Genomic DNA, 107,837 nt, shown 5'->3' on the forward strand with positions numbered 1-107,837 from the left:
AAGCAGAGCTCGGAGATGTCAGCTCCAGGGACTAGAGATAATGGAAGGTTTCATTTGCTGAGGGTGGTTCAGTCCACATAGCCTCGCCTGGGCTGATCACAAGCACTCAAGTTATTCTGTAGGGCTTGGGAAGCCAGGGCCACCCAGAGGATTCAGGGGGCCTGGGACAAAGCAATTTTTGGGGCCCCTTCCATAAAAAGTTGCAATACTATATTTCTTGTGGGGGGCCCTGCGGGGCCTGGGGCAAATTGCCCCACTTGCCTGCCCCCCTCTGGGCAGCCCTGTGGGAAGCCATTTGATGATGTAGCCCCCTGAGGGAGATCTACAGGCTGTTTCTTAAACAAAAATCATCCTGGCACCAGCTGTGCTCATTTCTAAACCTGGCTTTTGCACCTTGAACACCTCAGAGCTCAGCCCCAGTTTACAGCTGGATTTGTTGCTATAACAAGTAGCATAATCCTGCTCTAGTTAAACCCACACCAGCAACCATCCCACAAGGGACAGTTGGATGCAACAAAAAGCCCTCAGCCTCTGTACAGAATGTCAGTGGTAAGATCCAAAAAGATCCCTCCTCCATAAAGGTGGAATATAGGTCCTTGGGTAGGGTTAGAGGTGGTGGTGAAGAACAGGGTGACTGCCAGCTGCTTCACTTCAAAAAACACAAGTAGATTTATTGCACTCTTTTCTTCATCATGGATAATTAGTGTTTGGCCAAGCAATGAGATTTTCAATGAATGCAATTAACTGCCATTACAAGTTTGGTGGACAAGTGTGCACACTCACCTACAGCACACCAAAGCCCTCAGCTCAGGCCAAGGTTCTGACAGCTCTGCTGTAGAAGAAGTAGGTTGCACTTGAAGAGTAACTGCGCCATGTATGAAAAATGAAAGAATGTTTAAATCAGAAACAGCTCACTTGACTGAGGTGCTGCATTGACCCCTCCTGCTGCTGGAGAAAAAAATCCCTCTCAGCCCAGTCCACTCACACCGAGCAAAATAAAAAGCAGCTGCTTATTTTTGGATGGCTGATGTTCACTGTTACATTCAAGCCAACTTCCATCTCTCTGTCCTTCTTGGTGAACAATTAACTCACTAGCAGCAGCACCACAACAGAAGAGGGCTGTGGATCCAGCACTGCTACTCCATTTGCAGCCTGTTAAAAACAGCACCAGCTGGACCCTGCTCAATGGTGCACTGTGATTCAAGCCAGGGAATATAAATACAGCTTCCCCCAGGCAGAATCCAGCTGAGTTCATAAATTGGTCTTTGATTGGCTGAAACACACTAGGCCAACTACAGCGCTAGCATAACCTCACTGAGGGCGATGGAGTGGTGCATGCATGCTTGAGTGTGGAATTTAACCCCATCAGCTCATTGCCTGAATCAAGTTAATAATAGAACAGCAACTATGTCACTTTGCACCACCAATGTCCCCCAGACCACATGGGAGTAACAGAAGCCACCCTCTTGCAGTCCGAAACAGCAGAGTTGTTATAGTCCAACACGGGGACCTGCTCTTCAACTGGTGTAGATGGACAAATATGGCCCATTCATGACAGATGAAGCGCTAGCCCTGTAACAGGCGCAGTGATTCTTGCTTTGAAACTGTCATGGCTCCTCTTTGACATTTATGATCCAAGCTGTGCCTCAGCAGGTAGCATCGGGGTGCCATATACTGTAACATGTTGGGCATAATCTAATCTTTTCTGTATAAGACACCTTTGAATGGGTGGGGATGGAGGAGTGTAAAATGGAAGCTAGAAGGAAAGAGGGAAATATGGGTGGATAATTGTCAAGCATACACCAGATATTAGGTGATCTATGTCCTATCTTATCAGAAGTGACTAATGAGTGAGTGTGGCTAATCTGAGATGCCACAAAGGTGGGGTCGGGGGACTGATTGTGAGAAAAATGGCAAAACCCTCTGACAGGTCCCGTTAAGCTGTGTCAAATTAAGCACAGAGTCATTTTGGGAAAACTGAGGCCATATGTGGCCAAGGCTAGAGCCAGAGTTTGTTACACACCATCTGCAAGATTAAAATAATTTATTAGAAAGATACTTGGTCCCTGCTGATTCCTAGTTATTGCTCAAAGACTGGCATATTTTAAATGGAAAATTTGAACTCTTCCTGTGCCTTTAATTCAGATTTGTAGAAGTTAGCATGTTCTTTCCTCCACTCAACATTTACAGCATCTCCTGTGACTACATTGAACGGAGAAGGAGGAGATATAATGCAAGGACCGCTCAGAAAAAAAGGTAGAGACTTTTAATGAAGTGTAACCATTTGCCCATGGAGAGTCATGCACGGAACTCCAAGATTTTGCAACTTCTGCCGGTGTTCCAAATTCCTTCTCTTTCCAGTTAAAAGAATATCAGCCATGTGGGCTATAGCTCAAGGAACAGTATTGGGAATGGTTTCATTGGCAGTTGTAGTCTAAATGCCCCACTCATGTAATTTATTCTCTCCAATACAATGGTTGGAGGCAGGAGGCATAATTGCTCATTCTCAGTGGTCAAAGTTCCAATTCGGGTTACTGAATGTTTCATCAGAAGTTTTTCTAATCTACCTTTTAAATGGGGAGCATCTCTTTCTCCAGGCTAATTTTCCTTACTATTCAAAAGACAAGTTAATTCTCTGGAGCCTTCACAATACTAGTATTTTCTAGACTACTAGCCAAATTAATGCTTAGGACGACAACATGGCTCTAGAGAATTAAAAATATAGTAGAGCTAGGCCAAATTAAAAATACGTCTGCAAAGGGGTCAGTGGTTGGTCTATGTAGAGGAGAAGACAATGAAAGTAAAGAACTAAGAGTCAGATAAGAGTAGCCTTCCTCCCCTCCTAGTCCTCCCCTTCTCCCTAAACAACCCCAAATCCTTCTACTGAAATCAATGGGATCGTTCATTCATGGGATCCAACTGGATAGGGAGATGGAGAGAGAGTTGACAGCACCATCTACTGCATGAGCAGGAGCCAATATGATTGTAAGTGGTGAGATGATAGCATTAAGGGCCAGGTTCTGAAAAGCACTTGTGGCACTTAACATGCTGAGCTCTGTGGGAAAATCTGGCCCCATTGGTGGGTTCAGAGCACATGAAAATCTGGCCTTGAAGCTGTAGCTCAGTTACACTCAGGTGTTTCTTGCCATGGATTACACACTGATATTTGAACCTTAAGATACATCCATTAAAACGTTTAAAAAGGCATCTGAAGTCATGTTAGCCATGAGCCACAAGGTGGCACTCTATGGCCACTGAGGTGTGTGCTCACTGAGAAAAGTAGCTAGTCTTGTTCTCCTACACATTGATTAACATTTCCACCTTAACAGAAGGCTTCAAAAAGAGTGATCACACTTCCTTCCCTTAGGGACCTTCAAGTCACAGCATTCTCCTCTTCTACCCTCCCCTTGCAAAATCACTCTGGCATTGGATTGTTGTAAAGCTACAGCATGCCCTGGAGAGTGGATCCGCTCAAGTTTATTCTACTTCTTCCTCGTCCAATAATCCCAAAGCATTTTCCTGCAAGAGAAGAAGAGAGAAGAACTTGGTAAAATAGGAGGTGTGACCATAACCCCTTTTCAAATGCTGTCAATGGGTGCATCACAATAATGGATTCCTCCACTGCTGACCTGTGAGACCATCAACCATACGTCCCCAAATGCCAGCAATCTGAATTGATGTAGAGCAGTGGTGGGCAACCTGCACTCCCATTGGCTGGAAATGGCGAACCGTGGCTCCTGGTAGCTGCAGGCAGCAGTGCCTGTGGACAGTTAGTCAATGTAAACAAACTGTCTCCGGGCCTGCCAGCTGATTACCCTGACAGGCCACAGGTTGCCCCACCACTGATGTGGAGTCTAGAGCTGCAATATATTTATACAGCATCACAGCGGCCCACACTGCTTTGCAGAACACAAAATGCCAAGGTCCTTTGCCTGAAGAGTTTGCAATCAAATTCAGACAAATGAGATATGTGTGGATCAGCAGCTTGGGAGTGCACAGAGGCATTGCTGGGGAAGGAATCGGCCTAGGAGGACTTTTCAAAAGTGGGCTCTAAGGAGGCAGCTGAAAGAGGAGACATGCTGTTGGAGGCACAGAAGTGGGAATGCATTCCCTAAGGGACAGCATGGAAGAGGGCATAAACTGGAGACCTAAAATAGACTAAGGAAGCTTTCAGGACAGAAGATGTAGAGAACTGGGACTCTGCATGGTCAAAGAGGGCCATGCTAGTGGGTCACATTACAGGGTTAAAGGACTGTGTCCCAAATCCTCAAAGGTATATAGGGTCCTAACTTCCACAGATTTCTATGAGGATCTAGGCCCCTATGTGCAAAGACTGAGATGTCTTGTGTCAGGGGATCACAAGTAAGAGTCTGTTATGCCATGTAATATAGTTCCTAACCACTCACATCCTCTAAAAGAGGTATTTAAGCAGTACAATTTTCTAACATCTGTTTTCAATCCAAAAGGATGTTCGTTGCATATAGTTGTGCTAGCCTATCATTCTAAGGAAACAAATTTCATACCCATCCACCATGGTTCTGAATCCAAGGGCTAAAATGTTCTTTGAGGTACTTTACTCCAAACCCCAGGACCATGTTCATAGGATGGTTGTCCACAGCTGTAAGTCTGGTCGTAACTTCCATCACAAAGGCAGCTTTAGTGCATTGTATTTTGTCTTCTGTTTCCCTGGTAGAATCTCCTGGGATTTCCTCCAGGTACTGATCAGTGAGTTTCTTGAAGAAGGCATAGGAGAGCATCTTTGTGACGCAGGAATAGAAAGTTCTGTCCTCTTTTATCTGAAAGAGGAGGATAACTATTAATCCATTAAAGCCATTGTCATAAATACAGAGTTTTACTGAGGGGGAATCTAGTGCTTGGAAAAGTGAAACCCACCCTCGTGTCTCCATGGAGTCTGCATTCAACAACATATTCTTTATTAAACCACACATGAGAGCACATCTCTCTAGAAGTCTGCATTTTTTTGGCTTATAGCCTGATCCTACAAACTTACCCATGAGAGTTATCAAACTTACACATAGGATTTACTTTATTCACATAGTCCCATTGACTTCAGTGAGGATTACTTGCATGAGTAAAGTGTGTTCAAGATTGTACTCTCAGGTTCAGGGTCTAACATGTCCTCCCTCTAGTGATTGGTCTATGTAGAGGACAAGAATCTACCACCACTACCAGCTCCAGGAGTTAAAGTGGTAGAGACCTAAGCTTTCAGTGCTGAAAATCCCAGCCTCAGCTCCAACTAATGAATTCATGCAGGGGGCAATTTATACAAGCTCAGGCTAGAATTTTCAAACATTAACTCTTAATTTAAAAGATTTCCCCATCACCCCTATAAAGTTACAGAGAGAGAGTTTAACTTCCTTGGACAGGGCCAGATTTAGGGACAGGCAACCCAGGCGACCACTTGGGGTGCCAGGCTTGGGGGGCGCCAGGCTTCTGGTGCTGTTTTTGTTGTTAGCAACAAAAGGGAAAATACAATGTTTGAAGTAAAATGTTTCAAGTTTTGATGTTAGTACATTTCAGTTATTCTTAAAATTAAGAAGTTTCTATAAGCTAAGAGGAAACAAAAATTTTTCTTTGCTTTTATACAGAATGAACAGATGATATATTTTCATGATAGATCTGTAAATCTCTGTTTTCTATGATGGGGCTAAATCATGCATGCAAATTGTGCACCAGAGTCATGAAATGGGATACAAATGCAATTAAAAAATAAGGCATTCAAAAGTTTAACAATTGGAAGGAAGGGGGCACTGAAGATGCTCCTCACCTGGGGCACCTTTTGGTCTAGGGCTGTCCCTGAGAACTACTCATGTGCCAAGCTTAATGCTGAAAGGGGAGATTTTCAAAAGCACAAAAGGCAGATGTCCAACTCCCAATGAAATTCAATAGGAACCAGGCAACTACTTTTTTTTGTGCTTTTGAAAATCTTAAAGCCCAAATCTTAAGTTGTGAGGCCTCACACAGAAAAGCCTCAGTCCAAATCATGGAAGTTTTTCATGAAATCATGAAACGGTTTTGCAACCTTAATCATAGCATTCACTACCGGCAAATGTATAATGAAACATACACATAGCTGAATGCCCATTAAAATATGTGCATATATTACCGTTTCTTCCAGTTTATCCCCTGATTGTCTTAACAATGCAACTATCGTTTCTATGATCCTCTCTTCTTCATCTGGAGTGGGGGGGAAAAAACAATTACTTTCTCCTAGCAGGATCCAGGTAGCAGACTTAAAGGAACTAGCTCATTGTCCACACAATCATAGAGAATGATCAGCTTTGTAAGAAAACAACTCCCATTTTGTGGCTTGAACCAGGTAAAATTATACGACAGGCCTGTATGTAGGTTTTGGGCAGAGGTTTATAGCACAGTCTGGAATAGGAGACGTTCTTTGTCCGATACGAGTTCCAGCCATTTATTATGCTGTATAGAGTTTTGCTCCAATTCAGGGAGTGGGGCTGGGGTTTAATCCCTCAGTTATTCTTGCTTTCTTCAAGGAGCATCTGCTATTGGAGGCAAGAGCCTGAAGTGGCTAGTGGGACTACAAGGCTCCACCTTCCAAGTCAGGAGCCCTCCTCTGAATGAAAAGAGAGCTCTGAAAACCTCCCACCAAAAGAGAAAGAAAACCCCACTGAGACGGTGAAAAAAATGATCCAGATATATAGTGTAGCCAGTGGATCGTGCAGTCACTTTGCAGAAGGAGACAGCAACCCTCATAAAGGCAGCGTGGTCCAGTGAATAAGGCACTGGGCTTGGCATCAGAAGACTACGGATTTATTCCTGGCCCTGCCTTCAGCCTGTAGCATGACCCTTGGCAAGTCATTTCTTCTACCCGTGCCTCTGTTTCCCCACCCAGGCGCTCTGTCACGTTCGATTCACACTTCAAAATGTTCAAGAGCTTTATTAATTATTTGTATTACAGTAGCACCCAGAGGCCCCAACTGAGAGCAGGGCTCTGCTGTGTGCTACTAAGGGTTTGTGCAGGAGCTAGTATGTGGGGGCCTGATTTCAGCTGGTGCCCGTAAGTGCTACCTGTAATACAAATACATCAACAACAACAGTGGTAGGAGGGGTCCCTGGAACTTGAATAACCAGAAAACGAGCTTGTTTCTTCAGCACAAGCCTTCCCCAATTACAGTTATACAGTATCCAGACTGTAGCTCGAAGCATAGGATCATGCACTGAGTAGTTGACGCATCTGACAGTGTTTTTTTTACCCACGAAAGCTTATGCCCAAATAAATCTGTTAGTCTTTAAGGTGCCACCAGACTCCTTGTTGTTCTTGGTAGTTTCACTGCGCTACCTCAGTCAATCAATCACTTACCTTTTTCACCTCCCTCTTGCTGAGGGAATTTGAGCTGTCCACCATCTGCCTCTAGACTTGGAGTGCGCTCTAGTGCTCTGAAACCCACTTTCCGGGGAGCTGAATGCGACCTGGCGTTAACTATCTTAGCAAGTCGGTCTGCAACATGGACGAAATCCTTTGCCTCAACTGGAAAAAAGAAATTCTACTGGTTAGTTCCTCAATCAAGCTCAACTCATTAGCATTCACAGAACCCTGAGGAGGAAGAACAGAACAAGATCAAGAGGCACATTTCCCTATCACAGAGTCTTGCTGCTCTTCAGGGTCAGGTGGCTGTAATTAGGAGTGGAGGGGAATGCTAGACACCCACGATACACCACACACTTTGTCCATTATCTGAACAGTAGCTCTCGCAGTAGAAGACGTATGTGATATTCACTGGTTGCTGCATGCCTTTCTACCTCTGGAGACTACTGCACATTAGAAGATGAGATTGCTTTGCTCTTTAGATAGGGTGACCAGACAGCAAGTGTGAAAAATCAGGACGGGGCAGGGGGCGATAAGCGCCTATATAAGACAAAGCTCCAAATATTGGGATTGTCCCTATAAAATCAAGACATCTGGTCACCCTATCCTTAGGATAGTGGTTTTTAGAGCTGGTTGTATTGCGATATTGTAAATGGCTGGTTCATCTATGCCCAATTGTATAAAACACTGTGGTGATGGGTTTTAATAAAAGAATCTCTCCCTCTCTCTCAGGCTGGGAGTTCTCTGTGTTTGTCTTGTATGGCAAGAGACTGGAGTGGACATGACCATTAACAGCCTTTCATCCAGTGGCTGGGCTTGCTGTATGCCACACACACTGCTGCAGCTAAGAGACTCTATCCAGGACCTTTGTGATCTATAAATATCAGCATGGGCAGTCAGCCCAACAGGGGCTCTCTCATACCAACCAACCGAGCGGGAGGTTGCTGCTGAGCTCGTCCGAGCTGGAAGTTGCTCTTTCCTGCACTCAGTCCCTGGGAGCTTGGGACCTGAACTCTGATCCCGCAAGGGACACCTCCTGTGTGACCAGCAGACAGCCAGACCAGCTCCTGGATGATCCAGCTCTGAAAAGAGCTCCCTTTATATCATTTTGCAGAACTTGTCTGGGAGATGCTGAGTGCTCAGACCTTGGGTGGGTGGGGTGGGGTGGGGTGTGTGTGTGGGACAGAAATCAGGCCATTTATTACAGTGCCTAAACATGAATTTAGAAGCCTAACATTAGGTACCCAGGTTTGGAAATGTTGACCCAAGAGTTCAGACATCAGATCAGCTATGATCTAGGACAGCGGTCCCCAACCTTTTCGTCTGTCGGGTGCCAGATGAAGGACCATGGCACCACGTTGGGGACCACTGATCTAGAAAGACAATCTGGGACTGATATACAGATGATCACAGCAAGCACCCCGCTTTCCTGCAGGATGTCTGCATCCCACATTGCTACAAGTAGCAGGTTCCCCTGCAAATGTGCGATCAGTGTTCTGCTACCGTATTGGTAAAGCCTGGTTTTAGGACCAAATCCTACCTCTTACGGTACTGATGGGGGAAATATGAAGAAAACAGTATTTGTAGTTGAGCTCACACTGCCATCTGCTGGTTGACTTATGGTACCTTGAAAGGAATGTCAGATTACTAAAACAGGCCAACATGACCTTCCTTAATAATGTCTGGGCAGGAAATTAAAAAAAAAAAAAAAAGCATGTGGTGGGAGATAGCATCTGGAGGTGGGCAAATTATTTTTGCCAATGGAAGAGTCGGGTTAGGCCCACTTATCCACAAGGGTAGGAGGAGTAGGCAGAGAGCTTGTATCGATAGATGTAACCAGCTCTGACAGTTGGGTGACTGGTTGGGTGGCTTGTCCTAGATGCTTGGGAGGGTTTAGAAGCTGGTGGGGAGACTGGATTGGAGATGTGAGTTATGGGTTGTTTTAGGAGGCCCTGTATATATAGCAAAGGGAGAGAAGGCAATGACTATTATCACAGGAGGTAATTTGGCCAATAATACTGAAGCTGGGACAAAAAGTCTTACTCTGAGTAGAACACTGGGGCCACCTTGCAAGAGGTGGATGTACCTGGTAAACCAGGCCATCCTATCACCTAGCTTGACCCTTGTGCTCTAGGGCATGAGCTAGTTGCCCATGGAAACCAGGTGGAGTCTCGTCAGCCATGACACAACACCTTATCTAAGGGATGGCCTTTGGATACTTGGTGTACGATACATCACTGATCATGGGCCAGAGAATGGCCCCCTAAATCTGAGTATGGAGGGCTCCCTACCTGCTGCACTGAGGAGGGTAGGCTCAGCCACTTCTGTGGCATTGTTCCCTCTTCTCAAGATCCCATGGAGAGCTCTCTGTAGGGTTGGGATCCCTGGGCCAGGTGGTAGACCTGCATTGGATGGGGGTGGGGCTGGGAATGTGACCTGTACCTTTCTGGGGTCCCATGGAGATTCCTCAGGAGAAGGCACCTAGCCACTGGGACTGTGTTACCTTGCCCTCCCTCTTCAGCAGGGAACCCCTTTTAAGAGGGATCCTGCAGTAATGGTTGCTGCTGTGGGAGAAGTTAGAAAAGCCTTGGTACAGTATTTCCATTTCAGCTCCGATGCCAGGGAGCAGAGGATACTGGGGGTGCAGAGCCAGCACATGACCTTCTCAAACAAATTAGGGAAGTACAACCTAGATGGAGCTACTACAAGATGGGTGCACAACTGGTTGAAAACCATTCCCAGAGAGTAGTTATCAGTGGTCAGTCAAGCTAGGAGGGCATATCGAATGGGGTCCTGCAGGGATCAGTTCTGGGTCCAGTTCTATTTAGATAATGGTATAGAGAGTACACTTATAAAGTTTGTGGATGATACCAAGCTGGGAGGGGTTGCAAGTGCTTTGGGGGATAGGATTAAAATTCAAAAATTATCTGAACAACCTGGAGAAATGGTCTGAAGAAAACAGGATGAAATTCAATAAGGACAAATGCAAAGTACTCCACTTAGGAAGGAACAATCAATTGGACACATAGGAAATGGGAAAATGACTGCCTAGGATGGATACTGCAGAAGATCTGGGGGTCATAGTGGATCACAAACTAAATACGAGTGAACAGTGTAACACTTGCAAAAAAAGCAAACATCATTCTGGGATGTATTAGCAGGAATGTTGCAAGCAAGACATGAGAAGTAATTCTTCCTCTTGACTCAGCACTGATTAGGCCTCAGCTAGAGTATTGTGTCCAGTTCTAGGCACCACATTTGAGGAAAGATGTGGACAAATTGGAGAAAGTCTGGAGAAGAGCAACAAAAATTATTAAAGGTCTAGAAAACATGACTTATGAGAGAAGATTAAACAAACCCAATATTTTCAGTCTGGAGAAGAGAAGACTCAGAGGAGACATGATAACAGTTTTCAAGTATAGAAAAGACTGTTAGAAAGAGAAGGGATAAAAATTGTTCTCCTGAACCTCTGAGGATAGGACAAGAAGCAATGGGCTTAAATTGCAGCAAGGGCGGTTTAGGTTGGAGATTAACCACACTGATAGTTAGGATTTTTTTCCTAAACACAAATTGCCCAGGGAGGTTGTGGAATCTCCATCACTGGAGATTTTTAAGAGCAGGTTAGACAAACACCTGGCAGGGATGGCCTACTAATACTTAGCTCTGTCTTGAGTGCAGGGGACTGGACTAGATGACCTCTCAAGGTCCCTTCCAATCCTATGAGTCTATGAGGAAAACTGCTTGAGTAGACCCCATGGATGGATGCCCTCTCAACCCTCTCTTTGCTGATTTTACCATAGGAGACTGCAGACTGGCCCACATCTATTGTTTTTTTTAAACTACTCTTCATTATATTCTCTAGCCAAGTTCAGGGAACAATAAGCTAGTGCTTGGAAATGTAAATCTGTGCAATTGTATGATTATGGGAGGATATTCATGGCCAGTGTATAGGTTCAGAGTCTGGAGACTAAAAAGTATATTACAAGTGTGAATCTACTTGTTTAGGGAGCAGGACTGGCAATTTTTCCCCCCCACACTGGCATGAAAAAATATATTAACAAGTAAAGGAGAAGGGCAGTATTAGCAGCCATCAATACGCTATTTAAGAGAGAAATAGAAACTAGCATGAAGAAGGGACTAGAGACAGAAAGAGAAACTATTCAGGCTCCCACCTTCTGATATCTGGAGTGCCATCGGCATCTTTATGCCATACCCATTCACAGTGTCTTGGTTCGTGGTTAGCTCCTGTGGGCCCTCCTCCCTCTCTCCTCTGGCACAGGAAAGCAGCAGGCGTCGCCAGATGAACTTTTTCTTCTTTTGCTTTTTACGTTGGGCAGCGGGCCCTTTGTCCTGGATTGACAGTTCTTGGTGTGTCTCACCCTTACCAGCTTGAGGGATCCCTTCCCTTTCCCCTCTCTCTGTAGATGATCCTTTCAAGGTCTTCGCCTCCATTTTCAGAAGTTGCCCGTATTTACTCGCGGACAGTCGTCGCTGGGCATATGCCATAAGAACTTTGTATTCCACAGTATCTCTATCCTCATCCTCCAGAGAGATCTCTTCCATGTTGGCGTCACTGGTTGAATTCATCTTGCCCCCTACAAGAACAGATTCCTTGTTAGTCTTAATGGCTTAGGGAACACATCATTTTTCTTAATTCTGAATAATATTTGGCATTGCTATAGAGCCTTTCACCAAAGCACCTTACAAACTTCAATGACTTAAGCCTCACAGTGCCCCAAAGCCAGAGAGGTTGAGTGGCTTGTCCAAGCATCTTTATAGATCTGGAAGAACGAGTCTCAGGGGGCAAGGAGCCACTACAGCATGCTCCCTCTCTCCCATTATTTTTTGTTGGCTTGAACTGGATTTGGCTACCCTAACATGGTTTCTAGAATTTCATTCGGGCAAGGGGATGGTTTTTGCCAGAAACTTTCCACATGTTATTGTTTCTAGATTGAAGCAAATGTACATGGTGCTTTACAGGAGTAACCTTTGCCGCATTTCTGGGATAGCATTCCAATGGGGGCAAACAACCTTGCTAGTTTTGACACAGAGCTTGATAAGTTTATTTAACGGGCTTAAAAAGATAGAGTTGTCTGGGATAGCATTGGATTGGACTTAGTGACCCAGGAAGCCCCTTCCAATCCTATGCAATATAGGAATATTCCTATGCTAAGCAGAGTCCCTGATGCAAAGATCTTACAATCTAAAGGCACAAATAAATAGTTACAGTATAGTGAACAAGCAAAGTGGCACATGGTCATTGTTGAGGTGATGCTCCTGGGAACTGCTGAATTTTCAGAACTATTATGAAGGAGGAGAGAAAGGAACTTGGTGGACGTCAAACTGGGCAGCAATTCCTAGCATGGGTGGCTTGGAGATTGGTGCACAGGGGCGGCTCCAGGCCCCAGCACGCCAAGCGCGTGCTTGGGGCGGCATGCCGCAGGGGGCGCTCTGCCGTCGCCGGGAGGGCGGCAGGCAGGCTGCCTTCAGCGGCATGCCTGCGGAGGGTCCGCTGGTCCCGTGGCTCCGATGGACCTCCCATAGGCATGCCTGCGGAGCGTCTGCTGGTCCCACGGCTTCGGTGGAGCCGCGGGACCAGCGGACCCTCTGCAGGCATGCCTGCGGGAGGTCCACTGAAGCTGCGGGACCAGCGACCGGCAGAGCACCCCCCACGGCATGCTGCCATGATTGGGGTGGCGAAATGTCTAGAGCCGCCCCTGTCGGTGCGAGAGATACCAGACGCAATTGGGAAGCTGTTAACTTTGGGAAGAATGCAGGGAACAGGAAAGGTTGTTATATTAATACTGATTCTCACAAGGATGTGATGGAAGAAAAGATTTCAATTAACTAAAGCACATCCTGTGTGCAAATTTCACTAAATCCACATTTACCTCTGCTCTCTGCTGGGTTCCATCAGCGCCCCCCACCCCCAACTATAAAACTTTGCAGTGTTGCCAACTCTTACTGTGTTAAATGTGAGCCTCATGATCAAAAAATTAATCGCAATTAATCACAGTTTTAATCACACTGTTAAATAAAATACCAATTAAAATTTATTAAATATTTTGGATTTTTTTCTAGATTTTCATATAGATTGTATTTTATGTTGTAACTGAAATCAGTGTATATTTTTTTACAAATATTTCTACTGTAAAAATGATAAACAAAAGGAATAGTAATTTTGAATTCACCTCATGCAAGTACTGTAGTGCAATCTGTCGTGAAAGTGCAACTTACAAATGTAGATTTTTTTTTAACATAACTGCACTCAAAAACAAAATATAGAACTTCAGAGCCTACAAGTCCATTCAGTCCTACTTCTTGTTCAGCCAATTGCTAAGATAAATAAGTTTGTTTACATTTAGAGGAGATACTGCTGCCTGCTTCTTATTTACAATGTTACCAGAAAGTGAGAACAGGCATTTGCATGACACTTTTGTAACTGGCATTGCAAGGTATTTACGTGCCAGATATGCTAAACATTTGATGCCCCTTCATGCTTCCACCACCATTACAGAGAACGTGCTTCCATGCTGATGACGCTCATTAAAACAATGTGTTAATTAAATTTGTGACTGAACTCCCTGGGGGAGAATTGCATGTCCCCTGCTCTGTTTTAACTGTATTCTGCCATATATTTCATGTTATAGCAGCCTCGGATGATGATCCAGCACATTTTGTTCATTTTAAGAACATTCACTGCAGATTTCACAAAAACACAAAGAAGGTCCCAATGTGAGATTTCTAAAGATAGCTACAGCACTCGACCCAAGGTTTAAGAATCTAAAGTGCCTTCCAAAATCTGAGAGGGATGAGGTGTGGAGCATTTCAGAAGTCTTAAAAGAGCAACACTCCAATGCGGAAACTACAGAACCCAACCCACCAAAAGAGAAAAATCAACCTTCTGCTGGTGGCATCTGACTCAGATGATGAAAATGTACATGCATTGGTATGCACTGCTTTTTATTGTTATCGAGCAGAACCCGTCATTAGCATGGACGCATGTCCCCTGGAATGGTGGTTGAAGCATGAAGGGACATATGAATCTTTAGCACATCTGGCACATAAATATCTTGTGATACTGGCTACAACAGTGCCCTGAGAATGCCTGTTTTCACTTTCAGATGACATTGTAAGCAAGAAGCAGGCAGCATTATCTCCTGCAAATGTAAACAAACCTGTTTGTCTGAGCAATTGGCTGAACAAGAAGTAGGACTGAGTGGATTGTAGATTGTTTTATTTTTAATGCAGTTTTTTGAACATAATTCTACATTTGTAAGTTCAACTTTCATGATAAAGAGATTGCACTACAGTACTTTTAATAGGTGAATTGAAAATACTGGTTTTTTAAGTGCATAATACTTGTAATAAAAAATATAAAGTGAGCACTGTATACTTTGTATTTTGTGTTGTACTTGAAATCAATATATTTGAAAAAGTAGAAAACACCATAATATTTAAATAAATGGTATTCTATTATTGTTTAACAGTGCGATTAATTGTGAAATTAATCACAATTTTTTTAATCGCTTGACAACCTTAGTTTGTAGAGAGAGGTTTGAAAATGTGAACTCTAAAGGCTCCAACTAGGAAAGCAAATAAAAATGAACCTCATATTTGTTCGTTTTTAAAATCATGGTTTTTGAATGCTTGTGCCGGACCCTACTGGCTGATACAATGATGCCTAGTTATTGTATCCTCTCCTCTGTTGGGGAACTGGTGCAGTTAGACACACACACTGCCTGCTGTCTTTCAGCTACCCTATCCATTGTTGTTTATCATGCTGTGGTCCCTTTCAGCATGAAACACTCCATTACTCGTGCTTGTCACTGGGCTTGTTTCCCTCCTGACCTCGATTAAATGCAGAACAACAGGAACGAAGGGAAGCAAGTGACTGAACAGCAGCCCCGCAGAAGGCCATGTGAAAATTTCTAACATAGTCCCAATTACTTGGCTAGGGTATTCAGCTGGAACAATGGAGGGGAAGTTATACGAAGTGAACCTCTTGCTTGCACAGGCACTATTATGGCTGGGTCATACAATGGCCCGGTTACACAGAATCTTGCAAGTCCTTAGTGTACAAGCAAGTTTTTAGATTTGGAAAAATGCCGCATTGCTGTTGGTTTACTGTTGTGCTTTCCATGTGGCTGCTGTAGGCAAGCAGCAAAGAAGTTTGCTTCCTGTTTTAATCTCGCTAACTAAAATCAAAGCTTGAGGAAAAGATGTTCCTTGGGAGGTGGGCAATGATTACTGGGATGATTTCCCTGGAAAAGGGGGCTGGCCTCATGCTGATTATGACCACCTCTGTTCAAGGACTGCTGCATATAGCATTAATTACACAAGTTATACATACACTATACCCTGGCCCCATAGCACAGATTTCCCCTCCCCTGGAAAGCTGATATGCAAAGGCTTCAGACATCTGCTACTTCTTAGCAGGGAGAGTGTGTGTGTGTGGGGGGGGGGAGGGGAGTGCATTGCCCCTTTAAGTACGCTGACCTGAGTTTAAGTACACTACCTTTTTAGTAGATCAGCAAGTTGAGACAGCAGCTGCTGCCAGCAAGTTCCCTCCATCCTGATCCCTGTTGTGTTCTCCCTGCCCCCCCCCCCCCCGCCCCATGGAAATGGGGATACATGAGTGGGTGCAGGAGGACACCACCACAGAGAAACAGGAGCCTGATGGGAAACTTAGGGGAGCTGATGGAGGAGCTGCCGGTCCACCCTGGTTCCAAGGCCCCATCCGCTAGCTCCAACAGGCTGCTCTTTCTGCAAGCAGTGGACAAAGCAGGCGACTGCCAAACATTATAAAGGAGCATTGTGCAACTTTAAACGAGCATGTTCTCTAACAGATCAGCGACATAACAACGAAACAACGTTAACCAGGACGACAACGTTAAGTGAGGAGTTACTGTAGTGTGTACTGAGGGCCAGATCTCCACTGGTGTAAACCAGCATAGCTCCATGGGCCAGGAGGTAATAGGAGCCTATATAGGAAAAAGACCCAAAAATCGGGACTGTCCCTATAAAATCGGGACATCTGGTCACCCTAGTGGAGCTGTGTTGATTTACATCAGCTGAATTTCTAAATCTTCAACACCTCCATTGGGAACAGACACAGCAACATCGCTGTGGAGCGGGGAGGGACTCAGTGGCTGGATTGCAGGCCAGAATGCTGTGCTACAAACAGAGGCCACAGTGGACCTGCTTCCAAAGCCAGTTCTGGAAGACACCAATCCTTTCTCCCTAGTGTATGGGAAAAGACCCCCAGCCTCCTCATCTTTCCACTCAGTAATGGCAGATGGGGGCAGGTGCTGCCTGGGACACATGCTTAGAAAAGGTCCTGAAAGCATTTGTATTAGTCTGTCAATGTGCTTCTCTGCCCTGATAAGTCACAAAACACGATGTCTTATAGCAAGCTTGTCACCTAATGTACTGCATTACTTTTTTCGCACAATACTTTTATCATTGACCTTTAACTAACTAAAAATGTAGCAAAGAAAAGTTAGTAGATTAACTTTATCTCATCTGTGATAGCCTCTCCCAGGAAAAATGTCTGATACACTGTTTGAATTCCACGCTGCTGCTGACATGCTAATAATTTCCTATTTCTCACATTCAGAGGTCCTACAATTGCCCACTGAAGTTAGACAAGCTTCCTTGTCTTTCTTCATCTTCCTCTATACAACTTTGGTGGTTGACTACTCACTGGCATGTGAAGTGTCCTTGGAAAGCCATGAGCCCCAGCTTTCCAATGGCCTATAATAGCCACCTTGGCACCTAATGGCTTGCAAACTATTAGATCTTGAAACAGTCATTGGGCCTTCAGTCCAAGCAAAAATGCAGGCTATTTGCCATGCTGGCCAGGATATTGCCAGAGTCCCAAGGAACTCGAAGCATTTCACTGCTGCCCACTGCTGCCTTGGAGTTCTGTCTATGCAAGAGACGTGCAGAGTCCTCACAGTGAAATGACTCCATTAGGATAAAACACAGGCAACTACCCTCCATGTATTGCTCTGTTTTAGCTTTATGCACGTGCCAATGTCTTGAGCAAGGATGTCAGGCTACAGTCACTAGTCAGATATGACAGAGGAGCAGCTTAGAAAGTACTCTGATGTTGCATTGGAGTTTAAGAGTTTTTGTTGAGGCAAAAACAACCTTCCCAACCACCTCTGAGGACTGCAAATACCTAAATATTAACAACAGAGCTCCACCTAAACCAAAACCACACATCCAAATAACCAGGAATTTCAGAAAAACGGGGGTGTAAACTAACTCGGGGCCAGTTCTAGCTTACAAACCTACAGCCCTCGTTACCTTACCCGGCTGTGGGAAGATGTTACAGCTCAAAATCATATTTCATTTTAGACCTTATGCTTTTCATTAGAGGGGAAAGACCCATTCCAGCCACTGCTTTGGGAAATTCCGAGCATCTGGGAAGCCATTAGAGTCTTTAAAGCAATGGAAAGAGAGGTCAGTGCTGGGTCCAAAAACATTTAAATAATAATGCAAACCACAGAGAGAAAGAATCATAAAAGTTGGGGGAGGGGAGTGAGGGAAGAGGGATCAGATAAAACCTTTCCAGCCATAGTGTGTGTCTTGTGTGTGCACATGCATGATTTCCCAGGCTTCTGTGAACTAGTAAGTCATTTATATGCCACCTTCCCCAATTCTTCATGAACACCAAACACAAGAGACAGTCACAGAAATAGCTTCAATTGAATCTGCAATGTCACTATCGGCTCAGGGCGGACTGTGACTTTGTGTGGGTGGGTGGGGTTTAAAATTAAAATCAGTTTCCTTTTTCAGTTGTGGTATGTTGCAATTTTAGGCAATATCTACTAGTACATTTGAAAATATACTACAATGAAATCAACATAGAAAGACATCTTGCTATCCCCGACAGGCTTTTGGGGTAAAGTTCATTTCAATAAGGCATGCACTTGAGTGAGAGCAAGCGGAAGACTCTGAACTATTTACTGGGCAGATATGAGGCAGTGGGATATAGGAGAAGAGAGGACACTAGTCCCTATCTGCACCAATTACAATGCCTACAAATGCTGCACCATGGACTCTAGCGCACTGGCTGAGCGGTTTAGAAATGGGCTCTAAAGGCAGCTCTGAAGGACAGGAGCTGCTGAGTTTACAATAGAAACCGATCCGAAAATGCATCAGTGAAGAGGCAGAAAGACATCATCAGATAAGGGGCAATTAAACCAGATGGAGAGGAGGTGAGAATTGCAAACACATGTAAGAAACAGAAATGAAGGAAGGAATTCTAACTGTTGTGAGAGACTCTGAAGATGAGAGAGGAATGGGGTAGTCACAAGAGCCTGGTTCTCAGTTACCCCATCCCTGCGTGTGGGACAGGTATGCACACATGGCTGTAAAAATACCTTTGTAACTCCTGCATCCAGGGGTGGTTCTGAGTCCTGCCTGGCCACCAGTGTAAGAAGCAAGATAATTTACACTGCTTCTCAAGGCTTCCAGGCAGCAAGGTGTGGCTGTAGGTCAATATTCTCCAGTCACATCACTTCCCTGCACCCCTCCCCACCCACGTCCCCTCTTCCTATTCCCATTCCTGACACCCGCTGGAGGCAGGGATGACAGAAAGAGCCTTTGTGCTAGCAGGGGGGCATTAGGGGTCATTCCTGACCCTTTCAAAACTCTTTCCCATTGCTAGTAAATGAGAATCAGGCACAAGTTCTGAAAAGAAATACTGAAGTGACAGTAACAATGTATCACAACCCCCTTTTAGGGATGAGCCAGAAGGCTCTCCATAAGACTGTAATGCAAGGTTAATATGCCTATGCATTAGGATATCCTAGCAACTAAAGGCTCAGATTCAGGCAGCCATTAAAGGCTGCTATTGCCAAGTTGTCATAGCTACGACAGAGTCAGATAGAAGTGTCTGCAGAAGGGGAGATCACTGGGCCCTTAATGGAATGGATATTTTGTAGGGAAGCATTCACCTACTGCCAAACTCATATCATAGAACAACATTAGAGGGCTTTTGCATATGCATCCTCCTACTTTTACAGCTGCCTCAGGGTTCCCAGGCTAAGACTCTGTATATGCTGAGATTCAATTTCTTTGGAGGAGGGCAATATTGACAGGGTCATCAGGAAGCCTGATCCTCAACTGGAAGGATGTGTCCTGGCTTCTGAGAATGACTGGAGCAATAAGATATGATTAAAATGTGAGACAAGATTGCTCCCCAAGACTGACAATATTGGGGAGTTTTCTCCAGGGAAAAACCTAGTTACAAAATAATATATTATAAATAACCCTGCTGTCAGCAGACTCACAAGAAGAGCACATGGCAACTTCATTAACATGAGTTGGCCAGGACCTCTGTTTTACATCTCTTTCAAAGTTGGATTATATATAATAGGCTATTTCTCCCCACTAGGGGAGGAGGGTCTAGAGGGGACCTCACCCTTTCAAATTCCTGCAAACAAGCTCTTATGCGCTTAACAACTTTCATCCTGGAAGACCCCAACATGCAAAAGAATCAGGACATTCACTAGCTCTAGGCCTGATGCAGCAGCTTTGCTTATAAGAGTAGCCCCTCTGAAGTCAACAGGACTATTTATGCCCTCTTGGCATAAAGGAAGTGAGAGTTTGGGGACTCTTCAGGATTATCACCATCTCACGAGGTCAGAAACAGGAGAGATCTAAGGGTTATGGAAAGGATTGCAAGAGAAGTAGCATCTTGCATTAGATCTGGCCTAACACTAGGTTGCAGCACTTGGTTTCCTGAAGACAGACTCTCAGACTTTAAGGCCAGAAGGGACCATCATGATCTGGTCTCACTGCCTGCACATCACATGTCACAGACCCTCACCCATCCCTATAATAGGCAAATAACCACTGGCTGAGTTACTGAAGTCCTCAAATCTTGATTTAAAGATGTAGAGTTACAGTGAATACACCATTTACTCTAGCTGAAACCAGCAAGTGACTCATTCCCCATGCTGCAGAGGAAGGCAAAAAAACACCCTTAGAGCTTCTGCCAATCTGGCTTGAGAATTTATTCCTTTGTGACATGTCCTAGCACCTAGGGTATGTCTTCACTGCAGAGTTAACCTGAGTTATCTACACTTGAGTTACTCATCTTGAGTCAGCCTTGCTTGAGTCAGACCAGACACACTGCAAGATAACACATGAGGTGAGTCTATGCTGGTGCTATACTCACTCCTATGTGTTGCTAGGACTTATGGGAGGCACATCCCATGGATCTTTGTACTGCACTAAGATGTACTGCTCCATGAATAATTCTTTCCCAGTGAATTGTGGGAGAACTGGTCTGTCCTTTCTGAGCACATAAGGGGAAATATGGCAAAGTACTGGAGGACTAGCAATGCTCGTTTGTGTCTACCTTACAGAGTAGCTGTGTAAGCAGCCAACTAATAGTGCTCCCTCGTGTAGTAGCTTATATCTCCCCCCAGTTGGCCAGCCCACCTGAGTTAAAAACACCATGTCACCCCACTGTTTTGTGTGTGGATGGGACTGGAGTTAGGGGCAACTCTAATTATAACTCATCTTAAAACAGTGAAGCCAACCCCCTGAAGTGAGAAGCCATATTCTCTAAATTGCTTTAGGCATCAGAAAGGTCACTACTGCAGATGGCAGGGAGAGCACCTAAAGCCAGGTCTCGGAAGGTAAGTAAAGGAGGAAATGATCCATAATTAGTTTATTACACTGTTTAGCTAAAAGTTTTAAGTCTGAATTTATGGTTTAGAATTGTTGTTTACAGAATACTTCCCTCTTCTTTACCATGTCACTCCTAGACCATCACAGGTGGGCTCTGAACAGAGACTCACCCGGCCTGTTGCATGAGAGAGCTCATTTCCTCAGGAACTGCTTTTAGATGAGAGTTTCTGAAAAGACGGCTTTTTAGTGTGTGTATTTATTTGTCTTTACTCATGCTCAGGAATCCCTGAAGGAAGCTGAAACCAGAACTAGTATATTATTCTCTAGACTTTGCTGAAATTTAAGTATCTTGGAGGAAACAGGAAACATTTGTATTGAGGATGGTTTGGAGAGACCTGATATTGGTTCATTCTCTGTCTGCCTGGCCTTGTTTTCAAAGTTTCTGGAGTTCACAGGCATCTGAGCTGACACAATGTTTACCTCCCTCCTTTATTTTCCCGTAGCCCTTGTTTTTTATTCTACTGAAAAAGTGTCATGGCATTGTGGTGCTTCCCATGCACTGGCTGACATGTTGCCAACCAGTGATATTGGGTAGGTATTGTTTTAAACCCCATGTGAATCTCAGCTGTTTTTTTTTTTTTTAAAGTAAAAAGTTTCTAGCCATCACAATTACAGAGAAGCTTGGAAGTGTGAAGCAAGTGCATACTAGAGTCTGAAAGACAAAGGAAAAAGAAACAAAAACAAAAAACCCACCCATCAAAAGACCCCCCCCCCCAAAGACTAAAATGTGTGTTATTTATAATTATTTTGGTATGTCTGAGTTTGGCAACTGTATGGGTGAAATTCATAGATTCTAAGGCCAGAAGGCACCATTAAATCATCTGTGTTGACCACTTGCATAACCCCGGTCATAGATTTAACCTAGTTCCCCCTGTATTGAGCTCGATAACGTGTGTTTGGCTAACATGTTTTCCAGAAAGGCATCCAGTCAATCTGAAGATACCAAGAGATGGAAGATCTACCACTTCCATTGGTGTTTTGTTTCAATGGTTAATCACCCTCACTCTTAAAAATTTGTGCCTTTTTTAAATTTTAATTGCTCTGGTTAACTTTGTGCCATTGGTTCTTGTTATATCATTCTCTGCAAGATTTAATAGCTCTTTATTACCCAATATTTTCTCTGCATGAAGATATTTGTGCACTTTAAACAAGTCACCTCTTGATCCTCTTTTAGATAAAGCTTAACAAATTAAGCTCTTTAAATCTCTCGCTCCAACACATTTTTTTCTAGCCCTCAAATAATTTGTGCGTCTCGTCTCTGTATCTTCTCCAGTTTCTCAATATAGCTTTCAAAATGTGGACACCAGAACTGGACACAGTATTCCAGTATCAGTCTCTCCAGTGCTGTACTCAGAATTTAAAAAAAAAAAAAAAAAAAAAAAAAACCACCACACACCTTCATTTTCCTTCTCACTACTCCCCTCTATGTCATGTTCCTCGGTAGCAGATATGGACTGGCCACAGAGCTTGCTTATAGCCACACCAGATGTGTTCATCACAAGATCCTGTGCCAGGTATGGCTGAGTTTGGTATTTTACACATTTCCATCCATACTGTAGCTGAACAGTATAATCTACTCTAGCATCCATTACACAATCCATGTTGTTTGAATGGACCTAGCTCTGCAATGATCTACACTACTCGGTAGGACTACCTTCTCCTCATCGTTCTTGATGTGGAAATGATGTGTGGGCTTTGAGTCTTGCGCTGTTGCTTCACTGAAGTGTCAGGATAGGATAACAAATATTTTGATTTGCCTTTCCTTTTATGGTAGTGTGGTGCTGTGCTGCCTGTCCTTTAGGACAGAACAGGTCTGTTTGAGAATGAAGGGTTTGTTTGTTTTTCCAGAGAAAGATGGTTATTTTATCCTTATGTAGCTCAATTACAGTAGCCCTTTGGGACCCAGTTGTGCTAGGTGCTGTACACAGAGTTATCGACAGTCCCTAACCCAGACATAAAATAGATTAAAAAGGCCAGCTTGGATTTCTAGTCTGTATCTTATTGCTTCAGTTCTCAGGTTATACAAGAAGCTTGGATGATTTACTGTAAAACCTGTTTTGAAAAACAAACAAACATAAGGCAGCGCAGGAAAAACTGACTAGATAACAGCATCTCACTGAATTATCACATGCTCACTTGTGCTTTTTTCTTTCAGTTCTGCCCCTGTTTACATGCAGAGGCACTGTCTAATGTGACTGAAAGCAGAACTGGGCACCAGAGTTTGTTTTGTTTTTAAAGGGGAGGTCAGTTCTTTGGCCTGGTCTACATTACGCGTTTAAACCAATTTTAGGAGCGTTAAACCGATTAAACGCCGCACCCGTCCACACAATGAGGCCCTTTATATCGATATAAAGGGCTCTTTAAACCGGTTTCTGTACTCCTCCCCAACGAGAGGAGTAGCGCTAATATCGGTATTACCATATCAGATTAGGGTTAGTGTGGCCGCAAATTGACGGTATTGGCCTCCGGGCGGTATCCCACAGTGCACCACTGTGACCGCTCTGGACAGCAATCTGAACTCGGATGCAGTGGCCAGGTAGACAGGAAAAGCCCCGCGAACTTTTGAATATCATTTCCTATTTGCCCAGCATGGAGCTCCGATCAGCACGGGTGGTGATGCAGTCCCAAATCCAAAAAGAGCTCCAGCATGGACTGTACGGATGTGATCGCTGTATGGGCAGACAAATCTGTTCTATCAAAGCCCCGTTACGGAAGATGAAATTCCAAAGCATTTTAAAAAAATCTCCAGACAGAGGCCACAGCAGGGACTCAGCACACTGCTGCGTGACAAGCGTAACGGAAAGCCAAAGAATCAAATGGACGCTCATGGAGGGAGGGAGGGGGGACTGAGGACTCAAGTTATCCCACAGTTCCTGAAGTCTCCGAAAAGCATTTGCATTCTTGGCTGAGCTCCTAATGCCTGTAGGGTCAAACACATTGTCCGGGGTGCTTCAGGCCATAGCTCATCAATTTACCCATCCCCCAGAAGTAAAATGGGAAAAAAATCGTCTCTTGACTTTAAATGTCACCCTATGTCTACTGAATGCTGCTGGTAGACGCGATGCTGCGGCAGTGAACTACAGCATCCTTTCCCCCCCCTCCCTGGTGGCAGATGGTACAATATGACTGCTATCCATTGTCATCATCAGCCCATGAGTGCTCCTGGCTGCCCTCAGGTGAGGTCGGCCAGGGGCTCCTGGGTAGATGATACAGAACGGCTGGTAACCATCTTCATCATAGCAACTGGGGGCTGAGCTCCATCAGCCCCCGCCCTTCATGTGTAAAGAAAAGATTCTGTACTGCCTGGACTATCATAGCAGCAGGATGCTGGGCTCCTCTCCCCCACACTGCTTAATGTCCTGTCTGGACTATCATAGCAGCTGGAGGCTGCCTTCCCCTCATTTTATCTCACTAACACGTCACTGTTTCTTATTCCTGCATTCTTTATTACTGCATCACACAAATGGGGGGACACTGCAACGGTAGCCCAGGAGGGTTGGGGGAGGAGGGAAGCAACAGGTGGGGTTGTTGCAGGGGCACCCCCCGTGAATGGCATACAGCTCATAATTTCTGCAGGATCTGACACAGAGCAGCTGTGCTCTCTGGTTCTCTGATACACTGGTTCTCTAGTACACTTGCCCCATATTCTAGGCAGGACTGATTCTATTTTTAGATACCATAAAGGAGGGATTGACTCGGGGAGTCATTCCCATTTTTGTCTTTTGCGCCCCCGGCCGACCTCAGCCAGGGGCACCCATGACAGCAGCAGACAGTACAGTACAGAAGGACTGGTAACTGTCATCTCATTGCCAATTTACAATGGCAGCAGACGGTACAGAACGACTGATGATCGTCTCTGTTATCATGCAAAAGCAAATGAATGCTGCTGTGTAGCGCTGCTGTATCGCCTCTGTCAGCGGCATCCAGTACACATACGGTGACAGTGACAAAAGGCAAAACAGGCTCCATGGTTGCCATGCTATGGCGTCTGCCAGGGCAATCCAGGGAAAAAGGGCGCGAAATGCTTGTCTGCCGTTGCTTTCCCAGAGGAAGGAATGACTGACAACATTTACCCAGAACCACCCGCAACAATGATTTTTGCCCCATCAGGCACTGGGATCTCAACTCAGAATTCCAAGGGGCGGGGAAGACTGAGGGAACTATGGGATAGCTACGGAATAGCTACCCACAGTGCAACGCTCCAGAAATCGATGCTAGCCTCGGACCGTGGACGCACACCACCGAATTAATGTGCTTAGTGTGGCCGCGTGCACTCGACTTTATACAATCTGTTTTACTAAACCAGTAAAATTATGTAAAATCAGAATAATCCTGTAGTGTAGACGTACCCTTAGACATCTTTCAGAACACTTTCTCACTTATAAGCCCCTCCCCTGCCACCTTAAAAGCCCCCATAACGTGCCAACCTTGGTCCTGCCAGTAAAGGAGGACTGGAAGCAATGCCACTGTGTATTCCTAGTGCGCTCATTGCTGTGGTATCTAAGCATTGCTTTTACAGTACCCTTCATCCAAGAATCTCAACCCAGTTTACAAACCAACCATTAAGTCAGCTATAACATCCCTATGGAGGTTGGCAAGCATCAGCTTCCCCTACTACTGACACACAGTTGCTTCTGGATAGAACACAGCAGCTTTTTAGGCAGGGAAGTTAAGGACATCTTATCTAACCCCCAACTGAAGGGGTTATTTATAATTAACAAAAGTTGAATTTCACCAGGACACTAAAGTTAAACACTCCCATTCTTATGCAAACCTCCACTGGCTCTTCAGTGAGTCAGGAGAGAAACTGACATACAACAAATGCAGGCTACAGGACCATGCTTTCAGGTACTGTATATTCCTCACAGAAGAGGAGAAATTCCATGCCTAGTTTATGGCTGTCCAGGAGGAACTTTCTGTACTCAGAGCTGAAGGGAAGGTAATAGGAAGGTCAGGGGCTCTACAGGAGACTGACAGCTTAAACAGAACATACAAATTGACTTTCAATACACTCACAAATGGCTAAGAGTTCATATTTATGCCACAGCCAATACATCAAATCTTCAGCTTCACAGTGATCATTAATTCCATTCTGGGGCCCGGTTTAGTGATTATTACTCAGAGAGAAGAATGAATCACCACTACTACTAAGGGGCAGGATTTAAAATATTATTTTGGTTAGAGATGGAGAAATCTCACATGCAATTATTGACCCAGCAGCAACCTGTGTAGCCTTTGAGATCTGAGCTGGTCTCACAGAACAAGGAGGTAAAGATGCACATTCTGGGTGAATCTTCCATTTACATGAATTAAAGTTCTACACACAATAGGTAAACACAGCATGGATTGTAGAGGAGAACTTTGCCCTGTTCAGCTAGACAAACAGAACTTTCTTTTAAAGCACACTGAGTAATCTTTTCACAAGTTTTGTAAGCCAGTTGTGTAAGAGCTCTGAATATTTTGGTTCTAAAGATCCCAAGGGACCTTCAGCTTTTTCCATTTCTAGCCCAATCATTTTTTTGAAGTATTGAGTTAAAAGAACAAAATGGAACAGCTGTTTCACTAATATATTATAAACAGTTACATTATAAACATGAATGAAGTTCACATATACAACACTTGATTGTTCAAATAGAGAGCAGTGGCCTAGCATAGTCTAACAGAAAACCAAGTGGAGGAGGAAAAAAAGGTCAGCATAAATTATTTTAGCTTTGTTTTTACCTTCCACTGAAGTTGCACCAACAGGCCTTAAAGTCTCTTGAGCTGAGCACTTCCTTATGTTTTTCCAGTCACTATTTCTTTTCCCTTAAAACCAGTTGAGTCTTGTAATCTTCCTGGCTTTTCTTCAAAGAAAAGGGGGTAATATTTTTATTTTAAAATTTCAGCCTTTTGTTAAAACATTTGCTTATGTGCTTCAAATAAGGGAAGAGCTGCACTTTAGAGAGCGTCCTTCACTTCCTTATCAGAGGGACTGTAGAAACTTGCCAATCTATATTAACAGCAGCTAAAGGGTGGGGCTGATGGTGCCCATGTGACTTTCCTTAAAATAGGAAGCAAAAAGTCTGTGGCAGCTACTGTGCTTTGGGGCAAACATTTGCACTCTTCTCCAGATGAAACACTTATCTGATTCAATGGCCATGTCTCATCAATGTAGGTCAGATTGCACCACCATTTTGATAAAGTACTTTTCTTTTCATAATAATTCTGGGGATATTCCTACAAACTAAGAAAGAAATGAAATAATTTTTTTCTTTTTCACTTGCATTTATTCAAAGGCCACAGAAGATATTGATTAATCACTCTTAACAGTGACACACCCTATTTCTCTACAGGCCTAGTGGTCTACGCTGCTGCTATAGCGCTCAGCACAAAGTTCTAACCCAGTTCTCAGAAGTGGTTAGGTCCCCTGGACACAGAAATGTTTAACTGTGGTTATCAGGTCAGGGATCTGCTGTGTTGTAACTGGGCCCCCTTACTCTGTTGTAGAGTAGATGTGGGCCTAGTGCTTGTGAAAGGTGCTAGCTTGACAGCCAAGGAGAATGAAGTCCTGCCTTTATCCACAGGACAGGAACAGTGGCAGTACAAGCTTTTCCTGCAGCTTTTGTGCCTCAGTTCTGATGGGGGAGGGGAGGCTGCTTTTAGGAGTAAGAGACTGCAGACCGTCTCAGCTGAGACTGTAGGGTTGCCAACCCTCCAGGATTGCCCTGGAGTCTCCTGGAATTAACATTGATCCCCCAGTGACTATTGAAAGCAATCTGTCACTTTCAATAATTATTTTTATTTCTTAAAATAATAGGATATTTTAAGAAAACGACATATGTTGGGGGGGGGGGCACGGGAAATCTCCCAGAATAACTTCAGGAAGAGTTGACAACCCTTTGAGACAGTCATAAGGAAGCCAGTTGTGAGGGTGGATTTTTGTGAGGTGGTGTCTTGGGTAATAGAGACTGGACTATGAACCCCACCAACTCATTTCACATGTTTCAAGGGAATAAAATAGCTGTTGGGAGCTAAATGGAAGTACATTTCAAAATGCTGCTTTGCATTTATACTGAATAGCACCTTCCAGTCAAATATCTCAAAGCCCTTTACAAACATTCATTAAGTGGGTTGCACAATATGTATTGTAGATATTTTACATATAGGGAAACTAAGGCACAGAGGATAGGTGATTTGACTAAGGTCACAAAGTAAGTCAGAGCTTGTCTACACTTAAAACACCACAGCCGCAGCAGTGCCGCTGTAGGGCCTCAGTGTAGACACTACCTACGCTGATGGGAGGAGTTCTTCCATTGCCATGGGTAATCCATTTCTCTGAGAGGCGGTAGCAGAAGCGCTGTGTACACAGAGACTTAGGTTGACTTAACAACACTGCTCAGGGGTGTGGATTTTTCACACACCTGACTGACATAGTTAAACTGACCTAATTTTTTTTTTTAGGACAGGCCTGGCCTCAGCGACAGATCTGAGAATAGAACCTACTTTTCCTGACTTTTGCTCCTCTAACCACTTCATTAACCTGCTTCCCTAAGAAACAAAACTCACCATTTTTTTAACCCTGTGATCTCTTAATCACACTTTATACCACCGCAAGACAAGAACATTCATGTGCCAACGTGTTTAGTAAGCTGTGCTAGCAAAACATTCCATATGCTGTGGCTATTATAACCTGTTGACTACATCGGTCTCAGGGCCAGCCTTTGCTTATTGGATCATATGTTGCCATAATTACATGGGATTTATCTAAAATACTTAAAATGTCCCTCATCACTGTAATACGAGCACTTCACAGTGGGGTGTTTTTCTTCAGTCTAAGAATTTGAGCTTTTCCATATTGCTCTTAATAATAAAACTGAATCTCTCCCCTCCTCTCCCACAACACACACTTATAACAGACTCACTTTGAATTTCTTGTCCACGTTCTCTCTCCCTGAGTTCTTATTCCTCAGATTGAAATCAGACTAAGTTCTTTGTAGATGTTCCATCTTGTGTCTGTCATGCCAGGTAGCTACTCTCCTTCTTGCACTTTACCTTGGTGTATACCTGTTGGGTTTCTTGTATTTTCTGTTTGCCTTTTACCTGAGCTGACTGCTTTGCGCCAGCTGGAGCTGCCCGGTTCTTAAACGTATCCTGTGTCTTCAGCTCAGCCAGCCAAAGAACTCCTGAGGCTGCCTCACCCACAAATATTTAAAAGGGAGCAGCTGGTGTAACAGAGGGTAGCTCTGTTCAGTTTATGTGTTTCTCTTGGTGCCTTACCTTGATTTGCTAGGACTGCAAGGGAATGTTTACTTGTATAAAAACAGTGGTTTCTGTTGCCATTAAAAAAAGGCCTGAAAATATTCTGTTGTTGTGTTTTTATTTATACATGTCATACACAAGGTGGGTTTTCTGTGGTGGCTTGGGGGAGTTTGGGTGCAGGTGCCTCTTGTATAACAAAGGGTATTAGATAAGTCTCCTCCTTTGTCCAGGGCGAGGCTTGGGAGCACTGGCTGGGCTGTAGCACATGGAGGTTGTTAGGTGAGAGGGGGGTTTCTCCTTGGTCAGGGGTTATTCAGATGCTTGGACAGCTTAAGGTGGGGAAGAAATCTATCTAGGGTCCTTGGTCGGGGTGATGTCGGGATGGCTTTTCCAGCAGCTAGCAGAGGATCAAAGTCTGTATAATTCCTTCACCTAAGTGAAATGTTTGCCTAAGAAAAATTCAGTTAAAGCCACACCTGGTGAACTCATAACAAAACTCAGTTGATAGTGAGCTCATAAAACAGTGGCTGGTTGTTTCAAAGTGTTGCAATACGCAAGATGCTGGTTCAGTTATAGTGAAGTCCTGCTTAGGTTGAAATGAAATCATGCCGCGAAAATAATTTTACTTAAAAAATGGTCCGTTCTATACAATTAAAGACACAAAAACCTTTGTCTGAGGAGAATAGAAAAGTTGTACAGGTAGAACGATTCTGGTTAGGGCGGTGATATCTTCATTGAAATAGTTATACTAGCATAAAGTCCTAGTGTGGACGAAGTTAAAGGTAACTTATAGAAGTATGGCTGTATCCACACTAGCTTTGTTTATTTCGTTTTTTTGGTTTGTTTTGCTGCTTTAACTATACCACTCTACCTGTGTAGTTAATGTAGCAAAAACCAAAACACCCATCAAACAAACCAAAAACAAAAATCACATATCAACCATACAACCATGGCACAAAAAAACAAAACACCCTAGGCTGGACCAGACCTTAGTTTTACAATTTGATAGAAACAGAGCAGTAATAGATTTGGATCAGCTGTGACACCTGGTGGGCAGATGGCTCTAATACCAGTATACTGCAGACCCTGCTTCTGAGGGTATCGGTTATGTAATTGCTACTAGTTCATCACTTCCTACTCATGTTTTCTGGCTCCAAGTCTGATGAGCAGACAGATGGACAACCGAAAGTTTTGTATTAAAAATACAAGCCTCTCCCTTCATAAATAGCTTACATAAATTAACCAGTATAGCCATATCCCCATGACAACCAAACTCATAAGACAAGAATGAGATTTGGTTCAGTCAGCCATTGGGAAAGAATGAAACTGATCAGACAGTCAGTAGAACATCAAGAAATATTGCAATTTTATAGATGTGAGCAACACAGAGGAGAGAGAATACTTTATACCAGTGATCACAATGACTCTACTTGGCTTTTCTTAGGTGTGTGGAGTGGGGGCAAGGCAGGGTGGTGGCATTAGCTTTGGAGGGACAGAAAAATAGCAGACATGTTTAGTTAAAGTTTAACTGACACAGCCTGATTACAAGTACACATTCCTGCACAAGTCAGGAAGAAGTGATGTGTAAGTGGGTGGGAGCATGGATGAGACCGAGTTTAGGTTCTGTTCCTGACTTCTGCCTCATCTGACATTTTTCATTTGGTTTCTAAATGAAATTTTCATTTAGGTTTTCAAAACTGCAATTTTTTCACAAATTCAAGTTTTTGTCATCTCTTTCTCCCCCACCCCTTCCCATTTTTGGCCATTGAATGATATCTGGGGTTAGAGAGGCTCTACTGTTTTGTCTTCTCTCTTTTCCTTTTTCCACTCTGTAACTTTTCAAAACTTCTCCACTTCTGAAAAAATTACAGAGGGACATATGGAAAAATTAAGCTCTAACTTTGTCACTCTAACTTTTCAAAATTCCCTCAACTTTTCAAAAGTTACAGAGTGCGAGATGGGGGAAGAAAGAAAGAGGGAAAAAAAGGGAAAAAGCCATCCTGGGCATTATTCATTTTACTGCACGCAGGGTAGTGTTGGTGGTGGGGAGAGAATACAACAAAACAAACCAACCAACCCCAAAACTTAATTTTTTGGCTTTTTGGGGTGGGGGTGAGGCGTGTGTAGGGGGTCAGCTCTGTACATCATTATCTTTGGACCAGGTCCTGGGCTGCAGCACAGCTTAGGAGTGGTGAGGCAAAAGTGGCTTTAAGACACCTTTGGGCTCCCCCTGTTCCTCAGACAATCTGTATCAGGACGGATGTCTGACACCAGCTGTCCTTTGCCCCACGGGGTTGTTCTATTAGTTGGGAATCACTCCCCCATCCCCGGATCCCTCTAAGCAGGGCGATTCTCCAGAGGCCTGGTGAGATGGCTTTTATTTTTAAGAAATTGAAAAAGTATTTTCTTTTAAAAAACTGTTCAAGACCTCAGGTCACTAATGAAATACAGGCATGAGCTTCCGAGCACAAATAACTGCCTTTTGAAAGTCATTTCCTGCTTTACCCTGGGGGCCACCAGAGCCAACCACAAAGCTGCTGTGGCACAGGATAAAGCCCTACATCTGCCAAAACCTGATGTCAGCACCCTTGGAGTTAGCCCTGATTTTAGCCACTGGCGTAGCTGCACCAGTGCAATGCCTTAGTGGCGTAAGGGGAAGCTGTGGTGGGTACCAGTTAGAATGGCCCGGTGTCCGGTTTTCAACTGGAATTCCTGGTCGAAAAGGGACCCTGGCACCTCCGGTCAGCACCACTAATGGGGCCACTAAATGTCCAGCTGGCGGCACAGTGGGTTTAAGGGAAGCATGGCCAATGGAAGCTGTGGGGGCAGTGCCTGCCGGCAGGTGGAGCACACAGAGCCCCTGGCCCCTCAGTCTTGGGAGCCGGACATGCTGGCTGCTTCCAGGAGTCTCCTGAGGTAAGCACCACCCAGCTGGAACCCACACCCCTCACCCCCTCCTGTACCCCAACCCCAGCCCTGAGCTCTCTCCTACACACAAACTCCCTCCCGGAGCCCACACCCCAACCCCCTGCCCCAGCCTGGTGAAAGTGAGTGAGGGTGGGGGAGAGCGAGAGAAGGAGGGAGGAGGATGGAGTGAGTGGGGAGGTGGGACCTCAGGGAAGGGGTGGGGCAAAAGTGTTCGGCTTTGTGTGATTAGAAAGTTGGCAACCCTAGTACCAGTGGAGCTGATCCCAATTTCATGCAGTGATAAACACCATCCATGCAAATCCCAGCTTTCCTTGTCTATTTTAAGGTTTTCCTTTGGTGCAGCTATACTGAGGGCTGAAATTCAATTATGTAGAGGGAAAGCATGAGGCTGGTGCAAGAAAGAATAGCACCAAGGGCTTACTTGATGTATAGGACTTGTGCTGGTCCCTCTGCCCACAGAGGCTTTTCATTTTGCTGAGCAACACCAATCTACACTGAGTCTGAGTCCTACTCTTGCCAGTTTTCAGACAGCATGTGTTGTGCATGTTATTTGCTCTCTGCCTAAATAAATGATAAATCTCTCACCCATAGCAAAGCTTTTTCCTATGCTCCCCTACATTGCTTTAGGTGCTCATGGCATCAGCATCCCTGTTTTCCTTTTGTATACTCTCATTTTGTGCATAATATTTTACTTCCTTCTGTTAGAACAATGGCACAAACCGAGATATCTTTTTTTTTTTATTGAACTTTTTGTACAGTCATTGGGTAGGAGAGATGAGTAATAATAAAAAGACATTCTTATGCACTTGACTCATTGTAGTTGATGGCTGTAAAGGCAAAATGTTATAAAATGGGATTATAGAATTGGAGACCACAAGCTGAATGAAACCATATGAATCAAGTTTCAGAGTAGCAGCCGTGTTAGTCTGTATCCGCAAGTACTCCTGTTCTTCATATGAATCAAGGGGATCAGAGATGGATGCAGTACAGTTCCAGTCTGTGATGGTTATTGTATATGTATGGGTTGGTGACAATACCGACTTTGGTTTGGATTTCTGCAGACGGGCTCTATTGTAGCATATTCTAATAAGAGGAAAAATACTAATCTTCAGATCAAAGATGCTGCTCCAAGAATGAGCTGACCTGTTGCTCTTTGTGCAGTGAATAGAGGGTGGAAGACTAAATGCATGCCACAGATGGCAGACTACATCATTAAAATATTCAAACTTGATTGTCAGTTTGTACTAAATGAGAAAGGAGCATGGCTGTGAAACTTTGGGATTTCTATTCTCTGCGTTCCTTTGGGCATTATTCCCATAGAGTTGTTGTTTTTTAGGTGGACAATAGAAGTTGCTTTTTCCATTTAAGTTAAGGCCTAACATCTGAGTGCATCAGGGCTTTTCCTTTTGAGATGGATTTCCAATCTTCCTGGTTCTTTGGCATTTCTTATTCAATTAATTATAAGACTTAGCACCTATATAAAACCTTAAATCTTCAAAGCAGCATGAAGGCCTCACTCCTGCAAGTTACTCCCAGTGTGAGGATTCTTGTGCTCCTCTAGAGCCCCTTGCCGACGCAGGGGGCCACCTGTGTGGAGTAACTTGCAGGAGTGAAACCTAATGTCCTCTTCTTCACAACAGAAACTTTATAATCTACATTTTAGAGCTGGGAAAACTGAGGCACAGAAGTTGTTAGTGGTGGAACAAGGATCAGAAACTAGGGATTCGTTGTGTTACCACAGATGTAAAGAACTGTGCAAGGGAAGTCATTTGCAGCGCACAACAACAGGTTTTATGGGTCTTATAAAAGCCAGGAGCAGTGCTAACTACTCTGGAGTGCCATCTACTGACACTGTACATAGATAAACATAGCAGCGAGCACTGTGGTAATCCTTGCTCTGACTGAGAGCTGGTCGGGAAAATCATTCCAATGCAAAGTGTAATTACCACATAATGACAGTTTTCAGTGGGAAAATTTTAATTTTGCTGGAAATTTTTCTATTTTCCATCAGGAAAACCAAATTAGAATATTTTGTTTCGTTGAACTGACCTGAAATGTTTCATTCTTCTTCGAGTGATTGCTCCTATGCATTCCAGTTAGGTGTGCGTGCCGCGCGTGCATGGCTCTTCGGAAGATTTTTACCCTAGCAACTCCGGCGGGCCGGCTGGGCGCCCCCTGGAGTGGCGCCGCCATGGCGCTGGATATATACCCCAGCCAGCCCGTCCGCTCCTCAGTTCCTTCTTCCCGCCCGTGACGGCCAGTTGGAACAGTGGAGTGCTCCCTTTCCTCCACAGCCCTAGCGTTTCTCTACTCTTGAGTGTACATAGTTGTTTAGTTTACTTAGTTGTTAGTTTAGTTGAATAAGTTTAGTTAGCTATAGTATAGAATAAGGGGGGTTTACCCCTCTTCTTCCGCAACCGGTGCGGGCTCATGCCCAAGGCACCGGGGTTTAAGCCCTGTGCGACTTGCCAGCGGCACATGCCTGTCGGGGACCCGCACGACTCCTGCCTGCGCTGCCTCGGGGAAACCCACCATCCAGATAAGTGTCCTATCTGCACGGCCTTTAAGCCTAGAACAAGAAAGGAGCGGGACAGTCGTTTAAAGCAGCTCCTTATGGAGGCAACACTCCAGCCTCCCGCACCGACCCTGGCGGCGCCGAAGTCGTCATCGGCGCTCAGCGCACCGGCGGCCCCGAGCCGCTCCGGTACCGAGGCTCCTCGACCTCTGCAACCGGCACCGGTGACCCGGCACCGTTCCCTCTCCCCAACGAGGAAACGTAAGCCGGCGAAGACAGCGTCGAAGCCGCATCCTCCGGGACCAATAGCCCAGCCACCACCGACGCCTCCGGTACCGGCTGTGGCGGTGCACAGACCATGCACGGTACCGTTGACTCCGGCGCCGCAAGGGCCGTTGAGTCCGGTACCACCCTGCTCCCCGGTGCCAACCGCGGTTGAGCTACAGCTCCCGTCCACGCCCGAGATGTTCTCGACGGCGAGAGAGCTCATCGAGCTCACAGAGGCACCGAGTCGCCGGCCCCCGGCACCGCCGGTGCGGGCTGTTAAGTCAGCGGGTAAGCCGACTATGATACGGCCTCCTTCCCCTGACGGACGGGATAGATGGCGCTCCAGGTCTCGGTCTTGATCCCGGTCCCGGTCCCAAAGACGGTCACCGTCATGCCGCTCCAGGTCCCGGCACCACTCTCCATCGCGGTACCGTTCACCTTCTCGGCGCCGGTCGCAGTCCTGGTACTGCTCAACATCGCGGTACCGGTCGCACTCCCGGAGACGCTCCCGGTCCCGGTCGCCAGCCCGTCGGCACCGGAGAAGGTCCGATTCCCGGCACCGTGACTCCCGAAGCCGCTCCCGGCATCACCGGTTGAGCTCCCGGTCGAGCTCCCGGCACCGGTTGAGCTCCCGGCACCGCGGCAGTCGATGGTCCCACTCTCCATCTCAGCACCGCGACGACCGGCACCGATCCTCGGCACTGTACGGGGACAGATTGCCAGCATTGACGGCGCAGTCCGTGAGTGCCTCCGCTCCTCTGTGGCCATCTCGTCACTCCTAGGTCGCTTCGCGGGCAGACAGCTATGGCCATCTTCAGGCTGCCCCGCAAGGACAAGTCCACGGTGCGCAGCAGTGGGGCTTTTGGGTCCCCTGGGCCCAGTACGAAGCTCAAGGGCTCCCTTGCCCCCCGCGGAACCCAGCCTCCGAATGCAGGGTGCCGGAGGCCACAGTGAGCAGGCCGCCCCCATCACCACCAGGTGGAGCCCAGTCGCCTCCTGGTCCTGCGGAGCATCCGCGCTCCGAGACACCTGCCCACCCCATAGAGGAACCACCTTCGGAGACCGTGGTCCAAGGTCGGTCCTCGTCATCCTCGCCTGATGAAGCGGTGGCGGGGACGTCTACGGCGGACCCTCCACCTATTGACTTGCGGGCCCACCAAGACCTTCTTCGCCGGGTGGCGAAGGCTATCGACCTCCCCATGGTGGAGGTCGCTGAGGATGATGACCCGGTGACTAATGTAATTGGGGCTGAGGCCCCAGTGCGGGTGGCTCTGCCCTTCATCCGCACCATTCAGAAGAACGCCACTACCATCTGGCAGTCACTGGCGTCCGTCCCTCCCACCGCTCGCGGTGTAGAGAGGAAGTACTCCGTTCCCCCCACGGGGTACGAGTATTTGTATACCCATCCTGCACCAGACTCACTCGTGGTCCAGTCGGTCAACGACAGGGAGAGACATGGCCAGCCAGCTCCAGCGCCGAAATCCAAGGAAGCTAGGCGCATGGATCTGTTGGGCCGAAAGGTCTTCTCAGCGGGGGGGGTCTCCAGCTCAGGATCGCCAACCAGATGGCCCTCCTCGCCCGATACACCTTCGACATCATGGTGTCCCTGGCGAAATTCTCGGAGCTGATCCCGACAGCCTCACGCCAGGAATTCTTGGCCCTCCTGGAAGAGGGCAAGAAATCCTCCAGGTCCTCCATCCAGGCCGCTCTGGACTCGGCGGACTCGGGTGCCAGAACCCTGGCCTCAGGAGTGACCATGAGGCGCATCTCCTGGCTGCAGTCCTCCACCCTGCCACCGGAGGTGCAGTACACTTTACAAGACCTCCCCTTCGACACTCGGGGTCTGTTTTCGGAAAAGACGGATTCCAGAATTCAGACCCTCAAGGACGGTCGAATTGCCATCCTCACTCTGGGTATGCACACACCGGCTACCCAACGAAGGTCATTCCGGCAGCAACCCTACCGGCCCTTTAATCAGCCCAGGTCGCGACCCTATAATAGCCGGCGACCCGGCCTAAATCGCCGTAGACCGTCGGGCAACAGGCGCAACCAGACCCAGGCGCCTTCCAAGGCCCCTCAAGGGCCCAAACAGGCCTTTTGATGGGACGCCTGAGGACGGCCCATCAGACTCTGTACTGGATCCTTCTCGATTATTTTACAACCGCCTTTCCCACTTCCTTCCGGCGTGGTCCCAAATAACAACGGACAACTGGGTGCTTCGTACAATCCAGTCTGGCTACCGCCTTCAATTTGTTTCGCCCCCTCCTTCCCACCCGCCTTCCCCGTCCCTCTTCAGGGACCCCTCTCACGAGCAATTCCTCCTACAGGAGGTCGAGACTCTGTTGAGCTTGGGTGCCATAGAGGAGGTGCCTCATGACATGCGGGGCAGGGGATTCTATTCCCGATATTTTCTCATCCCCAAGGCGAAGGGAGGTCTACGTCCTATACTGGACCTCTGGGAGCTCATTAAACTGCATTACCCTATTATATGTTTTCAGAGTTGTTCTAGTCAGTCTTGGTCCCAGGATATGAGAGAGACAAGGTCTTCTTCAGCTCAAAAGCTCGTCTCTTTCAACTAAAGAAGCGGGTCCAATAAAAGTACCACCTCACCCATCTTGATTTCTTATTATAGCACATTGCCTCATGGGATTTGTAGTTCTGCCCCTCATTCTTTCATCATGGGAGATGTAGTCAGAACAGGGAGACTGGCCTATACAGGAGAATGGGGACATCAGGCTCCTGAACTACAACTCCCATAAGGCAATGTGTTCCAATGGGGACAAAACATGTCTGTTTCAGGAATGTTGAAATGTTTCATTTTGATCCAATTTTTTTCCATGAAAAATTTAAATATTTCAATGTTTCTTTCTGATTGGGAATAAAAACAAATGTTGAAATATCAGAATTCCTCATAGGACAGAAAGTCTGAATTTTGCCCAGCTCTGCTCCCAGTCCTGTGCACAATGTACTAAAACATGCTGTGCCTCATTACTTTATACACTATTCTTCTGTTTAAAAAATAATAATAATTTACATTTGTATTACCTAGCCAAGAGCTGTGTATGGGTAAGTGCACAGTCTTACTAGAGACTCCATTCTTTGGCAAAACTCTGGTAATGACAACTCAATGCTAGCTCAGTGACTTAGGGTAAAATTTTCACACATGTCCAAGTAATTTGTGAGCCTAAGTCCCATTTTCAAAAAGGACAAACTCCTCAGTCACTTTTGAAAATGGAACTTGGCTCATAAGTCAGTTAGGTGCTTTTGAAAATGTTACCCCTAGTGGTTCCCTCAAAATTGCTTATGTGGTGTTCAACAGGTGTCAGGCAATGCAGAATTCAGACCTTTCCTCTATTCACAGAGGTGGTCAAAGCTATGTGAGTTTTTTCATGAAGTTGATGGATTTCCACTCCATATGGCTAAATTCAGTGCCTTGCTGCTACTCTGAAAGCTATTTGAGTTTCCCCCAATGAATTTCAAAACTGTTTAAAGGTAAATTCCATTATTTTTTAAAAAGTGCATCCAATGCTTTCTGACGGGGCCTGAATTTTCCAGTCAAATTCAAGCAACCCTGGGCTTCTTGCTGGAACATGCAGTGCTGTATCTTTAAAATGGCAGACAAGTGAGACACACACAATAGCCCCCTTTGCTGGATGCAGATACTGAAACGTTGGAAAGCATTTCGGAAAGCTGCTGTGAAAACGCCTTTTTATACAGAGTGTATATTTTTTTGTTTAGTAAATATCTATCTAGTTACGGTCTAACTAGAGTGGGGTCAGCAACCTTTCAGAAGTGCTGTGCCGAGTCTTCATTTATTCACTAATTTAAGGTTTCACGTGCCAGTAATACATGTTAACGTTTTTAGAAGATCTCAGTCTGTAAGTCTATAATATATAACTAAACTATTATTGTATGTAAAGTAAATAAGATTTTTTAAATGTTTAAGAAGTTTCATTTAAAATTAAATTAAAATGCAGAGCCTCCCCGGACCAGTGGCCAGGACCCAGGCAGTGTAAGTGCCACTGAAAATCATCACACATGCCATAGGTTGCCTACCCCTGAACTAGACACTGCTATTTTCCTTTAAAAACAACATCTCCTGTTTCATACATCCACTGTATTCCAGTCTGATTTGGATTTAAAAAAACATTAGAAATTCAAAGCACTGTTATTAAATGCATGGAAACAATTTATTTCCTGGGAACTGCAGTGTCCTGAATCTGACATTGAGACAACCTGTCAGCAGCCCTCGGTCTACAGAGAGCTTGAATATCAACTCTTTGTATTCTAGTAACACCTACCACGTACTGGGCACTGCCCACACACAGTCCCTGCCTGGAAGAGCTTGCAATCTCAAAAGAAGAGTAATAGATTGAGGCAAGGAGAGAGAGATAAAACATACAACTTTCTGGTTTAAAAATATATGCCCTCTCCCCTTCAATCACATCACTCAGCTGTTCATTATCACCAGCTCTCATTTTAAATTGACCTCCTTTTCTCTTTAGCTAACCATTTGACTTTGTTTTTCCCTTTCTCTAGCCCAGCAGAAAAAACAGCAGGTTGTTAATGGCTCACATTGGACCACAGCTGCATTTATCCCGAAAGGGATCTTCCATTGCATTTCTTCAACTGTGAATGAGGTGGAGCTCCTGGCTGTGCACATCCAAGCTCAGTTCCAGGTGCTGGGTTCCTACTCTATCAATTTTTGTGACAACAGGGCAGATAAGCAATGGGCTACTCATGAAAACATTTCTCCTAGTGCCTGATACATTCTGCCTAGAAAACGGTTTCGAAATAAAGGATTTTTAAGTAATAAGATGTGTTGCGTGGGCCCCATGCACAGTAACACAGCTGGAAATGCATTAAGGCCCACTGTAAACATCAGTTTCATTTAGATGCGGCTGACAATCCCTCTTGTGCTGTTATCCTGCCATTATTATTTATCGGTATTGCAATTGTGCCCGGACATCCCCACCACGATCAAAGCCCTCTTGTGCTACCCAAACACATAACAACAGGCAGTCCCTGTCCCCAGAATTTTACAGCCTAAATAGACAAGACAGGCAAAGAGCAGGAGAGGGGAACAGAGAGTGAGGTGAAGTACCTTATTCAAGGTCATACAGCAGGAGAAAGTTCTGCTCCCGGCATCCAGCCTGAAGCCCTACCCACGGGGCATACTGCTCTCACTCCAGTGCTCCCAGACTAAGCAGGGTTGAGCAGAATGCAGAATGGCCAGGAAATATACCCGGGTGCTGCAGCAAGGTAACTCAGTAGGATGCTCTTTTCCCTCGTAGACAGCACTGAATCAGAGTCTTAGGCTGGCGCTAGGAAGCCTGGTCCTGCTGCAAGTCTGATGATCACCATCCCTTTTTTCACATAACCAGTGAGAAGCTCTTCAAACAGTAATAACAACTAGCTATTTTCCTCCCAGCCCATTGGTTGGTTGAACCAGAGTCAACAAAGCAACTCACATTTTTTCTCCCTGCCAGAGAATTTGTGAAGAATTTTTCCATTGTTTAACCAGCTCTAACTCTGCCCATTTGCAGTTATTGAAGCTCCCCGTGGCACTTGTCATAAGGACAAAGTTGGTCAAATTACAACTCAGGTAATTATCTTCCCCTTACCTTAGCCTTTCCGCTGTTTCAATGGATATGCTACTCATCTTCACTTTGTCCTAAAATTGTTGCATGGAGTTCACTGGTGCTGTTAGCGGCTGTGTTTCCTTGTAGAGATGGCTGCATTTGCTGGGGGTGAAATGATCTATCTGGTGGCAAATAACTAGTGTTTTTAAAGGACTTTGAGGCCTCGGATGAAAAGTTAGAGAGTGACCCAGCAACCAGAGAATTCCACTCAGGGTTGGGACACCAGGGTTGTCCGGGTTGGGACACCAGGGCTTTGACTCCTGGGCAGGCCTGGAGTCTGGAAGCCCTGGTGTCCTTGGCAGTATGCATGGTGGGGCTGCCTCAGAGCTGCAGACCCTGGGAGCTGCCAAGAGCTCCAGACTCCTTTGTCCATGACAGTGAGCCTGGATGCCCTGAAAGCCCCAGCTCAAGTCAGGATTCTCAGGGCTTCCAGGCTCCCTCCTGTGGATCCAGAAACCAAGCCCCCGTTAGAGTTGGGACTCTCAAGCTCCCGACCCATAACAGGGAGCCTGGAAACTCTGGAAGCCCTGGCATGGCAGACTGCCCCGAGCCACTGACACTAGAATCACTGGCTTCCCCAGTCCTCGGGCAATCTCCTAGTGGGTCTCTGCCCCTGGGCTGTGGACCTTAGAAACACTGGGATGCCCAGCAGTTCATCAGGAATCCAAGCTGGGCTCTGGGGGATACCTGCCTTGGATTCACTGAATGTTCATCCAACCCAGATGTTTTGGGCAAAATTTTTCAGGCTCAACAAATAGGCATTTTAATTGGAAAGTTTCTGACTAGCCCTAGTCTGATTGTCTTCAAGGTGAGTTGTGTCTCATTTTGGCATCTCAGGCAGGTGGAGTTTTGCCTGTGGGCAGACCCTGGGAGACACAATACAAACTTTCTTCACAATACCTCAAGGTATTTCACAGCCCTTTGAAAAGCCACGTGTTAGATACTATCAGGGCAGTCATTGTAAGGATTGCTCAGCAGCAGTTCACAGCAACCCTGGGGAGTAGGAATCTTGGCCAGGCCGGGCCGGCCTTATGGGTGGGCAACCACCCAGGTGCCATGGTGAAGGGGTGTCATGGTCAAGAGGCAATGAATGGGGTGGGCCTGGGTCTGAGGCCACGTAAGGGAGCTCAAGGAAGGTGGGGAGGCAACGGGGGCCAGGAGTTATAGGAGGGATGGGAGGGGAGGCAGTGGGAGCCAGGGGTGATTGGGGGATGGCTGGGGGGTGGGGGATCAAGGGAAGCAGCAGGGTCCAGGGGTGATGCGGGATGTGGGTGGGAAACCAGGGGAGGCAGCAGGGGCCAAGGTGATGGGAGGGGGTAGGGTGGGTGGGAAGCCCGGCGAGGCAGTGGGGATCTGGGGGAACCAAAATACAAGTTTACCCAGGGCGCCACTTTCCCTAAGACTAGCCCTGAATCTTGGCCAAGGATTTTGTGATTTCTGGGAGCCTTGACTGATACACTAATGAAAAAAATGTTGGACAAATTTGGGTGGGAGCTGTAAGTGTCCAGCCCCTCAAACTCAGGTCACTTATTTAAATGCCTAATGTTAGATAACAAGTTTGAAAAATGTGACTTAAAACTCAGAACTGAGTAACACTTAGGTCTGGTCTTAGGTTGATTTAACTATGTTGGTCAGGGATGTGAAAAATCCATATCCACAAGCAACGTAGTTAAGCCAACCTAAGTCTCTATAGAAGAATTCTGTTGACCTAGCTACCGTCTCTTGGGGAGGTGGATTACCTATGCTGATGGGAAACCCCCTACTGTCAGTGTAGGTAGTGTCTACACTGAAGCACTACAGCAGCAGTGCAGCTATGCTGGTGTAGCATTTTAAGTGTAGACAAGTCCTTGGAATTTACATAACACTTCGTCTGTTCAAAACGTGACATATATAGACATCAACTAATTTATCCTTTCCATGCCCTTACCATCATGGAAGGGAATAATAAAACTTGCCCATTTTACAGATAGAAAAAACTCAAGCAGAGAGGTCACTGTCAGTGTGATGGGATCCCCAGCGTATGACCTAGAACTGGGGTACCACATGAGGGTACCCTTTCTCACAGTCCAGAGATACACAGTTATAAGGAATGCTGCAATTCCTTATGCACACAACAGAACAAGGAATGTGGTTTCTGAAGCAAGAGACCACCCTCATACTGTACTATGGGGAGCCTACTGCTTTTTCTGTGTCTTTTGTTGCCAGTTAGAATGAGCAGATAAATGAAGTCACTGGAGGGCAATGAGTGAGAAGATGTGCAATTATCTTCCATATACAGGATTATCTGCTCATCCCCTACCTCAGGTTCAGAAGCACACCCCTGAATAGCAACTTACATTTACAGTACAGAGCATCTTTCATAGAATATCAGGGTTGGAAGGGACCTCTAGTCCAACCCCCTGCTCAAAGCAGGACCAATCCCCAACTAACTGGCCCCCTCAAGGATTGAACTCACAACCCTGGGATTAGCAGGCCAATGCTCAAACCCTTTCACCTGGAAGCACCCCAAAGCTCTCTATAAACTTAGCCAATTGGTACACAAATTATGGCTTGTAAGCCTGCGGTCTGGATTCAAGCCAGGACATGGAACCAAAACCCTTTCGTAGCTCTGATGGATGATCTCCTCCTGTCAATGAATAGAAGACATTCTCATCCTGCTGGACCTCTCTATAGCATTTGACACTGCTGACCATGAGATTCTGCTGTCTCACCTGAGAGAGGTGGCAGGGATCCAGGGTAATGCACTAAAATGGTTTGAATCCTTCCTGGAAGGATGCTTCCAACAAGTCATGATAGGAAATTGCATCTAGACTCCTTTCTTGGAGTTCCACAAGGATCAATTCTCTCTCTGGTCCTTTTCAATATCTACATCAGGGATCTCAAACTCAAATAATCACGAGGGCCACATGAGGACTAGCACATTGGCCTGAGGGCCGCATCACGGAAACCTCTTCATACAATGATACAAAAATATAATCAAAAATGAAAAAAATGAAGAGTAATATAGTACGCTATTAAAAGTCATTGTATTAACTTTTTTTAAAACTGTAATGCGAAAAGGGGGTTTAATAAAATATAAACACCTGTAACTACTCCTTATGTGGTCAGTAACACTGATTATCTACACTAACAGTCTATCAATATAACTGTAATGTCAGGAACATTTTAAAGTAACTATTCATACAAACTAAGTTGCCACTTTTAAAAATTCTTCCTAACTACTCACAGCAAAGAATCATACACGCTGAACTTCATACCTCAGATTGCTTGTCTAGTCCATGAGGCCTCAACCCTGCCCCACTCCCATTCCAACCCCTTCCCCAAAGTCCCCGCTCCGACTCTGCCCCCTCCCTGCCCCTATTCCAACCCCTTCCCCAAATCCCCACCCTGGCCCTGCCTCTTCTCTGCCTCCTCCCCTGAGCGCACCACGTCCCTGCTCCTCCCCCTTCCCTCTTGGAAAGTCCTACAGTGTTTGGCAGTGGGAAGCGCTGGGAGGTAGGCGGAGGAGTGGGGACGTGGTGTGCTCGAGGGGGAAGGGGGCGGGGGAGGGAAGCTTGACTGCCAGTGGAGTCGGTGCCTATGGCGGGCCACAGGAAATAACTCATGTTTGAGACCCCTGATCTACATGAAGCCACTAGGTGAAGTGATCAGATGGCATGGATGCAAGTGCCAGCTATATGCAGATGATATACAGCTGTACCTATCCTTCATCACATATGACCGCACCACTGCTACCAGGACGGTACAGTGCTTGGATGAGATCAGCTTTTAGATGAAGCTGAACCCAAGCAAGACAGAGGAGATGCTGGTGGTCAGAGGAAAATATTTTGCAGAGCTTGTGGCCAGGGTGCAGTTGCTGTTGGTTGAAGAGACACACCACAATTAGTCAATTCAGTCCATAGTCTAGGAATACTCTGATTCCTGGCTGATACTGAGCTCTCACATAGCAGCATCTGTGAGTGATGCTTTCCACCATCTCCAGTTGGCTAAGAAACTCTTCCTGGATGACAAAGCCTTGGCCTCAGTTATGCATGTCTGTCACCTCTTGGCTGGATTAAAACAATGCAATATACCTGGGTATGAAGTCTTGACACTTAAGAAATGCTAACTAGTACAGAACAACCCAGTGCATCTCCTCAGCAACACAGGCTACTGGGAACCTAAGTTCCCTCTAAGCTGTGCAGCCGCGCAGCAGCCTATTAAGTGCTGCACAGGCACTCAGGGCTGCAGTGGTGAGAGATGCCTCTCCTCCAGCCCCAGCCCTGCTGCAGCTGGGGGAGAGGTACCCCTCCCCCCGGCCTCAACCCAGACCTGGCCTGTGCCTGCCATGGCTGTGGGAGAGGCACCCCTCCCCTGGCCCCAACCCAGCCCAGCCCTGCCAGGGCCAAGGAAGAGGCGCCTATCCTACAGCCCCAGCCCCAGAGCTGCCATGGTGGGGAGAGGCACTTCTCCCCCACAGTCCAGGTGCTGCTGCAGGGAGAGAGAGCTGGGGGGAGTCCTCTCTCCCCACTGTAGCCCCAGGGGAGCCTGCACCTCAAGCCCCTCATCCCCAGCCCCACTCCAGAGCCCGCACCCCCAGCCGGAGCCCTCACTCCACCTCACCCCAACTTTCTACCCCAGCCCTCAGCCCCACAAATTTTGTTATGTGCACCAGTATGGAGGTGATATGTACACCAATGTGGAGGTGTTGTGTCACACATCACCTCCACATTGGTGTACATAACAAAATTAGTTCCACACATGCGGTGGAAAAAATTAGAGGGAACACTTTTGGGAACATATCAAACCTGTGCTCAGCTCCCTACACTGGCTTCCCATGCAATATCCAGTCACATTCAAGGTCTCAGTCCTTATCTTCAAAGCACTTTATGGCCTCCGCCCAGGGTATCTAAAGATCATCTCAAGCTCTGGGACAAATACTGTGGTTGACAACTATACTCTAGAGGTCTCTACAGAGTGTGATCACTTCTCCCTCTCCTGAAAGACAGCTGCTTCTGGGGTGGAAGGTAGCAGCTATTTAACAGCACACAGAAAAACAATGCAACAGGATGTAGAGAAGAATTCCAGAGCTATTAAAAATGCAGGGAGAATGTATGTAGACAAAAACACTTCAGTTGGAATTTTTTTACCAGAACACCACTATGCTTCTCAAAACTGCCAGAAGCATTTTAAGGCCCATAAAACACTCTGGACCTTTGATTCAGCATCTCATCTGAAACACAGCTCCTCCAGCAGCTCCTCCTTACAAACCTGCTGAGGCATCAGCCCAATATTCCTTCAGAGGGTAGAATCACACCAGCCTCTCCTCCTACAGTACGGGAACACGTCTTACACTTCTCTCACCGTGTTATTGTGCCAGCCAAGCCTCGCAGAGCTGACAGGCTGGCCTGGCTGCACATTTCTAATTCTTTTAGGCTCTGGGTGATATTTTCAAAAACACCTATGTTACTTAGGAGCCTAGCTCCCATTTTCAGATGGGACTTAGGCATTCTGGAGCCTAATTCTTATTGACAGCAATAGGATATGGGTTGCTAAGGCACTCAAGCACTTTTGAAAATGTTACCCTATGTCTAAAACATTACACAACTTTGTGTCAACTGAAACAGACTTAACTATGCAAATTACTCAAGTGTGACTTAGATTAAAAAAATAGCGATAAGTGGCTAAGCTGCACTGAGGCAGGATAGAGCTGGATGCTACAGATGGGCAAATAGTCTTATCTTTACATTAGAAAAATGATATTGCCACAAGTTTGATTCAGGGCCAATAACTTGATCATGCTCAAGGATAGTGACATATTTTACCCTCTGCACAAAATTAGGAATGTATCCCAAGTGATAATTCACCATTTGCACAGGGAAACATCCTAATTTGTGGGTTGAGGGTGGGAACAAATCTGCAATGTGTGCCAGTCAGCTCTGAGCTAGAACTGGAGTGAGGTGGGGTGGAGGGAGATTTCTGAGATCACCAGGGGGCTCAAGTTGCTATAGATCCAGAGCTTACAGGCAGTGCACAAAGCATCCCATCCCTTTTCTACTCTCTGATTATTTTTCCAAGGGCGTCTAGTTATAACCTCACTTTGTAACTTTGATTCCAAAAGGCCTCTTTCTTTTCAGTCAAACTTTGGACACTTCATTGTGGTACAATGGGAGCTATAGCAAGGATTCCTTGAGGTGCTGCTTTGGCAAACTCTCAGCACCAGATGGCGCCACATTTGCATGAGCAATCTCATCAGCTTTCAGCAGACCTTGGGTTTGCCCCTTTGGAGACCTGTTCAGAAAAGGAAAGCTCTGCTCACTCATGCTGAAAAAATGCACCATTTAATTGTGTGGCAGACAGCCACTGGATTTTCTTCTGATTCACCAAGGAAGCTTGAAGCTGACTGATGTACCAGATGAGCTGAGTTCCAGGATGTGGCTGGGCCCTGGAGGGCCAGCAGCTATGCAATTTTCTTCTCAAGACACACAGTCCTGGCAGTTATCATGCTTATGCCAGCAGCTGTGTTTCAAAGAGTTATTAGACAATTAAAGGCCATGCCCAGAAAATAATCTCTCTCTCTCTCTCTCCCCCACCTTTATGCCACGCCAGCAACCTCTTTTCAACATAGATTCACAAGTTTCCCCGAAAGTTACATTCCTCCTTCCCACCCCAAATTCCACACATTACTCTCAAACCATTTACCCCCACTCCTATACCATTGTTATTACTTGGCAATATGGCAGAAGAGGAGGGGAAGTAGGCAGGGCTGGTACAACCATTTAGGCATAGGGCGCTGGGATTTGGGGGGCGCCATTTTCTTCAGAAGCGACCGCGGCAGCCGGATCTTCGGCTGCCCTGGTAGCCGCCGGCATTTAGGCAGAGGGAGCTGGGGTAGGGGAGCGCGGGAAGGGCCGCCTGCAGCAAGTAAGGGGGGGGCGGCACGCAGGGGAACTCCCTGCCCCAGCTCACCCCTGTCCCGCCTCCTCCCCAAGCACGCCGTCGCTGCTTCACTTCTCCCACCTCCCAGGCATGCAGCGCCTAAGCTGATTGGCACCGCAAGCCTGGGAGGCGGGAGAAGTGAAGCAGTGACAGCGTGCTCGGGGAGGAGGCGGGGCTAGGGGTGAGCTGCTTCATTTCTCCCGCCTCCCAGGCTTGCGGCACCAATCAGCTTAGGTGCCGCAAGCCTGGGAAGGAGAAGTGAAGCAGCAACGGCGTGCTCCGGGTGCTCTTGCGTGGAGCAGGGGTGAGCTGGGGCACGGGGGTGCCTCAGGGCGGAGGGTGGGGAGCTGCCGCAAGGGGGGCAGCTCAGGGCGGAGGGGGGTAGCTGCTGCAGGGGGGCCTCAGGGCGGGGCGGGCGCAAGGTGGAAGTTTCACCTACGGCGCGAAACATCCTTGCACTGGTCCTGGAAGTAGGTAACTTTCATACTCATGTTAACTTGTGAGCTGGGGGACTGACATGTGACAAAGGTGTGGTAGCTGTAGTCCTCTGAAATGTTTTTAGCTAGAAAGGGTAGAATTATCAATAATGCAGAAAAGGCAGAAGTTTTCAATCAATATTTTGTTCTGCATTTGGCAAAAAACAGATGATTTGGGGATATCATTTGATACTAGTGGAATGAAAAGAATGGTATCTCAGGAGGTTGTTAAACTGCAGCTACCAAAGTTAGATATTTTAAAATCAGCATCCAAGAGTTTGTGAAGAGCTGTCTGAGAAGGTTGCTAGACCATCAATGTTGATTTTCAATAAGTCTTGAAGCACTGGGGAAGTTCCAAAGGACTAGAAGAAAGGGAATATGCAATATTTAAAAAGGGTAAATGGATGATGCGGGTAAATATAAGCCTGTCACTCTGACATCAATCCTGACTAAGAAAATAGAGAGGCTGACATGGGACTTGATTAATAAAGAATGAAAGGAGGGTAATATAATTAATGTCAATCAACACAGGTTTATGAAAAAATAGATCCTGTCAAACTAACTTGATTTTTTTTATGAGATTACAAGTTTGGTTGATAAAGTAAAAGTATTGATGTAATATACTTAGACTTCTATAAGGCATTTGGCTTGATACCACATGACATTTTTATTTAAAAAAAACCTAGAAAGGCACACTTTAAATGGATTAAAACTGGCTAATGGATAGGTCTCAAAATGTAATTTTAAAGAGAGAAATCATAATTGAACGGGTGTGTTTCTAGTGGGGTTCTGCAGGGATCAGTTCTTGGCCCTACACTATTTAACATTTTTATCAATAACGTGGAAGATAATGTGCAGATGACACAAAAATGGGGGGAGTGTAAAATAATGAAGACAGGTCACTTCATACAGACCGATCTGGATCACTTGGTAAACCAGGTGGCAAGCAAACAATATATATTTTAATATGGCCAAATGGAAATGTATACATCTAGGAACAAAGAATGTAGGCCATAATTACAGGAGGTAAGACTATCCTGGGAAACAGTGATTATGAAAAAGATTTGGGAGTTATGGTGGATCATCAGCTGAACATGAGCTCCCAGTGTGACACTGTGGCCAAAAGGGCTAATGCAATCCTTGGCTGCATAAACAGGGGAATCGTGCAAAGGAGTAGAATGGTTATTTTGCCTCTGTACTTGGCACCAGTGCAACCACTCCTGGAATACTGCATTCAGTTCTGGTTCTCTACAATTCAAGGAGTGATAAACGGGAGAGGGTTCAGAAAAGAGCCCCAAGCATGATTAAAGGATTAGAAAAAATGCCTTCAAGTGATAGACTCAAGGAGCTCAGTCTATTAACAAACAGAAGGTTAAGGGGTGACTTGATTACAGTCTACATGGAAAACAAAGATGTAATAACAGGCGCTTCAGTCGAGCAGAGAACCAATCCAAAGGCTGAAAGTTGAAGCTAGACAAATGGAGGCTGGAAATAAGGTGCACATTTTTAACAGAGAGAAGCCATGTTGCTATGGCACAGTTTGCTTTTCCATAATCCTGTATGTAGCCATCGGAATGCCAAACCACTTGGACATTCCATTAACATCAGCTTTTTCTTCCTTTGCTTCCGACCCACCCTCCTTTCACTTGTCCTCAGGGTGACCAGACAGCAAGTGTGAAAAATCGGGATGGGGGTACGGGGTACTAGGCGCCTATATAAGACAAAGCCCCAAATATCAGGACTGTCCCTATAAAATCGGGACATCTGGTCACCCTACTTGTCCTTAAGGAGACTTTCCACCCACTCAGGAACCACAATGTCTTGTTCACCTACAGGGACAGAGTGGTGTGGGCTTATTTTTGCAAGCAAAAATCCAAAGCTCAGGGAAGAGGAGATGGGCATGGGCATTCCTTTGCCCTCTAAAGCAGGAAATCCTCATAGCAGGCTCTTAACATAAGGTGTTCCTTTACTTAAGGCCTGATTCTGGGTCTAGAAGGAGGAACTACGGGTGTTTGTGGCTCTCTGAGGCCTCTGCCCAGAGAAGCAAACTTCTCTTCTACTCCCTAGCCCAGCTGACAGCCTTTCATTTGGCAACAGGGTGGGCATGTGGAGGTATTTGCTGCAGGGTGGGTGGCATTGTAGGTGGCAGCAACAGCTTAAGGCATGAAGACTTCATGTGCTTTCCTGGCACTGACAGCAGCAGTATCTGCAGGCTCTCTCCCATGAGTCCACAGGCAGAACTCAGACCATGGCTGCCATCCAGCAGCTCACCTGAATGACTGGAGAAGAGGGTCAGCAAAGCTCTCACTTGCAAAGGGCCCCACCCACAAAGCTCCTGATTGGAGGAGCTGTCCAGCCCCACTGGTTGGCTGGAAATCTCTACTTAAACCAGAAAGAGGCACTGGAGCAGGAAATTGTCTGAACATCTAGAACAGTGTTTCCCAAACTTGGGATGCCACTTGTGTAGGGAAAGCCCCTGGCAGGCCGGGCCGGTTTGTTTACCTGCCCCGTCCGCAGGTTCGACCAATCGCAGGTACCACTGACCGTGGTTCGCTGCTCCAGGCCAATGGGGGCTGCGGGAAGCGGTGTGGGCTGAGGGATGTGCTGGCCACCGCTTCCTGCAGCCCCCATTGGCCTGGAGCAGCGAACTGCGGCCAGTGGGAGCCGCGATTGGCCGAACCTGTAGATGGGGCAGGTAAACAAACTGGCCCGGCCTGCCAGGGGCTTTCCCTAACCAAGTGGCGTCCCAAGTTTGGGAAACACTGATCTAGAGGAATCCCTGGCTGTCTGCTACTATGGACCTTGCCTATTTTCTTGGCTGACTTCTGAGCTTCACCTCTGAGCCTGTACCTCTCCTCCTTCTCCCAGATCCCCCACCCCCAGCGGTTCCCAGTTCCTGCTTTTCTGCCTTGCTCCTGGGCCCTGCTCCTATGCCCTACCCTTGACTCTGACTTTGGCTCTTGACTGTGTGTTTTGTTGTGTTGTCATTGATTTTAGTTTTAAAGCCTGACTTCCCAAACCTTGAGGTTAAATTCTACTCTCACAGGCATGCACACTAGCCCAAAGTCAATGGGATCCCCAGGGCAGGGATTGGTCAGCCGGGCCCTACGATTTCTGTACTTAAAAATCCTTAAAAATAGGAGACGTTGTTTCTTCACTCTGATAGACCAGCATATGGTGTACTAAAGTGGAAAAGAAGTCCAATGGGATTTAGGCACCTAACTCCTTAAGCTTCTCTGTAAAGCCTAATCAAAATTGTCTCTGCACATTATGTGTGTTGTAATCACTTTGCATGTCCCAGTTTTTCATAGAAGTTTCTGGGACATCATTTTGGGACTCTTAAAATGTCCCAGTTTTTCATTCAATCAGCCAAAGCATTTGGATTTTTTTTTTTTATAACTATAAAATGTTTGTTCAGGATGACTTGCTACACCAGAATTTGCTGTGTGTGTGTACACGCACGCCAGGAACAAGCAGTCCAGGGGAACAAGAGTTCAGCGTGACGAACAGCATGGAGTGAAGAGAAAACTCAAATGACAGCAGTTGCTATCCAAGCTGCCCTTTTGCTCAGAGTGCATGTGAATGACACTTCTTCACTGCTCGCTCAGGACATCAAGTTACTGGAAAAAATCATACACTTTGGGAAACATGCATGTGTCACTGCTGAGTTAGAAGCTAGCAGTAGTGACACCAGAACATATGAAAGAGAGAAGTATAGCTTGTTTTCTTTCACATGCTGAAGTTTGAACCTAAAATAGTGTCACCATGAAATTGTCCCAGTTTTTTTTCTTTTGAAAACAGTCACCTTATTTGTGGCTTCTTTCTTGTACTCCACCGTTAAAAGGAGACACGTTTCCCCTTCCTGCTGCAGATCTGTGACACACTTGCGACAGCCTGTAGACAGCAGTCACCTACTGTGCTATCTCGCAGAGACTTTACCTCTGTTCTCTCTCCTTGGTTGTTCTGCTTACCTAAAATAAGCCACTGAGGTCAACAGCAGATGTTTTGCACTTTGTATACATAATCGTGGTGTAAGGTCTTTCAAAAGCATAAAGAAAGCAGCATTTCTGCAGACAATGCTGAATCTATGTTGAGCTGCACACTGGTCTTCATCGTGAAGTGGCTGCATTTCACTAGACAGTTTAATAAGCACTGCTTATAGATAAGTCAGCTTCTGTTTCCATTACAAGTCTCTAAATTCTGGGGTTCATAATCTGGTCATAAAATCTTCACTAGTGAGTGAAATTTAGGCATGAATGAGTCTCTCTGAGCATGCTAAATGCAGAGGCTCAAACAAAATGTATACCTCAAAAACAAAAACAAAACAAAGCACCACAGTAAGAAGACACCCCCCACCCCCACCCCAAAAAGAAGAAGAAGAAGAAGAAGCCAGCACAGCTAAACAGAGTAAAAGAGACAGATTCCCAAAGACATTCTTTAAAAATAGGAAGTCAAATCCTGCTGAGGAAAATAGAAAGAAGCATAAGCTCTGGCAAGTCAAGTGTAAAAGCATAATTAGGCAGGACAAAAACGAATTTGAAGAACTGGCAAAATACACAAGAACTAATGTCAAAAAATAAAATAAAAATTATGTACATCAGAAACAGGAAGCCTGTTAAACAACTGGTGGGGCCACTGGATGATCGAGGTGCTAAAGGAGCACTCAAGGAAGACAAGGCTGTTGTGAAGAAGCTAAATGAATTCTTTGTATTGGTCTTCACTGAAAAGCATGTGAGGGAGATTCCCACACCTAAACCGTTCTTTTTATGTCCCAGTCTGAGGTATCTATAGAGGAGGTTTTAGAACAAATCAATAAATTAAACAGTAATAAGTCACTAGGACCAGATGTTATTCATCCAAGAGTTCTGGTAAAGGAACTCAAATATGAAATTGCAGAACTGATAACTGTGATATGTAACCTATCACTTAAATCAGCCTCTGTACTAGATGACAGAGGATAGCTAATGTAACTCCAATTTTTTAAAAAACACTCCAGAGGTGATCCTGGCAATTACAGGCCAGCAAGCCTAACTTCAGTACCAGGCAAATTGGTTGAAACTATAGTGAAGGACAGAATTATCAGACACATGGATGAATACAATATGTTGGAGAAGAGTCAACACTGCTTTTTTAAAAGGGAAATCATGCTTCACCAATCTATTAGAATTCTTTGAGGGGGTCAACAAGCATGTGGACAAGGCTGAGCCAGTTGCTGCACTGTATTTGGACTTTCAAAAAGCCCTTTGACATGGTACCACAGCAAAGGCTCTTAAGCAAAGTAAGCTGTCATAGAATCAAAGGTAAGGTCCTTTCATTGATCTGTAGCTGGCTAAAAAATAGGAACCAAGGGTAGGAATAAATGGTCAGTTTTCACAGTGGAGAGAGGTAAATAGCAGGATCCCCAAAGAGTGGTACTAGGAACTGTGATGTTCAACCTATTAATAAATGATCTGGAAAAAGGAGTAAAACAGTGAGGTGGCCAAGCTAGCAGATGATACAAAAATCACTCGTGATAGTTAAATCCAAAACTGACTGTGAAGAGTTACAAAAGGATCCCACAAAACTGGGTGACTGGACAGCAAAATGGCAGATGAAATTCAATGTTGATAAAGTGTAGGGATATTAAAGAAGGTTTATATTAAACATGGTTTATATGAGAAATGATTTATTGATTTATTGTTAATTAATACTTTATAACTTAAGGTTTATGTTAGAAGTAAATTTGTGATTCCCAACATTTAGCTTCTAACCTGCAAGCCACCAGCTGTGTCTCTGTAAAGCCTGCTCAAAGAGATACTTGGTATAAAACTTGTTAAACATTAATTATCTCTAAGTAAGCCAAAACAGTAGCTGTTATAGTGTATAGCTAGAGACCCCCACCCTCTGTAAGTTTTCATCTCACTTTATCTTTGCTTGTTAAAAGACAGGGAGTCTCACATAAATTGGTAACACCCCAAAAGGTAAAGAGACAGTGAAATAGATGTGATTAAGATAGAGAATGTATGTGAATGCATGCCTAGTTTAAACAATGAATGAATGGTTAGGGAGTCACCAGCCTGAAGAATTCAGTGTCGGCTGAAGAAGGTGTCAAGTGGGATCAACCAGATGACCCCCGGAGGGCAAACTGGAATCAACCCACCACACCACAAAGGAAGGAAAAACAAGACATCTAATAACATGGAGCCAGCCACCTGCTGATTGATTTAGCAACAGCAAAATGAAGCAACTCTCATGAACTGACATAGGAATAAATTCCTATAAAACTGGACTCTAAAGACTGAGGACTTTGAGTCTATGGTTCTGCCGCCAGCCTCTAGGAGCATCAGATGCATCTGACACAGACTCGGCTCCATCCTCATGACCAAGATACCTGGCCAGTAACTTGGCATGAGCAACATCTAGGCTGGTAACTATAACATCTATACAGAACCTGAATGAATGATTGTGTGAATGAATATGTGTGTGTGTGTGTGTGTGTGTATATAAGGAATAAGTAGTAATAGAAATAAGTAGGAAAACATTGTCTTTTGTTTTGTTATGGTATTTACAATAAATGTGGCATCTTTGCCTTATCCCTCTTAATAAGATCCTGCTGGTTTTTATTGTATTGGCACAACAAAAGTGCAAAGTAATGTACACTGGAAAACAAACCCAACTATACATACAAAAGGATGGGGTCAAACTTAGTTGTTACTGCTCAAGAAAGAGATCCCGAGGTTGTTATGGATAGTTCTCTGAAAACAACTGCTTAATGTGCATTGGCAGTCAAAAAAGCTAACAGCTATTAGGAAAGAGATGGATAATAGGACAGAAAATATCATAATGCCACTACATAAATCCAAGGTACACCCACGCCTTGACTCCTGCATGTAGTTCTGGTCGCCCCATCTCAAAAAAAGATATATTAGAACTGAAAAAGGTACAGAGAAGGGTAACAGAGCGTCTCTTTCCAGCAGTGCTGTCACTTGCACCACACAAGCAGCTTCTAATGGTTTTCGGAGCGTGGAACAGCTTTAATCTGAGGTTAGATTTAAAAGACTGGGACTGTTCATCTTAGAAAAGAGATAACTAAAAGGGGGATATGATAGAGGTCTATAAAATCTTGAATGGTGTGGAGAAAGTGAATAAGGAAGTGTTATTTACTCCTTCACATAACATAAAAACCAGGGGTCACCCAATGAAATCAATAGGCAGCTGGTTTAAAACAAACATAAAGAAGTACTTCTTCACACAGCGCACAGTCAACCTGTGAAAATCATTGCCAGGGGATGTTGTGAAGGCCAAAAGTATAGCTGGGTTAAAAAAAAATTAGATAAGTTCACGGAGGATAGATTCATCAATGGCTATTAGCCAAGATGGTTAGGGATGCAACCCTATACTCTGGGTGTCCCATAGCCTCTCACAGCCAGAAGCTGTGAATGGATAACAGGGAACGGGTCACCCGATTATTGCTCTGTTCTGTTCATTCTTTCTAAAACATCTAGCATTGGCCATTGTCAGAAGATGGGATAGTGGTCTAGATGGACCATTCTTATGTTCTTAGGCCTGGTCTACACTAGGACTTTAATTCGAATTTATCAGCGTTAATTCGAACTAACCGCTCAACCGTCCACACCAGGAAGCCATTTAATTCGAACTAGAGGGCTCTTTAGTTCGAATTTGGTACTCCACCCCGGCAGGTGGAGTAACGCTAAATTCGCACTTGCTAGCTCGAATTAGGCTTGGTGTGGATGCTAATCGAACTTAGCAGCTCCGGGAGCTATCCCACAGTGCACCACTCTGTTGACGCTCTGGACAGCAGTCCGAGCTTGGATTCTCTGGCCAGCCACACAGGAAATGACCCGCGAAAATTTGAATTCATTTTCCTGTCTGGGCGGTTTGAATCTGACGTTCTGGTTGCACATCGGGGCGAGCTCCGCAGCACCTGCAACGATGCAGAGCTCTCCAGCAGAGGAGTCCGGGCAATCCCAGACTAGAAAGAGGTCCCCAGCATGGACTGACCGGGAAGTCCAGGATCTGATCGCTGTGTGGGGCGAGGAGTCTGTGCTCGAGCTGCGCTCCAACAAGCGAACGCAAGACCTTCGAGAAGGTCTCTAAAGCCATGAAAGACAAAGGATACAGCCGGGATGCGATGCAGTGCCGCGTGAAAGTGAAGGACCTAAGACAAGGGTATCAAAAGTCAGAGCGGCAAACGGACGCCCGAGCCCAGCCCCAGACATGCCGCTTCTACGAGGCACTGCATGCCATTCTAGGTGGGTCTGCCACCAGTGCCCCACCAGTGACGGTGGACTCCGAGGACGGAATAGTGTACCGGGACAGTTCCTCCTGTTCGCCGATGGGAAGATGAGGAAGGGTCTTTAGAGGACGGCGCAGGCGACATCGAACCCACTCCCGCTTTCCCTGACAGCCAGGATCTCTTCATCACCCTCACAGAGATCCCCTACCAACCGTCCCGCCCGTTAACCAGGACTCGGAATCAGGGAAGGATCAGGCGGTAAGTGCTACAAACAGGGAAACATTTATTTTTAAGAAACAGGGATTTATATAAAAATAGAAATACTATATAAACATTTTTAAATATGAAACTAAACAAACAGCAGGTCTACACAAACAGCAATGGAGCAATAGTCCTCTGGGGATATTTCAAAAAAGCTCTCAGAGAGCAGCTGGAAAAGCCTCAGCAAGAGGTTTCTTGGGAGAGGTGCTTTATTGGGTGCTCCGTTGAAGCACACTCTTCCGCGCCATGCCATCCTCAGGTAGAGGGGACCATCGCCTCTACGAGCATGGCAGCGTAGGGTCCTGGTCTGTGCAGGGCTTCTATTAACATCCGCTCTCTCTGTGTGCGCCTGACACGCCTCAGGGTGATGTCGTTGTGGAAGTGCTGCATCTAATTAGTGGAATTAGTGTACTGTTACTATTGTGCATGGTAGACTTTTACTTTGCATAAGAATGACCCTCGCTTAACAGAGTTTTACTTTGCATAAGAATGACCCTCGCTTAACAGAGTTTTACTTTGCATAAGAATGACCCTCGCTTAACAGCCACTTGTGGCAGGCCTCAGAGGAAAAGCATACAGGGTCTTTCCGTTCACTGGCGGGAGATGCCGCATAACGCTCATCTTTTCTGCTTTGCACATTGCCTCCAGCAGGAGAGCACAGCTAAGCACTAACTGATAAGCACTCTGTACTGTAAGGCTTACCAGGACTTTGTGCAAGAGGATGCAGCTGTCTCTCCTCGCTTGTGCGCTCTCAGTGCAATGGCGCCGCCAATGAGAGCGTATTCCGAAATCTCGGACTAGTTCTGAGATCTCCTGAGACTTGGTTCCCTCTTTGGTCTTGTTCACTGAAACTGACTAGACTGTGTTTACTGTTGGCAAACATGTATGTGTTCAAGGAAATCACCTACTTTTTCACATCACACAGCCGGCTCCTTCCCGGACTGCCCGCCATCCCCTCGCAGAGGCTGGCTCGGATTAGACGCAGAAAGAAAAAGACAAGGGACGACATGTTCCAGGAACTGATGGCCAGCTCCAGAGCGGAGGCGGCAGAGCAGAGACAGTCGAGGAGAGCCTGTGTCAGCAGCATCGCACACACCTGGAACGGGAGGATAGGTGGCGGCAGGAAGACCAGCAGGCGACTCAAACGCTGCTTGGTCTAATGAGGAGCAAGCGGACACGCTCGGCGCCTTGTAGATGTTCTGCAAGACCGCAGTCAGGAGGAGAGCCCCCTGCAGTGCATCTGCAACCGCCTCCAACGCCAAGAAGTCCTGTCCCCCTCACCCAAAGTGACAAGACGGAGGGGCGGTAGGGGCCGTGAGAACTGTCCCTGCACCGCAGCACACCGATAATGTTAGAGACAACTGTCGCGGCTGTAAATTTGTACAAGCTCTTTCTTTACAGCATCAACAAGTCCCAACTCCAAGTTAAAACAACCCACTGTGTAATAAATAATTAAAAGCGGTTTGTTGTTACTGACTGTTTGCGTCACGTTGCTGGTGTCAGAGGACTTTCTGTTGTTCTGTGGGGTAATTGTAATGTCACTGCATAGCCCACAGTGCCATGCTACAGACTTGGCTGCAGGGTCAACTGCAGGGCACACACAGACTGCAGTCACTAGGCACCAGGGACAGTCTGTGTGGTGTATGCTGCCCCGGGTCTTTCCTTGAGGTGTATGCTTGTGCAGGGTCCTGGTGCCTGACATCCCGAATGTAAAGGCAGGCTTCCCTTCACATGCATTTGGACCGTAGTCACGATCCTCCCGGTGCCCCGAGCCCCAAAAATAGACCTCATCCAGGGGCAGATACTCACCCTTCCCCACACCCTCACCCTTCCAACGCCCAAACCCACAGCCGTCATGGTAACCCCTATCCAAGGACGGCACCCCTCGCCCCTTCCTGCAAACCCACCCATCAGTGCACACCTTAACCAGCACAGAATGCTTCCATGTTTCAACGAATAAACAGAAATGAAAAGTCAACGAAAGATTTATTATTAATTACTAAAACATGTCCTTAGTTTTAAAACGTCCTTGGGAAGTGGGGAAAACTTGGTTTATGATCAGGCTCTCTTAAAATCAAGTGGACAGTCACAGGTTACCCTGCTCTGCGAGGAAACTCGCTTTCAAAGCCTCCCTGATGCATATCGCTTCCGCTGGGATATTCTCTCAGCACGGGTGTCTGGCTGATCGTAAACAGCAGCCAGGCGATTTGCCTCAACCTCCCAAGCGGCCAAAAGGTCTCGCCCTTGCTCTCACAGAGATTGTGGAGCACACAGCAAGCAGCAATAACTACGGGATATTCTTTTCGCTGATGTCCGAGCGAGTCAGTAAGGTCCGCCATCTCCCTTGAGACGTCCGAAAGCACACTCCACCACCATTCTGCACTTGCTCAGCCGGTAGTTGAAGAGTTCCTTTTCAGTGTCCGAGGCGCCTGTATAGGGCTTCATGAGCCAGGGCATTAGCGGGTAGGCCGGGTCCCGAGGATCACTGTAGGCATCTGCACATCCCCAACCGTTATTTTGTGGTCCGGGAAGAAAGTGCCTGCCTGGAGGCGTCTAAACAGACCAGAGTTCCTGAACACACGCGTCATGAACCTTGCCCGCCCACCCGACGTTGATGTTGGTAAAACGTCCCTATGGTCCACCACAGCTTGCAGCACCATTGAAAAGTAGCCCTTCGGTTAATGTACTCGCTGGCCTGGTGGGCTGGTGCCAGGATAGGGATGTGAGTCCCATCTATAGCCCCACCGCAGTTTGGGAATCCCATCGCGCGAAGCCATCTATGATGGCCTGGACATTTCCGACAGTCACTACCTTTGAGAGCAGTTGCTCAACGATTGCGTGGGCTACTTGAATGACAGCAATCCCCACGGTAGATTTGCCCACGCCAAAGTGGTTCGCTACTGACCGGTAGCTGTCTGGCGTGGCAAGTTTCCAGAGGGCTATGGCCACTCGCTTCTGCACAGTCAGGGCTGCTCGCATCCTTGTGTCCTGGCGCTTCAGGGCAGGGGACAGCAAGTCACACAGTTCAAGGAAAGTGTCCTTACGCATCCTGAAGTTTCGCAGCCACTCTGTGTCATCCCAGACCTGCAGCACTATGCGGTCCCACCAGTCTGTGCTTGTTTCCCGGGCCCAGAATCGCGTTCCACACCATGAACTTGACCCATTGCCACCATGATCTCCACTGCCCGGCGTACCCTGCTTTGTGAGAGGTCTGCGCCACTCTCCTCACCGTGCTGCCGGAGCCTCCTCGCCCGGTTTCTCAGCATCTGACTGTGGAAGAGGTGGACGATAACGTGCGAGGAGTTGACAACGGCCATAAGTGCAGCGATGATCGCAGCGGGCTCCATGCTCGCAGTGCTGTGGCGTCCGCGCTGTAACCGACCAGAGAAGGGCGCGAACAGATTTCCCGCCGGCGCTTTCAAGGAAGAGAGGGAGGGCGGGATTGACGGTTCAATGACGACACATTTTTCCCCCCAGCATGCATTGGGGTGAAATCCCACAATTCCAATGGGCAGCGGGGAGTGCGGGAACTGTGGGATAGCTTCCCACAGTGCACCGCTTCCAAAGTCGAAGCTGGCCCCGTGAATGTGGACTCAGAAGTTCGAATTTGTGTATTTAGTATGGATACACAAATTCGACTTATTAAGGTCGAATCCACAAATTCGACTTAAGTAGATTCGAAATAGTCCTGTAGTGTAGACAAGCCCTTAGAGTCACAGGCGCAGGCTTCCTCTGGGCCCCAAGGGTGCTCAACCCCCAGCTCTGCCCTAGGCCTCGCCCCCACTCAACCCCTTCCCCCAAGGCCCCACCCCTGCACCTTCCCGCTCAGTTCCACCCCCTCCCCTGAGCGCGCCCTGTCCCCGCTCCTCCCCACAGTGCCTCCTGCACGCTGCAGAACAGCTGACTATAGTGGGCGGGAGGGGGAGGAGTTGATCGGTGTGGCTGCCAGTGGATGGGAGGCTCTGGGACGGAAGGGGGAGCTGGCTGCTGGTGGGTGCTAAGCACCCACTATTTTTTTTTCTGTGGGTGCTCCAGCTCTGGAACACACATGGAGTTGGTGCCTATGTTTAAAGTGACAAAGCAAACAAACAACCCCCACCCACAACCTAACCCTCCCCAACAAACTTCTGCCCAGATCGCTAACACACTTGTTTTCAGAGGGATTTGCCACTTGTTTGTCTATAATATTGAATAATATGTTGCACCTAGGAAGCACCTTTTGCTTATAAGATGAGATAAGATTGGTTTCTAAATGGTGAAAACAGACAAGTAGACTCTACTTTAAAAAGGCAGGTAACATGCATGTGCTACTTACTGGGCATTTGTGATTTGGGATCCTCAATGTAACAATGCATCTGGCAGTTAAATCTACAGCATGAGATAGAAAAGAGATTTGCATTGGCAGATAGAAAGCCCTGAATGGGCATGGGTAGGCGTACATTATGAACAGAGATGTTTGGGATGCATGGATGTCAGCAGATGGAAGCTGTTTGTAGGCATAGACAGGCTGGGAATGTGTATGCATATTTAGAAAAAATACAGATTTTTATTAATATTTTTGTTTAAAATGGTGATGTAGGAAGTTAGTTTTTTTGACCACTAAGGCTCTGTCATGTTTCAACATGTTTACCAGTTGTGTTTCTCCAGGAGGCATTCCTTTTGAAAAGGTCAAAGGGCAACAGCTGTTTTTATTTGGGGTTCCTTTTACTCAAGTAAATCTTTATGCTTTTATCTCTTTCTTCTGCACAATGCTGGGAATTCTTGACTCCTAGGCACCAGATGGGTTAATACTGAAATGTCCTAATGTTTCTTAATGAAATGGCTGATGCTGGCCAGGTGCTAGCCAGCTAGGAGCTCAATGCCAGTGCCTCCCCTGCCAGCTCCTCATTTTTGGATCGCAATCATGCAGCCCTAAACACCAGACTGTGGAAGCTAATTTACCATCCAAGGCATCTGCTTCTTGGCAGACTCCATGGGCATCTGCAGAAGTGGCTTTGAATAGCCTTTCCCTGTGTCACGTGGTTAGACACTTGGGGGCTAAGCAGGGGACCTGGCTCCGACAGCTCACTGATATCTCCTGGAAAGTGGCAAAAAGCATTTTCTTTGTAGATGACTGGCCGCACATCCCCATCTAGCCCCCTGGACTGTTACTGCTGGGGAATCTGAGTAGAAACAGGCTGTTTCCCATTCCCCAGACACAGGCTCAAGGCAGAACCCCCTATTGGGGACACCAAGACTAAGTGCTGTAGAAATGATTGTGGGTCACTAGCAGATGTTTATGGTTTCAGGTTGGTGGGGGAATGAGCAACATAACCTTAGAAGAAACAAAGCTGCTTGTGAGACTATGCCATATTCACTGGAACAAGGGAAAGAAAACATAACAAGTACATACCCACAAGAAGACAGGGAACACAGCAAGGAGCAGGCAGTTGCAAAATGGCCACTATAGGCATGGAGCTATTTGGCCTCACCCAATTTAAAGGGCCAGACTAAGAAAGGCATGCTGGGACTGTGTTCCTATTAAAGAGTGCAGCACTGCAGCGCTCAGAGTCAATAGAGTAGGGACTAGATAGTAAGTGTGAAAAATCACGCTAGGGAATGGGGGGTAGAGACCAGGAAGCAGTATGGCTGGTTCACATAACAGGGGGGGGGGGTTCCCTGAAAGCTACTGCTCCTGGAATCATTTGATTATAGGGAACTCTGTTTCTATTAAAAAAACATAAGTTTCTAGTCCTCAGGCTTGTAGACAAAAGCTTGAAAATAGGATTTCTAAAGACTCAAATCATAGAAGGCAAATAATAAGAACTTTAAATCTCATGATATTTGAGCACTTAAGGCTGACAATGCTTAGGAAATCCCCAAAGAAGGGGCTGCTTCTCTGCTGTACATCCCAATACTCTAACACAATGTGGCTTTCATGCAAAATAAGTTGGCTAACATTTTCCATAGCACCTTTTCTTCCCCCTAGACTCCAGAGTGCTTTACATACCACCGATACAATAGATGCAAAAAGCCACAGGAATGCAACTAGTGCTGGGGTGGAGAGCTAAAGTCAACAGGTACATTGCATGCTGAAAGGCTATAGCAAACTAGTACATGGCATGCTGAACAATGGTGAAGGAGGGGAAATTCTAGTTAAAAACACTGAGACCAGCCTTTCATATGAAGTGCTACCGGAGAGGTGTGGGCTTGGGGCTTCTGAGAAATTAGGCCACTAAAGGTCTGTCTACTCTGTGGGCACTTTGCTTTCTTAGCTCTCTTGCTTTAGTGACAGCAATGTTCTATAGGCAGAACCATTTCAATAGAAGGTATAACATTTTTTTTTCCAAGGAATAACCATGGCTCTGCCAACTATCAGAAAGTTCAAGTTTTCTTAATAGCCCTGCTGAGCTGACCTCACAGTTGCTGCTCATTCTGAGGGACGTCACTCAGTGTAGTCCCAAAGTAAACAATGATCCACATAGGTGTGGTGTCCCCTTTTTATTGCTGAAAATTGTTTACCTCAGAAATAATTATGAAACTGAAGTTAAAGAGAGAATCATTTCCACTAAAGGGATGAACCGCAGAACATTTTAAGACTCTTGCATTTCTAACGTATGTCCCTTCTTTTGGGCCTTTGCCGTATGCTGCAGCCCGCATTTACACCCTGGCAGGCCAAGAAGCACACTTCTAAGGTTTACGAGATGGGCCAGTTTAAAAATCAGGGAGGGCACTCGAGGCTGTTTACCATTTCTGGTGTCAAATGTGAGGCAAAGGGGTTTTTTTAGTTCCTCTTAGGGCAGCATCGGCTGACATCAGTATGAAGATACGTCTGTAGGGCTGACCCTAGATGTTAGCTGACTTTCCCTGCTCTCATTATGTTGACTCCTATGTCTCTACTTAAAAGCAGCACCACTGGTGAGACAAAATGTAAGTTCCTCCACCCCCCCATTTAAAACCAAACGCTTCACCTGGAATACCAAGGGATTCCTGTGTAGTCACTTGGCCCTCCTTTGTAGGTTCTCTGGTAGTTCCTTGTAAGTTGGCCTCCCATTACTGCAAGAAACATTGTGATCCTTTGCTGAAGAAGGGATGAAAGGTATGGAAAGATCTATGTGAAGGGCTCTGGAAGGGAAATTGGGTTAGTTACTGGCTAAAATAATATAAGCCAGTTTTAAACCAATTTCATTGCATCCACACAGGGAGTGGCACCCATTTAAATCCATTTCAAGACTGATTTGACTGATGCAGTTTTGAGGCATAAACAAGGCCTAATTGTGAAAAAATCACAAGTGATTCTATTTTGCACTGCACTACAGTTATGTGGGAGGCTACTCCTTAACCCAAGATTAGCTGATTATGTCCTGACAGGACCTATTAAAGATCCACATATCAATAGAAACTCTTTGACTCATTGTATTATTGCTCTGCCAAGGATCTGATAGTGCTTTTCAAATATTAGAAACTATGGGATGGGGGAATCAGTATCACCACCATTTCATACCCTGTTAAATGGACAGCTAAAGCAGTGTTGCCAGCTCTTGTGATATTTATTGTTTTTTTCTTAAAGCTCCAGCTCTTAGAGTCATGTGAATACGTGAGACTCTCAGCTTTCCTTTACAAAAAACCCAAGTAATTTTCAATCCTAATGTCTGCATGGAAAAACACCTTGAAAATGTGATTCATGTACATCCCAAAGGGCTTGGAAATCAGAAGGCAAATCAAAAGAACCTCCCACCCTCCCCCCCCAAAAATCTCCTGGTTTTAAGTCAAATGTATGATTTGTGGGGAGGAGGAGCTGACTCATGACTTTTGATGCTTGGGGTTTGCAATACAGCCAAAAGTTTAACTCTCAGAGTACTAAAGGCAACTGTGCTCTTCTGAGGTGTTTTGTAATGAAGAATGGTGTGCTTGTTCAACTTAGCAGGAGACCCATGTCTCTCCCAGAGACTGCATTTTCCCGGGAGAAACTCCCACTTTGCCAGCCCTGCCATAACACCTCAAGCAGGCTAGCTACTTCATGGTCCACTCACCCACGTTGTCTCCAGACACTCCACCCTGCTGTGACACACTGATACCACCTCCGCATCCTGGGCCCCAGCGGTATACCTCCATCTTGCCGGGTCCCATGCTGGTGGTGACAGGAATTGGGTAACAGGAGGAAAGAGAGGTGGGTTGAGTCAGGAGTACGATTCAGGTTTCCTGACTCCCATTCATTCTTGCACTAACTGCTAGGTGACACTAGAGAACCTGGCTGCGTTACAAGTTCTACCAGTCAGCCAGATGGAAGGTTGTTCTCGTCTCCGGAGAGGTTGTACCATGTCAGTCTTTTATCTGTCTGTTCCCTGTCTGACCGGGAAGCAGCTCCTTAGTGTGCACTTTTAAAAAAGGAAAGCGAGTCCAGGGCAGCGAATGAAGAGCTATTTCTGAGGGGTTCCACTATTTTGATCAATGGGAGAGGTGAGCCAGAGTGTGTTCCTGTGACCTCCTGCCGTATAAAAGCTTGGGCTGGGTGACAGAACTTCTGGCTGCTGAGTGGCTCTGAGTCACAGCCTTTACTGCTCAGATTTGATGTGGATTTTTACATCAGATGCTGGGGAAGCAAGGTGGCCTCTCAAATATTTGCATTGCTTGGCAAGCCTAGGCAGACGGGGGTGGATTCAGGAAGTTCTGGCAAGGGCAAGCACAGCTGGCATGAACGGCTTTGCTGGGCTCCTTTGTGGAGGGGAAAGTAGGGAGGCCTCTTGATTTTTCCAAGCAGGATTCCTGGGAAAGGATGAGTGTCTTGGAGGTTTGCTGTGTGAGTTTTGCAGTTAGGGGGCTCACTGGCTTTTTGAGGGAATCCTTTTGGATCCATCCTTTTTTTCCCCACCACCTGCTCTCGAAGGCAGAGCATTTCTTCATGCTGAACAGAACTGGAGGAATCTGCCTTTGGAGCCTGTCAGTGGTGCTGCGGGCGCTACTGGAGAGCAACAAGAGAAGTGCTGCCTGTGTGCCACTGCCTGTTCTTATTTGCCTAGGAAGTTTTGGATCTTAATTCCAGTGGTCTCACTGTGTGTGTGATAGGGAGGTAGGGGCTGGAGGAAGCTAGCACTGCAGGTCAAGTTGTGCAGCACACTTACATCTGCAAAGGCAGGCAGTGTTTCATGTCACATCAGAGGTGCACAAGCCCTTTGGCAGACACTGTGTTTTTGTTCTGTGTTGGTACAGCACCGAGCACACTGGGATCTGGGTTCGTGATGGGGCTCCTGGGCACTACAACAATATAAAATAATAATGATAATTGTCAGAGATGGGGAGGTTGTCTGTCGGCTGGGCATGAAAGGGGCACTTCATTTAAAGTCTGAGACTAAGACTATTTACTTGTATTGCAGTAGTGCCTAGAGGCGACCGTCAGGGATCAGGGCCCCATTGTGCTAGGCAAAGACTGGCCTGGCCCCAGAACATTTACATTCTAAGCATGAGCTGTATTGTCAGAGCTCTGACAGATCCTCCCACTGAAATCGATGGGAGTTAGGCGCCTAAATGCTTTTGAAAATCTGGGTCTTTTTGTATAGGGTGCTGAAGGGGATGCAGGGAGCTGAAGGCTGAGGAGGCGGGAGTTATTGCAATTCAAAGCTGTGTATGGGGCAGCGTGGACATCAACTCCCTGCACAATGTAGCTGGCTATGGTCAATATTATTGGATCCTCACTGTCCTGGGTATTAAATATACCAACAAAGCTTAAAAGCAACTGTTATCTCTGTACTCTAGTCACAACTATTTGGCCATTGTTTTCAGATCTTGAAGCATGTCTACTGGAATAATAGCACATTTTATGTTCTGAGTGCTATACAAATATTATGTAATTAGGAAAACAACTCTCTCTAGCTGGGCAGGCAGTTGCACAAACAATTATAGCCAAATACAAATGTGTAACGCATTCTTTGAAAATGTAGCCCTGCTTGGCTCTTCTTTATCTGCGCATAACTCTGCTGTCCCCCAAATGATTTTTGATCACAGGAAACCCCTCTCACTTCCTTCCCCACAAAAGTGACAATGACAATAACAATAATAATAAAACTGATACCGCCTGGAGAGATGAATTGCTCTGGCTCCTCAGTGGAAAATAAATCAGAAGTAAAGGCTGATAGGAAATATAAGTCTGGTTTCTGGATTCCAGTGTCACTCTGTTTTCTAAAGATCAGAGCTTTTAATGCAGGGAAACAGATACAAAAGAAACAGCCCTGACTCCCACTGTCTGATTTCCAAGTGTCGATAAAGCAGAGGGCTAACAAATAACCTATATAGTTATTTACTATACTACTCCACTTCCCTCCCTGCATTGTAACAAAAAGGGACCAGGGGAGGAATTATCCTTGCGGCTTCCTGTACAAGGTGTGAGCATTTGGCACAAATCCTGTGACTCACTTCCCTATCCAAATCCAGACTTTACATTTTATTTATTTTAGTTTGCAAAGGTTAAATGGTTCCCACAGGGTGCAAGAAAGGGTTATTGAAAGCAGCAGGTCCTCTTTTGAGTACTGCACTTCTGGTAAATCTCTGATCCAGCATCTAGTGGTTAACCACTGATACAGGAAATGACATTTAACATTTTATCTCTAAGCCAGAAGTGGAAGAACAAGGTGAGTCGCTATGTAGAGGGGATGGATCATTGCCTACCTTCCTCTTAAAGGTATATCTCTCCATTTTAAACACATTTTTCTCTCCTTGTGTACTTTTCTGCTTAAAACTTAAGTCATGAAAAACTCATGCCCTTTTTTCTCCATGGTTTTGCCTATTGCAATGGGGCAAACTGCACTTCTAGTGATTTAAAGGCTTTGTTAAAAAGGCAAACACTCTTTCTTCATCTTTCGGTGTCCTTTGGAAGTGTAACTCCTATCCCTGATGGAACTGGTCCTGGAAAATCAGGGTGTCAGTAGGTGTCACTCTTCACTCTGAATCACTGCTAAACCAGTGCCCTGGCATGAACCACTGAGCTGCTGGAGGTTCCTTCTTTTGCTTCAGAGTCAAAGTTGAAAGATAACCACAGAATTCCCCAGAATCCACGGAGAGAGATTATACATTAAATGTGGGGGAAAAAAGAACAAATTAAAATTGGCATCAAAATACAGGGCCAGCTCATTGGCTGGTGTAAATTGGCCTGGCTTATTGATTTACGTCAACTGAGCATCTGGCCCACAGAAATTACACACTAACCACAACAAAAATACTAGGTTTGATCCACTAAAAACTCTTATGCTGATAACAAAGAACTTACTCAAAGAGAAGGCAAGTGAGACCCAAAATCAAATTATATCTCAACGTCCAGGTAAATCTGCAAAGACCATCAGATCAGCCTATCTAAACCCTAACAATTTCAGATGTTTTCAGCATATGTACTGAAAAATATGAGACCAAAGGGACAGGGCAGTTTTCTTCTGCTAACAGGCTACATAGGCAAATGGATTTCTTTTTTTTTAAACTGTTTTCAGGCAAACGACGCAGTACAAGGCATGTTTCCAAAGAGTTTTGAAGGCATCCAAATTTTTACGAAGAATGAGGGTATAATAAGTAGGGGGGCGATATATGGTCTGAATTGGAGGTGAAGGTGGGGAGACAAAACTGACCTTTAGTTAAAAGGGACTTTAGACTTGTGCTTAGACTGCAGGGTGATTTGGACCTTCGAGAGTTGGGGTGAACTGGAAGTTGGATAGCCAGGGTCCTGTGATAATATAAAGTTAGGCACTAAGAGAGGGGCATAAAGAAAATGAGTGTTACAATTTAGGGAGTTCCGCTCGCCAGCTCAGACATGAAGCTAGTACAATTGTTGGTTCTTTTGCCTGCTACCAATTTTCCTTTTTGGCTTTGGAGATTTGTTTGAATGTAGATGGCAGAAAGAAAGAAAGAAAGCCCATTAGAAGCTGCTTGTGTAGTGCAAGTGAGAGCACCGCTGGAAAGAGAAGCACGTACGTTAATGCACGAAGCGGCAGGGATGAGTGTGCATTTGTGGACCAAAAACTTTTGGCTCTAACTTATTATTTTGATAACCTGATGACATAATGTTCATGTGCAAATGTCCACCTAGGTAAGGCACACAGATGGACATATACAATCCTGGATATTCAGTCTCCCTGAGCACTTAGGGCCGGGGAGTTAGGTGGCTAAACACTTTTTAAAAATCTGGACCTTTCCCAGCAGTCCTGCAGGCTGCTCTGCACAGGCAGACCCCTGTATGTGTGTGGGACCCCACTGATTTAACCAGGGCCTCACACCCTGTCTCAGGTTTTGCCTGTGGAGAGTAGCTGGCATGATCAGGGTATTAGACTTCTCATAGGGAAACAATACTATGTACCCATGCACTTGATTGCACCCAATCACACACTTGAAACTTATTCTTTGAAAATGTAGCTCAAACCAGATCTTCTTTCTTTCGTTGTGATTCTGCCACCAGCTGTCCTCCAAACTGTTTTTAATCAGAATAGCTTCCCCTATCCCTGCCAACAAACCCCACAATCACAATTATAATAAAATAAAGGGAGCCTACATAAGTGGATTCTGAATCAGCAGCAAAGGTTGCTAGGGAGTATCAGTCCTGCACTGTTAGCTCACTCGCTGTCTTACATTATCCATAGCCTTGGTATCCTGGTTACTGAGTTTGTGCCTGGTCCCTTCACTTTGTCGCATTGAGTGTCTGTGCCTCCTGTCACAGGTAAAGTGGCAGATGGGCACAAGTATCTCAGCACAGCATGTTGCTTTGATACAGCTCTTTGTGGATGTGATGTGAGTACGAATTATCATGCCTATGTGCCCTCATCCATCACTGCTAGGTTCATTAATTCAGGGAACTGTAGATTAAAAGAAATTTCATCCAAACTAGCTGGGGGCGCGGACCGCGGTGTTAGGCTAGTTCTCAGCATTTTCAGGTGGGAGGCTCTGGTGTGATTATTTGCCTATAGGCATGTCTTCCTGTGCTGTGATCCTGTCTGAAGCTAAGCGATGTTGGGGTGGATGAATGCTTGGACTGGAGTCATGCAAGGAAAATCTGCAAAAGACACTACAGTTAGTGGGCTTGTTGATCTGTTTGGTGGCACTTTTCACTGAGCCAATGAACGGTTTTGGGGACACTGCTGTTGTTTTCAGGCTTGTCTACACTGGATGTTACTGTGCGGCAAGCCAGGATGTGAATCTACAGTGCACCAGTGTAGTAAGTCAAAGTGCACAACTGAACTTTAAGTGCACTGTAGCAGCGTTCGCATGGAAAATTACTGGTGTGCTGTAGTTACACACCTTGGCTTCCTGCACAGTAACATCCCACGTGGACAAGTCCTTTGTCATTTGGGTAAGACCTATTATCAAGGTTCATCTGACCATATGTAGTAACTAAAGATTTCATGGGAAGTTTAATAAAAATAAAGGTGTGTCCTGGGTTAATGTCCTGGCCAAATTCCAGGATGGGTAATTACATTCTGCTTACCTAAGCTACCTCCTGGCCTTTTCAATGGAGGACATGTTCCTCTTCTCATTTGGTCCTAAACTGATAGATAGTGTGGCTGTTAGACTGTAGTTATGCTTCACCCCAGAACTGGGTGCATTTCAGTGGTGCTGTATATGCATCATTCTAAAAGATTTGGGAGGAAAGGTACAGTGTATGTCAAATATTGAGTATCATTGTTATAGGGTAAAATCTTAACCCTGATGTGAAAGTCATCAGTGTTTGCTAGGATTTCACCCCGAGTCTCTAGCTTCTTGGAATGACAGTGTCTGTAAACAGCACACTCAACTCCTGAGGAGAAAATGACCCAAGTGAGTCAAACCAAATCTCCTTGCGCCCCATTAATGAGAAGATCAGGGGGAAATCTCATCCTGGGCTCCCTGGCTGGAAGGACAGTGGTGCTGATGAAGGCAAGTGAATGGCGAGGGTATAAAGCAGGATGAGTATGGAAGGATATGGAGAGCTTGGGGAATCCCAAGGGAAGCAGTGGAAGGAGACAGTTGGCTCCTATTTTGCTCAGCCCCACGTTCTGAAATTTCACATGCTCAGAATCCCCTTCTCGGTCTGGATGTGATTTGTGAAATCAATCTGAAAGTGATGTTATTTCTGAATTTTCTGCTTGCTGAGAAAAGCTGCTACCCTGGCAGTAAGAAAGCATAACGTGAGATTCTAAATCCCAGCCAGCCTCCTCCAGGCTCTAATACCTGTGCAGATCAGGTCCATTTTGTTTGGATTGTCATTTTTTATTTAAATGCTGGCCCAGAGGTGTGGAACACCCTCCTCCCCCCAAAATCCATAAAGGCAATACTTTGAGACCCCTCCTTTAGACTAATTTCTAAGGTGATGCTTACTGAACCCTACCAGCTGATCAAATCAAGCTGAGAGTAATGCTACTGATTGGTTTGCATGTCTCCATTAAACAAGCAAGCAAAACCACCTCAGTTCCTACAAATTAGGGACAACAGCTCGTCTATGAAAATATGTGCACCTATTACTGTTAATGTCTTTCTTCCTTTCCTTCCCACCCAGTCTGTACTATGTATGTGTATGGTGTGTTGAGGAATGGGCCCCAGTCTGGTTGTGTTCTCTTGGTCCATACTGTAGGTAGCACAAGAAATAATAAGCATTGAAAGTTCTGCAGAATTCAGGCAAGATGGAAACTGATTTGCAGTTAGTCACAGTGAGTTTCTATGTAGTTGGAATTCCGCTTCGGCATGATTGCTGCTGTAGCTGATAGGTCACAAAATACTAATTTAAATTACAATTGGGTAAGGATGAGTACGTTTATTTGTAACAGAAAAAATGCAAACATTTTCCACAGCTAACTCTTCCTGATTTGAGCATCAGGTTGCTTTTTGGTGCTTACAGGAAATGAGCTGAGCCCTCACCTTGCAAGCAGCTCTGAACGTGTGGCTATATCCACCTATGCAAAATCCTGCTGAAGTCACTGAGGGTTCTGGGCAGGTGCAGGGATCCACTTTCAGGATCTGGGCTTTGTTGGTGTCAGTCCAGTTCCTAGTGGACAGGTTTCAATATCCCAACAACCACCTGCAGAATTAACACCTTTACTGGTGATTTCAGCAGCGAGGCCAAGGACAGAACGGGGGACACAAAACCAGAACTACTGCAAATAACTGGATTCTGGTTATGTAGTCAGCCCTTGGGAACATCACATTTGATTGCTACTGAAATCATTTTGATGTTGAAAAGAGTAATTCAAACCAGCTTAGATAAGAACGCTCACATGTGGACCGAAATTGCCTGAATGACAATAGACAAGGAGTGATGATAAATGGCAATATATTGCTGGGGGGGCCTAGAGAAGTACCAAAAATTTTCAATAATAGATTTAGTCTGATTTAACTTTCTTTGGGCTTCTCTATACGCAGTTTTTGTGTAAAATTTTGTGGTGTAAATAAGCTACATTGATAAAAGCCCTTTTAGTCAATATTGCTGAGTCTGCACTAGGAGGTGGCAATGATTTAACTATCCAGGTTTCTAAGCAGATCTATGTAAATTGTTACAAAAACTGTTTGTTTTTGTCACGCTGGCTGGAGTGGCTCATGACCGACACCCCAAACTGGGGGTGTGTTCTGTAATTAGATTTCACCAAATGTGACCTCCTGAGTCACTATAACAGCCTTACCATGCAGTCACAGGCAGTTCTCTTAGATTAGACTCTCCAGTCCATGCTGCCACCCAGACAAACTGGACTTCATGAAAAATGGTCACTTACACCAAAAAGATCACACCCCATTCAGGTTGCTTCCAGTCCCCATATCAATTGGTACCCTAGATCTTACACCAAAGACAATGCCCATAGCCAACCCTATAATAAACTATCTAAAGGTTTATTAACTAGGAAAAAGAAATCAGAGAGAGATTTACAGGTTAAAGCAAGCGAACGTATACACACAAATGAGTTACCATCTAAATCCTAAGTGACAGAGTTGCAGTGATCTGTCAATTCAAAATGTCTGTCAGGGCAGCCCCTAGGGATCTCTGGCTTCAGTTCAGAGTCTCTGGCCCTGTCAGAGTTCAAACGGCCAAAAAGAAGGAAAATTTTTCGGTGGCTTTGTTTAATTTCCTTCATTCAGATTCCAAACTCACAGGACGAGCTTCCTTTGCACGGAGCATTTACCAGGTGTGACAAAGCCATTAACCAGTCCTTTCTATTGCAATGTTCCTTGATGGCCCATCTGATTTTGATAGTTCTTCTGGATGGGGGAAGGGACAATTCCCATGCCCAAGCTCACAAGTTCAGAGCAAACGTATTCAAAGTTATGAAGTAATATTTACATAGTTTCAGACATTACAAGTGAGATTAATGCATGGAGCAATTTACAACCATTTCATCGAATCTGTGCATTCTTCTAAGATTAATTCCTATTTTGAGCAAAACTAACATACAGCTGAACTGGTTTGGTCACCAGCTATAAGTTTGTCAGTTCTTAGCTAATGCCTGCAGCCTGGGCAAGACTGGCACCTGGCCAGCCAGCATCACGGTTTTCACAATGTTCTGCTCCTAAACAATCAGTCTTTAAAGACTTGGAAAACAGAGTAAACAGCATATTAGCGAAATGCATGGATGAGACGTCTATGTATGCAAATTGAGTAGTATCCCTTTAAATAGTTTGACAGAGCAGTAGTGTGTCTATGTCACTAAGCCTTGCATGCTATGTATATTTCGTAAACACAGTCATTTGGACCCCACTGTGCTCATGTGGTTTCTACATATTATTTTGTTGTGTAAAGAACAAAAAGCAGAAAATTACATTAGGAGGAGTTGTGAACACCCGTGAGGACTGGAAAGTGATACAAAGGGCTTAAAGAGAGGTGGAAAAGTGGGAGGAAGAAAACAACATGAATTTCAACTTGGAAAAATGCAGAAAAATAATCCAAAACACAAATATATAATGTGGGAATAAGTGATGTTGAAAGAAGTGTACGGGTGATTGTGGCCCACAAAATAGAAATGAGTGTTCAATAGGATATAACCGGGAAAATGGCCAGTGCAGATTCAGACTACAAGTGTAAAGGCACCCCACCACGAATGGGATTCTAGTGCCAGATCACCTGGCATATTGCATTCAGTGCTGGGCACTGCATTACTAGGAAGGAGTTCAGAAGAGAACAACCGAAGTGAAGAGGGGATTGATTTATGAATTGAGATTAAGAGCTATAGTCTCCATAATGTGGCTAAATGATGGGAATGTGATAGCAGCTTCTAACATCTTCAGGGTGCAAATATTGGACAGAATAACTTGGAGTGGGGCAAGGAGGTATAACTAGGAGGAATGGGATTTCTCTGAGAAAGGTAACATTTAACTGACTCTCAGGAAATGCTTCCCAATGGTGAGATGTGAAATGGCCTCACAAGGGAAGTGGTGGCAGCTCTATCACGTGGCACATTTAAACCTGTCTGCACAAAACCCCAGAAAGTGTAGTATAGGGAACTACCCTTCCTAGAACGAGAGATGGGATGGAGGCTGACCTAACCGATCTTTTACATCTCTAATTTGTCTGATACTAAGGAGAAAACGAGATGTTTGAGACTTTCACATATAGTATATAGAAGTCTTAGGCAGGGTGGGTTAATTTAAATCACCAAGTGGAAAGTCTTGCTTTAAATAATTGATTTCAATCAACTTTTCCATATGTACTTCAGTTATTTTCTAAAGATGCATTCTCATTGGTTGACATAATCATTGCTTCCATGGTCAGTGAGTCATAAATATTCATAACTGGAGAACTGGGCCAATCAGAGTTCAGGTAGGGAGAAACTATAAAATAGTAATATGAGACCACCCAGGTGGCTCAGTGGATGATGAGATACATGATGGTGTCTCCTGATGTCAGAGGCTGCGTCTCAGCACCTGTGATAATTTTGCCAGTCTATTGCACACAGTAGCACAGCCTGTCACTGACAGGTTCAGGCCCTTAATACAGTGTGTGATGCTGTACAAAAATGACTAATTACACTAATATGGTAACCACTGATACGAAGTTGCAATAAATCTTGTACAAAGTACAGTATCAATGGAAGGTATCAATGGAAAAGTCACAATCTGTCAAGTATGATTATCCTGGTTAAATCCATGTATCATCACTGTATCTGAAGTTATGAATATTGGCTATGTATCTGTATCTCAAACATGTGTTGTGTGCCTGGGTGACACCCCCCTGATAGATTTACATCAGGGCTAGTGGCCCATTAAGTACACTCAGCTCTCACAATGGGCCATTGAAGAATCTCATCCTGCCCCATATAGAATCATAGAATCAGAATTGTAGGACCTCAGTCCCCGGCCCTCATGGCAGGACTAAGACCACCTCTGACAGGTGTTTGTCTAACCTGCTCTTAAAAAGCTCCAATGATAGAAATTCCACACCTTCCCTAGCCAATTTATTCCAGTGCTTAATCACTCTGACAGTTAAGAAGTTTTTCCTAATGTCCAACCTAAATCTCCCTTGCTGCAATTTAAGCCCATTGCTTCTTGTCCTATCCTCAGAGGTTTAGGAGAACAATTTTTATCCCTCCTCCTTCTAACAGACTTTTCTGTACTTGAAAACTGTTATCATGTCTCCTCTCAGTCTTCTCTTCTCCAGACTAAAAAAACCCATTTTTTTTCAATCTTCCCTCATAGGCCATGTTGTGTAGACCTTTATCATTTTTGTTGCTCTTCACCAGATTTTCTCCAATTCACCCACATCTTTCCTGAAATGTGGTGCCCAGAACTGGACACAATACTCCAGTTGAAGCCTAATCAGAGTGGAGTAGAGCAGAAGAATTACTTCTCATGTCTTGTTTACAAAACTCCTGCTAATACATCCCAGAATGATATTTGCTTTTCTTGCAACAGTGTTACACTGTTGACTCATGTTTAGCTTGTGATCCTCTATAACTTCCAGATCCCTTTCCGCAGTTCTCCTTCCTAGGCAGTCATTTCCCATGTTGTATGTGTACAACTGATTGTTCCTTCCTAAGTGGAGTACTTTTCATTTGTCCTTATTGAATTTCATCCTATTCTCACCATTTCTCCAGTTTGTTCAGATCATTTTGAATTTTAATCCTATCCTCCAAAGCACTTGCAACCCCTCCCAAGTTGGTATCATCCACAAACTTTAAGTGTACTCTCTCTGCCATTATCTAAATCAGTGACAAAGATATTGAATAGAAGCAGACTCAGAACTGAGTCAGTGGCTTCCTGAGACAGAAAAAAGCCAATGGCCACCCCCTGTGATGCAGCAAAACATATAGGGGCATGTGATATGCTCATGTGATCCTGGACTCCATCTTGGGCCAGTAACATTCCATACACAGGGGCTGTGGGCTTTGTTTGGGACAGTAACTTTCCATGATCATGGCAGAGGATATAAAAGGCACCTGAGACAATTCCATTTTGCCTCTTTCCTGCTCCAAATTATCTGGATTTACAACTAAAAGGAGTCTACCTACCTTGAGCTATGGGCTGAGGCCCTTACAATCTTTTGGAAGTTACCAGAGACTTTTGCAAGCCAGCAGTCTATTCCATGACTGCTGCAAACCTGATAAAAGGACTTTGCAATCATTTGTATGTACATGGTCTATTAACCATTTTAACTCTTCTCTTTTCTTAATAAATCTTTAATTGGTTTACGACGGATTGGCTGACAATGTGAGATTTGGGTAAGATCTGACATACATATTGACCTGGAGGTAAGTGTCTGATCCTTTGGGATTAGTAAGAACTTCACATGTGGTGAATTGGGTTTTCAGTGACCTCTCACTATATTAAACCTGTTTATCTTGATGGGAGCCAAGGGCTGGAATGCCTAACGGGGACTGTTTGACTTCTGTTTACCCAGGGCGGTATTGCAGAAACTCTTTTTGTTAGTGGCTTGGTGAATCTAACAGGACTGCCCATAGGATTCAGGGGGCCTGGGGCAAAGTAATTTTGGGGGCCCCTTCCTTAAAAAAAGTTGCAATATTATAGAATACTATATTCTCGTGGGGGCCCCTGTGGGGCCTGGGGCAAATTGCCCCATTTGCACCCCCCTCCCCCGGGTGGCCCTGGAATCTAATTCTAAAATGAATCAACAGTTTTTGGGGATTGTCTGACCTGTCTTCCCTGAGTGTGGCCTTCTCAGAGTGGTCCATCCTAGGCACCCTGTCACACAGTACATGACTATTGTTCCATATTTATCAAGCTTGACCTCAAAAGCTAGATATTTTCCCCCTGATTCTTTCTTTATATAGAAAAGCAACTTTGAATTCAAAGTTTTTGAGAGAAGCTCCTGGATTCAGCATATTTATTTTTTTATTTACATGTTTGAAGAGATTATGATGAATTTTGGCCTTAACGTATTTTGTGTTAAATTCAGATTTCATTTTAAACAGGCTTATTCTTAAAAAGAAAAACGTATTATAATTTAAATAATACAATAAAAACAAATTTGTTAATTTCTTTTTTAAAAAAATAATTGATTTTTTTCCACCCTGGCCTGAGGTCATCTTTCACGTGTGGTGGTGATAGAATGAGTTGTTTCCAGGTTGATTTTTATCTCATTCTAACAAATGTGCCTTGCCTAACATGAGCTTCAAAACTGCGACTCATAGAGCATCAGGAATGGAACATTATGTCTGTTACCAATCTTATCAATCAGGATTTTGGTAAAACTTCCAGCTTTCTGGATAGAAAATGTGAAAACTTCAGACCATGTGAAAAAATAATCATGGGAAAGCAGAACCGAATGGTTTCCTCTTGCATTTATTGGGACTGCAGCTAGCATATCAATGAGACAATCCATTTCTATGGATCTGCAGTCCCGTGAGGGCCCAGGCATGCCTTCTCAGAACATTAGAGGTACTTGGCTTTGTGGTTCTCACGTGGTTTATGCCAGTTGCCCATATTCACAATTCTAGTTGGCTACCAAAATGACCACAATGATTTAAATGCTGCCAGTGTGCTCGGTTCTTTGTAAGACCCAAACAAGAAGACAGTCCCAGTGTCAAAGGGTTTACAACCAGAATGTTTTAAATGCATGCCTCTCTGGTCTGACAGTGGATCAACCCCCTGGCAGTGGTTTCCCCAGGAATTGAAAATAGGGAGGGTATTTGAATTTATGGGGGCGGGGAGGTCAGGGCTGATGAGGGGTGAGACTGTGAGAGTGAAGGTGGGCTGTATGGCACCATAGTAAAAATTGAAAAATGTTTCATGACCATTTTATTAACTTTGACTCATGTTTTAAAATCATCACACAAATTAAAGTTGGCTACTCAAGCCTTCTATGAAGCACTACATCTACATCCTTCTTGGTTTCTTGTTATAATTTTGCACAACTCTGTTAATGAACTTCTTGAATGTAATGCGTTCATCTTTGGTGGCTTTTCATGTGTCCGATACTTCCATTCCTTCAGTTGATATGCTCATTAGTTGATTCACATGATTAGGCAGAAGGCGACTTCTTTCAGAACACAAAATTCTATTCAATGATGAAAAAGAATGCTCAGTTGTAGCTGTTGTGACTGGGAGTAGCAAGAGATGAATTCCTACTTCTTTCATCCCAGGAAACAAAGCACAAAGATTGGGTCGAGCCACTAGTGATGATAAAAAAGAAGTTGAAATCAAATCTTCATTCATTCGTCATATGATATTCCACTCTGTGTTCGAATTCTCTATTCTGTCCTGATCACATGGCAGCCCCATTGCTGGTAGTGCCTCACTCCACTCAACTGTTGGTGTTTTATAGGACAGGCATCTGTAAAAGCTACGTAGAGGTTGAGTAGAATCTAGAAATTGCTGCTGTAGATTTTTAAGAATCAATTCTGTGTACTTTTTCAGTTGCCTTAACAAACACTTCTTGTCTTCTTCACTTAAGGATTCAATATAAATGCCTTCATTAGTCAACTTCTGGACTGAAGTCTTTGCTTCTTCCAGTACTTTTTCAATGGATAGCTCGCAGATTGATCAAAATGTAGCTTCTATTGCTGGACAAAGATCTATTATTGTTGTAGCAGATGCCTGGATGGCATTGTTTAATGACCCAAGTGGTTTCAACAGTAGACTTACGAGAGAGAGAATGGCAATAGTCTTCTCTGAATGTAGTAGCAAAGTAATCCACCAGCCTCACTACTTAGATCCATCCCATCTTGGTAGATTTTTTCCAAAGCCAGTAATAACAGCTGGAGTAATTTTTAAGACAACAGCCAAGGATCACTCATGAGAAAGACAGAGAGTTTTCCCAGGTTGGACTAATTTGAACTTCAGTCCCAGGGTATCTTCTATATTTTCCAAAATATTTAGTCATTTTGAACTCTTGCTGAAAAAAGAATATAATGAAGACATTAAATGTATAGCTTTTTAAATATCTTTTGAAGATTCTGCAACTCGTACTAGTGCTAGTTGGAGTAGATGGCCTTTGCAGTGTGTATAGGAGAGATTAGGGTTACACTTTTCTCTGAGCAAAGCTTGTACTCCACCATGCCTTCCAGAGAAGTTTGCAGCTCCATCAAATGCACAAGCAGCCATCTGTTTGGGGTCCAACTGACACGAATTTAACTCTTCTAAGATGTGGATTGTCACAGATGCAGCCGATGTGTCTTCTATAACTTGAACATCTAGAAATGCATCTACTGGCTTACCCCTGACATCAGGATAACATACACAATGACTTAATACTTGATGCCCATTTGCATCGGTGCATTCATCAGCCATGTATGCAAATTTTTTGAATGTGGTGAGAGAGTTCTTCACTTTTTCAATTGCTGAGTCTTTCACTGTTGCACCGCATGCTTCTAGCCAAGGGGTTCTCAAACTGGGGAGTGGGACCCCTCAGGGGGTTGCAAGGCTATTACATGGGGGGTTGTGAGCTGTCAACTTCCACCCCAAACTCCACTTTGCCTCCAGCATTTATAATGGTGTTAAATATATAAAAAAGTGTTTTTAATTTATAAGGGGAGGGGGTCGCACTCAGAGACTTGCCATGTGAAAGGGGTCACCATTAAAAAAGTTTGAGAGCCACTTTTCTAGCCATTCAACTGAGTTTCTTGCAGTAAGATAGTGAGCATTTGCTGGTCTTGTTCGGAACCAGTGTTCAACTTCAGGATGAACAAGTGACAAAGCACTTAACATTGGCCTCCAGTTTGTAGTGTGTGGCATCTCTTGCTTAAATAGAAAGTAGGATGCCACAGCCATGTTTGTTCGCATGAACTGTGTTGTGTCTCCAGCATTCTTAACAGCCTCATTAAGTACTTCTAAAACTGGCTTTGAAAGTGGGCTTATAAGGCTTTCCGCATGTTGATGCACTCCAGAGGCCTGGTGTTCTGCAGCCTTTTCACATAGTTTGTCAGCATTGGCTTTGCTGATCGATTTGACAAACCAAGCTCCTCCACATTTACCAATTATAGCATTGGGAAGCTTTCCTTCTTCATAAGCTTTTTTGCAAGAGGTTTACCAGTAGCCATCTTTTGTAACTTCAGTAAATGGGAACACTTTGATCGACAAACATCGGGAACTGCCTTTAGGTTTTGGAGACACTGTTTCTTCTGTAGGTAGCTGTATTTGTGCTTCCAGCTGGTTGGATGTAGATATACCACTTGAATCTTCACATGACATGTTGATATATTCTTGGTTCTTGATGTGTTCTTCACGTTGGTTAGTTTTTGAGGCCTTTGAGTGGAAAAATTGTTGTATTGTATTGTTTTTTGTCTTTTCATTTTCATTTTGACCTGTAACATAAAAAAGAGATATGAATAAAGTAAATGTTTTGTTAGGATAATGCAAATTTAACATAAGGATAATGCAAGTGACACCAAAACACATAACAGATTTCTAGATTTAAAAATATATATATAATTTTTTTTAAAAAAGTATTTAATTTAAATTGACTTTTGAAAAGTAAGCCATCATGGGATAAGAGGGAAGTCCTCTCATGGATCAGTAACTGGTTAAAAGATGGGAAACAAAGGGTAGGGATAAATTATCAGTTTTCAGAATGGAGAGAGATAAATAGTGGTATCCCTGAGAGGTCGGTACTGGGACCAGTACTGTTCAACATATTCATAAATGATCTGGAAAAACGGATAAACAGTGAGGTGGCAAAATTTGCAGATGATACAAAACTATTCAAGATAGTTAAGTCCCAGACAGACTGCGAAGAGTTACAAAGCGATTTCACAAAACTGGGTGACTGGGCAACAAAATGGCAGATGAAATTCAATGTTGATAAATGTAAAGTAATGCACATTGGAAAACAATCTCAACTATACATACAAACTGATGGAGTCTGAATTAGCTGTTAACACTCAAGAAAGAGAGCTTGGAGTCATTGTGGATGGTTCTCTGAAAACAACCACTCGATATGCAGCGGCAGTCAAAAAAGCAAACAATGTTGGGAATCATTAAGAAAGGGATAGATAATAAGACAGAAAATATCATATTGCCTTTATATAAATCCATGGTATGTGCACACCTTGAATACTGTGTGCAGATCTGGTCACCCCATCCCCCCAAAAATATATTGGAAAAGGTAAAGAGATGGGCAACTAAAATGATAGGGGTATGAAACAGGAGGAGAGATTAAAATGACTGGGAATTTTCAGCTTAGAAAAGAGACGACTAAGGGGGGATATGATAGAGGTCTATAAAATCTTGACTGGTGTGAAGAAAGTGAATAAGGAAATGTTATTTAATCTTTCACATAACACAAGAACTAGCAGTCAACCAATGAAATTAATAGGCAGCAGGCTTTAAAAAAAAACCCCAAAGGAAGTACTTCTTCACACAACATAAAGTCAACCCGTGGAACTCTTTGCCAGGGGATGCTGTGAAGACCAAAACTATAACAGGATTAAAAAAACAACTAGATAAATTCTTGGAGAATAGGTCCATCAGTGGCTATTAGCCAGGATGGGGAGGGATGCAACACCATGCTCTGAGTGTCCCTAATCTGTTTGCCAGAAGCTGGGACTGGGCAACAGGGGATGGACTATTTGATGATTTCCTGTTCTGTTCATTCTCTCTGAAACACCTTGCCTTGACCACTGTTGGAAGACAGGATACTGGGCTATATGGGCCATTGGTCTGACCCAGTATGACCATTCTTATGTAAAAATTAATAATAATCATAAAAATGTTTAGTACAGAAACTCCCCAACATAATGACCTCTCAAGATAGCAATGATGTGAGATAACAACCTTGGCAAATAATGCATTTTAAAAATCTTGGCCTACTAGGAAACATATTTATATAAGTTTCCATTCCCAGTCACAAATCTAGTATTCTGGAGCAAAGTCACTAAAATATAGTCCAACAAACAAATGTTTATTTCAAGTGCCCCTCACTTTTCCCTCCACCGCACCCCCGTCACCGATGTTGTCCTTGGTCAGTGGAGACTCAGAGCTCAGAGGTGCTTTCACGTGAGTATACCTCCCAGGTGGGGGACAAGAAGGCACCTTGCTCGTTCCTCCAGCTGCTCACTGTTCGCTCTGGCCACTGCTGTTTGTTGTGCCACCGTTCATTCCACCACTCTGCTGCCAATGGCCCTGCACAGTCACCTTCTGCTGCCACCTGCCACTGTGACCTCTGTGAGTTGGTCTCTTGAGGTTCCATCTAGCTCTCAGTGATTTCAGCTGAACTCTCAGTGGGGGAACCCCGCTGCTAGTGCAGTCTGGGCTGTCTCTTCCACAGAAACACTGTCCCCACAGCAGGACTAAGCACTTAGACCTGATTATCAGTGATTTCAGCTGCAGTGGTCACTTAACAGAACAAAAAACTATCTATGGCTCCTAATCAGCTGTGTCTTTAAACAGTGGAGAGGGACAGATCCCCACCTTCTCTCTTGGTGCCCTCAATCAGCACAGGCTAAGTACAGTTCTACTGCCCTTTACTCATAGAATAAGAACAACAACATTTCATTTCCCCCCCGCCACATTCAAGTGATTTGTAACTCAACCCCAGCCAAACTCTATCACTTGGGCAAGGCAGCTCTGTTTGCTGGATACCTAGGTAGATTAGGTGTGAATGTAAATACAATCTGGTCCTGAAGCCTTTCCCCCCAGCCCCAGCTCATCACTAGCTGTCAGGGAGAGCTCATTTAAACTTTGCTTACAAGTCATCATTTGAAATTATTAGGTTGGCCAACATCACCGAAATGAATGCACTGACACTGTCATAAAAAACAACAGCTGTATAAGGAAGCTAGTCTATGTTCATACTTTTCAAATCTATTATACTTTTCCAGATACACGTATTTTATCATACACTGTAAATGCTTTTAAAGTGTGTATTAATGTTTCGATTTCAATTCAAATCTCCAAACAGTCACTAAATTGGTAAGTAACTAGTTCACAAAACTGGGGTGTGCATGTGTGTAGGGAAATCACTGCCCCCCGCCTCTCTTCTGCATGAGTATGGTAGACTGTTCAGTCCATTGAGCAATGCAGTGAGCACTACATTCCAGGTGGCTTTAAATATTCTTATTGTTGTCTAGATATTCAGAGATCGGGTGGTCAAGGTGTAATTTCAGAGCAACAGGAACTAACCAGTGGCAGTGGAGAGGGAGAAGGAAAACAATATGTGTAGACATCGGCTGTGTGTGTACTGAATGCTTCACCTCATTGCAGAACATTTCCTTGAGGTGCGTCCCATTGCTGCATCATTGGTTTAACCCCACACTCTTTAGCCTTGACATTCTCTCTTGACAGTGTGCCCTCTGTATACTCTAAGGCTGTTCTTGGAAGATAAGGGCTTTGTGTACTGGTTATAAACAAAGAATCTGTGGTAGAAATTCACAAGGAGCACAGCTAGCGAGAAGCATCTGTTATATTGAGAGAGCCTTATAATGAGTGAGATCTCTACTTATTTAAAGCCACTTGTTTCCTCCAAATTCCTACAGGGTGATAATGCCTTTACGCCTCCCCTCTGCAGTCTTTGTGCTGAAAGCCTTGTGTCATCTTATTCTAAAGCAATATAAAAATAATTCAAGCACTATTCTCTGCTCCCCCACCCCTCCCAACCAACACTGAATACTTTTGGCTAAGACTTTCAAAAGTGACTAGTGATTCTGGAGGCATCAGTTTTCTGGGTGCTCAATTTAAGACTCCTTAAAATGTCCTGTTTTAGCAAGGACAAGTGCTCAGCATTTTCTTAAATGCTCTAAGGCCCTTTTAATGTGTTCCACCATTGCTTATCACCACCTAATGCATCCTAAAATCTTGGGAACACCAAATTTCAGAGAGGGGGATATGGGTTTTTTTTTTCATTTTAAAAAAGAAAGAAAGAAAGAAAAGAAAAACAATTATTATGGGGTTATGCCCCAAATAGCTGAAATTAAAAAGCTTGCAATGGAAATAGTTCTAGTTACTATGGTCAATTGGGAAAGGATTGGTTCATATTTAACAAAATTAGGATTATTTGGAAACTGCATGTTAAAGATGCACTTCATGAGGAATAGACTATATGTATGCACAGCTTGAAAGCATGTGCCTTTCTAAACAAGCTGAGAGTCAGCAGTCTTTGTCTGACCTTTCTAAACTCCTGTCCAGCCCTCCAATCTTCACTACTTCCCATATTTTTCAGCATGTGATTGTTAAACCACACATTCAGTTCAAATTTCCCAGGCTCTCAGGTTTTGCATCTTGCACTGGGGCTTCTCAAGTCAGAACATTTGAAAAGGATGATTTGGGACTGGGTTTCCACTTGGTGCCCTGTTTGGAGAGAATGCCCTGTGTGACTTGGAAGTAGAGGCAGTGTCTCGCTTCATTCAGCAATAATCTCAATGGATACATAATGGAGTATTCCAATCAGTGAACCAAATGTTCTGTCATTGCAAGTGGCCAAACTTTCGTGAGCCGCTCTGATGTGGCTCTTGCACAGGAGTTATGATGGGGAAATAATGGAGAGATATTTGGGGCTACAGCAAGGATGTGGGGGACCCTTCGGTGAAGGAGTTAAAATAGAAACTAATCTTTGATTAAGCATGGTTTCTAGACCAGGACAGCTAGGCTGTGTCAAAATCTTGCAGCTTCTTCCTACATCATCTCCCTAAGGTCTCATTCAGGTCCTCATCATCTCATCTCTTACTCATTGCAGCTTCTTGTTCTCTAGCCCTGATGCTGACAACTTTACCCCTTCAAGTCCTCTCAAAATGTTGCTGCTAAGGCTGCATTCCTGCTTCATTGTTTTGACCCACCTCTTTGCTTCCCTGTACCGGTTTCCTCTTGCCAACTGCATCAAGCCCGAACTTCTTGTTGTTACCTTTTAGGTCCTTTATGAGTTAGTCCCACCCTACCTTTCTGAATCAAAGATTCCAAGGCCAGAATGGAATATTACGATCAACTAGTCTGACCTCCTGCGTAACACAGGCCATAGAACTTCCACAAGCTAATGCCTAGAGCAGATCTTTAGAAAAATATCCAATCTTGACTACAAATTGTCCTTGAAGGAGACTCTACCACGACCCTTGGTAACAAGATCTATTATTTTACTGTGACATTGATCTCTGCCTTTGCTCTGCCAAAGTTCCTAGCCATCACTCTCTGCTAGCTCGCACGTGTGCAGATACCACACTTTCTCCCAATTCTCCCCTCATGAATGGGAATGGTTTCCTGCAACGATCTACAAAACTGCTACCATGGAGTCATGCCTGATATGATACCTACAAACCACAGTCACCTGACAATAGTTAGGCAGGAGAGGAGCTGAGACCTCCTGATTATTGCAAAGAAACTTGCTTGCTTTATTTTTACCTTGTCTTTCCCCCTTTCCCTCTCCCCTCCATCTTTCTTTGTCTCCTCCATGTTGCTATCTTGTCATAATTTAAACTGAGCTTTTTGGAGTAGGAAACTGCACATCTGTACAGTGTTTAACACAATGGGGCTTTGATCCTTAGTTGGTGCTCCTAGTCTTTATTGCAATCAAACTAATTAATTTATAATAAAGGAATGGTGCTGTGTTTGTAGGGACAAAGAGGTTTCCTTTTAAGGGATGGGGGGGCTTGTGGGACTGCTGAGAGGGTAGAGTAGAAGTTCATGCTATCTTAGATGGTTCTTTCACTGCAGGTCTAGAAGGGCACCTGACACCCGCACCAGCAGGGCCTGAAAAAAAGTGAGCCTTTAATGCTTTAAGGTCCATAAAGACCTCCAGCTCTTCTCTGCAAGGCAGAGTGTGCAATAAAGAGAGAGGCCGGCAGGGGGTGTGAAGAGAAGAGAGTATGAGAGACTGTCAGGAGGTGTGAAGGAGGAAACTGAAGAGGATGCAGGTGGGGAACAGGAAACAGGGGGATGAGAGAACATGGTGGGAAGGCTGGAGTTCCTGAGGTAGAAACGAACTGAAAATATGGGGGAACAAAGCTCTAAATACAGAAGGACAAGGAGGTGGTGGGGAAAAGAGGGAATATGGGAAGAAAGGGGAAAGAGATTTAATGGAAAGAGGAGAGATTAAGAATGGGCAGAGAGGTGAAGGGATAAAAATATATCTGAAATGATACCAAATAGGAGAAAGGGAGAGACCGAGCATGAAAAATACCAGAAAGAAATAAAAGAAGCTTGAGAGAGAGGCAAGATCCAAAAAGAGTGACAAATACGGGAAAGAAAGGAGACAGGGTTGAGTGAAAAACATTATTGACATTTTGCAAATGATTAAAGTTCAGAGGAAAATTTTGCCTGGGCCTAACAACAAAAATTTTCAGAAGAAAAAAATGCACCAAGAAACCTGTGTGCAGTCAAAAGGGTGGAAAAATGAGTGTAGCAAAGAGAGAGACAGAAGAGCAGAAGCAACCAGCGAGCTAGGGCCCAGTCCTCATCCCTCTGAAATAAGTGGAAGAATATTCATTGACTTCAACAGGAGCAGGTTTGGCCCAGAGTTTTTAATGTCATGATTACACAGGATATTAGCCCAGACTATGCCAGCAATGCCCCTCTGCTATGTATATTGGCCAAACTGGACAGTCTCTAAGGAAAAGGATAAATGGACACAAATCAGACATTAGGAATGGCAATATACAAAAACCTGTAGGAGAACACTTCAACCTCCCTGGCCACACTATAGCAGATCTTAAGGTGGCCATCCTGCAGCAAAAAACCTTTAGGACCAGACTTCAAAGAGAAACTGTTGAGCTCCAGTTCATCTGCAAATTTGACACCATCAGCTCAGGATTAAACAAAGACTGTGAATGGCTTGCCAATTACAGAACCAGTTTCTCCTCCCTTGGTTTTCACACCTCAACTGCTAGAACAGGGCCTCATCCTCCCTGATTGATCTACCTCGTTATCTCTAGCTTGCTTCTTGCTTGCTTATATATACCCGCCCCAGGAAATTTCCACTACTTGCATCCGAAGAAGTAGGTATTCACCCACGAAAGCTCATGCTGCAAAACGTCTGTTAGTCTATAAGGTGCCACAGGATTCTTTGCTGCTTTTACAGAACCAGGGTACGTCTACACTACGGGACTATTCCGAATTTGCATAAACCGGTTTTGTAAAACAGATTGTATAAAATCGAGTGCGCGCGGCCACACCAAACACATTAAATCGGTGGTGTGCGTCCACGGTCCGAGGCTAGCATCGACTTCTGGAGCGTTGCACTGTGGGTAGCTATTCCATAGCTATCCCATAGTTCCTGCAGCCTCCTCCGCCCCTTGGAATTTCCGGGTTGAGATCCCAGTGCCTGATGGGGCAAAAATCATTGTCGCGGGTGGTTCTGGGTACAGCCTCACCCCTCCCTCCCTGAAAGCAGCAGACAAGCGTTTCGCGCCTTTTTTGCTTGGTGAACTGTGCAGACGCCATAGCACATCAAGCATGGACCCTGCTCAGCTCAATACTGCAATCGTGGATGTTTTAAACACCTCGCGTACTCTCGTGCAGTATATGGTGAACCAGGACCTTCACACCGAGGTGAGGAGGAGGCGGATATGGCAGCGCGGTGATGACAGTAATGAGGACGTAGACACAGAATTCTCTCAAACCGCGGGCCCCTGCGCTTTGGAGATCCTGATGGTAATGGGGCAGATTCTATCCATTGAACGCCGATTTTGGGCCCGTGAAACAAGCACTGACTGGTGGGACCGCATTGTGTTGCAGGTATGGGACGATTCCCAGTGGCTGCGAAACTTTCGCATGCGTAAGGGCACTTTCATGGAACTTTGTGACTTGCTTGCTCCTGCCCTGAAACGCCATAATACCAAGATGAGAGCAGCCCTCACAGTAGAGAAGCGAGTGGCGATAGCCCTGTGGAAGCTTGCAACGCCAGACAGCTACCGGTCAGTCGGGAATCAATTTGGAGTTGGAAAATCTACTGTGGGGGCTGCTGTGATGCAAGTAGCCAAAGCAATCACTAAGCTGCTGCTACAAAAGGTTGTGACTCTGGGAAACGTGCAGGCCATAGTGGATGGCTTTGCTGCACTGGGATTCCCTAACTGTGGGGGGGCGATAGATGGAACCCATATCCCTATCTTGGCACCGCAGCACCAGGGCACCCAGTACGTAAACCGGAAGGGGTACTTTTCAATGGTGCTGCAAGCACTGGTGGATCACAAGGGACATTTCACAAACATCCACGTGGGATGGCCAGGGAGGGTTCATGACGCTCGCGTATTCAGAAGCACTACTCTGTTTAAATGGCTGCAGCAAGGGAATTACTTCCCAGACCAGAAAATAACAGTTGGGGATGTTGAAATGCCTGTCGTTATCCTGGGGGACCCAGCCTACTCCTTGATGCCATGGCTCATGAAGCCATACACAGGCAGCCTGGACAGCGGTCAGGATCTGTTCAATTACAGGCTGAGCAAGTGCAGAATGGTGGTGGAATGTGCATTTGGCCGTTTAAAGGCGCGCTGGCGCACATTACTGACTCGCTCAGACCTCAGCCAAACCAATGTCCCCTATGTTATTGCTGCTTGCTGTGTGCTCCACAATCTCTGTGAGAGTAAGGGGGAGACCTTTATGGCGGGGTGGGAGGCTGAGGCAAATCACCTGGCTGCTGATTACGCGCAGCCAGACACCAGGGAGATTAGAAGAGCACACCAGGAAGCGGTGCGCATCAGAGAAGCTTTGAAAACGAGCTTCATCAATGGCCAGGGTACAGTGTGACTGCTGTGTTTGTTGATGAACACCCCCCCCCCTTGATTGGCTCATTCCCTGTAAGCAACTCACCCTCCCCCTTCGAGTACAGCTTACTTATGCAAATAAAGTCACTCTCGTTTAAAAATCATATATTCTTTATTAATTCATTATAAAAAGAGGGAGAGAAGTAAGGGTGTGGTTTGGGAGGAGGATAGGAGGGATGGAGAAGGCCATTAAAAAAATTTCACAGTAATGACAGCCTTCTGGTTGGGCTGTCCACGGGGGTGGAGTGGGCGGGTGCACGGAGCCTCCCCCCACGCGTTCTTACACGTCTGGGTGAGGAGGATGTGGAACATGGTGAGGGTTGAGGGTGGTGATACAGGGGCTGCAGCGGCACTCTGTGATCCTGCTGCCGTTCCTGAAGCTCCACCAGACGCCGGAGCATGTCAGTTTGATCATGCAGCAGCCCCAGAGTTGCATCCCGCCACCGCTGATTTTCCTGCCGGTCTTCCTGCCGCCACCTCTCATCTCGGGTGTCCCTCCTGTCCTCACGTTCACTGGCCTCTTTCCTGTAATTTGATACCACGTCCTTCCACTCATTCAGATGAGCTCTTTCATTGCGTGTAACTTCCATAATATCCAAGAACATTTCATCTCGCGTCTTCTTTTTCCTCCGCCTTATCTGTGCTAGCCTTTGGGATGGAGGAGGGATGCTTGAAAAATTTGCAGCTGCATGAGGGAGAGAAATATTTAAAAAGATACATTTTACAGAACAATGGTTATACTCTTTCACAGTGAACAGCACTATTCACCTTACATAGCACATGTGATTTCCCAACAAGGTCGCATTTTTCATCTTAATACTGAGTGCCTGCAGCTCTGGAGTTACAGATCTCACAGACACAGGTCCGGGCATCAGAATTCAGCTTGCATGCGGCCATGGTAAGCCACTGTCTTTCGGCGTCTGTAGTGATTTACCCCTCCCCCCAACGCATGGCTAATACTAGCTCCCTGCTAATCAACACCCTTCCCACCCCCCCACCCCCACCCACTGCATGGCTGGTAGCTTGGGGAAGCCCCGATGACCAAACACAAAAAAGATCATTGGCATTTCACTCCTCCCCTCCCCCCGCTTGGCTACGTGCAGGAAAGGATTTTTTTTTAAGCTGCTGCAGTCCACGAACCCAGTAGGAAAATGGCCATCCCTCTTACTTAAATTCCTGATTTTTAACCAGGTTATCCTGAACGATATCACTTTGCTGAGGATAACACAGCGAGATAAAGAACAGATGCTTCTTGAATGCCAGCAATCACCGGGACCATACGCTGCTATGCTTTGCCATGCAATGATACCTGATTACTTGCTACATGCATGGCGTGGTAAAGTGTCCTACCATGGTGGGCGGAACAAGGCTGCCTTGCCCAGAAACCTTCTGCAAAGGCTTCTGGAGTACCTACAGGAGCGCTTCATCGAGATGTCCCTGGAGGATTTCCTCTCAATCCCCGGACATGTTAACAAACTTTTCTAAGTAACTATACTGTCTGCGAATGCATCCCAAGTCCTCAGGGCAAATCAATCATTAAAAAACGCTTGCTTAAAAAAAATGTTTGCTATTTGCAAAGGTACACTCACCAGAGGTCCCTTCCATGGCGTCATTGTCTGGGATAGTTGCTTGGGAGAGCTGGGAGGAGGGTAATTCCGTCAGGGTGATAAAAAGCTCCTGGCTGCTGGGGCTCACGGAGTGCTGTGTGCTCTCTGCTAGGTCGTCCTCCTCTTCTTCATCTTCATCTTCCCCGTCTGCATAATCCTCAGCCCTGGCAGAGATTACAACCCCCACCTCGGAATCCATGGTCAGGGGTGGGGTACTTGTGGCGCAGCCCCCTAAAATTGCATGCAGCTCAGCATAGAAGCGGCATGTTTTTCGACCTGCCCCGGACCTTCCGTTTGCTTCTTTGGTTTTCTGGTAGGCTTGTCTGAGCTCCTTAACTTTCACTCTGCACTGCACGGAGTCCCTGCTGTGGCCTTTATCCGTCATAGCCTTAGAAATTCTTTCAAATACTTTTTCATTTCGTCTTTTGGAACGCAGTTCTGTTAGCACTGAATCCTCTCCCCATATAGAGATCAGATCCAGTACCTCCCGTGCAGTCCATGCTGGGGCTCTTTTTCGATTCTCAGGAGACTGCATTGTTACCTGTGCAGATGAGCTGTGCGTGGTCACCTGTGCTGATGAGCTCTCCACGCTGGGGAAGAAGGAAATGAATTTCAAAAGTTCGCGGGGCTTTTCCTGTCTACCTGGCCAGTGCATCCGAGTTCAGAATGCTGTCCAGAGCGGTCACAATAGTGCACTGTGGGATACCGCCCAGAGGCCAATACCGTCGATTTGCGGCCACACTAACCCTATTCCGATATGTTAATTCCGATATTAGCGCTACTCCTCTCGTCGGGGAGGAGTACAGAAACCGATTTAAAGAGCCATTAAAATCGATATAAGGTGCCTCCTAGTGTGGACGGGTGTGGCGTTAAATCGGTTTTACGCTCCTAAAACCGGTTTAAATGCCTAGTGTAGACCAGGCTCCAGACTAACCCGGCTACCCCTCTGATACTAGCCCAGACTAGTGTCCATAATGTTCATGTGCAATTGTACTGTATATTTTTAAAACCATTCTAGAAATCTGCACATACAGCTCCACATAAGATTCTAATGCCTCCAGCCCTGTATTGTAAAATCTAAATGTTACTGCTCTCATTAGGCCTGCCTCGGTTTCTTGCTGACTGATCCTGTAAACACTTAGTACCCGTGGCAGTGCTGACTACTGCGAATAGCTCCATTGACTTAAGAGCACTGCATACCTCAACTCCCACTGAAATCTATTGGAGCTGAGGGCAGCATCTCACAGGATTGAGTATATAGAGCTCCTTGTATATTTTACACAGAGTATCCAAGAAATAGCAGTTTCCAGGAGGAAGGGCATAGTGCTTTTGCATTAATGAGTTTTGAATGTTATTTCCTGCCAAACTGTTAACATCCTTTCTCTTCTCTCTTTTTTTCTTCCCCTGCTAGGATGACCAGATGTCCCGATTTTATAGGGACAGTCCCGATTTTTGGGTCTTTTTCTTATATAGGCTCCTATTACCCCCCATCCCCTGTCCTGATTTTTCACATTTGCTGTCTGGCCCCCTACTGGCCTCCCCTCTTCTCCATCTAAATAGCCCTGCTTCTTCCTAAAGAATGGGTGGGGTGCCTCTGAAAGCAAATAAAGCATAGGACAGGTTTGGCAGGACCTTGCAAAAGAAAAATATTCTCTCTCCATTGGAGCAGTTCTGAATAACAATCTCTGTAGCACACTTGGTTCAGACTTCAAAGTCTTTGTACTGGAGGTTGTTTCAAAGGTGATTTGAAACACAGAGTGACACAAGTGAAGGGGCTAGTAGGAAACTAAATACTGGCTCTGAACAGATTGCCTGTGGTACCTAAAGCTGTCTCAGGTTGCACTGCTTTTTAAAAATTGTTAGAGAGATTTCTCTCCTTATCCTGCAGAATTAAAGTAACACCACCGCTGATAGGATGTGGGAGGAGTGGGAGATGAATGCTTCCCTCAGCGCTGCGCTGCAGATCCACTGCAAGAATGGACCCATCCCCCACAGCCACACAGAACGCATCCTTCCCAATGGAACATTACCTTGGCCAGCGGCACCTTCTGTTACTCCAGGCTTGGGCCCACAAACAACCCAGCTGGTGCACTTCAGTACTGACTCTGCCATTCCAGCTCCCAGGCCTGAGCAGAGAGACTGCCTGTTATGCCAGGGGTCCCCAATGCGGTGCCCGCAGGTGCCATGGCACCCATGGGGGCATCTAAATGTGCCCGCGTCCTGCCCGGTGGTGGCGCATCCACCGAAATGCCGCCGAATTTCTGTGGCGTTTTGGCGGTGACGCCTCTTGATGACGTCGCTTGTCAGCGGCAAGTGGAGTCATCAAGAGGCATCACCGCCGAAATGTCACAGAAATTCGGCGGTGATGCCTCTCGATGATGCCACTTGCCGCTGACAAGCGACGTCATCGAGAGGCGTTGCCACCGAAATGCCACAGAAATTCAGCGTCAATTCGGCGGATGCTCCACCGCTGCCACGGTCCTTCATCTGGCGCCCACCAGACGAAAAGGTTGGGGACCACTGTGTTATGCTGTGTTTGGGTGATGTGGAGAAGAGTGTAAAGCAAACTAGATGGAAACCACCAAACTCATTTCTCCACTTCCCACCTAAGCCAAAATCACCCCTGAGGCATCCCAGGAGAGGGGCTGTTGTGGTTACATCTAGCAAGATGGGACCCAAACCATAGTCTTTTACCCAAGTTTCTCTTGGTTTTCTTCTTGCTTTCTCCGTTGCTTTCAGACACTCAAAATTCCACCCGTGCCCAGCCCCTGTGTTTGCAATAAGTTGCTAGGGAAACCCCTTGGCCTGTATGGCTTGGCTGCTGATCAGCCTTGTATGTGGCCTAGAGCCTTGGGAGGTGGCTTGCATTATCCCCACCTATCTTACTCGATGAAGGAGCTTAATTAGCCTATGTCTACACTGCAGACCTGACAGCCACACAGCTGTACCACTGCAGCTGTGCCACTGTAAGGTCTCTGTGCCGGCGGGATAGAGCTCTCCCATTGGCAGAATTAAACTATCACCAATAAGTGGTGGTAGCTCTGTCAGCAGGAAAGCATCTCCAACCACCATAGCCCTGTCCACACCAGCGCTTTCCTCTGTGAAACTGATGTTGGTCAGGGGTGTGGTTTTTTCCTCCCACACCTCTGACCAATAAAAGTCTTAGACAAAAGTGCTACTGTAGACCTAGCCTTACTTCTGCCCTTAGCCTGAATGAAGGGTGGCTAGCAGATCCATCAGCGTAAATGAGGTCTGTGATTGCCTTCAGAGCAAGGACACACTTGATGGCAGCTGTTAACACCTTCCAGAATAACAACACACCCGCCCCGCCCCACCCCGCCTCAGCTCTGCCCATTGTCTCTATGGAGTTTAAAATGGTGACATTCTGAAAGAGAACCCATCCCATCAGCATAGGTAGTGTCTAAAGAGGGTAAAATGTTCAGTCACCTTCCGGTTACTCCATTAATCAAATCATTGGGAACACATGGAGGCTGAATTTGCACAGCCAGAGAGTAGGACTATTAGAGGGGTCCAGCACAGGGCTGCAAGAATTAGGGATGCCTTGAGGGAGCAATTTGAGGCTGAAAACCAGCAGTAATGTCTGGTGCCCTGCACAGGAGTGAAGTGCAGTGGTTCCAATGTTAGTAGGAATCTGTGTTTGCTAAGCTGATTTGCAGTGCATGTTGCTTTCCTGGGCTAAGGTATCTTTTACTTTATGCAATAATAAAGAACGTTTTCAAAGCCAAAAAATCCATTTATTGAAAAGAAAATTCATTTATTGAAAAGAAACGCAACTGCTTGGGAATCAGAAAGGGCAAGGGGTTGGGAGTGGGGAATGGTACAATCACAGATTTGTGTATGTCCTGTCTGGAGTGCTGTGCAGTGAGTGCTGCACTTCAGGATGGCTATACTGCATGGTGATAGGGGTTGAGTGCAGTGGGTAGGGGTCGTAGTTTTCCGGGCTGGGTGGTGAAGATACAGGTGTTAGAGGCAGCTGGTGGTGATAAGAACCCAGATATTGGGGAAAGTGGGTTGGAGGTGACATGGGGGCACAAGGGAAAGAGTTTTGGGACAAGGGCTGCGGGGCGGTGGGGGCGCGGTAGTGCTCCGCCTGCATGGCTACATGTACCTGGATAGAGTCCGCTTGGCGCTCCATGATGCTTATCAGCCGATCTGTGCTTTGCTGCTGGTGCTCCGTGCTTTGCTGCCGGTGCGCTGCGTTTTTCTGGGAGATCCTGCTTTCGCTCTCCCTCCATTCCTGTGCTTTTTGATTCTCCTTAAGAGATTGTTGCATCCCTTCTTGCAGCATATCATCTTTGCTTTTTTGTGGTCTCTTCCAGAGTCTTTACAGTCTCTCAGTTGGTGATAACATGAACGACTGAGATCTCAAGGTTGCATCTGTAAAGGCAAAATGCAACACTTAACAGAGGCAGCATTGTTTATACCAGACAGAGTAATGATTCCCCCGCACTTAAGGAGGGGGCACACAGTCTACACAATAGCATAATTTTCCCATCCCAAAGAGAGTGCACATAACCCACGGGAGCCCCAAAATGGTGAGTAAGGGGGACTGATTGTTTCATGGCTGTACTGTCCTCTGGGTTTCTGTGCCTTGGGGAGAGCCAACAGCTGCAGGGGGCACCTACACTGAACACTGTCCCAACATTTTCCACAGGAGTTCGTCCTGGAAGATATCTCGCTGCTGAGGGTGACCTGGGAAGCAAGGGAGGGTCTTCTACTGCAATGCGGCTTTCACCCTGGCCCATATGAAGCTTGCCTGTGTACAGCAATGGTCCGCCTGCCCCTTGCGGCACAGTGGCGCGGACACGTTAGCCTGACTGGGACAAGGACCACGGTGGCTCTTCCAAGAAACCTGCACAAGTGCATTGCCCATGTTCTGGATGAGACTTTCACAGAGATTACCGAGGCCGATTACTGAGATGTGATAGACCACATCAATGCGCTATTCCGCATCTAGGCATGCATGAAGCCCTAACCCTCCTCTCCCAAAGAGCCTGCACTGAAAAAATTGCTTCCCCAAAAAAAAGCTGCTCACCGGGAACCTGCTCTTCTGTTTGTCCTCCACCAAGTACTGGCCACTGCGACTGGCTACCTTCCTCCTGGCTTGAGAACAGCTACTGGCTGCATGCATCTAGGGATTCTGGGGTGTCTTCCTCCCTCCCCCCGCCCCAGCACCCTCACTCCCACTTTCCTACTCCTCTTCCCACACTGAAGTGTCCATGGTAGTGCTCAGAGTAGAGGTGGGGTCACCCCCAAGTATCGCGTCCAGCTCTCTGTAGAATTGGCAGGTTGCGGGGGCAGCACCCGAGCAGCCATTTGCATTGTGGGCTTTGCGGTAGGCACTCCACAGCTCCTTCACTTTAATCCTGCACTGCAGTGCGTCCTGGTCATGGCCTCTTTCCATCCTGACCCTTAACATCTGCCCGAAGGTATCGTAATTCCTACGGCTGGTGTGCAGCTGGGATGGGACAGCTTCCTCCCCCAAAACACTGATGGGGGGGAGGGATAGCTCAGTGCTTTGCACATTGGCCTGCTAAACTCAGGGTTGTGAGCTCAATTCTTGAGGGGGCCACTTAAGGATCTGGGGCAAAAATCTGTCTGGGATTTGGTCCTGCTTTGAGCTAGGGGGTTGGACTAGATGACCTCCTGAGGTCCCTTCCAACCCTGATATTCTATGAACTTGTTCATTCTGACAGGTGGATCTGTCCAGCTCAGGACTGAGGCATATTGATGGGTCAGTGGCTTACATCTTAACTGTCTTTTGGACAAACAAAAAAATGTCAGCATCCCCCCTGTGTGTTAGCCCAGCACCTTCAACAGTACTAAATTCTCTGTTGGGAAACAGTGGCTGAGTTCATCACCTCCTTGTTGCAATGAAGCTGGATTCCCTCTTCTGGGGATGTGGGGTTTTCTCTCTTGAAACCTATCTGTCCCCACACAGCTTTCCCACGCTCATGTGGATGGCTCATTCCCTTCACTAAGCAAGTTAGGTGCTCAGATTGGATGCCATGGTGAGGCGCATGAGATAAATACCTAGAGAAAAGTGAAAGGAATTTGAAAGCAGCCACCCAGGAACTTTGGCACAGGTAGACGGAATTCAGACCATGCTGGACAAATTAAAAGTCCATTATGTTTCTTTTTCCAAATGCTGTGAAATGTATTTTATTCAGATACCCATTTAAAAAGCCCTGAGACTGAAGCTGGAACTATACTGAGGAACAGCACACTTGAATAAAGCAGCACAGGTGAACTTTCCAAATGACCAGTTCAGGACACTCTGGAATCCAAGCTTGCAGATTTATCCAAGATAAGCAAGAACAGTTGAATTGTCCTTTATTTTCCCAACAGCTAGTGACACCTCATCTACCCTTACCTCTGTTTGTATTGGCAATTTAACTGAGTGATGTCAAGCACACAAAGATTGAGAACACCTTGATCCTGCTGTTCCAACAACGCGCCAGTTTGGCTGGAGCCCTGGTGAGCGGTGACAGAAAACATACAAAGGCCACCCATAGATGGGGCTGTTGACAGCCACGAAGTTACAATATTTACCAAATCCTACCCATGGAAAATACAGGCCTCTTCAACTTCTTTACATTTCTGCTCCACAGCAAAGCCTCACAATGTCTGCTCTAAGATTATATTTAAAAAATCTACGGCTCGCCTCATGAGTCAAACAAACAGCCTATTGATTCTGGAGGTGCAAGTTTAACTATGCTTTGACCATTGCTGAAAGGAACAAGGGTCCATAGATAACATGGGTTTATTGTAGGAAGTGCTTCTGCTATGTTTTCAGACTCTGCGTGAACTTCACAGAGTCAGTGTGATACAGAGTAACAAGCAAGAAACAAAGGATCAGAGGCTGCTCCCAGTGAAGTTTGAAGGGCATTTTGCTGTTGACTTCAATAGGAGTTGGATTGGATCCTCTCACGAATGTCTGAGCTCTAACTTTCAGCATGCTACAGGCCTCAAGTCATGCTAGAGTGCCCCAGAACACCATTCTGTCACTTTTCTGTAGAGCTGTAACAGCATTCCGGCATTTACAGGAAGTACCAGAAGCACATTCTGGAGGCACTTCTTCTTCTTCTTCTTCTTCTTCTTCTTTTGATGGCGTGCATTCCAGCACTATTTTTTTTAGGACTGGAGCACAGTTCTGCCACTAACTTGCTGTGTAGCGTGCACCTTTTTTTTTTAAATGGACTCGGTTTGTGTGCCATAATTTTTGGCTGCCCACCTGTAAACACCTCAAAATTGATTTTCAGATGTACTTAGCCCCAGCTATGTTTTGACTTCAGCAAGAGTTTTGGGTGTGCAGCACTCCTGCCAATCAGCCTGCAGGTATCTAATGCTGAGCATCCAAAATGACAGACCTGATGAAAACCTAGTACTGAACATCTTGGCATTGAGGTTTTGCCTTCTATAATATTGGGATAATGATATGTTCCCCACAAGGACATGGGGAAGATTAATTAGTAGAGTAATTAATTAGCAAGATGCTAAAAAAAATTCTAAATGCTATTTGACATTGTAGCAAGAAAGAGTGTGTGTGTGTGTCAGGAGACCCAAATTCTATTCCTGGCTCTGCTGGCTAGGTGTGTGCCCAAAGGCAAGTCACCTCTCTGCCCATTTGTGAAATGGGGAAGATAACAATAACCCTCCTCTTTTGCAGCGATGTGGTGAACGTCAGTTAGTGTTTGTAAAGCCCTCAGCTGGAAGGTGTTACACACATGCAATAATCATCATTCAATTGTAAACGAACAGCAGCTTGGATGCAAGTAGTTGGGTTGCCTAATTGTTTATTATTAGTTATTATTGCAGCAGTCTCTAGAGGTCCCCCACCAGGGATCAGGGCCCCATTGTAGACCAAGGCAGTCTCAGTTGCAGAGAGAATGTACTACAGCCTCCAGGGTGATTATTACTGAAACCAGAGGTAATGAAAAGGCAGTGAATGGTGGGGTCATGAGGATGCTCTGAAGAAGGTGTTGGGTACAGGTCAAGTGGACAGGAAAGATTTGCTTAAAAGGTACAAAGAGATCATGTGCGTAATTCAAAGCCATTAGCGTATTTGGGAGCCTCTCCATTGGGTTCCGTGGGCTTCGGATCAGACTCTTGGTGTGCTGGCCCAGCAGTTAGAATGGTCGGCAGGGTAAGAGACCAGAATTTGATGCTAAATGTGAGACTAACTCTTCACAAAAGAGGACAAGAAAAACTGCAAAGGTGCCATGCTCAACAGCCCGTGTGGGGACAGGAAATGCTCTCCTAGTGAGGAGTCCCCCCCGTTCTGTCACTGGAGTGGAACTAAAGGATCACTGTACAGTTCCTTGGCTAGAAGTATGGGGCTGGTGATTTAAAGGTCCAGGAGCTGGACCAGGCCTACTTAACTTTCAGCTTCTGGACATGAGACTTCTGGACATAAGACCCTGAGGGTTAACAAAATCTGCATTGTCTAGGGCTGGGCAGGAAAAGGAATTTCTGTCCTTGGGGAACTTTGCAATTCCCCCCAGAAAAGTAGTGCCAGATTGGAATGAAAAGTTTTAAAAGGTGAAATTTCCCACTGAAAAGAAATGGTTGAAAAATTCTGTTTTACAAAAACCCAGACGGAATTTTTGAACATTTCAGGCTGGCCAGGAAGCCAGGCAGCTGCACAGCTCAGGGAGCCAGACAGCCACAGAGCTGGGTAGGCCCAGTTGCCCGAGCTAGCCAACCATTGAGCCAAGCTTTCCAAGTAGCTCAGGGAGCTCGGGAGCCGATTGCTTGGGAATCCAACCAGCCCACCCCCCTCACCACCCGCACCTACCTGCCAGGTGGACAGCTCAGGGAGCCAGACAGATTTCCATTGGGAACCAGTCTGGTTTTGTCTAAAGTTTCAGCCAAATTGACATATTCCTGCAGAATATTTTGATTTTGATGGATCAGCATTTTCTGTTGGGAAAATGTTCTGTCAGAACATAAGAACAGCCATATTGGGTCAGACCAAAGGTCCATCTAGCCCAGTATCCTGTCTTCCAACAGTGGCCAGTGCCAGGTGCCTCAAACGGAATGAACAGAACAGGTACTCATCAATCCCCAGTCATCCCCTATCACCCTTTCCCAGCTTCTGGCAACAGAGGCTAGGGATAAGATCCCTGCTCATCCTGGCTAATAGCTATTGATGGACCTATCCTCCATGAACTTATCTAGTTTTTTTGGTTTGTTTTTTTTAACCCTGTTATAGTCTTGGCCTTCACAACATCCTCTGTCAAGGAGTTCCACAGGTTGACTGTGCATGGTGTGAAAAAATACTTGCTTTTGTTTGTTTTAAACCTGCTGCCTATTAAGAACCTTTCCATTCAGCTCCAGTGGTGTCCATGAGTGCTGTGTACGTGCACACACCACTGCCCCAGGTTCAGCAACTGTGAAAGTGACATTCAGTGGAAGAGAGAAGTAACAGAGAGCTGGTGTCTGCCCCGGCAGGGCTCAGTGGGTATGTCCACACTGCAGCTGGTACTGTGCCTCCCAGCCCAGGTAGACAGAAGCGCTAGTTCTGCTCAAGCTAATATGCTAAAAATAGCTATGGACGTGGTGGCATGGGCACACTGCCTGTATACAAACACACATGACCCTCTTGGTCTATACGCAGGCAGCGAGCCCATGCCAGCACCCATGCTGCAATGTCCACATAGCTATTTTTAGTGTGCTAGCTTGAGCAGCCCTAGCTCATGTCTTTCTGCTTAGGCTGAGAGGCACGCTCCCACCGGCAGTGAAGGCAAACCCTAAGACGACAATGCTTGAGAGTGCTTCAGCTTCACTGCTGTTCTTGTTCACCAAGGGTGCACTTCCTTCTTGTACAGAGGGCCAGTAATTAGATCCTCAGAACATGGCTTTAATGGGACCTCTGTGTTGCATAGGCCTGATGTTAATCCTCTGCACAGGCATGAATTCCACTCTTTAAATAGGCCCCGATTCAGCAAAGCGTAAAGTTAAAAGTTAAGCAAGGGCTTCAGTGCTTTGCTGAATCAGAGCCTATTTTAAGAGTGGAATTCATGCCTGTGCAGAGGGTGAATTCAAAAACCTGGTGAAGAGGGTGGAGGGAAGCAGAAGGGATCAGAGCAGAGAAAAATCTCAGGCATTTCATTTCCCATGGATCACCATGGAGGGTATAAAGTTGTGTGTGTGTGTGTGGGGGGGATCCTCAGTGAGCAGGGGCGACTCTAGGAATTCTGCCGCCCCAAGCAGGGCGGCACGCCGCAGGGGGTGCACTGCCGGTTACCGGTCCCGTGGCTCCGGGGGATCTCTTGCAGACGTGCCTGTGGAGGGCGCGCTGGTCCCGTGGCTCCGATGGACCTCCCGCAAGCATGACTGCGGAAGGTCCGCCGGAGCCGCCTGCCGCCCTACTGGCAAAATGCCGCCCCAAGCGTGTGCTTGGCGTGCTGGGGTCTGGAGCCAGCCCTGTCAGTGAGAAAGAATCCCCCTAGGGAAGAAGAATAACTAAATGCAGCTTGCACAAATGGGTAAGATTGCTGCTAGCAATCACTTTTTTAGCCTGGAATCACTAACCTGGACAATGAGGAAACTCAGGCCCAGGAGGCTGCCTGTTTGCCTCCAGGCACTGTGTGAGAAAGAAAGTGCATAGTTAATTGCTGTGATGACATCACATCCAGATGTTTTGAATACTTATGCAGATTCCTCCTTGTCTGTGATGTGGTTAGGTGTGCTGGCAGAGAGGTACAGAATGCTTTCCCATGTATCGGAATAGAAAGAGCAATAAGCCAATGGTCTGCCATGGCCAGAGTGACCTCTGTGGCTGACAGGAACGTTGGGTTGGGTAGGGTTGGAAGGGTGTGAAAATAGAGCATAGTATGGCAGGGGGGTTCTAAGTCTAGCTTCTTCTCTCCATTAGGCTGCTGGCAGCATGATGTGGGGTGTTAGAAACCTTCCTGGTGTGCTCACTTCCCTCCATCAGGCTGGTGCAGATGCAAATGGAAATGCAGTGCTGGGGACTGTGGGATGACTCTGCTGTCTACACCCATCAGGCTAGTGCAAATTCAGGAGGAAGCACAGTGTTGGGGATTGAGGAACACCTCCTATGGGCTCCCCCAGGGATCTCACAAATATTAAATCTCAGGCAGAAACTGACCTAGATTCAGAACACTAGCTCTGAATCTCCTCAAACTTTGGGCAAGTTTGGCTCCAGCTGTGGGTCTGATCTGTGCACCTCAGGCCTATCTCCAAATCCACTCAATATTCAGGGAAGGTAGGATCCAATCATTGTGCTTTGGGCCCATCAGAGCATGTTCTGTTAAGTGCACTGACTTTGACTTCAATTAAGTGCCACACTGGTAAATAGTACAATGGGTCAATGATATGATATAACCTTTTCCAAGGGTATGGCTGGAGAGTCTTGCCCGCATGCTCGGGGTTCAGCTGACCGCCATATTTGGGGTCGGGAAGGAATTTTCCTTCAGGGAAGATTGGCAATGGCCCTGGAGGTTTTTCGCCTTCCTCCGAAGCATGGGGCAGGGGTCTCTTGCTAAGGAGTGGGTGGATCGGCTATGTGGCCTGCATCTTGCAGGAGGTCAGACTAGATGATCATAATGGTCCCTTCTGATCTTGAATTCTATGATTCTATGATTCTATGATTCAATGGAGCTATACCAGCTTACACCAGCTGAGGCTCTTGCCTGTTTTATTTGCAAGGTGCTTTGGGGAACAAGAAGATGCCTAGTCAAGGAATCACAGGCTGTTCTAGAACTACACTGTCTCAGTCAGAATCCCCTTCTCAGGTGAGCGCATGCACCGGTAGCTTCTATAAAGTGCTTCCTCCTTGCGTCTTCAGCTCCTGCATTGTATAGCTGGCTTCTGAACACCCTTTTCCACTTCCACCAAGGCTGGGAGAACAGCATGCATCAGTGACGCTAGCTATCCCATTGTTGTTAGGGCCCCTTGCCTGCAGAGCATAGCCAGTTCTGTTGCTGCCCTGAAAGCCAATTCAAAGGTCATCTGACTCTCTTTTGTTTCTGAAAACGAAGCACTTGGTTGCTGCATTTTTATAGATACATGCCTTGTTGTTTAGGTTACTTCTCTAGGGTCCTGAACTCTATTAAAATTGCTCCTGACATAGTGGCTTTGGCGGAGAGACAAAATATGCAGGTTGGATAAGAGAGAGAAATATGTGGGAGGGGAGAACGCCAGCCACCTATTGCAATAAACGTCTTGCCTAGCAAATTGTTTTCGTAAGGGAAGAAGGAGAATCTAAGGAAGGGACTTTGTTTTTGACACATGCCTGTGTTTTTTTGTGGGGCTCACTGAGCAGGAAACTGAAGCTTCTGAAGGTTTATGCAAGCAAAGATCTGTATGTATAGACCGTGGTGCAAAAATATAAGCAGAAAACAATATTAGAAGAATGAATGGACATGGTATGTTTAAATAAGGGAATACGGTAGCTGGAGTATGGGACTGAGAGCCCTTGCTTGCATTCTTGGCTGAGTCACTGAGTCAGAGTGTAATCTCAAGTAAGTCAGACGTACGGCAATTTTCAAAGATCGTGCACAACAGAGAATTGGAGTATTCAGTGTGGAATTTTCAGAATGGTGGGTGGACTGTCCAGAAGTTCTTAAAATTTGGTCCCTACTCTGAATGCCCCAGCTGCATGGGTGCTCTGAAATGGAGCCTTAGACATTTCAAAATGCAGCTATTTCATTAGTTTATGGTACCAAATGTTGTGCTTACCTGTTGCCAAAATGTCCCTGCGCTGCTCTTAGATCCCAATACTGATCAAGAGGCCAAGCAAGATTTATGTGGTGACTGCTAGGAAGAATACGCATAGACACAGGAAACGAAAGTCATCAGAAATGTGTCTACCACTTGAATGACTATGGACAGCTTATCACATCATTCACGCTATGCCTGTGAAAGGGGACTGTTGGCCCCTTACTAAAACTCAGTGGGTTTTTTTCGGTTGGCTAGCTCCCAGTACCAAAAGAATGGGGAAGAGTCAATGGGAAACCAGGACCCTGAGACTGACAGTCCCCAGGAACAATGGGGAGAGGCCATGTGAGCTGGAATTGTCTGGGTCAGACAGAGTGGGGCTGAGCTAAGGAGAGAGCAGGGGCCCAAGCTGAGCTGGAAGCAGAGTCACAGAAGCAGCCCAGAGAGCAGACCTGTGCTGGGAGGAGAGTTGTAGCAACCAGAGCCAGAGGGGCCAGAGAAGCAGCCCAGAGAGCTGGAGGCAGAGCAGCAGCAGCAGCAAAGCTGAGGCAGAGTGGAGCTGGAGCTGGGGCTGGAGGAGTCTGGAGCCAGGTGCAGTGAGCAGCTGGGGAGAGCTAGGGGGACCCCAGGCAGCAGGCCCTGCGCAGGGAGATGCCCCCAGCCAAGAGGCCCTGCAGGCCAGACTTGGAGGGGGATCGTAACCCCGATGGGGCGAGGGCAATGCTGGGGAGAAGGGTCCTGCCACCTAGAGCCTGAGAGCGTGTGGCCACTGCCAGAGCAAGTGTCCGACCCGCAGCCTCCCTGCAGCACAGCCAGGGGTTGAGGAGGAGGCCTGGGACTTGTGAGGAACAGCCTGAACTTCCCTTACATTCCAGAGACGCAGGTTGTGATGTCCCTGGGCCACAGAGCGGGGTGACGGGTTTTCCTTTAACCTTTCCCATTTCTTCCTTATTTTTTTTAATTTGTTTTGAATCAGTGGGTCAAGGAAGCATCCAGTGCAGAGTGAGCACCCCGGAGTGGGGACACCCTAGCCCCTGCCCAGCCCTGTTGGGGTTACGAGTAGGGTGACCAGACAGCAAGTGTGAAAAATCGGGACAGGGGGTCGGGGGTAATAGGAGCCTATAGAAGAAAAAGCCCCAAATATCGGGACTGTCCCTATAAAATTGGGACATCTGGTCACCCTAGTTACGAGGACTCTGCCACACAGGAGAGTGGAAGGGGAGTCCTCAAGGTCAGGCAGACCTCTGGTAAAGGAAGTGGGAGCGAGGACTCGGATCCTTTCGCTAGCCCACTTCACCGGGGTAGCGCAGAAGCCAGGAAAGTTCCCCACAATAGCGGGACCATTCCCCCGCTTACACCTGCTCAGACTTGATGTGCTGCCCCAGCCTAAATAGTAGAGAAGGCTGGCAGCCGCAATAGGAGCTTTTAGATACAGTGAGTGAAAGCAGCCTGGTCTGATTGTGACAAAAGCATTGATCCCTGTGGCCAGGTTCTCATCCAGGAAGAAAGAGCAGAGTTTCTGAGTGATCTGAAAGAGAAAGACAAAGTCCTCAGGAAAGCAAAGTGGAGTCTAGCATGTGTTTGGAGAAATCAGACAGACCCTGTATTGTAATGAACTGTCTTCTCCAAAGACTTTATCCTGTAATGGAAGTCTCTGAGGCTGGGTTTGGGGCTGGCCTATCTCAGGAGAACAATAGTAGAGCACACCCCATTGCTTATTTGAGAAGAAATCTCTTTCTCTAGGGAAAAGGTGTCTGTGATAGAAAAGAAGCAGCTAGTTGTAAATGGGCAATACAGTCCCTGTACTATTTGTCACTTTCTCAGAACTCCTTTTTGCCCTGACCCATTGGTCATGTCCCTCTTGCATGGTTGCAGGCCATGAAAGATACCAACTCCAGTATCATGAGTGACTTCACTAAAGTAGAGGCAGGGCTACTAGATGTTGGCTACTAACCTGTTTGCTAAGCATGATTGTCATCCCCTCAAAGGGAAGTAAATAACCATCAGAGAGAAAATAATGGTTAAGTCTGCAGTCAAAAGCCATGGAGTGTTTTGCAAAAATGATTGTTCAGAATGGAGTTCTTTTGAAGGACATCAGCCAGCTGTCCACATCCATTTAGATGGCAGGGCAGCTGTTTAGTTTATTATTCTGTGATTTGAAAGCAGTGTTCCAAGGCCTTGGAATTCAGTTATCCAGGCAGGCTTGCTCTGAGGTGAGGTGCCTTGAACTGGAATTACAATGTGAGCAGGCATCACACAGTTCAGAACAGATCCATTCAAGAAAAATTCGGTGGGGGAGTTGGCAGCATAAGGGGGAGGTAACCCACCAGAACTGCACGAGAGCACGAAATTCACAATGCACTAGAGGAACTAGGGCAGCGTTTTAGGATTACCATAATGACACTTGACGCTAAAGGCGTTGGAAAGATACTACTAGCAGTCAGTCAAGATAAGACTGAGGTTAGTTGAGGGAATTAGTCACAGGACTTGGCAGAGATGGAAAACCAGCTGCCTCCAGCTACCTACTGTTTTTAATCCGGTTTGCAACTTTGGGTCCCTGTTGGATCTGCAGCTGCTCCTGGCGGTAGCAGCTGTGGCCAAGATGGCATTTAACAACTGCTTAGCCAACAGGCTGCATCATCTTCTTTCAGGTGCCGACCTGGCCACAATGACCAATTTCTTGGTCACCTCAGGACGGAATTACTGTAACATGCTGTATATGGGGCTGTGCCTTAACACCTCCTTGTAATTTCTGCTGGTGCAAAAGATTTATAGGGAGTATGTCAGTGCCCCTGACTTGTATTGGCTACCATTTTGTTTCTGGGGCAATTTAAGATTTAACTTGTAATGACTCAAAGTAGTTTGGTTAACCCACAGATCACCTCTCTCCCCAGGTCCTATCATGGCAGTGGAGACCAGACAAGAAGCTTGAGTTAACACCCTCTTGTTAGAATTGTAATGGAGGTGAGGGGCAGATGTTTCCCACTGCAGGATTCCCAGCTAGCTCCCTGCCTCCGTTTGCCAGAGCCCAAATCCACTGACCTTCAGGTCACACTGCAAGGCCTATGTATTCTGCTGTGCGTCATTATTATTTTATGGCTTCAGTGGTAATTATTTATTGGATATTTGCAAATGTGGCCAGGACAGAGGATGGTCACACACCTTAAAAGAAAACAAACGGATCAGAATTGAAATAAATACATAACAGTGAAGTAGAAAGAGCAGATTATCTCAAAACTTCTCAAATCAAAACCACAGGAGTGGCTCTTTAAGAAATGAACCAATAGCCATTCCCTACCCAGGACTATCAGTCTTCGGCTCGAACCAGCTCCCCACACTTAGTGATGTGTAGGTCCCTACAGGCTCAGAGGTTCAAGAGATTTTGCTGTCCTTTCCACTCTTCCCCCAGAACAGGCTGGTCGAACATTTTTCTTTTCAACTTTCTTTTCTTTTTTTCTCTTTTTGAAAAATAGCTTTTTGACCAAAATGAAAATGTTGGGTTGGGTGACTTTTTTGTGTGGAGAAAAAAATGACTGTTTTTTTTTGTTTTTTCAGTTTTTGAAAACCAAAACCTGAAAATATTTTGTTTAATTGAAAAACTGAAAAATTTAGTGAAAATTTTTGAACTACATGAATTTTTTTTTTGTTTCGTTACCACCTTCACCTCCAGATTTCTCCATCCTTCCAATGACATCAGAGGTCCATGGTTCAGCCCCATGCCTAATGCCTATGGTGTTCTGCTCTGGGTGAGGGCCTCCCTCCTGACTCTTTGCTGATCAGCTGATGACCTGGAGCATGATATTCGGGCTAATTCCAGACTGGTTCACCATTTCCTATTCCTAATGTCACCTTAAAATGTCTGCATCACATAGCATCTGTCATGAGGATAAAAAAGTAATGTTTGCATTGATTGTTGCTTTGCCTTTAGCCAGCTGAGCATCTCAAACCCAGCAAAGACATTTAGGAACCAAAGGAAAAATCTCTTTATATTATCAGCATTCTCCCTGCTTAAAACAGCTGCTGTACCATAGTATTGGCTGGAGCACTTTCTTGTGTGTGTGCTTCAACTGTAATAAAGATTTCAATTATTCATCAGTACAGAAGCTGTTAGACAAATGCCCAGTTATTATTCATCTATAGCTAACTAGCCTCCTGGTTCCTTTTTAGGTATTATAAGCCTCTTTGTGTGCCAGAGAACCTGTGCATGGTACAGATCAAAGCAAGATTTGGTGTCCTGCACTTACTATTAAAAAGTTTGCAGCATTTTTTCTGGAAATTGTGCTTCTAGACTGAGAGAACAGAATGGTTTCCCCACACAGGAACAGCCCTATTGCTAGAGAATACCAGAGGGCAATTATACGATAGCTGTGCAGAGATGGAAAAGCTTATACATCCATAAGTGGCTTTTTCCTGTTTCCTTTCCGGCAGTTCTTCATGTCCTTAGATGGAATATCGGGGACAACTTGTGACAGGCAAAGGATCCCCCCACTCCTCGCTCAATCCCAAACAGACTCCAGTAATGGCCCCTTCTCCATAGTCACCCATAAAGTTACAGTGGAAGAATACAGCAGGAATAAATAGTTGCGGCTGATTTCCATATGGTCAGCCAGGCGCCACCCTCTGTTCACTTCCTAAAACCAAGCCACTCCAACCTCAAAATTTCCTTGATACTCCTAGAACACAGACAAGGAAATTACCAATCCCAAACATTCAGGATTTAGTCTTTTTTTCCCTAGACTAATGAGCCTTTAGTAACCAGTGAAGGTACTTAGTCACTGTAATCAAGTCACCTCTCAACCTTCTTTTTGATAAGCTAAACGGATTGAGCTCTGTAAGTCTCTCACTGTAAGGCATTTTCTCCAGCTCTCAAGTCATTTGTGTGACTTTTTTCCTGCAACTTCTCCAATATTTCAACATCCTTTTTAAAAGGAGGGA

The 107,837-nt window shown here is 45.7% G+C and overlaps 1 protein-coding gene across 3 annotated transcripts; it reads right to left on the reverse strand.

The window, feature by feature from the left end:
* Window positions 1–645: 645 nt before the first annotated feature.
* On the reverse strand, window positions 646–62,012 carry BCL2L14 (BCL2 like 14). Of its 3 annotated transcripts, XM_039520452.1 has the most exons (7): window positions 61,941–62,012; window positions 26,789–26,910; window positions 11,527–11,949; window positions 7,349–7,516; window positions 6,128–6,198; window positions 4,524–4,796; window positions 646–3,519 (listed from the first exon to the last, which is right to left on the reverse strand). In XM_039520452.1, the coding sequence occupies exons 3-7, from the start codon at window positions 11,939–11,941 to the stop codon at window positions 3,478–3,480; spliced, it is 969 nt and encodes a 322-aa protein (XP_039376386.1). In that variant the 5' UTR covers window positions 11,942–11,949; window positions 26,789–26,910; window positions 61,941–62,012; the 3' UTR covers window positions 646–3,477. The 3 variants fall into 3 exon arrangements, with proteins under 3 accessions (XP_039376386.1, XP_039376385.1, XP_039376384.1); XM_039520451.1 differs by lacking the exon at window positions 61,941–62,012 and having other exon boundaries at window positions 26,789–27,046; XM_039520450.1 differs by lacking the exons at window positions 26,789–26,910; window positions 61,941–62,012 and adding an exon at window positions 17,674–17,722.
* Between the last annotated feature and the right edge of the window lie 45,825 nt (window positions 62,013–107,837).

The sequence above is a fragment of the Mauremys reevesii genome, linkage group 1 (genome assembly GCF_016161935.1).
Source record: "Mauremys reevesii isolate NIE-2019 linkage group 1, ASM1616193v1, whole genome shotgun sequence".
Classification (NCBI taxonomy): Eukaryota; Metazoa; Chordata; order Testudines; family Geoemydidae; genus Mauremys; species Mauremys reevesii.

Coding starts and splice junctions, on each gene's coding strand:
- BCL2L14 (XM_039520450.1), bottom strand. CDS start 17,707: ATGATTTTGAGCTGTAACATCTTCCCACAGCCGG. Junction 7,517..11,526: donor GGCACTCCAGATATCAGAAG/GTGGGAGCCTGA, acceptor TCTTTTTTCCAG/TTGAGGCAAAGGATTTCGTC. Junction 6,199..7,348: donor GCAAGAGGGAGGTGAAAAAG/GTAAGTGATTGA, acceptor CCCCCACTCCAG/ATGAAGAAGAGAGGATCATA.